This window comes from Lampris incognitus, chromosome 3, assembly GCF_029633865.1.
Source record: "Lampris incognitus isolate fLamInc1 chromosome 3, fLamInc1.hap2, whole genome shotgun sequence".
NCBI classification, from domain to species: Eukaryota; Metazoa; Chordata; class Actinopteri; order Lampriformes; family Lampridae; genus Lampris; species Lampris incognitus.
Window position 1 is genome coordinate 84,873,125 of NC_079213.1, and position 124,637 is coordinate 84,997,761.

General features: G+C 47.2%; 1 protein-coding gene and 1 pseudogene across 1 annotated transcript; both read left to right on the top strand.

Moving 5' to 3' along the window:
- The first annotated feature begins 11,656 nt into the window (after positions 1–11,656).
- LOC130109870 (potassium voltage-gated channel subfamily V member 2-like) lies at positions 11,657–68,397 on the top strand (annotated as a pseudogene).
- Positions 68,398–77,783: 9,386 nt separating this feature from the next.
- LOC130109106 (N-acetyllactosaminide beta-1,3-N-acetylglucosaminyltransferase 3-like) lies at positions 77,784–83,913 on the top strand. Its single transcript, XM_056275849.1, has 2 exons — positions 77,784–77,870; positions 81,984–83,913. The coding sequence occupies exon 2, from the start codon at positions 81,994–81,996 to the stop codon at positions 83,134–83,136; it is 1,143 nt and encodes a 380-aa protein (XP_056131824.1). The 5' UTR covers positions 77,784–77,870; positions 81,984–81,993; the 3' UTR covers positions 83,137–83,913.
- The last annotated feature ends 40,724 nt before the right edge of the window (positions 83,914–124,637 follow it).

The following is a 124,637-nucleotide window of genomic DNA, read 5'->3' on the forward strand; positions in this document are numbered from 1 at the left end:
CACAGTAACTCGCAAGCATTTACAGTTTTCAATTTAAAGTGGCCCTAAATTTTGATTTAAAGTGGATTTAAATGTCATAGTAAAACTGACAGATCAGGGTCCTGTAACTGCCAAGGTGAGATTTCATATCCGTTTGGGGATTCATTCTGAATGAAATGTAAAGGTGCTTTAGGCCCAGCCATCCCCTGCATGGTATGTCAAGGCACAGATGCATTTTTTTTTCCAGTGCGTGCTTGATAACCTAGGTGCTGATATTTGACTCCATGAACAGGAAGAATTGTCAGAGAAAAATGGCCTCTTCCTTTTCAGTCATTAGAAATTATAATACATTATTTGGTAGTTAGTTGGCTGAAAGTGCTGAGGTGCTTACCACATCTGACATTAACATGCCTTCAATGAATTGGCAGATTGCAGCACATGTTACTTCCCCTTGTAATCTTAGCATTAACTTGACATATCTAGCTGGTTCCCCATCCACTGCCCTGAGAATTCATCTCTGATCAGTATAATAACGATTACCTTCCACCTTTTTGGATTTGAGCAGTCGAGTTTATTTTCCACATTCTCAAAGTGGCCATCTAACTATGGCCAGTTGATGCTTGGGTTTAGGGGTCAATTTGCACCTGGATTGTAAATGTTCTGCTCTGTCCCACCATCACCATCCAGGACCCAAGTTAATACCAGACAGATAGGATGTCAGAACAAAATATAACCCTTTAGTTCTGCAATATAATATGAAAGAAATTTCAGGAATCCTAATGCAGGAAGGAAGCAGGAGCCATACCCATGAGAGGTTTCCATAATGGCTGCTATCGGACATGTTAGCTCCACCAAAAAGAGGGGGTCGGTAACTAGTGATGAGAGGTACTGCTTCCTGATGGGGCTGAAAGAAGCACTCCAGCTAATGGAGGAACAAATAATTCATCAGATTATTTTTCCTTTACTAAAAGAATGGCGCTTAGTAGGCTTCGTATTGCTCTGTTTCATAGAACATGATTTTTATATGAATGTTTTTGGAATGATGGGCCTGCCTTACACTGTTTGCTATGCCTTATCTGATGATCAAAACTATGCTTTTCTTTGTGATTCCTGTTTCTAAATTACTGTATGAAAAGAGCAGCGTGATTGTGGTGACTTTTTTGTTGCTTTTTTTTTTTTTGGAATAAAATATTGTAAATCTTTTATTCTGGTATGTAGGCGTACCAATAGTTTTCAATATTAAAGAAAATGATTTTATAGAGATGCTCTAAAGCTGTCGAGTGGAATGTATTTTGAAAGAGTGGTTTTTATTTATATTTGGCTGAGGCCTTGTGTTATGACTGCTCTCACATAGCAGTGTATGGAGCATGTAAATGGTAAAATAAAGTTTTCAAAATTGTTGCTTTGTTTTTGTGGGTTAAATATAGCAATCTCATATGTATGGAGTAACTATTTATTTTATTTTAAAGGTGGTGGTACCAAAACTCATCTAGATTTGAGGAAACTACAGGATTTCTTTGTGTCCGATAAGTATGCAAGTTGCACAGCAAAAATATTCAGTTTCTTTCATGTCATGACGATGGCCTGTGTGGGCCTATTTCAGTACTTAAGGTGTGTGTGCGTGCGTGCGTGCGTGCGTGCGTGCGTGCGTGAGTGCGCGCACACAAAACATTGCATGAAGATGTTTCTGCAATTTATTTCGTATTTACTCGCTTCCAAAGACAGAATTTGCAGAGCATGAAAGGAAGTCTTAGTGCTGTGTCAGGATTAAGCCAAAGGTGGTGTAATTGGAAAGTATACGAAAAAAGATGCATTGAAGTAATCACTCAAGTTTTTGTTTTTTTTGCCCGCCCCCCCCCCCAATTAAAACTTAATATCCAAAAATTAAGCTATTCTTGTCATAGTCCACAGTGGCCCAACCACACCACTCTGCAACTGCAAAATGGCAGAACTGGTCAATCTAGCTGTACCATCTCACCATCACACAGAATAGTGATCATATTTTGCACTCTGTCTATTACTACTGCTACTACTTTCGGCTGCTCCCATTAAGGTTTGCCACAGTGGATCACCCTTTTCAATTTCTTCCTGTCCTCTGCATTTTCCTCTGTCACACCAGCCACCTGCATGTCCTCTCACCACATCCACAAACCTCCTCTTTGGCCTTCCTCTTTTCCTCTTCCCTGGCACCCTGTCATATGCCTTCTCTAAATCTACAAAGACACAATGTAACTCCTTCTGGCCTTCTCTATACTTCTCAATCAACATTCTCAAAGCAAACATTGCATCTGTAGTGCTCTTTCGTGGCATGAAACCATACTGCTGATCGCTAATCGTCACCTCTCCTCTTAACCTAGCTTCTATTACTCTTTCCCATATCTTCATGCTGTGGCTGATCAACTTTATACCTCTGTAGTTGCTACAGTTCTGCACTTCGCCCTTATCCTTGAAAATCAGTACCGGTACACTTCTTCACCATTCCTGGGGAATCCTCTCACTTTCCAAGATTGTGTTAAACAATCTAGTTAAAAACTCTACTGCTATCTCTCCTAAACATCTCCATACCTCCACAGCTTCGTCATCTGGACCAACTGCCTTTCCACTCTTCATCCTCTTCATAGGTGCCCTCACTTCCTCCTTGCTAATCCACCACACTTCCTGATTCACTAGCCCCACATCATCCAGTCTTCTCCCTCTCTCTCATTTTCTTCATTCATCAACCCCTTTAAGTATTCCTTCTACCTTCTCAACACACTCTCCTCACTTGTCAGCACATTTCCATCTCAATCCTTGATCACCCTAACCTGCTGCACATCCTCCCCAGTTTGGTCCCTCTGTCTAGCCAATCGGTACAAGTCCTTTTCTCCTTCCTTAGTTTCTAACCTCTCATATAACTCACCATACGCCTTTCCTTTGCCTTTACCACCTCTCTCTTTGCTTTACACTGCTTCTCATTGTACTCCTGTCTACTTTCTTCATCTCTGTGACTATCCCACTTCTTCTTTTCCAACCTCTTCCTCTGTATACTTTGCTGTACTTCCTCATTCCACCACCAAGTCTCCTTGTCTTCCTTCCTCTGTCCTGATGACACACCCAAGTACTTTCCTAGCTGTCTCCCTCACTATTTCTGCAGTGGTTGCCCAGCCATCCGGCAACTCTTCATTACCACCCAGTGCCTGTCTTAACTCCTCCCTGAACTCTACACAACAGTCTTCCTTCTTCAACTTCCACCATTTGATCATTGGCTCTGTCTTCATTCTCTTCCTCTTCTTGGTCTCCAAAGTCATCCTACAGACCACCATCCAATGCTGCTTAGCTACGTTCTCCCCTGTCACCACCTTGCAGTCTCCAATCCCTTTTAGATCGCGCCTTCTACATAAGATATAGTCCACCTGTGTGCACTTTCCTCCACTCTTGTACATCACCCCGTGTTCCTCCCTCTTCTTGAAATATGTACTCACCACAGCCATTTCCATCCTTTTTGCAAAATCCACACTGTCTGTCCTTCCACATTTCTTTCGTTGACACCATACCTACCCATCACCTCCTCATCACCTCTGTTCCCTTCACCAACATGTCCATTGAAGTCCGCTCCAATCACCACTCTCTCCTCCTTGGGTACCCTCTCCACCATGTCGTCCAACTCACTCCAGAATTATTCTTTTTCATCCATCTCACACCCAACTTGCGGGGCATATGCGGTGATAACATTCAGCAATAAACCTTCAATTTCCAGCTTCATACTCATCACTCTGTCTGACACTCTTCACCTCCAGCACGCTCTTGATATAGTCTTCCTTCAGAATTACCCTTACCCATTTCTTCGCACCATGGTAGAAGAGTTTGAACGACCTTTGATGGTCCTGGCCTTACTCTCCTTCCACCTGGTCTCCTGAACACACAGTATACCTACCTTTTTTCTTTCCATCATGTCAGCCAGCTCTCTCCCTTTACCACTCATAGTGCCAAAATTCAAAGTTCCGACTCTCACCTCCACACTCCTACCCTTCCTTCTCTCCTGCTGCCTCTGGACATGCCATCCCCCTCACCTTCTTCTTCGCCCATTATTAGCATAGTTTCCACCAGCACCCGGGCCTCGACTGATCTGGTATGTAAATCTGATTTATGATCCGCATATTTGATTTGGCAAAGATTTTATGCCGGATGCCATTCCTGACCCAATCTGCCCCATTTATCCGGGCTTGGGACCAGCACTAAGAATGCACTGGCTTGTGCATCCTCAGTAGCTGGGTTTTTATTTTTTATATTTTGCACTCTATGTGAAGCCAATAAGAAGTTAGCATTTCACGAGGAACAAGCTGAATCTGCAATAGGTGGTTTTCCACCAAGGGTCAGCGACCTTTTGAAGAGCTAGAATTCAGAACTATCCACAAAGTAAACTACATAGTTTTATGACTCTGTTTTTGCGTGGAGACCATAAGGTGTAACCCTTTTTGTTCTGACATTTCACACTTAGGCCAAAATGGAATGTTTCGCACAATTTTACAATTGCATGCAGTTTACATAATTTCACATCACTCATCACACTGTCATGGTTAAAGTATTATTCTGCACCTTTTTCTGGCTCATGTCTTGTCACCTGGTTACAATCTCATCCAAGATGCTGCAGCAACAGGACCAGACTTTGAAGTCAAAAGTTTCTACACACTCAGTTCAGTGCATTTTGTATTTAAACACGAGCTTTCAGTCTAGTACACATCCATCAGCATTTACATTTGCTACAGTAAAAGCCAGCATTATTAAAAATACATAATTCATTCAATTGATTTGCAATATGACTGTTGTTTTGCATAACTGACTGCTGTTTTGATATACCTGACTGCTCTTTTGCTATAACTGACTGCTGTTTTGATATAACTGACTGCTGTTTTGATATATCTGTGCATTGTAATTTCTGGAGTGATTCTGAATTGTTGGTTCATCTAGAATAGAGTAGTTATCATCTTTCTCACTTAACAAGTTGCGATTAGTCTTATCCCAGCTGCTTGAGTATTGGTGCTTTTCTCTATAGGTCTGCTGCTGGTTCCTAGTGGGAACTAGTGGAATCTTATTCTAGCTGTAGTTGTCTTATTCTAGTTTTAGCTGTTTTTCACCTATTGTGTTCCTTAAATATTTCTTGTTGCCTAGCTGTTTTGACTTAGTTATCCTTTTAGATTATAAATACATTCCTTGGTAGCTTGCTGTTTGCAGTTTCAATAGTTTTGTGTGAGGTTTGATGGAGTTTTACATAAGTGACCAGTTTCTGGGCAATAGGCCTAGTTTCAGTTTAGCTCTTTGGCCAATTGGGTGTTAAGTGGCCAGGGTGTGGCCTGCACTCCTGGCAGACAATTAGCAATCAGTGTTCTTTAAATCACTGCTTCCAAGCATAGCATCAGGCAAACAAGCCTAGGTTGAACGAAGGCTAGAGTGAACAAAGGCAAGCGCGACGTTTTCAAGCCAAGACTTCGTCAAGCAAGGAATGCTCTTTTTGGATCCGGTCAGTCGTCTGTATTTTGTGTACCTAGTACAGACTATGTGTTTCCTTCGCATTCCTGTCCTTTCCTCTTTGCGGGGCTGGCATAGATGTTGGGTCACTCCTAGGTGCTGTGACCCTGCCAATCTCATCTATCCCACTCTCTACTCATGGTGAGCAAGAGGTGACGGGAGACTGGAGTTGCTCGTCTGCGGTGCCAAAAGCTGAGTTTATCTCAGGCTACGCATCCTTGCTCTCCCTCAACTTTCTTGCTCTAACTGAGACCTGGATCATGCCAGAAAACACTACCACACCCACAGCTCTGTCAGATGTGTACTCTTTTTCTCACACTCATAGGGTGGTGGTACTGGCCTGCTGATCTCCCCGAAATGGAAATACTCTCTTGTTTCCATTCCACAATTTTCTCCGCCCTCTTTTGAATTTCATGCTGTTACTGTCTCTTATCCAGTCAAACTCACCATTGTGGTTGTGTATCGCCCACCAGGCCCCCTTGGTGAGTTTCTGGAGGAGCTTGACACACTTGTCTTACACTTCCCTGTTGATGACTCTGCACTTATCCTTCTTGGTGAATTCAACATCCACACTGACAAGCTAGATCCTCTTCTCACTTTCCTCTCCTCCTTTGGCCTTCACCTCTCACCCTCTTCTCCTACCCACAAGGCCGGCAACCAGCTGGACCTTATCTTTACCAGACACTGTCCTATTTCCAATCGCTCTGTTACTCCCCTCCAGCTCTCTGATCACTATTTCATGTCCTACTCTCTCTCCCTCTCTTATCCCCCTACCCACATGGTTTCCACCTGTAGACACCTCCGCTCTCTCTCCGCAACTGATCTTTCGTCCTCTGTTACCTCTATCCTCCCTACACCTGAATCTTTCTTTCTCCTACCCCCTGACACTGCTACAGATCTTCTTCTCTCTACCCTCTCCTCTTCTCTGGACAATCTCTGTCCCCTTACCTCCAGGCCTGCACACCCAACTCCACCTGCTCCTTGGCTGTCCTACTCTACGTACTGACAGACGGAGCCTAAGAGTGGCAGAGCACAAATGGAGAAAAGGCAAACTCCCAGAGGACCTTCTCAACTTCCAATCTCTTCTTTCCACTTTCTCCTCCTCACTTTCTGCTGCTAAAGCTGTCTTCTATTGCTCTAAAATCCTATCCTCTTGCTAATCCTAAGAAACTCTTTGAAACCCTTTCTACACTTCAACCCCCACTGATCTTTAACCCCACCTCCTCCTCCTCCTTCCTCTCTTCTCCCTGATAACTTCGCTAACTTCTTTGACAAGGTAAATGACATCAGCTCCTCCTTTTCTCACCACCCGGTTAGCGCTCCTTGCACTAGCCAACCCTCTGCACCCTCCCTCACCTCTCCACATCCCATCCTATTCCACCTACTTGCCTCTCCCCCGACAAGGTCCTCATCACATCCAGTCGCCCCACCACATGCTCCCTTGACCCGGTCCCCTCCGCTCTTCTTCAGTCTATAGCACCTGAACTCCTTCCTTTCTAACCCACCTCATCAACACCTCCCTCCAGGCAGGTTGCTTTACATCTGCCTTCAAGACTGCTAGAGTCACCCCCCTTCTCAAGAAACCATCACTTAACCCCTCTGACATCAAAAACTACAGACCGGTTTCCCTTCTACCCTTTCTATCCAAAACTCTCAAATGTGCTGTCTTTAACCAACTTTCTTTATACCTCCACCAGAACAGCCTCCTGGACCCCAACCAATCTGGGTTCAAGGCAGGTCACTCGACAGAGACGGCCCTCCTTGCAGTGACGGAATCGCTGCACACTGTGAGAGCAAACTCTCTCTCGTCTGTCCTGATACTCCTGGACCTGTCAGCTGCGTTCGACATAGTGAACCACCAGATCCTCCTCTCTACCCTTGAGGGGCTGGGTGTCACAGGCTCTGCACTCTCAATGTTAGCATTCTACTGATGGGTCACTCCTACCAGATGACATGGAGGGAATCTGTGTCGGAGCCTCACAGACTGACTACAGGCATTCCACAAGGTTCGGTTCTGGGTCCTCTCCTTTTCTCCCTGTACACGACTTCTGCTACCATTGTTATGCTGATGACACCCAGCTGATCTTGTCCTTTCCTCCCTCTGACACACAAGTAGAGACACGTATTGCTGTGTGCTTGACTGACATCTCGGAGTGGATGGCGACACACCACCTGAAGCTCAATCTGGACAAAACAGAACTGATGTTCCTCCTGGGGAAAGGTTGCCTGCACTGAGACCTGGCCATCACCATTTACAACACTGTGGTGACACCAACTCGGACTGTGAGGAATCTGGGTGTGATCCTAGATGACCAACTGTCATTTGCTGCAAATGTTGCATCGGTTGCTCGCTCCTGCAGATTTCTCCTCTATGACATAAGGAGGATTCGCCTATTCCTCACCGACGAGATGGCACAGGTGCTTATCCAGGCTCTGGTCATCTCCCGGCTGGACTATGGCAACTCCCTCCTTGCTGGCGCCGTGATGTTTGCCATCAAACTTCTGGAGCTTGTTCAGAAAGCTGCAGCTTGTCTGGTGTTCAACCGTCCTAAGTTCCTCATATCCAGTTGAAGACTCTGGTGCTAGCCTACAGGGCAGTGAAAGGAACAGCTCCTTCCTATCTCCAGGCCATGGTCAAACACTACACCCCGGCCCCGACCACTTCGCTCTGCTGCCTTGGGATGCCTGGTTGCCCCATCACTCAGAGGCTACTGCTGCTGATCGACCCAGGTGTGGCTCTTTTCTGTCCTGGCCCCACAGTGGTGGAATGAACTCCCCACTGATGTCAGGATAGTGGAGTCACTGATCATCTTTTGGCGCAGGTTGAAAACTCACCTCTTCAATAACTACTACCCTGTTACTTGCTCTTAACACTTATTGTATTCACTCATTAAAAAAAAAATCTTTCTTGCACTTTTACTTTAACACTGGTTTTGCTTTTAGATTCTTGTTTAGAGAGAAGATGCACTTATGACCTCTGATGACTTGTAGTTCTCCTGATTTTCTACATTAAATGCACTTATTGTAAGTTGCTTTGGTGAAAGCATTGGCTAAATGACTGTAATGTAATATGCAGAAAACCTGTGAGATTTAAGATTAATCCATCCATCCATTATCCAAACCACTTATCCTGCTCAGGGTCGCAGGGATGCTGGAGCCTATCCAAGCAGTCATTGGATGGCAGGCAGGGAGACACCCTGGACAGGCCAGCAGTCCATCACAGTGCTGACACACACACACACACACACTCACACTCACACCTAGGGATAACTTAGTATGACTGATTCACCTGACCGACATGTCTTTGGACTGTGGGAGGAAACCGGAGTCCCTGGAGGAAACCCGCACAGACACGGGGAAAACATGCAAACTCCACACAGGACGACCTGGGATGACCCCCAAAGTTGGAATACCCTGGGGCTCAAACCCAGGACCTTCTTGCTGTGAGGCAACCGTGCTAACCACTGTGCCGCTTACACTTGATGTAAGAAAACCTTTCATACTTAAGAATATGGGGGCCTATGTCTACACTTTCAGGTTATGATTGACTTTATTGCCACATGAAAAATTCAGTGGTAATGCTTCCGCTACATCATTGATTAACAGTGGCCGAGAGGGTCCCCTGCCCAGGTGGATCACTCTGTCCTCGGTGCTGGGTGGTGTCCTCCTTGCTGCATTCTGGCAGGGCTGTGGTGAACATTACCAGGTGCTTTCTGGGGCTCCTGAGTCGTGGCTCGTTGACCTGGTTATGAGCCAAGCAGCAGGGGGCGGCCCCGAGACCTGTTCCTGTTGAGTGGCTTTTCTGTGATGAGCACCATGAGGATGGGGGGACCATGTGTTTGACTGTATGCAAGCGCTGGTGGGGTGGGGTGGGGTTGGGGCCCAGGCCATCGGGTGGCCTGGGCTGGGCATATTTGGCTACAGGAGTGTATGCTCCGTGTGTGCAGCTGGGGGGGGGGGGTTACCTGGTGGCGGTGCGGTGGGCCTCACCCCTATGTCAGGCGTGGATTGGTGTGGAGCCTCCCCTCACTGCCTGCTGGTTGGGATCCCGTTGGCTGAGGTGGGATCCTGGCCCCTCGGGCGGCTGGGCACACCACCGGCCCGTTTCACCCACACCGTCGGGGAGGTGGCGCATGAGCGCGTGCGATAAGACCCAAAAGATGGTGAACTATGCCTTGGCAGGGCAAAGCCAGAGGAAACTGGTGGAGACCCGCAGTGGTCCTGATGTGCAAATCGGTCATCCGACTTGGGTATAGGGCCGCCACTGTTCTCTGCTATCTAACAATTAACATTTGCTAGCTAACATTTGGTTACATTTCTTTGCGAACAGGGCTGGAGTTTGGCTGACAATGTATGACCACAACATCTATATGTTCATTTTGATTTTGCCAGAATTGAGTTGTGCCAAAAATAAATGGGCCTGCAGCAGCTGCCCTGAATTCAGAGGACTGCCAACGGGGGCTTGAATCTTGCTCCTTGGGAATGTGTGGAATTGTTGTTCTGTGGGCTCCTGGCCCCCCCTGTAGGCTTGATGTTCCTCTAACTGGGGTTGCAGTAATTTGGGCTCATGCTGTTCTCTTGATCGTGGAGTGTCTGCACGACTGTGGGGCCCATGGGTGGCTGCAGAGCCTGTGTGCTGCCTGGAGGCACTACCATAAGTCGCAGCTCTAAGACACCAAAATTAATTGGGGACATGTCTCATTGTACACGTGTGACATGATGTGTTCAGTGTCTGTTTCTATATCTACGTATGTCTTATCAGATACATGTTGTAATTTTTCATTTCTGAGTTTCCTTGTTTCACTTGTGGTGATCGTCCCTCTCATGGAGAAGTAATGCTGATTGGTTGTTTAGCTGATCAAACATGCAGAAGTGGGGGACCGGTAGGGGCTATAAATGTAAAACAAAAACTTTGTGCTCTTGTCTTCCCTCAGATCATCCAAAGGACAGAGTTATTGTAAGCGGTTCTTGATAATTAATAAACATTGCCTTTGCAGGTGGAGAATCTCAGCTCCACTTGCAGATTAATTGTCTAGGATGCCAAGCCTGCTGACAGCACAGGTAAAAAAAAAAAAAGAAAAAGAAAAAGATAAACAGCTCTGACATCTTACATACTACATACATACATAGAGGCATTTACGTAATGGACAGAGACAACATACATATAGACATGCAATTGACATAAACAGCATAAGACATTAAATAAAATGTTAAATATTGTTAAAATACCCCAAAACAGCACAACTGTGGCAAGACACCACAAAGGGAGTTGTGGATTTGACTATACATAGAGAGAAAGAGTGTGAAGACGTCACAAATACACATGTAATCAAATCTAATATACACATTAATGATACAATATTTGCCATGATTAAAACCATGTTTTACAAAAGAATATAAAATGGGACTACAGGTGGATAATCAGGCTGAGGACATTTGTTTTTTTTTTTTACTTTAATTGAGCTCTTCAAAAAAACATGAATACTTCTGAAAGATTATATGGCCAAAAAAAAACAAAAAACAAGACTGATTGAAATGAATGGAAATTGAATTGGGCTTGGACATATAAGGATCATGAGGATGTACAATATTCAGCACTTTCCGCATGTAAAGTCACACTTGTAAGCTCTGCATTTGATTGAGGTCAAACTGTTACTACCAAACATTATGGTCAACAAGTTGACTGGTAAAGAAGATATAAACAGAAGTGAAGATGATTGAAAAATGGACAATGAATACAAATTTTGCAAGTTGAAAGAGACGGACGTGTGCTGTCGCACACAAACAACATAAACCAGCCGTCTCACCAAATGGCTCTAGTCAACCCTTCCTCTCCTCAGTTCAAAATCTCTGAGTCAACTTTGAGCCCTAATCCTACCCCTCTATATGTTAAAGTCACCTGGAAATACACCAATCAGATTAGGGAAACATAACACCCTACAACCTCCCTGCCTCCCTTTCAGTAATAGTCAGAGTCCGACAGGGGCAGCTAAAATACCGGCCACAACAGATCTGGCAGAACAGGAAGGCAGGCTTCTCACTGGGATGCCTCTGCTATAAGGACTTGGTCAGCAAGATGCAATGTCCGACTATAATCTTTTTCCTGGAGTGGTTCTTTTCTGAATTTTCTCTATTTAGCAGCTGTAACTTCCTGCCTTCAAGGATGTGTACTATGGCTTTAGACAAGGCTCATCTGCAGAGAAGGTTGCAAATGCGTTGCACAACCATTTACTGTCTAGCCTACAGCATCATGTTGAATGCCAAGGAGAAAAAGACATTCCCATTTCTGCATGAAAGCACCATCAAGGCATGCAACTCCTTGGACAACCTGGACAATCACAAGAACAAAGTAGATTATCCCAGAGCAAAGAAGACACCCAGATTGCAACAAACCATCAAAATCAATGTGGGGGGTAAAGTCTTTCACAACCTAAGGCAATCTGCCATAAAGTATCCTCACACAAGGATAGGCTCCTTAGCCTTGTGCACCAACCGTGTGAAACCGCTCACCATGTGTAACGACTACTCCATTCGCACCAATGAGGAGTTCTTCAACCACGACCCAGCCCTCTTCTACCACATCTCCCATTTCTACAGCAGTGGGGTGGTGTGGGTGGTGCGGGAGATGTGTCCTATCAACTTCGAGGAGGAGATGGAGTACTGGGGCCTAAGCCTCAAGGCACCAAAGAGAAAGTAGACAAGGTGAAGGACTACCTGAATGTGGAGAAGGAGCTGTTGGCTGAGATCGAGATGAAGCATGATGAGGAAGGTTACAAGAACATGTTATTAGGGAACATCCGTAAAATCCCCTGGACGGTTGTGGCGAACCCCTGCTCTTCCACCATTGCAAAAGCCTGTGCTGTGTTCTCCAACATCTTTGTGCTCGTCTCCATCATGGCGATGATGCTCAGCACTGTGAAGAAACTTGAAATCTACCCAGTCTACAGCAGAACATACATGAATTGGGTGGAAATATTCTCCGTTGTCGTCTTCACCTTTGAATACTTTCTTCACCTTGCAACCACTTCCAGCATGGTGCACTTTCTGAAGAGCATGCTCAACTTAGTGGACTTTGTGACTGTCATGCCTTATTTCATCAAGATAATATGTGAATTGTTTACTGCTGCTGAGGACCTGAGTGTCTAATGCCATTCAACCAGTACGAGGGAATTTAATCCATCCATCCATTTGGCCTTACTCTGTGGCAGTGCTATCAGCAAGTTTGTTGCCTTTTACTCTTTATTGCCATGGGAATCTTTATTTTCTCAGCACTCCTGCACTCAGTGGAGCGGGACACAGAGGCAACTCCCATCAGCAGTATACCAGATGTCTGGGGGAGGGCTGCAGTGAGTAGACTTAGAAACCTAACATTTAGCCCCCACCATGCCCTCCAAAATTAAAACTCCCATCTTATATATATATAAAGTGAGAGTGTATGTTTGTATGTTCGCTTAAAACTCCAGGAATATTCATTGTAGAACAAAAACAAGAGGTATCTTTAGAATCAGCACTTTCCAAGGATTGCACAGTTCGAAAAATATTTCAAAAACCATGTAAAAATCTTGATTTATTTGCGAAAGAGGCATTCCAACGATACTTTGTGGAGACTTCCGGCAAATCCTTCCAGTGGTCAAGGGAGGCACTACACCTAACATTGTCAATGCTAGCCTGGAGGCACGCAGCGTGGTTTACCCTGAGGCGCTTGAGCACTGAGCAATTAATACACACATTAGCAAAGAAGCTTGATGAATGGATTGAAAATTATGACATTTAATACTTTACGTTAATAAGATTCGTTTATCACATGTATCATATCATAAATTATCCTATATTTCATCATTGATTATATCGTAAAGATCAGATCGTGTTGGTTGTGTAACCGGTTATTTTTTTGCCTGGTGCGGGATTCGATACGGGGTGTACTGCATCACAAGGCGACATAACTAACCGCTCGGCTAAAGGGTCAGACCCATTAGCTAGGGACTAACGTGTCTTATTAGTAGTTTACAGTCATCACCCTCCCCGGAAGCGCGCCCTCGCGCTTTGTTATTGCCGCGCTCCGAAGAGACTTCTGAGGATCTGCACAGTAGTTTACAGTTGTTTTGGTGAGAACATTTTCCCTGGGCAACACTGGGTACCCTCTGCTAGTCCTCAATATTGTCGCTACTGTCATTGTTTAACATGAAAACCTATTTGACAGCTTAAGCTTTTACCCAGTGTAAAATATCAGAATTATGTGATATCTGAATGTACCAGCTGCTATACTGCCAACACATAGGCCGCGGAACCGGTATGGCCAGTAGGGCCGTGGCCATACCTACTTTGGCGTGCATCAAACATAAACATGTGTAAAAATTCAAATCGCAAATACGTTACATTCTTAATGTATCGCACTTTTGCGCGCTTCCCGGGCTAATTTCCACTAGCTGTAAGCCTACGTACAGTACTGTAACCAAGGGTTTGTAGATGTCGCCTATACTGTATGAAACTATAAAATAACAAATACGGAGGTTCCACTTTCACACGAGGACCACTTTATTTGGATTCTTCCCCCCAACAGAACTCCACAGCAACAACACTGCGTACAGCACTTCCGCTCTCTCTTCAGCCTTCAAAATAAGAGCTCAAGGCATATACTCTGGCAACAGCTTATAACAGGAACTTAAAATCACTAACAGGCAAGTCCAGAAAAATAGGTTACATACCTCCCCTCCTACAAAAAGAAACGCCCTCGTTTCAAAACGGTAACACTATAAGTGCAAAACAAAAAACACAGGCTTGTCCAAAACATTATCAACCTGTCCTAAATATACATATATAAAGCAGAAAACACACCCTGAAATCAAAAAAGTGCATATCAATCTGCGAACCCCAGAAGGAACCCAACACCATAAAACAAAATCTTAACAATACCATTATGCATGTTATCCCTCACGTCACTGCACAGTCTCAATAAAGTATGCCACACTATGCCCCATGTACACCGGAAAGTTCTGATACACCATAGCATCCAGACATACTATATACATATGAGAAGAAAAAAAATGTACCATCACAGTAAAAAAACATGTCAAGTGACCCCGACAAACATTCAACAGAAATTCCAACAGTCATATTGACTTGTCTGTGATGTTTTTTGTTTTTCAAACAGCTAACCAAACGTGACAAAGTCCTTGAAACGAAGTGGTTTTCTCACAATCTCACAATCCAAGAACGAGCAACAGTCTGTAGTGGCTCACTGGTGCCTGTAATCCGAACAGTCCCTGTGTCACCAGAGGCCAGCGGCTCCTCAGCCACAAAGTCCCTCTCTGGCAACCCCTCGTCCAGCAGCGAGGGAGCATGAAGAGGAGAAGCCGGCAGGCTATCTGAAAAACCAGCAGCCACCGGTAGTGTGTATGGTTTCAGTCTATCATAATGGACGACCTGCCCCTGTCCATCAAAGTCCAAAGGGCTGCCAATATGATAGGTGAGTCCAGGTTTACCCTCAGAGCCCAACACAGACAGGACCCTGTAGGGCCCCTTCCAGTGGGGAGCAAGTTTCATACGGTCCTCTGTCAGATTATGCAGCCATACCAGATCCCCTTCTGCATACGGCTGGTGACGGACCGTTCCATCATAGTACAACTTCTGCTTCTCGTGAGCGTCAGCGCCACCCTGCCTGGCACCAGCAAAAGCAGTCTCCAGCCTCTCTGCCAGAGAGGCCACAAAGTCAGCATGAGAAAGAGGTAAGTCCGAACGCACCAACTGAGATGGCACCAACACATCCACTGGAACACAAGCCTCCCATCCGTGAGTTAGATAATACGGAGTGTAGTTGGTGCAGGCATGAACAGATGTGTTATAGGCGAAAGCCACCTGTTTCAGATAATCGTCCCACTCACCACCACAGGCGAGCAATGATTTGGCCAGCTGGTCAATGAGGGTGCGATTAAAGCGTTCAACCATTCCCTCCGACTTGGGATTATAAGGTGTAGTGCGTGTTTTCTTAATTCCCAGGAGCTGACACAGTCTTTGAACAATCTCAGCTTCAAATTGCCAGCCCTGATCACTGTGGACCACTTCAGGAACGCCATGCACCAGCACATAGTCTTCAAACAAACACTGTGCTACTGACTGGGCCATTTGGTTAGGGAGAGCATACAGATTCACATACTTGGTAAAGTAGTCTTCCACTACTAACACATACCTGTTTCCCTTAGAAGTCACTGGCAGTTCAAGGATGTCAGTTGCCACTCTCTGGAATGGCCGAGTTGCTTGGACGCTCCCCATCGGTGCATGATGCTTAGGCACCGGGGCCTTGCGGGTTTGACATGGGATGCACTGCTCACACCACTGTTGAATATCTTTGAACATGGAAGGCCAGTAGCAAGTTTTCCTTGCACGTTCCCACACACGTTCCACTGAGAAATGTGCCGATGTAAAGCCCCCATGCAGATGCTGCAGCACATCAGGGACCACCGAGGAGGGCATGACAACCTGACACAGAGCATCTCCAGTGAGGGGAGAGTTCACCGCCCTGCAGAGTAGTCCATTAACAACAGAGAGGCGGGGATATTCAGTCCATAATTTTCTAAGCCACCGGGAGCTACCTCTCATCCACCCCCTAGGTGGCCGAGAACCACTCCTCTCCATCCAGTTCAATACCTGCCTAATATCTGGGTCAGCCCGTTGTAGCTCCCTCATTTCCGTTCCATCATGTGACAGTGCATGCATGAAAGACAAATCCTGCGTCTCACTGCTCCTCTCCACACGCTGTTCCCCTGCGTCGAAGTCAGAGGTCTGGGGGTTCCCAGCGGGTGCTTGAAGCAGCTGAGTGTCTGTTTGGGGAACACTTGGCCCTTCCTCCGAGCCTATGACATTCACTTGTTTTGGCTGCCGCGTGGTGACATTTACCACCCTGAGCTCGAGGTCCTTAGGACGCCGTGAGAGTGCATCAGCATTAGTATGCCGTTGCCCGTCCTTGTGCTGTATAATCCAGTTATAAGGGTCTAGTTCCAATACCCATCTCGCTCTGCGTCCCGTGGGATCCTTGTCAATAGAAATGCCGCGCAGGCCCAGCAGAGGCTTGTGATCAGTTACGATGGTAAAGGCAGCTGATCCAAAGTAATGTCTGAATTGGCGTATAGCCCACACTACAGCCCACAGTTCTCTGTCAAATGTAGACCAACGCCGTTCCGGGGAAGTAAGCGATTGGCTAGCGTATGCCACCACTCGCTCCAGTCCGTCCCTGTCCTGAGCCAATACAGCCCCAACTGCTTCCATGGAGGCATCCGTGTACACTTTAAAGGGGATGTTAAAGTCAGGCATGGTGACAACCGGAGCAGATGAAAGCACCCCTTTCAGGTACTCAAAGGCTGTGTTACACTCAGTTGTCCATCTGAAAGGTGTGTCTTTGCAGGTGAGGCGATGCAGAGGAGCTGCACGCTGGGCAAAGTCCTTAACAAAGCGTCTGTAGTAAGAGCAAAGGCCCACAAATGCTCTCACTTCGGTTGGATTCTGTGGTGTGGGCCAGGTTCTGACTTTATCTGTGTTTCGAGGGTCGGGCTGTAAGCCGTGGCGAGAAACAACATGTCCCAGGAACACTACATGATCTCGAACCAGGTGACACTTCTTAGAATTCAGCCTGAGGTCGGCTACCTGAATCCTAGAGAAAACATCGCGCAAACTGGAGAGATGGTCCTCAAAGGTGGGGCTGTATATTAGAATGTCATCGAGGTACACCATACACACCTGCCATGGGAGTCCTCTGAGCACCAGCTCCATCATGCGCTGGAATGTTGCAGGTGAGTTAGTAAGGCCCATTGGCATCGACCGCCACTGATAGAGGCCCCGGCCCGTTGTGAAGGCAGTTTTCTCCCTGTCTCCCTCAGCGACCTCGACCTGCCAGTATCCATTAGAGAAGTCCAACGTGCTGAACCACAGGGAGCCCGCCAGTGCATCCAGCTGGAATATAAAGGGAATTCACAATCCAGTAAAGCGTAGTAGGGTTTTTGTACATTTAAAATCTTTGAGAGCTGATGTCATGTTCTTACAGGAAACCCACCTTCGGTCAAGTGAACACACAAAACTAAAAAAAAGCTTGGATAGGACAATTTTTCTGTTCCAGGAATGGGAATAGAACACGGGGCACGGCCATCTTGATCAGGAAGGGTATCCGATTCGTTCCACTACTGACTATTTCTGACCCCAGGGGAAGGTATGTGATAGTGATGGGTAACCTGTATGGTACACTTGTGGCACTGGCAAATGTATATGGACCAAACTGGGATGACCCACTTTTTTTCTCTAGTTTCATAGCAGCCCTCCCAGACTTAAATAATTACCGATTAATATTGGGGGGAGATTTTAATTGTGTATTACATCCATATTTGGACAGATCCGGGTCGGCAGTCTTTACCCCAGCTGCTGTGCAAATTTCAGAAATAGTGTTAGCAGCTATGGACTGTCTAACCTGATGGGCTAATAGTTTTCCAGCTTTCTCTCCATGCTCATAAAATGTCTGTTTTGAGTTAAAGAATAATTGTTCTGTTTGTTTAATGGAGAGATTGTCGAATTCTGTTTTTAATAATAATTTTTTCTTATAAAGTTCAAGTGTTGGGGAATCAGCATATGAACAGTCCACTTCCGCTATACTATGGGACAGTTCTGTTAGACGTTGTTTATGTTTCTTTCTCTTATGTGCTGTGTATGAGATTATTTGGCCTCTAAGGTAGGCTTTGAGAGCCTCCCAAACAATAGTTAGTGGCATATCTGGAGTATGGTTGAATTCCATAAAGATATCTATCTGCTGGGAGAGAAAATTTTTAAAGAAGTCCCTGGACAGTAATAGAGGATCAAATCGCCAGGTGTGTTGGGGTTTAGGGCAGTCTATGAAACCTATATCTAGATGTACAGGACTATGATCCGAAATAACAATACTATTATATTGGCTCCCCCTAACCATAGGAAGGACCCTACTATCCAGGAGAAAAAAATCAATCCTTGAGTAAGAATGGTGCGCTGGGGAAAAAAAGGAGTATTGTTTAGTAGTTGGGTTGTTTCTTCTCCAGGGATCAAAAAGAGAGTAGGATTCCATAAATGAATGGATAACAGCACCTGCCTTCGAAACTTTACTATTAGGTCTTGGGTTTGATCTGTCCAAATATGGATGTAATACACAATTAAAATCTCCCCCCAATATTAATCGGTAATTATTTAAGTCTGGGAGGGCTGCTATGAAACTAGAGAAAAAAAGTGGGTCATCCCAGTTTGGTCCATATACATTTGCCAGTGCCACAAGTGTACCATACAGGTTACCCATCACTATCACATACCTTCCCCTGGGGTCAGAAATAGTCAGTAGTGGAACGAATCGGATACCCTTCCTGATCAAGATGGCCGTGCCCCGTGTTCTATTCCCATTCCTGGAACAGAAAAATTGTCCTATCCAAGCTTTTTTTAGTTTTGTGTGTTCACTTGACCGAAGGTGGGTTTCCTGTAAGAACATGACATCAGCTCTCAAAGATTTTAAATGTACAAAAACCCTACTACGCTTTACTGGATTGTGAATTCCCTTTATATTCCAGCTCAAAAAACGAAGATAACCTCTATTCTGAGTGTCAAACATTTTTTCGAAAAATGAAAAGAGAAAAGAAAAGAAAAAGTCCCTGCCTACTAGCTACAAAACAAAAACAGAGCCTTGAGAACCCATGCTGATCTACTAATTCCCTAGAGATCGCATCCCCCATTTCTAATATAACATGGCAAATAACCATATAAAAACCCTCTAACAAGCCCCAACCAGGGCGAACAGTGGTCTCGTTAAGATTATATTAAATCCAAAAAGTATTTATATACCTAAGAACTATATATCAACACCCATATTAAACATTTTTTAAAAAATTAAAATTAAAAAAAGAAAAGGAAGGAAAATATATCTACACCCATATAACATCAGTTATAATACAGTTCCTTTGTGGGTAAGTGACACTGACCTGGGTGTCGCCCTAGCAGTCGTCACCAAAGCACTGTTACCGGTCTCATAATAATTAGCATCCATACACACATATACATGCACACACACGATAATAATAAAACAGAAAATAGCTTTTTTAAATGAGCAGCAGGTATGAGACATTCTTATTAAATGAAAAATGTAACATTATCTGTGAGTCTCAAATTACAAAAGTTAAAGTAAATAGATAAAGTTAAACCATAACGTTACCCTGTTGTCTTGGTGTCTTAGCTAGTTACTTCCGCTAGCTGTTGGCACTTAGCAGCTAATATCAATTAGCCGCCAATACCAGTTAGCCACAAATATATTGGAGTTTATCAACATCTTACTGTACATTGTCCTGAGGCTTTAGATTCTCCCTGATATAACCCATCGCCTTAGATGGGTCTTCGAACCGCTTTTCTTGGTCGGACGATGAAGTGATACGAAGCACCGCCGGGAACTGGATCCCGAACTTGACGCCCTGGCAGCACCGGAGGAGCCGCTTAGCTTCGAAGAAGGCCGCTCTCTTCTTCGCCATTGCCGCGGTGTAATCCGGGAAGATGCTCACTCTCTTGCCGTGCAGGCTCAACGGAGCTGAACGGGCAGCTTTGCGGAAAACCTCCTCCCTCTCTGAGAAATAGTGAAACTTCACCGCGATGATCCTGGGGGGTTCTCCTTCGTTGGTCGAGTGCCGCAGGCCGCGGTGAGCCCAGTCTAGGGTCGGGGTAAAGCTGAGGCCTAGTAACTCCTGCAGTAGTTTAGCGATGGTAACAGTAGACTGCTGGCCTCCTCCGCTGGTCTCGAATCCCTCCTTTATCCCGACAATACGTGCATTACACCGGCGTTGTCGTCCCTCCATACCGTCTACCTTCTGGCGTAGCATAGCGACTTCAGATTTTAGCTGGCCGATGTCCTCCTCCATTTTCGTGGTCTTGTCAGAGTATGTGTTCAGGCCGTCCTCCACGTCTTTCAGACGGGTCTGTTGTTTCGCCATGCCGGCCTTTATAGCGTCTATTTTTGCATTCAGATCCTCTGTGAATGAATCTATCCATGCCAAGATCTTGCTCTCACTGCTCGCGATGGCAGCCATCACCCCAGATAGATCTGTAGACTCCCCGTCCGGGGCTTTCACAGAGCCCGAGGCTTTAGCGGCCTGGTCACTGCTGGATTTGTTTTTGCCCATCGCGTCTTCTAGATGATCGATATGCAAGTACAGGGTTGTGAGTCCGGTGTGCTAGCGGTTAAGTATCGTGTGTGTTAAACCTAATTTATCTGTGTTTGATCTGAAAAGTTTAAATATTAATGAAAAGTTCGCCCTGATCAGGAGCTCAATCTAAAGACGTCCTCACATGTTACTGCTCACCAGCGCCCCCCCTCCCCGCCAGTCCCTCCTTTTGATGTGCTGAATATCTCCTGATGCTCTGCCAGCAGTGCAGCCAGTTGTGCTTTCTGTTGTTGACTAGCGGGAGACTCCTCCAGTGACACAAAAGGCACATCATTGGATGAAAAGGCAGAGACAGTCTCCATCGGAACCTGTGGGAGTGACACGATTTCGGACTCATCCACAGAGAACAACTCCCCCAGGTGCACGCCTTCCCTCAGTATAATGTCCTGATTTGTAGGGTTCAACACACGGGCTATGGTGACCCCGTCTTTCACAGATGTCACTGTGTGAGGTATGACACACTCACTTTTGCCTTTGAGGTTGGGTGATAAGTAGCCCACAAAGTCAGGGAGCTGGTCAACGGGCCCAGGTGGGGACACACTCACAGGCACCAGCATCTCGGTGAGGGGGGGCAGTGTCATGACAGTGGCGATGGAAACATTACAACACTCAGGAATCAGGTCTTTGCCACTCAGAAGTGGAAGTAAAGTGTCTCATAGCTTCAGTTTGCCACAGGCATAATCCAGGAGGGCGTGATTTGTGACAAGAAAGTCCAGGCCCAGCAGCACTGTTTGTGTGGACTCCCTAATGACGTGGAAAACATGCTGCCAGGAGGTCTTCCCCAGACGCAGTGTGACTGTTATGGTACCCAGTGTGTCAAGCATCTGTCCATTCACTGCCCGCGCAGCAATAAAGTCCGCTGTTAGGGGCTGCTTGTGCAGGGCTGAAACAGACATGCAGAAATTGTCACTGATAAACGACTCGGTTGCCCCTGAATCGACCAATATGTTAATTTCAGTCCCTTCAATGCTTCCCCTCACGTATGAGGTTCGCTGCTCTGTCTTGTCTGATGTCATGGCATTACTCGGGGAGGGGATAAGCATTCCTCCCTCCAGAGGGCCCATAGGCTCTGTGGCTGGTGTTTGGGCCGCAACATCAGCTACATCTCTTTTCCCGACTGGTCTGCTGAGTCTTCCCTCTTGGGGGAGAGAAAATGCATGCCTCGCCATCTCTGCGTTTCCTCATTAGAGGGGCTCCTAGCAGGTCTGGGACCCCGCCAACTTGTGGAGTTGGCTCGGTTGTTGCAGGGGGTCCAGTAGTCCTGTTTCTCCCTGGGGCCTCCTTCTGCTCGCCGCTCGCGCCAGCCACGGTCAGGTGAACGCCCTCTCTGTTCACCCCATGTGCGAGACCGACAGCCCTGCTCCCCACAAGTACACTGACACTGACCTCCACATACTGGGTGAGGGGCTTTCCGTTCATCTCTCCAGCGGCTGGATCGCAGTCGGTTGTTTTCCTCTGCCATTTGTTTCATTTCCATCCTCATTTCCCTCATATCCACAGTAAGTCTATCCATAGCTCTGTACAAACCACTCCCATCAAATATGGAGTGCACCATAGCCGCTCCACTGCTTTCAGTGGGAGGCTGGCGTACGTGGGTGTTGACATAGTCCATCTTTAGGGCCTCTCGGGCCATCTCACACCGGCCAGCAATGGTCAGGGCCTCAGCCAAATCAGTAGCTCCCTGCTCGTGACATTTAGCTCTCAGCACCGGGTCAAGTCCAGCCAGAAATCTGCGAAATTTCTCCTCTTTCTGAGCTATATCACCATAGCCTGGGAATGCCTCTTGAACTAGCTTGCTTATTTCTGCTGCATATACTTCCAGACTCTTTCTGGGAGCACGGAGGCAGGCAGAGAGGTTTGCTCTGAAACAGTCAAGAAAATGTCTTTGTCTGAAAGCCTCCTGCAATTTCTCCTTTACCTTAGCGTAATCCGCCCGAACGGCAGCTGGCAAGCTATCCCATAGCAGAAAAGCAGCCTTTGTTAGACGTGTTGGTAAAATCCTCACCAGTTCATAGTCAAAGTCATCGCCAGTGCCTCCAGTGCCTTCACCGCCACTTCATATTGTCTAGCCCAGCAGGGGAAACTTTGTTTTTCCTCCCTGGAAAATGGCAGCGGGAGTTCAATCCTCACGTTGCTGGCGAACGGCTTTTCTCCACGTCGCTCTCTGTCATTATAGTCCAGCGGATCCTCGTATTTCCACATGTTGCTCCTCAGTTATCTCAGAAGACAGCAGCAAGATGAGTGAAGTCTTCGTGCACACACCGCGCCGGGTTTCCGACACGACGAAGCTCCGCCGTTGCTAGCTGAGGCTAACTGAGAAGCTAACTGACTCTCCGAACCTTTCTTTTCGGTAATTTAAACATCTTTCTTTTGCGGGACGTTGGCACAAGCATCCCACCGCTGCCACCAATGTAACCGAGGGTTTGTAGATGTCGCCTATACTGTATGAAACTATAAAATAACAAATACGAAGGTTCCACTTTCACACGAGGACCACTTTATTTGGATTCTTCCCCCCAACAGAACTCCACAGCAACAACACTGCGTACAGCACTTCTGCTCTCTCTTCAGCCTTCAAAATAAGAGCTCAAGGCATATACTCTGGCAACAGCTTATAACAGGAACTTAAAATCACTAACAGGCAAGTCCAGAAAAATAGGTTACAGTACGTAGCCTATCACAAGCAACAAACTCTGTTTCCTAACGATTGATTTGTTATTTGTGTCACATGAGCTTAGCGTCACACGGACGTGAATTTCACAGAACAAATTACCAGCGCTCTATGTAAGTAGACTAACTGCTAGTGTGTTTGTTATGTCTGCACACATCGACAGTGCTGCATTTGATTTGGTGCTGTTCTATTGTGCTGGGATCGATTGGTGATGCCTGCGGGCTCTGGGTTGTTTGATCGGGTCTGCCTGTGATGCTGTGTCAGTCTAAATAAAGAATGCAATGTAGCGGTTGTGTCGAGCGACAGCGCTGTGTCCTGACGTGATTTCTAAATACAATATTGGCGACGAGGATGGCTGATCTCTCTCCCACCACCTGCCCCCTTCCTGGCATTACCTGGCGAGCCTCCGGTACCATGGACTCGCTGGCTACATAGTTTTGAAAATTACATCATCGCCTCAGGGCTCGACGACGTGAGCCAGGCTAGGAAGACGGCTCTGTTGCTACACTGCTTGGGAGCAGAGGGTCATCGTGTGCTCGGGACTCTGGGGAACGTCACGAACTTTGACGAAGCTGTGGGACTTATGAGCACCCATTTCGCTGCTCCACAGAGTGCCCTCCTTCGGCGATTTATATTCCGTCAGCGACTGCCTGGTGAGTCTGTGCAGCAGTATGTAGCTAATTTGCGAGGGCTAGCTAGCTCATGCAAGCTTGGCGCGCTTCAGGTAGAGATGGTTCGTGACCAGCTAATCGAACACACCAACAACGCAAAGGTGCGTGAGACTCTCCTGCTGGAAAAAGACGATCTGCTGCTGTCCAGAGCAATTACCATCGCACTACAGGTTGAGGGAGCAGCTGAGTGTGCTGCTGTGCTAAATACACAGCAAGTGGCCACCTCCAGTCACGCTGCCAACGACTCCTCCCTCTACTCACGGCTGCCCCTCGGGACGCAACCCAGCCATAGCGAGGCGGGCGCCGACTCCCCTGGGGATGTCTTGCAACTGCAACGACGGCGTTCTCGGCCCCGCCCTCAACAGTCCTGTGGTAACTGTGGATCTCGGTCTCATGTTTCAAGGGCTCAGAACTGCCCTGCCCGTGGCCAGACATGCCGTAGCTGCGGTAAGCAAAATCACTTTGCCAACGTCTGTCGAGCTTCCCCGGCTGGGTTAGAGGGCCACACCCCCCAGTCTTCAACCGCCGTCATTCACAAGGTGAGCTCTGGGCCAGTGTCATTCAAATCATGCACAGTCAACATTAATGATGTGTGCATCCCCCTGCTGTTGGACACCGGTGCAGGTGTGTCTCTCCTGAATGTTGATACCTACAGTCAATTTTTCGGTTCACTGCCACTGTCCGCACCCTCAGCTGTCCTCTGTGGGTATGGTGACTCCAAAATCGATCTGGTTGGCTCTCTCCAAGTGACTGTCCGCTATGGAACCAAGCTGGTGCCCAATGCAGTTTTTCATGTGGCACGCCGTGGGGCCAACCTGATGGGCCTGGACCTGTTCTCCGCTCTGGGGTTCTCCCTCTTAGACACAAGGGGGGCAGCAATCCTGACTGTTGCCACACCTTGGCAGCAGAAGTGGCCATCGCTGTTTATGGGGCTGGGCTGCCTCTCCGCCTTCACCCATCAACCTCTCCTCAACCCTGCTGTGAAATCTGTCATCCAACCACTGCGCCGCATCCCGTTGGCTCTCCATGATGGGGTCTCCGCCGAGCTGCAACAACTGCTGGAAGCTGGCATCATTGAACCGGTGGACGTGTCACCTTGGGTCTCAAACCTCGTGGTGGCTAAGAAGAAGTCGGGGGGCCTGCGTGTCTGCGTCGATCTACGTGCAGTCAATAAGGCAGTGGTCCCTGATAAGTATCCACTGTCCACCTCAGAAGAACTCACTGCTCAGTTCTATGGCTCTGAGGTGTTCTCCAAGTTCGACCTCAGACAGGGGTACTTACAGGTGCCCCTCCACCCCAGCAGCCGAAACCTCACAGCCTTTGTGACACATGCAGGAGTGTTTCGCTACACCAGGATGCCTTTCGGTCTCAGCTCCGCCCCTAGCTGCTTCCAGAAAATCATGGTCTCCGTGCTGGCTGGCATACTGGGCGTGGCCATTTATCTGGACGATATAGTGGTACACGGGCCCACCAATGAAATCCACGACAAGTGCCTCAACATGGTCTTCGCAGCCCTGTCCAAGAACAAGCTAACTCTCAATGCTGAGAAATGTGTCCTCTCTGTGCCAGCCATCGAGTTCGTGGGGTTCCAGCTGTCAGCGAGCGGTGTAACTCCACTACAATCCAACGTGGACGCCATTCAGGCCATCCCTGAGCTCAGCTCGGCCGCCCAGGTCGCCTCCTTCCTGGGTATGACAAGTTACTACCTGAAGTTTCTTCCCCAGTACTCTGCGACCACAGCCCCCCTGCGCCAGCTGCTGCATAAGGACGAGCCATGGGTGTGGTCAAAGGCATGCAGTGACGCTGTGCGTGATCTCAAGACTCAACTGACTTCACCACCAGTGTTGGCTCACTTCGACATCTCCAGCTCCACCTTTGTGACCTGTGACGCATCAGCCACAGCGATAGGGGCTGTGCTGTCTCAAACCCAGAACGGTGTGGAGAAGCCCATCGCCTTCGCCTCCCGTGCCCTCAACCTGACCGAGCAGCGGTACTCCGTGGGTGAGCATGAGGCGTTAGCCTGTATCTGGGCTTGTGAAAGGTGGCACCTCTACCTCTATGGCCGCTCCTTCACCCTCAGGACAGATCACCAGGCCCTGACAGCGCTGCTGTCCACATCTGGGACAGGCCACAAACCCCTGAGGTTGCACCGCTGGTCTGACCGCCTCCGCCAGTACAACTTCAGCCTGCAGTTCACCCCAGGCAGAGACAATGTTGTCGCCGACCTGCTCTCTCGCTCTGTCTCCACCCCAGCTCCACAGACGGACACTGACTGTGTGGAAAAGGACATTGTCCAAATGCTACACACACCCCTTCAGGCCACTGTCTCTCTGCAGAAGCTGAGGGCAGCCTCCAAACAGGACCCTGTCGTCTCCCAGCTCCGCACCTACATCCAGAACGGCTGGCCTCACAAGGTCCCAGAGGAGCTGGCTGCGTTTGCCCAAGTCAGACAGGAGCTCTCCTGCTGGAACGACACCTGCGTGGCACGTGGGTTTTGCACAGTGGTCCCAGCTGCTCTCCGTGCACGTGTTTTGAATATGGCGCATGAAGGCCACCTGGGCATTGTGAAACTGAAACAGCGCTGCCGAGACCTGGTGTGGTGGCCGGGGATAGACAGAGATATTGAGGCTCTGGTGAAGGACTGTTCTGCCTGCCTTGTGAGTGGCAAGACTGGCCACCAGGCTCCCCCACCCCTGCAACCTCTCGCCTGGCCCTCTCAGCCCTGGGAACATCTGCAGTTGGACATTTGTGGTGAGATCCATGGAGTTCCCCACCACCAACGCTTCATGGTGGTCGCCTACGATCTACACTCAAAATGGCCTGAACTCACCACTTCCGGCACTGTGACCTCACAGATCATCATCGACTTCCTGGACTCTCTTTTCTCTCGCTGGGGCCTCCCAAAGACCATCACCACTGACAACGGCCCTCAGCTGGTCTCTGCTGGGTTCACTGCTTATCTCGAAAGCAAGGGCATCCGTCATATACGCACTGCGTACTACCACCCCCAGGCCAATGGCGGCGTTGAACGTTTTCACCAGTCACTGAAGAACGGCCTCAGAGCACACATGGCCCAAGGGTGCTCTTTCACACAGGCCATCCGTCACACTCTGCTGCACTATCGGGCCACACAGCACTCGACCACAGGCGTCTCCCCAGCCTCTCTCATGCTAGGCCGGGAACTGTGCATGCCCCTTGACAGGCTCCGCCCCTCCACACCCCAGGCACCTCCCTCTGGGGTCAGAGCCTCAGTCACTTGTCAGCAGACGCGGATGAAGCAACGGTTTGACCAGTCAGAACGAACCAGGGTGCCAGATATCAATGTGTCAGACTGGGTCAGGGTCCGCAGGCACCACAGGGACAATAAAATGACTTCATACTGGTCCTCTCCTCTCCAAGTCACCCGTCAGCTGGGCCCAGCCACTTACCTCCTCAGCGATGGCACTCGGTGGCACTCCAGTCGTCTACAGAAGGTGTCAGCTCCGCCACACACAGCTGGTGACACAACCTTAGCCATTCCCTCGGCATGGCGAGACGCCCCGGGGCTTCATGCAGCTCCTACACGGGCCCCAGACATTCCTGGGCCTCAGCTTCCCCTGCCTTCTCCCTCCCCACCTCGGCCTGCCCAGCCTCAGGCCGCCCCGCGACCTGTTCGCACACGTTTACGCCCTGGCCACCTAGAGGACTTTGTGTCAACCTTTCATGTTTGAAATCCTGCCGGGGGGGGGGGGATGTTATGTCTGCACACATCGACAGTGCTGCATTTGATTTGGTGCTGTTCTATTGTGCTGGGATCGATTGGTGATGCCTGTGGGCTCTGGGTCGTTTGATCGGGTCTGCCTGTGATGCTGTGTCAGTCTAAATAAAGAATGCAACGTAGCGGTTGTGTCGAGCGACAGCGCTGTGTCCTGACGTGATTTCTAAATACAATAGTGTTCGCTAAATGTAAGCAGTAGTAACGTCCAAATGAATGATGAAGCGTCGAAAAATAACTGATTTCTTCGGGTCAAAGTTAACCAAGGTAGCTGAGACAACCACCGTCACTCCAGCCCACAATGAGCCCTCTGAGGAACCAGAAGTAGAATGTCTAACTGTCGCTGCTCCAACTAGCCCCTCTGCCGCCGCTACCCTCAATGTTATGAGCCTCGCCCCAGCTGAAAATACGCCGATTTCACGCCGCGGCCATCTTGGATTTTAAAAAAACCTAGCGGTGGGAATTTAGCCACGCCCCCTTCTTCATTGAAAACACTGCCGGAAGCAACATGTCGTACTGCTGTGTACCATCCTGCAACTCCTATCAAAGAAGGGAAAGAGATAAATCCTTGACGTTTCACCGCTTCCCCAAACACCTGTACACCCGTAAGGCATGGGTGGTGAAAATTAAGAGGGCTACAGGGCCACATTTTCAGGTAACTACCAATACCTTCACCTTTACCTAGCTAGCTGGCTGGATAGCTAGCTAGCTAGCTCCCTAGCAACGTTGTTAGCTAGCTTTCTGGTCTAACTACAACCATAACAGTTAACATGTTGCTGACAGTAACGTCAGATATCATTTGTCATTATAGATCACAGACAACACCAGGGTGTGCTCAAAGCACGTCACCGAGGACTGTTTTCGCAAGACGTTTCTTGGGCTGACAAAACTGAAACCCGGAACTCTACCGACCATTTTCCCATGGTCAAATCAACCTACGCCGAGGAGGTAGCTAAGTTTACTAACTTTACTAGCAGACGGACATCACGGTAGGTCATGCAGAGCTATAATAACGTTTGCTGGATGTTGTCATGAAAATGATTTTAGGATGTTGATGTAATGAAACATAATACCTGCCATTAATAGCTTGTATTTTTAGGGTTCCTGTTCGTGGTGGTCAACCTGCTGGGGAGGTGACACCCGAGTCAGCAGATGAGTGAGTAACGTTTACAGTTGTGCACTCATGTTTACAACCAAATTCCACATTAAGATGCCATATGGCTAAATGTTTACTCCTCCTGCTATTATTGCAACAGACATTATATACATGTAGGCCTACTGTATGCATTGAGCTGCAGAGGTTGCATGTACATTTAACGTTACTGTATGCATTGAGCTGCAGAGGTTGCACCATGTACAGCCAGTTAAATGAGTTGTTACTGTCAGTACAATACAAATTTTCAAACATGTAGATTACTGCATTGTATAATATATATATATATATATATATATATATATATATATATATATATATATATATTCACTAATCTTTCAATAGTGGATAGCTCTGTTCTGACACATCATCTTGATAACAGGAAAATGTGTGGATTTATATTGCTTCCCACATGTATGACATATCCTCATGTGTCCAGTGAGGTTTGGGCGACTCTACCTGATCATGACTACGACGTGAAGCCCCTTTCTGTGGAAGACCAGCTTGACGCAGTAAACGCATCGCTTTCCTGGAGGACGAAAATAAAAAGCTGAAAAGTGAGCGTTTTGGTCTAGAACGCTTCCAGTGTGCTCCCAATCTGATCAGGTTTTACGCTGGTTTTAAGGATTACCACACCCTCAACGCACTCTTCCTAGCTTTATAGAGTCCATGGTGCGATGGACTCAAATGCAAAGGAACAGCCATAACCTAGAACACATTTCTGTGTCTGGCTTCCATGCAGAGCATTTATCGCTGATTGATCAGTTTTTCCTGTTCTTGTGCCATGTGAGGCAGAGCTTTTTTGCTCTGGATTTATCTGTACGATTCAATGTGTTGCCGGCCACGGTCAGCAGGAACTGTACGACATGGGCCAACTATTTGCTCTTTATTTTAGGGACCCTTCCAATATGGCCTAGTAGAGCAGCAGTAGACGAGCTAATGCCACCAGTATTCAGGGAATTCTACCCAAACACAAGAGTGATACTAGACTGCACAGAGATCCACATCGAGACAGCTAGTTCAAAGGTTTTGAACACCATGACATACTCCCATTATAAAAGTAACACTACACTGAAATCCCTAATTGGGATCACTCCCTCAGGGTCAGTTAGCCTGGTAAGTAATCTATACACAGGATGTATTTCTGATAAGGAGATAACTAAGAGGTCCGGTGTTCTGGACCTCTTAGAGTCAGGTGATGAGGTCATGGCCGATAAGGGCTTCCTTATCAAAGACCTGCTCGATGAAATAGATGTAAAACTTCTCATCCCTGCATTTTTAGGCCCAAGTGGACAGTTTAGCTGTAATGAGCTCACAGACACACAGAGTATTGCTGGCTTGAGAATACACGTCGAAAGGTCAATAAGACGCATAAAGGAGTACCACATTTTTGATGGAGTCATACCCCTTTCACTAAGTGGAACAGTCAAACAACTGTGGACTGTGTGTGCTCTCCTAACAAATTTTCAGTGACCACTGTTTTAAACCTTTGTTAAATTCAGCTGACAAGAAAATAGTGCACACAAACCTTAGATAGATAGAAACATATTTAACTTCATTTCAGTACAGTCCCATTTTTTAGCCCACACCTTGAGATGAGCAATCACTATCTTAGTTTAGTAAACAATTGATGATTTGAGTTGGTAGTGAGTTCCAGTTTATTGCTACAACAGAATGACAGTTGACCGAAACATATTTTAGTTTAAAATGAACCAACAGTTTTGTTAAAGGACAAAGAATGAAAATATTGTAGATGGGACAATCTAATGTATAAATTTAAATGTATCTTTTTTATTTTATTGTGATTAAACAGTTTCTTTGAATACAGCCCTGTGTGTGTGTCTCTCCTCACTGGCACAGGAGAGGCAGAAAGTACTCGAAAAAGAAAAGATCCAGCTTAGTTTTCATATTCTCCCATTCCTCCGCATCAAAGTAGATTCGCTCCAGGTGGTAGGTCAGCAGTACATCCCTTGGGATCCGACGCCCCTTCTCTGCCCATTTTTCGATGTCATTTGTGGTAAATGACGGTAGGTGCTCGAGGTTGGTAGTCCAAACCGTGTTTGCTGCTGGCCCCGGCTGCATTGATTTCCGATTGAGTAAGAAGGGGGGCGTGGCTAAATTCCCACCACTTGGTTCTTTTAAAATCCAAGATGGCCGCGGCGTGAAATGGCCGTATGAGCCCTCTGAGCTTAAGGAACCAGGAGTAGAATTGCTAATTAGCCCCAGAACTTGACTTTGACCGTTTACGCGCACAGTTGAATATGCTGCCAGATGCATCAGTAACATCGGCAATGAATGCTGCTCCGGTAGCGAAAACCCTATTGCCAGATGTACACAGGCTGTAGAAATAGTTTTATACAATTCCCGTGTCAACTGCCAGCGCCGAGAGGTCTTTCTCAACCCTTCGTCGTATGAAGACTTATCTAAGGTCAACAATGACTCAAAGGAGACTCAATGACTTGATGTGCAGCCACACACACAGGGATGCTTTGGCCAGTGTGGATGGTCTCGCCATTGCCAGTGACTTCATCCAGCACACCGAGAGACGGAGGAACTTCTCTGGGAACGTTTAAGACGGGGTGGTGAGCGTTGACATTTCTTAATCCTATGCAACTGGACTTGACGTGTCAAATGATTTATGCTTTCTAATCATACTGATTATACTATTTGATTGTGACTCAAGTGTAGGCTATAATCAGGACAAATAAAAACGGCAATAATAAATAAAGTTATGCGTTACGAGTGTGGCTTGGGGGGGGGGGGACGTCACGTCATTCGTGGCCCTACCCATTCGAAATGCGTTCCGCGGCCTATGTGCCAACACATGCCCCCCAAACAAAACTAGAGATAGATAGACAGAGATACAAACCCCAATTCCAATGAAGTCGGGACGTTGTGTAAAACGTAAATAAAAACAGAATACAATGATTTGCAAATACTTTTCGACCTATATTCAATTGAATACACTACAAAGACAAGATATTTAATGTTCAAACTGATAAACTTTGTTTTTTTGCAAATATTCACTCATTTTGAATTTGATGCCTGTAACACGTTCCAAAAAAGCTGGGACAGGGGCATGTTTACCACTGTGTTACATCACCTTTCCTTTTAACAACACTCAATAAGCGTTAGGGAACTGAGGACACTAATTGTTGAAGCTTTGTAGGTGGAATTCTTTACCATCTTTGCTTGATGTACGACTTCAGTTGCTCAAAAGTCCGGGGTCCCCGTTGTCGTATTTTGCGCTTCATAATGCACCACACATTTTCAATGGGAGACAGGTCTGGACTGCAGGCAGGCCAGTCTAGTACCCGCACTCTTACTACGAAGCCACGCTGTTGTAACACGTGCAAAATGTGGCTTGGCATTGTCTTGCTGAAATAAGCAGGGACGTCCCTGAAAAAGACGTCGCTTGGGTGGCAGCAAATGTTACTCCAAAACCTGTATGTATCTTTCAGCATTAATGATGCCTTCACAGATGTGCAAGTTACCCATGATGCCATGGGCACTAACACACCCCCATACCATCACAGATGCTGGCTTTTGAACTTTGCGCTGATAACAATCTGGATGGTCCTCTTCCTCTTTAGCCAGGAGGACACGACGTCCATAATTTCCAAAAATAATGTGAAATGTGGACTCGTCAGACCACAGCACACTTTTCCACTTTGCATCAGTCCATCTCAGATGAGCTCGGGCCCAGAGAAGCCGGCGGCGTTTCTGGGTGGTGTTGATATATGGCTTTCGCTTTGCATGGTAGAGTTTTAACTTGCATTTGTAGATGTAGCAACGAACTGTGTTAACTGACGATGGTTTTCCCCAAGTGTTGCTGAGCCCACGTGGTAATATCCTTTACCGAATGATGTCGGTTTATAATGCAGTGCCGCCTCAGGGGTCGAAGGTCACGGGCATTCAATGTTGGTTTTCGGCCTTGCTGCTTACGTGCAGAGATTTCTCTGGATTCTCTGAATCTTTTGATATTATGGACTGTAGATGATGAAATCCTTAAGTTCTTTGCAATTGTACGTTGAGAAACGTCGTTCTTAAACTGTTGGACTATTTGCTCACACAGTTGTTCACAAAGTGGTGAACCTCGCCCCATCCTTGCTTGTGAACGGTTGAGCCTTTCGGTGATGCTCCTTTTATACCCAATCTTGACACTCACCTGTTTCCAATTAACCTGTTCACCTGTGGAATGTTCCAAACAGGTGTTTTTTGAGCATTCCTCAACTTTCCCAGTCTTTTGTTGCCCCTGTCCCAGCTTCTTTGGAACGTGTTGCAGGCATCAAATTCAAAATGAGTGAATATTTGCAAAAAACAATAAAGTTTATGAGTTTGAACATTAAATATCTTGTCTTTGTAGTGTATTCAATTGAATATAGGTCGAAAAGGGTTTGCAAATCATTCTATTCTGTTTTTATTCACGTTTTACACAACGTCCCAACTTCATTGGAATTGGGGTTTGTAGATAGATAGAAGACAACAAAGATAGTTAAAAATGTGCGGCATCACGGTGACAAGACTGTTTCACCTTATAGCGGAGGATAATTCAATTCATCCAACTTATAAACCGCTGTAGAAATGGAGATATGTTTTCAGTTTTTCAAAAAATACCAATTATTTACTAAATCTTTGCCTCTTTCCTATTGTCTCATAAGCATGTGATTTTGCTACACTGCCCTCATTGATTGTCCATTTGGATGTTACTCCTCAACTTACCTACACCCTTGGGAACCATCCTGCTTCCTGTTATTTGTTTCATAATTAACTGCAGTGGTAGAACTCCTCTCCTGACAAATTGTCTCTGTAGGAGCACAATAGAAGGACAGAGAAACTGATTTGACGTAGAGAGTGTTTCTATGTTTTGAAATCACTGATACACACAAATGGCAAGCAATATGAATAATTTCAGATCCTTCAGAAAATGACAGTACAGTGTGTTTTGTTGTGCATGCGCGCGTATGTGTGTGTGTGTGTGTTGCAAGTCAAGTCAATTTCATTTATATAGCTCGATATCACAAATTACAAATTTGCCTCAGTGGGTTTTACAGCAACACAACATTCTCTCCTTAGACCCTCACACTGGATAAGGAGCAACTCCCTAAAAAACCTTTTAACAGGGAGAAAAAATAGGAAGAAACCTCAGGGAGGGCAACAGAGGAGGGATCTCTCTCCCAAGATGGACAACATGCAATGGATGTTGTGTTTACACAATTTACATGGAACAACATTGAAAGAGCATAACAGAATTATAATGGAATTAAAAGAGATATGAAGAATATGATGAGGATGCCAAGCAGTGTGTGTAAATGCATGCATAGATATCTTTACATACTTGTACTCGTGTGAGTTTGAGTTTATAGAAAGGTTAAGGGGGAGGAGGCGCAGGAAGGAGTGTGTCTTTGCTTGTATGTGTGTGTTTTGAAAGAGAGAAGGCATTTCCTCCCACTGAAGACAAACTTGAATCAGCCACCCCTTTGTTTGCTGCACTAGTCCCCTTTGACTGTTACAAATAAAGGATCACCGCATGTTTTGTATTATATTTGCTAATATGGGCTCCAGCCCAGAAGCAAACACTACACAATGTACAATGTATTGAGAAGACACAGTATGTGCCATAATAGCTATGCAAATAGAGTGATTGGTTCCTGGTTTGATCCTGGTTCCTTGTGTTAAAGTGTCCTTAAGCAAGACCTTAACTGCCCTTTAACTTGGATGGCAGCCTCTGCTGTGTGAATGTAATACATTAACTAAACTAGTGAAGTCCATTGAGTGCTCTGTGGAGTAGGAAAGCACTACATAAACGCAGTCCCACTGCAGTCCTCTATGACAAACATATAGCATATGCAAAAGAATAAGATGTCATGTGGGCCCACTTTTCTAGTTGGCCTACATGCAATGGTACCCTGTAGCTGTACTCTGTAAACTGCATATCCAGTAGTCCAAAGGGAAACTTGAATGTATATGTAGCACCTCTGCTCCCAATTGACTGGAGATACTACATTTCAAAGCCAGGTTCTGAAGTAGTAAGGTTAGAAAGGCTAATTAGAAGACTGCATGAGATTGAACACTTGGCAACTTTATTTCACAATTATTACAGTTTACCTTACATCAGTCCATTATCCAAATCGCTTATCCTGCTCTCAGAGTCACAGGGATGCTGGAGTCTATTCCAGCAGTGAATGGGCAGGAGGTGGGGAGACACCCTGGACGGGCCGCCAGGCCATCACAGGGCCACAACTATAGGGGAGACCGCAGCTTCTTGTCACATGGGTAAGTTGTCACATCGTTAATATTTTCACCATCAGAGGATGCCACATAAAAGTCGAATACTAGTTTTGTGCATCTACTTGGTCTGAAGTCATATTCTTTACTGTGTTACTTTCTATGGGGTGGTGGGGTTTGAGTTGTGTTTAGTCAGAGATTTTAGTTTAGTTTAAGTACAAACTTGTGAAAGTTATTTCGTTTACATGTAGTTAAATTGTAACATTGTTTGAATTGTTAGTTACATAAGTGAATCTGAGGATTGATAATAATAATGATATTTATTTCAGTTCCGATTGTATGTGATTTCTGTGTGCTTGATAAGGACTTTTATTGCGAAATTCTATTGGTGAGAAATGCGTGCATCCGGGGTCTCAGTTAGGGAGCTGCTGTGATTGGCTGATTTTCGCTCTGGGGGTGACGTCAAGACAGTTAATACAGTTTCAGAGCAGGGATTCTTTAGTATGACTGGACGAGGGCGGACTGGTGAGTGATTGCGAGAGTGAGTGAGTTATATTGTGTGTTAGCTTTGAGTTGAGGGTTACTTGAATGATGTATGTTTGTATTTTGTGTGTTTTCTTTTTCAAGGTTCGTAACCTGTTGGTTAAAAATAAAGAAATTTTCGACCATTGAGTGACGTCCTGTTCATCCTCGCCTCAGCTGCGGGGCTTGTTTGAGAGTTAGCAGCACAGTTACGAACCACCACGACGGCAGAAGAGTTGCTGAACTGTCGCCTGGAAGAGCGAAGGACCGAAGTGGACCAGTGGGTTCCGGGAAATGGTTGTGGTATCCATGTTGTTGGTATAAACGTAATAAACTCGCACATAAGGCCGCTAGGGTCAGCGAGCAGGTGTTGAACTTTCCCTTTCAACAACGTACCTGTTTGTAGCTAGCATGCTAGCCCATGTCCGTGTAGCTAACTAAAGTAAGGGCTCAGCTAGCAGCAAGGAAAAGCTAACGTAATTAGCATAACAAAAGCTGACGTGAGCTAGCAAGGAAAGCTAGCCCAGCCAATAGAATAGGAGCTGACTAACTAAGCAGCTACCTGCTGATGCCAGTGATCACATTTAGCAGCCGTCTAAATTAATGACCTAAGCTTTAGCTTAGTTTTGAGCGTACCTGGGTAGCAAGCCGGCGGGAGAAGGTGAGACTTTCCCCACTTTATGTATTTGTGTTTTCTATTTTGGGCGGTATCCCCGGGGGGACCCCTGGTGAGCCCGGTAACGCCGCTGAAGACTAGGCAGGCTGAGCTAGTTAGGGCAGAAGATTCTGAGCTAGTGTAGGCAGCTAGACGGGATGGAAGACTTTGAGTTAGAAAAGGAGATACAGGTACGCGCAGGGCTTCGCATCCAAGGTCAATCAGTACAAAATGGAATCACTAAAGAAAGAGGCCCAAAGTGAAGACGGCGTTCACAAAAAGAGCCAACTACATTCTTAGAATGGCAACAACCATGGTTCGAGATGAGCTGAAAAGTGAGTGGAAATCATTTTCTGATGATGCAAAAAAGGTTCTTTCTGCAAATGATGACTATGAGGCTGGCTTGCTAGCTGAAGCGAACGATGACGCGGAGGCACTGGATGGGCAGCTCAAAGCAGACAGAGAGTAACCAGAGAGTGTGAGCTCAAAGTTGAAGAGGTGAGACGGCAGTCAAGTCCAGCCTTTGGTCGAGATATGCGGAGACCGAGCTAATATCTGCCATTGGACGGGCAGAAAGAAGCTATGAAAGCGCTGAAGGAGTCAGCCTGAAAGGAGTAACCTACAACAACGGTAAGGAGCAAAACACACTCTTGGAAGGTCTCATCGCCAAGGCAGAAAATCTGCTGGCTGTCTGGGAAGAGTGGATCCCTGAAGGTGTTACGCGTAACATGAGTAAGCAGCTTCGGGTACTGGAGGACAAGAGAAACGAGCTCTGGATCAGGTGGTTGGCAGAATTCGGCAGGGCCAGGAAAAAGGAGGCCGATGAGATCGCCGAGTCTGAGAAGAGAGCCGCCGAGGCCAGGCTAAAGGCTGCCGAAGTTAGAGCCGAGTCTGAGGAGAGGGCTGCGGAGGCCAGGAAAAAGGCTGCTGAAGCTCAGCAAAGGATGGCAGAAGCTGCCGAAGAAGAGCGTGCTGAGCTAGCTAAGGCTCAGCGGAAAGCATGGGAGGAAGCACATAGTGCCAGTATGGCAAGCCTGGGAGCGGGTGGCGTGCAAGCAGCAGCCAAACAGCCAAACCAAGAGTGCGCCTCCAACCAACAAGACTACCGACGTTCAGCGGTTGCATGAGAGACTTCCACCGATGGCGAAGAGACTGGGAAAGTGTGCAGAGGCAGGGAGATCCGTCAGAGTCACAGGAAGTGAAAAAATTCCCGCTCCTAGACAGCGTGGAAGAAAAAAATCGCCAAAGACCTCAGACTTTCGAGCTACGATACTGCAGGAGAAATGTTCAGGGTCCTGGAGAACCGGTTTGGGAACAAGACTACCATCGCAATTCAGATAATTAGGGAGTTGGAGAAGTTTCCAGCGGTGAAAGGAAACCAACCAAGAAAGACAATTGATCTGATTCAAGCTGTGGAGAAGGCCCTGACCGATCTGACGGATCTCGGAAATACCGATGCCATAAAGAATCCGCTGGCAATGGAAACTATAGAGAGCAAACTACCTGACAGTGTGAAGATGGACTGGCTCAAATTCGAAACCAAAACCGAGAACGGTGTCACCGCTGATGGTCGCTTTAATGCTCTCTTAAAGTTCCTTAAGGAGCAAGAAGCGGTCTTCGAAAGGCTGGAGCAGTTAAGAGTGTCAGAAGAGCCTGAGAAATCGAGCAAACAGGAAAGGAGGGCATTCACAAGGGCCACCGGAAGGAACTTGGCAAAAGAGGAGTGCAGCATGTGTGGAGATGAGAAACACAGAGGCAGGATCTTCTTCTGCAAGAAGTTCAAAGGGCTCAGCCTAGCCGAAAAGAAAGACGTCGTCGAAAGGAATGGAGCCTGCAGGAGATGCTTGGCATCCCATGGTGCGGATGGAGAATGTAGTAACAGGTTCCCCCGCAAGAAGAAGTGCTACCAGAAAAGAGACGGCTCAGACCACCACTACCTCTTGTGATCCGTGGAAGGAGGGCACAACAGTGATTAGAAAAAGAGGGGGGAAGGAGAGACACAAAGGCAGGAAGGCTCTCAAAAGAACAAGAGAAGGCCCTAGCTGATGTCTCCCCTGAAGTAGCGGAAAGGGTAATAAGGGCATTTACCAACAAGACGACGGTGTCAATGAAAGCGAGCACAAAGGGTGATGGTCTCCTTGAAGAAAGGGGTTTGACAGAGCATCCAGTGCTTATGATGATCATGGAGGTCACATCCAATGGAGGACAAACTATTGGGACCCTGATGGACCTTGCGTCTGATACCAATTACATAGCCCACCAAGTCGCCAACAGACTCCGACTCAAAGGAGAGAAGGTAATGCTGGTCGTACATGGAGTTGGTGGAATGAAAGTAAGAGTCCAGACAAAAAGTTACTTGCTCAATGTCAGAATGTGGACTTAAGAGAAGGAGTGGAGTCCCCACCAGATTGTCTGTTATGGACTGGACGAGATCGCACAAGCCGACCGTGTCTTTAGCCCGGCGCAGCTCAAGAAGTTCTTGCCGGAGGTCAAGACAGAAGAACGGTCCGGCCAGAGAATATCGAACTCTTAATCAGCCACCGAGAGGGTAGGCTTGCTCCGCAGCGGATGAAGAGAGTGGGAGACCTGGTGTTGTGGGACGGCCCACTGGGCAAGACTGTGGGGGGAGCGCACTCTGATCTGTTCGAAGAAGTGAAGGTGTTGCGGACACTAGGGGCTATGCCTCTCACCCAGCAGGACTGTGAGCTGGGGGCGTGGTTTACGTTCCCGGACTCGCCGGTGCAGGTTGTTTCTGCGGCAGTTGGTTTTTGGAGTTGAGGAATAAACATCAAACTCGCCTTGGTCTCCTGTGTTTTTCCTCATTCCTGCCACATTGGTGACCCCGAATTGAACATGTTTGGAGCAGAAGAGGAGTGTGAATCCACTTCGGCCACGCCGCCCCAACTCTCACAGCCGGCCGTTCTCGCCGCGGCTGTGAAACTCCCAGAGTTCTGGCAGAGCGACCCGGCCTCGTGGTTCCAGCATGTCGAGGCGCTGTTCCACCTGCGTGGAATCTCCGCGGACGACCTCAGATACTATTTGGTCGTCGCTGCGCTGGACCAGCAGTCCACACGCCGGGCCATGCAGCTGTTGCGCGCCCCTCCGCAACACGATAAATACGTCGCCCTCAAACATTTTCTGCTCCGGAGGTACAGCCTATCTACCGCAGAGAGGGCAGATAGAATCCTTTCCCTATCCGGTTTGGGCGACGGGACGGCTGTGGATCTCATGGACAATATGCTGTCGCTGCTAGGCTCGTACGAAGGTGGGTTCCTTTTCCCGCACGTTTTCCAGCGCCAGCTCCCGTCTCCTGTGCGCGCGGCTTTGGCTAACTCCCCGTGTCTGGCCGCTGGTGACTGCCGAGGTTTGGCTGAGGAGGCCGATCGGGTCCTGCTGGCTACCAGACGGTTCTCTGTGCAGAGTGTGGCATCGGAGCCTCTGCAGCCGACGTCGGAGGACGCGGACCCGGCAGTGGTGGCTGAAGTGACTGCCCGGAGATGCCTCTGTTTCTTCCACCAGCGGTTCGGCGGCAAAGCGAGGCGCTGCGTCCCTCCGTGCACGTTTGAGGCGGCGGGAAACTCCAGGGCCAGCGCTCAGTAGCAGCTGTGGGCGCTGGTGGACGTAGTGAGCTGCTCTTCATTAAGGACACGATGTCAGGAAGACGGTTTCTGGTGGACTCAGGCTCGCAAAAGAGCCTACTCCCTCCTGCTAAGACAGACAGGTCGGCCGAAGGCGGCGGCCCACAGTTAAGTGCAGCTAACGGTTCGTCCATTGCGACGTTTGGCACAAGGTTGGTGACTGTTTGCTTCCACGGGCGCCATTTTGAGTGGGACTTTGTAGTGGCCGCCATTACGGTTCCTATTAACGGCGCGGATTTTCTGTGTGCTAATGGTCTGCTGGTTGATGTTGCAAACCGCCGTTTAATTGATGCTGTGTCTTTCGCCACTGTTCCGTGCGAGACAGGGAGAGCCGGGCCGTTAACACACGCTAACTTTTTAGCATTAGGGGATGTTTTTCATCGTTTGCTGGCGGGTTTTCCATCGGTGACTACGCCTGCCTTTTCCACCACGGTTACTAAACACGGGGTAGAACATTTCATTCCCACTCTGGGATCGCCAGTTTTTGCGCGCGCGCGGCGCCTCGACGCGGTAAAATTGGCTATTGCTAAGGAGGAGTTCGCCATCATGGAGCGTCTGGGTATAGTGAGGCGTTCCAACAGCCCGTGGGCCTCGCCGCTTCACATGGTGCCCAAGGCGGATGGGTCGTGGCGGCCTTGCGGCGATTTTCGCCGCCTGAACAACGTCACCGCCAATGACCGCTATCCCATCCCACACATACAGGACTTCTCCATACGCCTGGCAGGTACCACTATCTTCTCAAAGGTGGACCTGGTGCGCGGCTATCATCAGGTTCCCGTGCGCGCAGAGGACGTGCCCAAGACCGCAGTGATCACCCCGTTTGGGCTTTTTGAGTTCTTGCGCATGCCTTTTGGCTTGAAGGGGGCAGCGCAAACCTTTCAGAGGCTGATGGACTCGGTGTTGCGTGACCTTGCTTTCGTGTTCGTTTATCTCGATGACATATTAGTGGCCAGTCCGTCAGCTGAAGAGCACCTGGCGCACCTGAAACAGGTTTTCCGTCGTCTGGACGAACACGGCCTGATAGTCAACCCGGCCAAGTGTCAGTTTGGACTGCCGGTGATTGACTTCTTGGGTTACCGCATTTCGCCGCAAGGCGCGGTCCCGTTGCCTTCTAAGGTGCAAGCGGTGGCGGAATTTCCCCGCCCAGTGTCTGTTAAGGCATTGCAGGAATTCTTGGGAATGGTGAATTTCTATAACCGTTTCCTCCCTCGCGCTGCCCACCTCCTTCAGCCACTTTACGAAGCCCTTCGGCTTAAGAAGGCTAACGACCCTGTCGACTGGACTCCCGAACAGGTCCAGGCCTTTGACGGAGCTAAGTGCCTCCTGGCTAACGCTGCCCTCCTCGCCCATCCCACACCCACGGCGTCCATAGCTTTAACAACCGATGCGTTTGACATAGCCGTGGGGGCTGTGGTTGAACAGCGTGTGGCGAATGCGTGGCAGCCACTCGCATTTTTTAGCCGCAAACTGCGGGATAGCGAGCGCAAGTACAGCGTTTTTGACCGGGAGTTGCTGGCACTGCACCTTGCAACCCGGCATTTCCGCTTCCTGCTGGAGGGTCGCCCATTCACGGTTTATGTGGATCATAAGCCGCTGACTTTTGCCATGTCCAAGGTGACTGAGCCGTGGTCTGCTCGTCACCAGCGCCACCTAGCGGCGATCTCCGAGTTCACAACGGACATTCAGCATGTGGCCGGGAAGTCCAACCCTGTTGCTGATTGTCTGTCGCGTGTGCTTGTGTGTCCTGTGCACTCGGTGTGGATTTCTCCGTTATGGCTGCCGACCAGCCCAGCGACCCGGACGTCCTTGCCCTTAGGTCAACGCGTACCGGTCTCAAGCTAGAGGACGCTGTGATGCAGGAAGGCAGTCCTGCCCTCCTCTGCGATGTCTCCACCGGCCGTCCCGGCCCCGTTGTTCCAGTGGCCTGGCGCCGTCGAGTTTTCGATTCGATTCACTCCCTCTCGCACCCTGGAGCGCGCTAAGGTCCACCAGCACACTAAATCGCCCCTCGAACCGTTTCCGATTCCGGCCAGACGTTTTGACCACATGCATGTGGACCTGGTGGGCCCTCTACCTTCTTCACAGGGTTTTACGCACCTGCTCACGATGGTAGATTGGACCACCAGGTGGCCAGAGGCTGTCCCTCTATCCTCCACAACATCCTCGGATGTTGCACGCACTTTGCTTTCCTCCTGGGTCGCCCGTTTCGGCACTCCGTCAGATATCACCTCAGACAGGGGCCCCCAGTTCGTGTCAGAGCTCTGGTCGGCACTTGCGCGATCCTTGGGTGTGCAGGTGCACCGCACTACCGCGTATCACCCTCAGGCTAACGGGTTGTGTGAACGTTTTCACCGGTCGCTCAAGGCGGCGCTGCGCTCTCAGATGGTAACTGGGTGGATTGTTTACCTTGGGTTATGCTCGGGTTGCGTTCGGCTCCTAAGGAGGACCTCGACGCGTCACCCGCTGAGCTGGTGCTCGGTCAGCCGCTCCGCGTCCCTGGGGAATTTTTGCCTGGGAGTTCCGCTCCTTGACCCCGTCCGGCCGTTTATCCTTTTTTGTCCGACAGCACTCGGGTTCCAGGCCCCGTTCACCACTGTTTTCCGCGGTCATTCGTGCCTGCGGAGCTCATGTCGGCTCGTTTTGTTTTTGTACGGCATGATGCTCACCGCTCACCCCTCCAAGCCCCATACGATGGCCCATTTCGGGTTCTTGAGACGGGTCCTAAGGGTTTTGTGCTAGATATGGGTGGGCGTAGGGAGCGTGTCATGCTTGATAGGCTTAAACCAGCGCACAGGGTGGCAGGCGAAGTTGTGTTTCCGGCCCAGGTTCCCCGTCGGGGTCGTCCTCCTTCCAGGACCCCGGCAGTGTCTTCACGGGTTCAGCATTCTGCTTCTCAGCCGGCTTTGGACTGTGTTTCACCTGCTGTTTCGGCTGAGGGACGGCGCAGCCGTTATGGCAGGTTGCTTAAGCCTCCAGTGAGACACTAATTTTCTTTCCAGGAGTCCCTTCTGGGTGTTCGGGGGGGGGGGGGGGCTGTGCAGGGTTGTTCCTGCGGCAGTTAGTTTTTGGAGTTGAGGAATAAACATCAAACTCGCCTTGGTCACCTGTGTTTTTCCTCATTCCTGCCATAAAGGTATCCATTCACAACTCAAAGACACATTTTGCACGCTCAATGAGAGCAAAAGTGATCAAGGTCGAAGAGATTTCCAGAGAGCCAAATAGCTCCAGAGAGGAATCGCTGGGCGTGGAGCAAGAGAGTGGTGAGGAGATCAGGAACACGGCCACAACCAGCAAGGAAGTTCTTGAGTGGTGGAAATGGGACAGTATCGGAGCTGCCTGTGAGCCGAAGTGTGGAGGATGTCGGTGCGGGAAATGCCAGCTAGGGGGGAAGGAAATGACTCTAGCTGAAGAGGAGGAACTAGAAAAGATCAAGGAAGGCCTGACCTATGTGGCTACTAACGACCACAGTGACTCGCCGCACTGGAACGCGGGATACCCCTGGACTGAAGACCTGGCTTCACTTCCAAATAACAGGAAAGTGGTGGAGGCGACATTCTTGAGAACCGAAAAGCGCCTCATGAAGGACCCATTGTGGAGAGCTGCTTACGCAGCCCAAGTACACGAGATGGTGGAAAGAGGAGTAGCCATCGAGTTAAAGAAGCACACGATCAACAGTTGGAGAGGGCCAGTTTGGTACGTAAGTCACCTAATCGCACCGAACCCTCACTCTGTCACCACGCCAGTGCGGCTCCTCTGGAACAGTAGCCAAGAGTTCAAAGGGATGAGCATGAACAACATCCTGCTGAAGGGTCCGGATATGGTAAACCCAATCCGGGCGGTTCTGCTCAGGTTCAGAACAGGAGAGCATGCGGCCATAGGAGACATCAAGAAGATCTGAACGTCACCGACCTTATCACCCGAGGAGGTCCTCCAGAAGACCTGGGTGAGGGCTCCATTTGGCAAAAGGGTCCTGAGTTCCTAGTGAGGCCGGTAGAAGAATGGCTCATGAAGTCCGCGGCGGAGGTGGCGGCCAGCGCCAGAGAGGCTGTGAGTAAGCTCCAGCGGAGGGCATTCACAGCGGCTTTCACTCGAGCCCAGTGGAAGAAGATGGCAAGTCCTGTCCAGGGGCCTCTGGATGGGGCTGACGAGGTTCCTGTGCACACGGTGAAGGAGGAAGAGTGGACCTCCGCTGAGATTGAAGGCAAGGAGAGGCTCTGGGGCGCGGCCATCGTTGATCTGGTTGAGCCTGAAAAGTTCAGTAGCTTGGCCAAGCTCTGTGGGGTGATCGGTTGGGTTCGCCGAGCTGTTAAGAGACAAATGATTCGCGGGAGAGCCATGGAGAGAGCAGAGTGGGAGGCTAAGCACTCGAGAGAGAAGGTGGGCAAGCCAGTTCTCGACGTGGGGGAGGTCAGAGCTGCCTTTTGGGACCTATGCTTGGCAGCCCAAGAGGGGGTAGCTTTCCCTGAGTCTACATTGAACAGGCTTGTAGTCGTCAGAGAAGAGACGTCAGGACTACTGTTGTGCTATGGAAGGGTCCAGGCCACGGGAGAGACAGGAGTGCCGCTGGTTCCATATGGAGCATGGATAAGCACCCTGCTGGCAGCGAGTGACCCTGTGATGCTGGCAGTGCCTCTTCGGGGGGACCTGGCTCCTGGGTCGTTAAAGACTTAAAGAAGAAATGGAAGAGTTGACCGAAGAAACACCACCAAAGAGAAAGCGGTGATTATTAGTGTGGTCTCCTTAGGTCTAGAGTCCAGGAGACCAAGTGGGAGGTGTGTTACTATCTATGGAGTGGTGGGGTTTGAGTTGTGTTTAGTCACAGATGTTAGTTTAGTTTAAGTACAAACTTGTGAAAGTTATTTCGTTTACATGTAGTTAAATTGTAACATTGTTTGAATTGTTAGTTACATAAGTGAATCTGAGGATTGATAATAATAATGATATTTATTTCAGTTCCGATTGTATGTGATTTCTGTGTGCTTGATAAGGACTTTTATTGCGAAATTCTATTGGTGAGAAATGCGTGCATCAGGGGTCTCAGTTAGGGAGCTGCTGTGATTGGCTGATTTTCGCTCTGGGGGTGACGTCAAGACAGTTAATACAGTTTCAGAGCAGGGATTCTTTAGTATGACTGGACGAGGGCGGACTGGTGAGTGATTGCGAGAGTGAGTGAGTTATATTGTGTGTTAGCTTTGAGTTGAGGGTTACTTGAATGATGTATGTTTGTATTTTGTGTGTTTTCTTTTTCAAGGTTCGTAACCTGTTGGTTAAAAATAAAGAAATTTTCGACCATTGAGTGATGTCCTGTTCATCCTCGCCTCAGCTGCGGGGCTTATTTGATAGTTAGCAGCACATTTACTGTATAGTTACTGCATTAATGGTAAAAAAAATGATAAAATTTCCTCACAAACACAAAGCTCACCTAATAAAGAAAGGGCAAAGTATCAAACAAAAGTGTAAAGTGTCCTTCTGTTTAAAGTAGCAAAATAACCAAATTCACATATATCCTTTTGTCCCTTGGTTTTATACTTAAATGGCCCTGCTTCCTCATGCATAGATATCTTTACATACTTGTACTCGTGTGAGTTTGAGTTTATAGAAAGGTTAAGGGGGAGGAGGCGCAGGAAGGAGTGTGTCTTTGCTTGTATGTGTGTGTTTTGAAAGAGAGAAGGCATTTCCTCCCACTGAAGACAAACTTGAATCAGCCACCCCTTTGTTTGCTGCACTAGTCCCCTTTGACTGTTACAAATAAAGGATCACCGCATGTTTTGTATTATATTTGCTAATATGGGCTCCAGCCCAGAAGCAAACACTACACAATGTACAATGTATTGAGAAGACACAGTATGTGCCATAATAGCTACGCAAATAGAGTGATTGGTTCCTGGTTTGATCCTGGTTCCTTGTGTTAAAGTGTCCTGAAGCAAGACCTTAACTGCCCTTTAACTTGGATGGCAGCCTCTGCTGTGTGAATGTAATACATTAACTAAACTAGTGAAGTCCATTGAGTGCTCTGTGGAGTAGGAAAGCACTACATAAACGCAGTCCCACTGCAGTCCTCTATGACAAACATATAGCATATGCAAAAGAATAAGATGTCATGTGGGCCCACTTTTCTAGTTGGCCTACATGCAATGGTACCCTGTAGCTGTACTCTGTAAACTGCATATCCAGTAGTCCAAAGGGAAACTTGAATGTATATGTAGCACCTCTGCTCCCAATTGACTGGAGATACTACATTTCAAAGCCAGGTTCTGAAGTAGTAAGGTTAGAAAGGCTAATTAGAAGACTGCATGAGATTGAACACTTGGCAACTTTATTTCACAATTATTACAGTTTACCTTACATCAGTCCATTATCCAAATCGCTTATCCTGCTCTCAGAGTCACAGGGATGCTGGAGTCTATTCCAGCAGTGAATGGGCAGGAGGTGGGGAGACACCCTGGACGGGCCGCCAGGCCATCACAGGGCCACAACTATAGGGGAGACTGCAGCTTCTTGTCACATGGGTAAGTTGTCACATCGTTAATATTTTCACCATCAGAGGATGCCACATAAAAGTCGAATACTAGTTTTGTGCATCTACTTGGTCTGAAGTCATATTCTTTACTGTGTTACTTTCTATGGGGTGGTGGGGTTTGAGTTGTGTTTAGTCAGAGATTTTAGTTTAGTTTAAGTACAAACTTGTGAAAGTTATTTCGTTTACATGTAGTTAAATTGTAACATTGTTTGAATTGTTAGTTACATAAGTGAATCTGAGGATTGATAATAATAATGATATTTATTTCAGTTCCGATTGTATGTGATTTCTGTGTGCTTGATAAGGACTTTTATTGCGAAATTCTATTGGTGAGAAATGCGTGCATCAGGGGTCTCAGTTAGGGAGCTGCTGTGATTGGCTGATTTTCGCTCTGGGGGTGACGTCAAGACAGTTAATACAGTTTCAGAGCAGGGATTCTTTAGTATGACTGGACGAGGGCGGACTGGTGAGTGATTGCGAGAGTGAGTGAGTTATATTGTGTGTTAGCTTTGAGTTGAGGGTTACTTGAATGATGTATGTTTGTATTTTGTGTGTTTTCTTTTTCAAGGTTCGTAACCTGTTGGTTAAAAATAAAGAAATTTTCGACCATTGAGTGATGTCCTGTTCATCCTCGCCTCAGCTGCGGGGCTTATTTGATAGTTAGCAGCACATTTACTGTATAGTTACTGCATTAATGGTAAAAAAAAATGATAAAATTTCCTCACAAACACAAAGCTCACCTAATAAAGAAAGGGCAAAGTATCAAACAAAAGTGTAAAGTGTCCTTCTGTTTAAAGTAGCAAAATAACCAAATTCACATATATCCTTTTGTCCCTTGGTTTTATATTTAAATGGCCCTGCTTCCTCAATGTTTAAAGAGTATTCTTTTGTTGGAAAAAAATAGTTTCAATTTTCCTTTTACTGATACTTATCTGATCTGATACTGGTCATTTATCTATCCAGGTAGAAAACAGAAGTATGCATGTGTTATCTGAAATCCTGAGGATGATCAAATCAGTTGCTCCCAAGAAAGGAATCCAAACCAATTGGCCAAACTGGTTCCAACCATTCCCTGCTTGAAGTTTCTCAATGGGCAGGCTCAACATCAAGCTCATGCATGGCTTGAAACCAAACTAATTCCAGGTTCAAACGAAAAACCAATCAGCACATATAATACAGAAAATATTAGTTAAATGTTTGCTTTCTTATATCTTAACATGAGACCTAATTAATTCCTATTTCTTATTTAACACAGTAGGAAGGCAAAGGCAAAGGTGTATGGTGAGTTGTAAGACAGGTTACAAGATGGTTGTGAGACCAGCTATGTTATATGGTTTGGAGACAGTGGCACTGACGAAAAGACAGGAGGCGGAGCTGGAGGTGGCAGAATTGAAGATGCTAAGATTTTCACTGAGAGTAACGAAGAAGGACAGGATTAGGAATGATTATATTAGAGGGACTGCTCAAGTTGGACGGTTTGGACACAAAGCAAGAGAGACAAGATTGAGATGGCTTGGACATGTGTGGAGGAGAGATGCTGGGTATATTGGGAGAAGGATACTGAATATGGAGCTGCCAGGAAAGAGGAAAAGAGGAAGGCCAAAGAGGAGGTTTATGGATGTGGTGAGGGAAGACATGCAGGTGGCTGGTGTGACAGAGGAAGATGCAGAAGACAGGAAGAAATGGAAATGGATGATCCGCTATGGCGACCCCTAATGGGAGCAGCCGAAAGTAGTAGTAGTAGATTCTCCACTGTGCATCACCCATAATGCGCTCTGATTTCTTTTGTTGATTTTAACCCTTTGATAACCCAACATCTCACATGGGTTACACCCCCCCCCCCTTGAATCCACATGAGTCCCTTCATGTGCTACAATGTCTAGACTCAAACACACTTGACTGGGTGGCTTTCTTAGTCACTGATAGAATCCTGTGATGGCCTGGCGGCCTGTCCAGGGTGTCTCCCTGCCTGCCGCCAAATGACTGCTGGGATAGGCTCCAGCATCTCCGTGACCCTGAGAGCAGGATAAGCAGTTTGGATAATGGATGGATGGATGGGTGATAGAAACGCGGGCCTGACTGAAACTCTCCAAGAGACTCTGTGCAAAGGACATTAAGGGCTTCCCCAACTCAGGATAATAATGAAAACGTCCGCATACTCACCGCATTCTATCTGATCCTGCCACTCCTCAGGTACTGTCCCCGACCTCCACATGACACTGAAGAGGCATGTCAGCCAAGACACCCAACAATGTGGACAGCCTTCAGTATCTCAGGGCGAATCTCATCCACACCCAGTGTCTTGTCACAGAGGAGCTTTTTAACTACCCCAGAGACCTCCACCAGGGATACGGGTGGGGCTTCCCCCAAGTCTCCAAACTCTACCTCCTCCACTGAGGACGTGTTAGCCGGGTTCAGGAGCTCCTTAAAATGTTCTTTCCACCGTCCGACAATATCCCCAGTCCAGGTCAGCAGTTCCCCTCCACGGCGGAACACAGCCTGAGTCAAGCCCTGCTTCCCTTTCCTGAGTCACCGGATGGTTTGCCAGAACTTCCTTGAGGCCAACCGAAAGTCCTCCTCCATAGCCTCACCGAACTCCTCCCACACCCGAGTTTTTGCTTCTGCAACCACCGAAGCCACAGCCCTTCTGGCCTCTCGGTACCTGTCTGCTGCTTCAGGAGACTCCTAGGCCAACCAAGTCCGAAAGGCCTCCTTCTTCAGCCTGACGGCTTCCCTCACCGCCGGTGTCCAGCAGTGGCTTCTTAGGCTGCCACCTCAACATGTACCGATGACCTTATGACCACAGCTTCTACCTGCCGCATCTGCAATAGAGGCTTTGAACATGGCTCGCCCAGACTCCATGTCCCCAGCCTCCCTCGGGATACATGAGAACTTCTGGAGGTGGGAGTTGACGACCTCATGGACAGGGGCCTCTGCCAGACGTTCCCAGTTCACCCTCACTACACATTTGGGTTTGACAGGTCTGTCCGGCAGCCTTCCCTGCCATCTGATCAAACTCACCACCAGGTGGTGATCAGTTGACAGCTCTGCTCCTCTCTTCATCCGAGTGGCCAAAACATACGGCCGCAGATCTGATGATACGACCTGTCACCTTGGCCAACTCCGGAAAAGTAAAGAGCCCCAGTCCTTCTCCAGCAATGTGGCACCAGAGCCCATGCTATGTGTAGAGATGAGCCCAACTATAACTAGTTGGTACGGCTCCACCTCCCACACCAGCTCAGGCTCCTTCCCTGCCAGAGAGGTGACATTTCACATCCTGAGGACTAGTTTGCGATGCCAGAAGTCGGCACGCCCCAGTCCCCACCTTTGCCTGCTGCCCGGCTTGCATTGCACCCTACCTCAATGCTCATCCCCGCGGGTGGTGGCTCCATGGGGGGGGGGGGGGTGGCTCCATGTTGTTTTTTCAGGCTGGACCCAATGGGCCAAGGCCTGGCTGAGGTCTGGCTCCAAGAGGAGGCCCCGGTTTCCCTTTTCCAGGAGAGGTGCCATGGCTCTGCTGTTGTAAATTCATCGGGTTCTTGGGAATCACTCTTAGTTTGGCCGCTCCCTTGGGACCAATTTGCCTTCGGAGACCCTACTAGGACCTATTGCTCCTGACTGCACAGCTCCCAGGATCACTGGGACACCCAAACCCTTCCACCACATTAAGGGGACAATTCTCGGAGGGGTCACATAACTCATTCATATAAAAACTATGTTCAAGAATTAGACAATGAACTGATATTTGTGAAACCAAATTTAAGCATCTTGTTGAAGTGACCAGTAGTAGGCAGAACTTTGGAGCTACCAATAGATGAAATATTAATTGGAATTAAACACCTTATTAGTTGAAAATTTTGAAGACCTACCCTTTGAACAATAGGTGTTCACACTTTTGATAACATTAGATGTTTGGTTCTGTAGATTATTAGGTATGAGGGGCCGTATAGGCCATATTCCATACTTTACCTCTGACATACATATGTGAATGAATGCTCTCACATACTTTGTGAAATACTCTCACATACTACTGAAAATCCTCTCACACACTACTGAAAATCCTCTCACATGTTGTAATACAGTAATTTGACAATGGGTGTCGCTAATGCGCTGTACTGTCCTCTAGTGTCTGCTTGTAGTTCCGGTTTGTGTCTGCTTGTAGTTCTGGTTTGACTTTCTGAATAGACACGTGAAAAAGCAATAGATTATGGGCCCAGAGCGTCGCTAAAAGGCTGTTTTACACAGAGTTTTGTGTGAGATAAACGGTGTTGGGGAATTCACAATGGAAGATAAACTGTTTATTGACAAGCTGAGCGGACCAGAGAACTGGACAACGTGGAAATTTCAGATGGAACACTTGCTGAAAGCGAAAGGACTATGGGCATGCTAATGCGGACAGATATCCTAGCCGCAGATGCTAATGCACACGCACAAGCTGAATTCACGAAATGGAGAGAGAAGGCATTCTCTGTGTTAGTGCTGAATGTAAGTACACCCCAGTTGTACCTGATAACAAGCTGCCAGACTCCAAAAGAGGCGTGGAACACGCTGAAAGGACACTTTGAGAGAGATACTTTGGCAAATAAACTGTCCCTGAAGAAAAAATATTTCAGATGTGAAATGAAGGAAGTTTAAATGAACATTTAAAACGAATGAAGGAACTGACTGATCAACTAGGAGCAATAGGTTCTGTGATTGAAGAGGAAGACCAAATTATAACGCTCTTGGGTAGTTTGCCACCAAGCTATGCTACAATTGTCACTGCGCTAGAAACAAAGATTGACAATTTGACGCTGAAGTTTGTTCAGCAAGCATTAATAAATGAAGAGCAAAAGCGAGTGAATGCTAACGATAACTCTAGCGGTGCTACGTCAGTCGGTGCATCAGCCATGTCATCACGATTTCGTGGAGATATGCAGGCTAACTCTAAGGCAGTGGGAGCTGAAAGACCAAGCACGTGGAGATGTTACAAATGTGGGAAAGAAGGACATATAAAGTGCGACTGTCCAAGTTGGAAAAATAAAAATAAAACCCACAAGGCCAAAAGCATGATGTGTGAAGATGCAGAAGATTCGTCTGAAAGTGCCTTTGTCGCTAAAGAGGCAAACCCGACTGAGAGGCCACAACAGGTCAAATGGTTGATTGATTCGGGAGCATCAAAAGCACATGACATGTGATGAAGAAATTCTTTAAGACTACCAGCAATTCTCAAAAGCACAGTCTGTGAAACTCGGTGACAGCAGGGTGGTTGATGCCATAGGACTTGGCAATGTCAAAATGAGAATGACTTTCAAAGTAAGTGATGTAAAAAATGTCAAGGTATGACGTGCTGTATGTTCCAAAGCTATCTGGGAATTTATTCTCAGTGGAAGCTGTTGTCAGAAAAGGAAATACGGTGCAGTTCAAGAAGTCTCACTGCTGCATACGTGGGAAAGATGGAACTCTTCAAGGAATGGGAACACAAAGATCTGACGGGCTGTATCAGCTGGACGTCAAAGGAAGTTCGTCTGTCTGTCATGGTGCATCAAGTGCATCAGTAGCAGCCAGCCTGTGGCATCAGCATCTGGGTCACACCACCAAGCTGAAGGAACTAAAAGATCTGGTGAACAGAGTGGACTTCTCTGCAGAGAAAGAGGTTCATTTCTGTGAAGTATGTGTGGAAGGCAAGCTGTCTAGAAAGCCATACAAGCCAGTTGGAGAAATCCATTCCAAACGCAAGTTGCAGTTGATCCATAGTGACGTCTGTGGTCCCATGCAGACTGAATCTATAGGTGGAGCAAAATATTTTGTGACTTTTATCGATGATTACTCTAGATGCTGCAAGGTATACTTTCTGAAACCGAAGAGTGAAGTCCTTAGCAAATTCAAGGAATTTGAGAAAACATTCTCCAATGAGTGTGGGCAGAACATCATGAGACCGAGAACAGACAATGGTGGTGAGGACACATCAAAGGAGTTTCAAGAATATTTGAAGGCTCACGGTATCCACCATGGGATGAGTGTTATACCTCACTCACCACAGCAAAATGGTGTTACAGAAAGAAAAAATAGGACATTAATTGAAGCAGCTAGAAGTATGCTGTCTCATGCTAAGTTGCCAAAGATGTACTGGGCAGAGGCTGTAGCAACCACAGCTTACATACAGAACAGGCTGCCCGCATCTGTCCTGAAGCAAGAGACACCCTACGAGAGATGGTGTGGCAAAAAGCCGGACATGAGTCACATGAGAGTGTTTGGCTGTGTTGCTTATGCACATATCCCAGAAATAGAGAGAAGAAAACTGGACAAGAAGGCTCTGAAGTTTCGTTCATGGGATATGCAAACAATGCCAAAGGCTATCGCCTGTATGATGAAGAGAAAAGGAGGATTCTAATTCATCTTTAATGAATCAGACTTCGACTGGAAACAGGAAGTGGAAGTGACCTGCTCAGAGAACGAGGTAACCATGAACACAGATGAGGGTGGAACACCAGATGACGAGGTCACTGTTGATGAAGCTGCCAGAGAAGACGGCAGAATCAGAAGGGCTCCAAGGAGATATGGATATGATGAGTTTGCTGATATAGTGACTGTTGATCATTATGCCAATGTGTGTCGTGTCATAGAGCCAAGCACACTGAAAGAAGCAATGATGAGTACTAATGCAAAGGAATGGTAGGAGGCGGCTGACTTGGAATATGAATTGCTGCTGGAAAATGAGACGTGAGACTTAGTGGATTTACCAAGGGATAGAAAGGCCATAGGATCAAGATGGGTGTTCAAAGTCAAGCATAATAGTGATGGACGAGTGGAGAGATACAAGTGCAGACTCGTCGTCAAGGGCTACTCACAGTTGTATGGTGCTGACTATGATGAAACTTTTTCACCCGTGGTAAGATTCAGCTCAAGTCGTACATTACTGTCCTTTGCCATCCAGAACAATCTACATATGCACCAGATGGACGTAGTAACTGCATTCCTTAATGGACACCTGGAAGAAGAAATCTACATGGAGCAACCAGAGGGATACATCAAACCAGGGCAGGAACACCTGGTGTGTAAACTGAAGAAATCAATCTATGGACTGAAGCAGTCTCCTCGCTACTGGAGCAAGGCTTTCACAGAGGTTCATGATGGAAATTGGATTTAAAAAGAGCACATTAGACCCCTGTGTGTTTGTGAGATCAAGACAAGAGCTTGAGATACTTGCTGTTTATGTGGATGATCTGATTCTGATTACGGAGTCAATTGCAAGAATGAACGAGATGAAACTGGCTCTCAAGAAGCACTACAAGATGAAGGACATGGGTGAGCTGTCCTATATCCTGGGCATCTCTGTTGTCCAAGACAAAGAAAAAAACTGTGTCTTACTTCATCAGAAGCATTACATTGAAGCCATTCTTCAGAAATATGGGATGGATAATGCAAATCCTGTTGCAACTCCTGCTGATGCCAACGTCAAATTGAAAAAAAGTGATGGTGTCAGTAAGCCTGTGAATCAAAGTACCTATCAGTCCATGGTAGGAAGTCTGCTGTATGCTGTGATGGCCACATGACCAGACATAGCTGAAGCAGTGAGTGCTGTGTCAAAGTTCAATGTAAATCCAGATGCTGCACATCTGACTGCTGTGAAGAGAATATTTCGATACTTGAAAGGTACAGTGAACCTTGCTCTCAAGTACGAGCGGTCAGAGTCTGGAACTTTGATTGGCTTCTCAGATGCTGAGTGGGCCGGTGATCATGATGACTGCCGCTCAACAACCGGCAACATATTCTTACTGAGTGGAGGAGCAGTGAGCTGGCTCAGCAAGAAACAGGCAACAGTTGCACTTTCAACAGCAGAAGCCGAGTACGTCGCACTCGGTCAAGCTGCTCAAGAGGGTACCTGGCTGAGACGATTACTGAATGATCTCGGAATGGATGCTACGCCCACAGTGATTCTGGAGGACAACCAAGGAGCCATTGCAATCGCGAAGAATCCAGTGGATCACTCAAGGACTAAACACATGGACATTCGCTACCACTACATCCGTGAATGTGTGCAGAATGGGCAAATAGAACTGCAATATTGCCCAACAAATGACATGAAGGCAGATATCTTGACCATGCCACTGACTAAACAGAAGTTTGAATATCTTAAGAGAGAGATTGGGCTTTTCCCTATGTAATTCTGTTTACTGTAATCGGCACTGTTTTTCTGTTGAAAATGGTAAGAAAGCTGTAAACAAGGTAAAAGGAATAAGAAAATTAATCTTGCAAGTTTTTTTTCCAGTTTAAAGATTTATTATCTTGACATTATTTGTGAAGGAGCACGGCTCTTAGTAATATAATTTAGTGTGAAGTGACTTAATGCCATTGTAAAATTTAGTGGGAGTGTTGTAATACTGTAATTTGACAATGGGTGTCGCTAATGCGCTGTACTGTCCTCTAGTGTCTGCTTGTAGTTCTGGTTTGTGTCTGCTTGTAGTTCTGGTTTGACTTTCTGAATAAACACGTGAAAAAGCAATATCACATACTACCGAAATGCAATAGTTGTATGTAAGAGGAATTTCAGTAGTATGTGAGAGGATTTCATATGTGTATGTGAAAGTATTTCATATGTGTATGTGAGAGGATTTCACATGTGGCTGTAGGGTTGCCAACTGTCCCGTATTAGCCGGAACGCCCCGTATTTAGATCAAAAGCGGTTCATCCGGTATGGGACGACATTTGTCCCATATCTGAATGATTTAAAAAATATTTTATACACGTATACCGCCTTTAAAATTGACCTATGTTTGCTGTGTGGGAATACTGATGGTTGGCGCTCAGTTGGAAAGAGGTATCATTTTAAACTAACTGGCCCGTATGTGTAACTTACTTACTTGTGTAACCTACTTGTCTCGATCCTGTTGGGAAAAATGAGCGCAAGTGTAGATGGCGATTCGGGCCCTCCAAAAAAGAAAAGATTGTGAACATAATGTAACGATCATGGATAAATAGGCTCGCTAGCCCTTTGCTAACGGTTCGGACCCTTTAGTCGACTGGTTAACATTGTCGCCCGTGGTGCGGAATACACGAGTTTGCGCTCTGGCTGTGACGGTCCAGCCGGGCTGCCCCCCGAATTTGCTACATTGGTGTCAGAAGTGGGAACCCGTATTTCCCGCACCGTGGGCGACAACGTTAACCAGTCGACTAAAGGGTCCGACCCCTTAGCCAAGGGCTAAGCGAGTCTATTCATCCGTGCACGCTACACTACCCCCCCTTCGGGAAGCACATCCCCGCTCTTCAGCATACCAGCTCCCTCACGCCTCTGGGCGCACGCGCTTCTGATGGCATCACGGTCTCACCATTCCACTTCTGACACCAATGCAGCGAATTCCGGGGGGCAGTCCGGGAACCGCCGCAGGCTCGCTAGCCCTTTGCTAACGGTTCGGACCCTTTAGTCGACTGGTTAACGTTGTCGCCCGTGGTGCAGAATACACGAGTTTGCGCCCCGGCTGTGACGGTCCGGCCGGGCTGCCCCCCGAATTTGCCACATTGGTGTCAGAAGTGGGAACCCGTATTTCCCGCACCACGGGCGACTACGTTAACCAGTCGACTAAAGGGTCCAGCCCGTTAGCCAAGGGCCAACATGTCTACTTATTCGTGCACACTATACTACCTCCCCTTCGTCACGACTACTGAAAATCACGAAGTTGTTGCGTGCGAGATTTCATCTGTATATCATACAGTTAAACACGACTGAGCTGCAACAGCATGGAATTTAACAATAAGCTTAACAGCAAAAAGTGCTCGATAGATAGTTATTATTATTATTAAGTATGTATAAGGGATTGAGAAATTGCCTTCATTAAAAATTTAGAATAACCCCCCCCTATTTTTTAGATTAAATACAATGTGGGTTTATGTTGTAAGAAAAGTGTTAACGTTACTATTTTACGAGGAGCTATTCTGTGATAAATTGTTCAGATAATTGGTCAGTTGTCGCTATTTCATGCCTGTTGCTGGTACTGCGTCTTAGGAAGTGTGCACGCAATGTCCATGCAGTGTGCAAATGCTGTCGGCCACCGCTGGGTGGGTGAGTTGGCCGATTTCCATTTTACGATCAAATACAGGCCAGGCAAGGCAAATTATGATGCTGATACCCTCTCTCGGTATCCATTGAAACACCAAGACCACATGAGAGAATACACAGAGACCATGCCCCCCGATGTCATCTCCGCCATCTGGCAAGGGGACAAGGCCAAAAGAGACGAGGATGTGCCATGGGTGGCAGCATTACAGCTGGGTTCCATTGATGATGACTCACCTCCCACGAGCATGCCCATGTACACCCCAGAGGACATCAGAGCTGCGAGAAAGATGATGTGTCTATCTGGGAACTGATAACCTTAAAACAAAGAGGATGTAATCCTAACAATAAAGACAAGAGACAGATGGGACTGGAAACACGAAGACTGATACATGAGTGGAACAAACTCAGACTTGACAAGGGAATTCTGTACAGGCAGACAGAACAACATAAACAACTCGTTCTTCCCAAGACGCTAAAGTCCACTGTACTAAAACACCTGCATGATGACATGGGACACATCGGGGCTGACAAAGTCATCAACCTGGCGAGGCAGAGGTTTTATTGGCCATTCATGCAGCGAGAAATCGAAGATTATGTCATTCGCCAGTGCCAATGTATCAAACAGAAGTGACCCACCATCCCAGAGAAAGCACCAATGGGCTTGATTACAACCAACAGTCCCTTTGAGCTCATTTCTGTTGATTACCTCCATCTTGAACCAAGCCGAGGAGGTTACGAGTACATCTTAGTCCTGGTAGATCACTTCACACGATTTGCACAAGCCTACCCGACTAAGAAAAAGTCAGGCGAAACCACAGCGGAGAAGATTTTCTGACTTTATTCCACTCTTCGGGTACCCTCAAAAGCTACATCACGATCAAGGCCAGGAGTTTGAAAACAGACTATTCCAACGACTTCAGCAGCTGGCGGGAATTGCCCATTCTAGAACCACCCCCTATCACCCGCAGGGGAACCCTGTTGAATGCCTAAGTAGGACACTTCTTCAGATGCTCCGTACCCTGCAGGAGACAAAAAAAGCTGAGTGGAAAGATCACCTGCCAAACATGGTCCATGCTTACAATTGCACACATCATGAAGCGACAGGCTACTCACCCTTCTTCCTCCTGTTTGGAAGAGCTCCGCGGTTGCCCATCGATTTGCTCTTTGATCACGAACCTGAGCAGCAGGTAGAGAACCGACAGGAATATACACAGAAATGGGCTTCTCGGATGCAGGAGACCTATAAGAGTGCCTCGGAAAACAGAAAGGGTGCTCAGCGAAAGGAAAAAACTACTATGATCGAGGTGTTAAGGGAATCATGCTTCAACCCAGTGATCATGTACTTGTCAGAAATATGTCTGAGAGAGGCGGTCCAGGCAAACTTCGTGCATATTGGGAGGAAAAGGTCCACCGCGTGGTTGAAAGGCTGGGAGATGGTCCTGTGTATAGAGTTCAAGCAGAGACCGGGGACAAGACCCCCTGTGTGCTTCACCATAACCTCCTCCTGCCAGTCGAACAGGAACAGGACTGTCATGGACAAAAGAAACCACAAAGACGGAGACAACAACAAACAAACGACAGAGAGACAGCAGAGAAGGACTCCAATGAGTCTGCGGAGGAGGAAGAATTCTCCTACAACTTCCGACATCTACCTGTATACAAAAGGAAAACAGTCAGAGTTCCATCACCTCAGGTGAAGCAGCACCTTCAGCTTAGAGCTGCAGCACCAGAATATCAGCCAACGTGTCAGGAGACTGAGTTCGGCGATGTGCAACAGCAAAATGAACCTGCTGTAAGGCCAGAGTCAGTACGAGTACCAACACCTGCTAATATGCCATCAGCTGTGGGACCCCAGGAGCAACCCGAGGGGGATGATACTATGGACCATGGAACTCAAGGGGAACCTGGAATGGTGGTTGAACCTGTCTCAGAGTCAGGGGATGAGGAAGAACCGCCCTTGAGAAGGTCTGCCCAGGAAGTAAGACCCAGAGGGATGTTTACATACGAACAGTTAGGGGAGCCCACCCTCCACCCATGGAGACTAGGAGCAAATGTAATGTTGACCTGTATGCCTTACTCCATTCCTACCTACGCAATACATCCCAAGGCCTGTTACTACCCTACACAAGCAGTGTGGACATACTAGACGCAAAGTGGAAGACTTGAATGAATGAAGGACATGAGAGACTCTGACACTGACAAACACTGACCGTGACGTTACAGCTAGACAGTTGACTTGTTTAGTTCTAGATGTCCGGAGACATCTCTGAAAGCAGGGGAGAGTGTAAGGGATTGAGAAATTGCCTTCATTAAAAATTTACAATAACCCCACCCCCCCTATTTTTTAGATTAAATACAATGTGGGTTTATTTTGTAAGAAAAGTGTTAATGTTACTATTTTACGAGGAGCTATTCTGTGGTAACTTGTTCAGATAATTGTTCATATGTCATGCCTGTTGCTGGTACTGCGTCTTAGGAAGTGTGCGCATGCGTGAGACCACACATAGTGTATTAAAGTCTGTGTATGAGATAAAAGAATTGTGTGGATATAGATAAATGGTGCAGATGCTGTAATAGGATAATTATTTCTGTTGTTGTGAAACTGCTATTTTGACAGTAGCCTATACTGATGTTTGAGTGATAAGAAAAAACAAATTGATTTTACAAATTGTTACACTTTTTATTTTGTATTTATTTTACTTTTGATGAATATGGTACAATGTGGAGAACTTATTTAACTGTTGAGACCAGAAATAAACTGGCGCGAGCTTGAGTGACAACGTATTTTCATCGTGACTCTCTTTTTGATTCACAGATCCACAGTGCTATTTAGCCTGTGTATCATTTGCTGCAACTCCGGATATCCCCTAGGTCTGGAGCCGGTAACATATGGATATATTTTTAACAGACATGTTTAACTCTATATCTTTAGCCTACTATAGTATTGTAACGTGCATGGATAAGTAGACACGTTGGTCCTTGACTAACGGGTCGGACCCTTTAGTCGACTGGTTAACGTTATCGCTTGTGGAGTGGGAGACATGGCTTCGTGTCCCGGCTGTGGCGGTACCCGGGCTGCCCCCCTAATTCGTTACATTGGTGTCAGAAGTGGGATGGTGAGACCGTGAGGTCATTGGAAGCGCGTGTGCCCAGAGGCGTGAGGGAGCTGATATGCTGAACTACGGGGATGTGCTTCCCGAAGGAGGGGGGTAGTGTAACGTGCATGGATAAGTAGACACGTTGGTCCTTGACTAATGGGTCGGACCCTTTAGTCGACTGGTTAACGTTGGGAGACAGGGTATCGCGTCCCGGCTGTGGCGGTACCCGGGCTGCCCCCCTAATTCACTACAGTATCTTCTGTGTTGAAATGTAAAATCCCTTTGGGCTACATTGTTTGTATGAAAAGTGCTATACAAATGAAGATTATTATTTACAAATTTCCTTTAACTTCATGCCATGATACAACATAATAACCGGGCCCAATCCTTCGGCCTAGGGTTAGAATGAGGTAGAAGTCTATTTGATGGATAGTGTCTTTCTTAGGATACGAGATGTTTCAAGTAGTGCGATGTTCTGTAGTTCTTGTATTCTGATGTTACCCGGGATCCGTTGGGTGTATTTCTCCATCCCTTTTTTTACAAGTCCCAGGGCTTATTATTATTATATAAGGCTCTGGGCTACCTATACAAAGTGTCATGTAGGCTGTTACTCTGGCAATTTTTTCTTGATTACCCCCGCCCTCCCGTCCCTCCTGTCCCGTTTTCCTGGGATAGAATGTTGGTAACCCTACGTGTATGTGAGAGCATTTTCAGTAGTGTATCAGAGTAATTTCAGTGTAAACGGAAGGCAATTTCAGCGTAAACGGAAGGCAGTCTAGTTCTCAAATCTCATTGGTCAATCTAAGTTAGCAGGAAGTCCATGGTCTAGTCTACCTTAGTAGCTAATTACTACCACTAAACCAGTGCAAAAATATGCATAATGGAAGAGGAGAGACAAACTCCACAACTTTGTGAAGCTCTTGGCTTGATAAACACTATTTTAACAACACCCGGTGCCATAAATGCCATAGCATATACAACAGACACGGTTAGTGGTAGTGTGGAACACGAGGGTGTGGAAGATGAACGGAGACATGCGTTCCGGCCAGGCGCTAGTGGTAACCACCGATCGCGGGCATCAGTGGTCTCATTACGAGGGAGCAGCAACAAACAGGGCAGCTACAGACTCTCCGTTATAACACACAGCAACACTTTGGAAGATGGAATTCAAGACCTAGGAAAAGGTACGTCTTTGGAAATGTTAGGCAAGTCGGTTGAAGTAGTGCTATGCTAGCTAGCTAACGTTAGTCTAGCTAACTTTGAGCTAGCTAGTTAACCACTGCAACAAGAAGCTAAAATGTTAGGCAAGTCGGTTGAAGTAGTGCTATGCTAGCTAACCACTGCAACAGAAGCTAGTTAGCTATATCAGTAAATAATACGTGGCTTTACTAGCTACCTATGCTTTTAACAATGTAATAAAATTAAAACGGTTGTTATTGATTTTACAAGCCTAAAAGCGTGGGGGATCGTTTGCAAGCAACGTTCCAAAACAGAGTTCCATGAAAAGGGATTCATCTTGAGTGCATTTGAGTTTGAGAAGAGTTGGGACTACGACTGTCATCAGAGATGCCTTCAAAGATAAAATCCCACAGGATGTGAGGCAAGTTTATACGGTGTAATTGTAATGCTGTTGCCAGCACACTATTTTTTCCCCACATTCCTCAACAAAGGCGACCATGTCCTTTGCAGCAAGACAGTTATCTAAGCTATATTTTCATAGGATCTAAACAGAGAGTAGGGTAGTACTGTACATCCCACAAATAACTACTTTTCAACTTTATTGTTTGACACACAAAAACAGCTACACAGCCTTCGTCAGAGCATATCAGTACAATGACAGCAAGGTTACTTTAGATACAGATTACATGGCATTGTGCACAGCTGACATTAATAGGCCTAATAATCACTCCTTGCGATTATTAGGCCTATTAATGTAGGATGACCAGATTTTCAAAATCCCAAACCGGGACCTTAAAAAGTGTACCACACGTTCGTGCACGCACACATGCATATGCACGCGCTCACAAGCTTGTCTGTCTCGCCAGACGTAATACATTGAAGGATTTTTATGCCCTCCCACCAAAAAAAGACATGCTAGAGTAGCCAGGACTCGGGACACCCAGCTTGAAACCAGGACAATCCCGGACAAACCGGGATGTCTGGTCACCCTAATTAATGTCAGTTGTGCAATCACTCCTAAAGTGTGATTATTAGGCCTATTAATGTCAGCTGTGTAACCCAGTTACTTCCCTACATGCTCTTCACTCATCTAATTCATCCTATGACAGAAGAAGCACAAAGGAATCAAAGGGAAACAGCCAATGTCTTCAGCATCCAAACAGCTGTTAATGGTGACAAATCAAATCAAGCGATGGAAAGTCAAGACCTCTATGCATGTGGTGCAAAAATGTCAAACATCAACTACCCAAGTGCGCAGACTTCACAGAAAAGTCCCTAAATGATCAACGAAAGTATGTGAAAGAAAATAAGGTTTGTTATGGGTGTCTGAAACCAGGTCACAGTACCAAGGAATGTTGTCACCGCCACACTTGTGATGTATGCAAGGGAAGACACCCCACCTGTCTCCATGATGAGAACTACAGAGGGCGTGAAGGTAGAGAAGGTCCTGTATCCACTGTGAACTCAGCTTCAAGCACTCCAGATGAAACCACGTCACCAGAGGGGGCCAGTCATGCAGCACTTCTATGATCGTTCCTGTGTGGGTGTCCATGGCCACTGACTCATCAAAAGAAAAGCTTGTTTATGCATTATTGGACACTCAAAGTGACAGCACATTCATCGACAGTGAGGTGAGCAATGAATTACAAGCAAATACCCAACCTGTGAAGCTGAAACTTACCACTATGCTTGGAGAGAGCATGATCATGAAGTGTAAAAGGGTATCTGGACTCGGGGTGAGAGGTTACAATTTATGCATCCACATTGATCTTCCTTCTGCATATACAAAATACTGTATTCCTGGGAACCGTGATCATATACCCACGCATGAAACTGCAAGAAGATGGCCTCATTTAACAGCAATCACTGATAAAGTGCCACCCCTCCTCACCTGTGATGTTGGGCTCTTAATTGGGTTCAACTGTCCCAGAGCATTAACACCCAGACAGGTATTAGCCGGAAAAGACAACGAGCCCTATGCCATCCTTACAGATTTAGGATGGAGCATTGTGGGCTGCTCAACACAAAGCTTAGATGGAACAGACACCAGCCTGTATCACCAAGTCTCAGTAAAGGAACTGCCTCCAGTAACACCAATGGATGTGATCAGTGCCCTGGAGTCAGACTTTAAAGACATCAAAGGAGATGACAAAACAGTCTCGCAAGAGGATCTAATTTTCCTGAGCAAACTAAAAGAAGGCATAAAACTAAATGATGGCGGACATAATGAGATGCCTTTACCCTTTAAGCAACGGCCACACTTACCTAATAACAGAAAACTTACTGAAATCAGACTCAGCCATTTACGGCGGAGGTTTTACAGAGATGAGAAATATAAGAAGGAATACATGACATACATGAAGGAAATCATAGAGAGAGGTGATGTTGAAGAAGTTCGAGAAGATGGGATAACAGGTGAATGATAGTACATCCCTCATCATGGCATATACCACCCTAAAAAGCCTGACAAGCTGCATGTTGTATTCAACTGGTCTGCGAAGTGTGGCAGCACAAGCCTCAGTGAACGTCTTCTTCCAGGGCCAGACATGATTAACAACCTCACCGGTGTCCTTCTACGGTTCAGACGGCATCCTATAGCTCTTATGTGTGATATAGAAAACATCGCCAAGATCGCAATTACTTACGTTTCCTGTGGTGGAAAGATGGAGATACAAGCACACAACCCCAGGATTGCCGAATGAAAGTCCATCTTTTCGGTGCAGTGTTGTCCCCTGGCTGCGCAAATTATGGGCTGAAGCACCTAGCCAATGAAAACAGACTCTCATACCCAGTAGGATCGCAGTTTATGGCAAGAGACGTTTACATGGACGATGGAGTCAAGTACGGATACCATGGAAAAGGCCATTCAGTTGGCGCGGGAGGCAAGAGAAATATACGCCAGGGGTGGTCTCCATCTCCACAAATTTGTCTCAAACAACCATGCTGTCCTACAGAGTATACCCTCAACAGAGTGGGCGACAGGTGCCAAGACAAAGGATTTGACTTTCTCTGACACACCAGTAGAGCGAGCTCTAGGGATTTACTGGAGCATAGACAGGGATAGTTTCAGATTCAACAACACTTGGACAAACCAACCAGGGACACTTAGAGGCATATTGACTAGTGTCACATCAATATTTGACCCTCTTGGCTTCCTTGTGCCATATGTCCTTACTGGGAGGAAGATTCTGCAAGAAATGTGCCGTCAAGATGTTGGCTGGGATGAACCCCTATCAGAAATGTTGAAGCCACGGTGGGAGAGCTGGCGACATGACTTTGCCAACCTAGAGAAGATATATATAGCTCGATGTTACATACCTGTCGATTTTGGAGAAGTCATTGAAACAGTTGCACCACTTTTCTGACCCAAGCACAAGCGGATACAGGCAGTGTGACTTTGTCATGAACGCACCGCACTCTAGCCATGCAGGTGGCATGTGGGAGCACCAGATCAAGATGGTCAGGAGTGCCCAGAACTCCACACTATCACTTTCTCACAACAGACTCAATGACTGCACTACGGACACTGTTCGATGAAGATATGGCTATAGTCAACAGCAGACCTCTCACGGTGGATAACTTGATCAGTCCAGACAGCCTGGAACCCCTCACCCCCAATCACCTAATCCAAATGAAGTCCAGCCCAGCACTGCCTCCACCTGGCACATTCCTCAGAGAAGACTCATATGGAGCAAAGAGGTGGCGACGTGTGCCGTATCTGGCGGAACAGTTCTGGAGCCGCTGGAAACGAGAATATCTTCACAACATAATGACAAGACAGAGATGGCACTCGCCGAGGAGAAATTTGCAAGTGGGTGATGTTGTAATGGACATTGATGAACTGTCACCTAGAGGTGAGTGGAGACTTGCAAGGGTCATAGAGACTGTCAAGGGTAAGGATGGACTCATTAAGAAGAGCAAAAATCTCAATAGGAGATAAGAGACTGAGCAAGAAGGGTGAGCGTCTGGGTAAGCTTTCCATATTGGAGCGCCCAGTGCAGAAGCTAGTCCTGTTGTTAGAGATTTCTTAAGCTCATGACTTTAATGAAACATTTTCATTCTTTCTGTGAAAATTATTCTTAGTTCATGTTGTTTAATGAAACACTCATAATTTTGGTGGGAGTATAGCTAACCCAATTCTAAGTTTAATTCTAAAGAGATTTCCCTGTTGAACAACCACTTATTCATATTATTGCAGGTCTAATGTTTTAAATATGTATTACAGTATTTCCTGTTTTGTTTGCTTTGAGTGACTTGTATTCTGAAATTACGAATCGATTCTTAGTATTTCCTATCGTGAACGAAAGGAGGAACACTAATGGTGAAATTAAATCTCATTAAGTCGAATTACATTGTATTAGCACCCTCCGAAGAGGCACAAGGTCAGTGTTCTTTGTATTGTATTGTATTGTTGTGTGTTTTTGTGCTTTGACGTAATTTTGAAGCCTTAAGGAACTTCATAGCTCTTCTAAGTTGAGTATCGGTTAACAGATGTGAGCTAATGTTAAACTAGTGTAACGCCTGAAGCTACATGGCTATGTAGTTAATGTATTTCTGTTTGTGCTTTATATCTAGCTCTTACGGTGGTTTGGAGTTTTAAATAAATGAAAAATCATCAGTTGAACTGTTGACCATCATTCGGTGGGGATGCTACAAATGTTTTCCATGCCATGATCGCTTCGGACTCTCGAAGGCAATCCAAACTGTTGTACACCTCTGATAAACAAAGACAGGACAGTGGAAGCCCTGTTGTTGTCCTCACAACTTAGGTAAATTATGGTCCGACTGAACCCATCCACACAGCCATGGAATACCACCCTCCACCTCAAGTTTATGATTTCCATCTATGTGCCTGAAAAAAAACGTGGTTGTAAAAATGGCAAATATTAGAAACAGGATTGATTACTTATTAGGGACACAAATACCTTACGGTAAGTTTAATTTGACAATTTGAGGTCTACATTTCCAACATTAATTGAATTTGAAGTGGAATTATGTCAGAATAGATCCAAACCACAATGTATGGACAGATCAGCCAGCTCAAACATGAACAAATTCATTAAGTTTATAGTTCCATTGTTGGTGGGTTTGAAGACATTGGAGTGCCACCTAGTCAAACGGCCATTACCACCTCCTCTAGGCATGGTGGTCGACATTTTTGGTCTGCATAAAATAGCACTTAACTGACTGGTCACCAACATGATCAGTACAAACAGAAACCAGCATAAACCAAGTCTCGCACTCCAAACAAGGAGAAAAATAAGCATATTACAACAGAAGGTGTAATCATGTTAATATTCCACTTTCCATAACTGCTTAGGAGTTTGAACATTATAAAGCCGATGGCATATGGTGTGCCGACGCCTAAATGACTGCCCAACAGGATCAACTTCATGCTAACTTTGTCTCACACGCCAACGTTGAATTCTTATTTGCTATGATCGAAGGCTCCCAAGTACATAGGTTTCACCAGCATTTGGAGTGTTCTGGAGAATCTCCTTTATAATGTTGTTCAGAGCATAACTTGATATCACAGTGTATTCTAACGGCTGGACTCCTAAGTATTGCCTGTGTCTGTACATTGTCCGTTGACTGATGCCTAAGCATGCAGAAATTCTCTGCCAATTCATGCCAAGCAACATACAGTGGGATATTTGCTCCAGTGAAATTCTGTACCTAGGATGGCCTGGAAGGCCAGTTGAAGTGGTTGGCGGGACCAGGGCCACTTCGATAGATCTCTGTCTAGTTTCATATCCACTTAAAAGTGAGCAAAAACACCTGTACAAGGACTCTAATGTGATCCTATATTGACTATTAGCTGGATCATCAATAAATCTGGAAAAAAACAAAAATGTAGATCGGGTCCTTGTGTGGTAATCTAGTTCCCTGAGTAGTCTCTCTTGTTCAACACAATCAGCCCTTTTTTGATGTCTTCAGCATACTGCAATGCACTGTTAAAGAAATATATAACATCCTCTTCTGTTGTAGCTTTTGTCTTCCAAAACAACTGAACTTGAAAAATAAGATAAACGATACGTAAAATCCTCATGGTTAAAGGAGAAAGAGCACCAGCAGTTGCTAAAATGATACCTCACTGAAGACTTCCTGTTTTTGCACAATATAACCAGTGGGATTAAAGCACTACTAGCTTGCCTTCCTTTTCCAGCAAAGTCTTTTCCTTTGAAAATCCTCTCTCACACACTACTGAGAATGGCCTCACACACACTACCGAAAATGCTCTCGCATACTACTGAAAATGCTGTTATATACACATGTAAAATCCTCTCACATGCACATGAAATCCTCTCACATACTACTGAAATTCCTCTTACGTACAACTATTGCATTTCAGTAGTATGTGAGAGGATTTTCAGCAGTGTATGTGAGAGGTAAAGTATGGAATATGGCCTATACGGCCTCTCCTAATTAGGTACTTGGCTGCACATTTCACCACTACCAGTGGTAGGAGTAATTACAGCAGTGTTTCCCAACCCAGTCCTCAAGGAAACCCTATCCTGCAGATTTTCTTTGCAACCCTGAATAGGTACCTGTTTGTAGTTATTCAACCAATCAGCAACGAATTATGTCAGATGTTGCACACCTTGCATAATTAAGTGCAGTGAGATGATTGGTTGAGTAAGTACAATTAGGGCTACCTGTGCAGGGTTACAATGAAAATGTGCAGGATAGGGGTTCCTTGAGGACTGGGTTGGGAAACGCTGGATTAGAGTATTGTGATTCACACATTTAGGGGAGAAGAGCTTGGGAGCAATACAGCAGGGTAGGGAGACAGTCTCAATGTTATAGACCAAGCTGTCAGCCCGATAATCTATGCTATGAGAATTCCCTGACTAAAAATATTAACTAAACTAGTTGACTCCACATCTGCACTAGATTTAAACCTAGCAGGCTCTCTAATTGTCTGCAACCTGCTGAACAACAAGTCCCTAGTGTCAAACTAAACGTAAACAGCTATCTATATTGCTAGACAAAAGAGCGATGCTGTCCCCGGTAGGGTGAATGCCGGCCGTCCGCTTTCAGCAGGTAACGGCGACCCCAGAAAGAAGGCAAGTTATCAACAAAGCCAAATCCCTGCTCATTACAGTAACGAGCCAGCCAGCAGTTCATTGAAGCAAGCCTACTGTACATCTCATCATTACTCCTCACAAGTAATGTTTGAGATGTAATGTGTTGAGATGGTGTTGATTGCACACACAGCGGTGTTCTTTTGATTATTAAAGGCTGGGACTGTTAAGATGACCTCTCTCTATGGGAGCATGCATTTTATATATTTCTTTAGGTCAGGATCTCCATTGTGGGCTACGGAGACATGGTCCCTGTATCAGTGCCGGAATGGATTTTGGCATTTCATCGCATCTCATTCAGCATCATCCTCAACGACATGCCAATCTCCCTCCTCTTCAGCAAGTTCTCAGACTATTACACCAAGCTCGAGGCCCAGGAGTACAACACCCATTTCCAGCACTGCTTCCAACTCAGGAAGCGCCTCCAATGCAAGTTGGACATCTGTTTCCCGCCTCCTGTGGGAGAAGACGGCGGGCACGCGCCTTACATGGGCCCACACTGAGCTCTCTCTCTCCTCTCTCTGTCGCACTGCTTTAGTCCTGCACGGATGGCTTGAAACCATGCCCCTGCTTATGGTCATGTGAGCAAAAGCTAGTGCAGATAACAAAAAAGGATGCGGTTGATAGAAATGGCAGGAAAAGGACTGCAAGTGAAGCTGTTGCCTGTATAGCTCAGACAAAAAGCTCCCATGCTGGGTATCCAAGAAAGTCAGTAAGATTTTGTATTTTTCATTGTATTGATTTCCATGACAATAGCAGACTGTTGATTGGCATATAGCCTAAAATATTTTTTATTAAGATGTTACTTTCACAGTACTGAGTATTGTTAGTATTTCCAGTAGGACCTCCACGTAGAAGATAATCCATGCACTTCTATATAAACAGTCTTTTCTGAGAAAAATATACTGATGATGCAAGTCCATTGTTGTGTGGGGGTGATGGTTGTGCTCACTGTTCAGTCACCAAGATAAAATCTAAACACATGAATCTAACAGACGAGATAACATATAGGACTCTAAGTTGAGACTTTTGTTCCGAAATAATAAAAATTAGACAATTTTCTTAAAATTATAAATCATATTGTAGACTTAATAAAAATAAGCTTCTTTTACAAATAGCACAAAATTAAAAACATTTGTGGCAGTGAGATCTCAGTTGATAACGTGTCTGCTGTTTAAGAAACTGGAACCAAACATTGCGCCAGTTGAATCAACTTGTGAAATCTCTTTCAGAGAGCTAAACTTTCCAGGTGCAATGTAAAGCCTATACCTGCAGTATGACAGATGGTAATACCCTGTGGCTTCCACATTTGCCTGTTTCAGAGGGAACGTCCCGTAGGCCAACCTGAAATACCACATATCCAATATCTAGTTGTCATTCTATCTAATCTGACCGCAGCCTATCGAAATGACCCACACCTCCATCTCAACAACAGTGGCCGCGGCTGAACAAAGTTTTTGATGAAGTGGCCTCCCTCCCCCCATAAAGTCAAAACATGTGCATAAGCTTTTGTTCAAAAGATGCATGATTTTGCCTAGACAATGTCTCTCTTTTGCTGAACAACAGAAATACACACACACACACACACACACACACACACACACACACACACACACACACACACACACACACACACTTTCAATCACGAAGGGAGGAAGGAAGGAAGGAAGGATGAGGGTCCAACTATTCTCCTGGGAGTGTTTTTAGACCAAGGAAACAGGAATGTGCTGAATAGCATAATACACATCACCAACAACACTAATCACAAAATCCATTATTTTTTTATTATCTAAATCCGTCTGTGTGTCTATCTCTCTGATGCACAGTGACACCTCTACTAACCAACGAAGGACAATTGATTGAAGAACAAGTGACATTATGACGTTGGAATCTGGGAATCTCACATTCTGAATGGGCAGGACTGGAAGGAATTCTTGTCTACCACTGTTCTCCTTCCCAGAGGAAACTCGAAGATGACTGGTAGTGCGGGAGGGGAAGAGAGGAGGAATCGAAGAGAAGTGGAGACTATCGAAACTACCAACTCACCGGTCCACCATTTAAACTAAATGTTCACTGTTCATCAAGTGGCCCAGTCATCACTTTGACGGATCCCAAGTCCACAATACTCAGCACAATGTGATCATACAGGTGGGCTGTAGATTTATGCTTTTTCATGAGAGATGTGAATTTTAAATTCACTCTTAATCCGTCAAAAGATAAACCTTAAAGCAAATGACAGTTGAAACCACTGAATGTTTTGATTGCCTGAAATCCTGACAACCAGATGATTTAGGTCACAGCCTATTAAGTTAAGCTAAATAAGGTTATGATACATTTTTAATCACATCCTTCCTTCTGAAACAATGTTGTTGCTTGATGTTTTATGAATTTCTGGTGCTTTATATCTGTCATGTTTTTGATCTGGCGGCATGGTGGCACAGTGCTTAGTGCAGTCACCTCACATTAAGAAGGTCCTGGGTTCGAGCCTCGGGGTTGTCCAACCTTGAGGGTTGTGCCGGGTCGTCCTCTGTGTGGAGTTGCATGTTCTCCCCATGTCTGCGTGGGTTTCCTCCGGGTGCTCCAGTTTCCTAACACAGTCCAAATACATGTAGGTCAGGTGAATCGGCCATACTAAATTGTCCCTAGGTGTGAATATGTGTGTGTGTCTGCCCTGTGATGGACTGGCGGCCTGTCCAGAGTGTCTCCCCGCCCAATGAATGCTGGGATAGGCTCCAGCATCCCTGCGAGCAAGATAAGTGGTTTGAAAAAAGTGGATGTTTTTGATCTGTATGCTGTTAGATTCTGGAAGTGATCACAACCAAACAGTTTCTAGGTGGGATGGATGTCTCCTCCATGGAAGGCCACTTCAGGAGCCGTTTTAAACAACATCTCTCACAGGCAATATGGAGGCACAGACATCTAGGTACATGTCATGGAGGAGAGAAGATAGTTGGAGGTAATAGGATTCACCCTAGGGGTGTTTCACTGAAGTCCCTCTGTTAGGGGCCCAACCGATTCTGAGCAGCCAAATGGGCCAGGTACCCAAGAAGCAGAGACAAGGGAACACATATAAGGGTTTTATTAATAAAATAAGTCCCTAACTAAACCTATGCTAGTGTGTGGGTGCCTGGACAGAACGAAAATGGGGTGCATGCTATGCTACGTGGGTGCGTGGAGAGCTAATGTCTAACGTGCGTAAAGCTAAGTATGGTGCGCAATGTAAATGGAGTTAGCGTTGTAAATGTGCGTGCGTGCGAACCTAGCCACAGAAGTCCGAATCTGTAGAGCGAGGGGAAGTCAAGTCTGAAGGGAGGGGTCCAGGGAGAGAGACGCGGAGGGAGATCGCTGGATGGGGATCCGGGGAAAACGTGATGGTCGCTAGGGAAGAGGGCCGAGGGAGACGCGGGGAGCCGTGGAAGTCGCAGAGGGAGCCTGAAGAGAACCGAGGAGACAGGGTAGATTGGCACTGACAGGAAATGAAGCAAACTAAAAGAAACTGGTTAAGTTCTTGGAAAACGCGAAGAGGCTGTTCAGCAGACTAGACTGATCGTACAGTTGTCAACGTTCAAGGGTCAGCCGCCTGTCTTCAGCAGCCTTAAGAAGAGCGATGCCCAGATGGTAATTGGGTACAGCTGGCCTGATGGAAATTGCCAACACCTGCTGCCGAAGGAGACGCCGGTCCCAACCTCAATGGTGACGTGCTGAGTGGGACTGGGAACGTGACTGACTGGCATGGGCGCACAACAGTACCCACCCCCCCTCCCCGAAGGGAGGCACCGGACGATCGCCCAGGAGCGCCCGGGTTATCCCGGTAGAAGTCGTCCAGGAGGGAGGGATCGGCGAGATAGGACGGGGGCCTCCAGCTCCGGTCTTCAGGGCTGAAGCCCTCCCAGTCCACCAGATACTGGAACCCCCCAGCAAGAAGCTGGTGGCCACGGGTTTGAGCTGGGACACATGGTGAACCTTGAGAGCAGAAGGGAGAATCAGACATACTGCAGTGGGGCTGATGATGTGGTCAATGGTGTAGGGACCAACATAACGGGGATCCAACTTCCGAGTGGAGGTCTGGGAGGTCTGGAGAGGCAGGTCCCGGGCCAACAGCCAAACCCTCTGGCCAGGCTGGTAGTCAGGGGCAGGCACCCTCCGCCGGTTGATGCCACACCAGGCCCGCGCGGTGGTATGGAGCAGCGCGGCCCAGGCGATCTTCAGATGTGTCGACACTGGCGGAGGTGGGCCCTGGTGGACAGGACCGCCACCTCCAGCTCCTGTTGGGGAAACAGAGGAGGTTGGTAACCGAGTGAACATTGGAACGGTGACATACCGGTGGCGGAGCTCTCCATGGTGTTGAGGGAGTATTCCACCCAAAGAAGGTACTTGGCCCAGGAGGAGGGGTTGCTGGTGGTAACACAACCTTGACTGCCTGGTTGGCACGCTCCGCCTGCCCGTTGGTATGAGGGTGATACCCAGAGGAGAGGCTGGCCGTGGCCCCAATTCCCTTACAGAAGGCCTGCCACACCTTGGAGATGAATAGGGGACCACGGTTGGACACGATGTCTGAAGGAATGCCATGTAGGCGGACTACGTGGAAGGTTAGGAGGTCCGCTGTATCCATAGCAGACAGGAGCTTGGGGAGATGAATGAAATGGACGGCCTTAGAGAACCGGTCGACCACGGTCATAATGGCGTCATAACCCTGGGACATGGGGAGCCCAGTAACGAAGTCCAGGGCTATGTGGGACCATGGTCGACTGGGTACAGGAAGGGGTTGCAGGAGGCCCGCTGGCAGGCAATGGGAGGCCTTGCTCTGGGCACAGATGGTGAAGGCGGCCACAAACTCTCTGACGTCCTCCTTAAGGGTAGGCCACCAAAACCTCTGGCTGATGAACTCTGCCATCTGGTGCTCACTGGGATGACAGGTGAAGCGACTGGAGTGACCCCACTCCAAACACCTGTGGATGGATGGCGGTGGAAACAAACAGCCGGTTGCATGGACTGCTGCCTGGGTCAGGCTATGCCCGCTGGGCCTGTCTAACCACCGAGTCGATGGCCCAGGTGACGACACCCACCACCCGGCCGGGGGGGGGGGTAATGTCGGGGTCCTCCTGGACGTCTGGGCTTTCCCCATGGAACTGACGGGAGAAGGCATCAGCCCTGACATTCTTTGAGCCTGGGCGGTAGGTTAGGGTGTAGTCAAACCGGCTGAAGAAAAGGGCCCAACGGGCCTGCCTGGAGTTAAGCCTCTTTGCCATCCTCATGTGGGCCAGGTTCTTGTGGTCTGACCATACCACGAACGGCAGCTTTGCTCCCTCCAACCAGTGTCTCCACTCCTTCAGTGCGTCATGAACCGCCAGCAGGTCTTTGCTGCCCAGGTCATAGTTCCCCTCGGCGAGGTTGTAGCGCCGAGAGAAGTATGCACACGGATGAACCCTCTGGTTCTCCTCAGACCGCCGAGAAAGGACAACCCCAATGCCAGAGTCAGAAGCATCTACCTCAACAATGAACTGCCTCGACGGGTCGGGGTGGATGAGCACCGGAGCCGTAGTGAACAGACCCTTGAGCCTTGAGAAGGCTGCCCCAACCTCAGGTGTCCAGGAGAAGGGGCATGAGGGGGAAGTTAGGATGTTGAGAGGGGCTGCTACCTGGCTGAACCCCTTGATGAACCGCCAGATGAAGCCGGCAAACCCCAGGAAGCGTCTCAGCTGGGTCCGGTCGGTGGGTCGCGGCCACTCCACCACCGCCGCCGCCGCCGCCTTGACCTTAGCGGGGTCAGCGCGCATCTGTCCGTCCTCCACCACATTGCCCAGGTACATCACAGAGTTGATGAGGATGTAAAAAGATGTAAAACCTCATCTCCAGCAGCCGCTGAAGAACCAGGCGGACGTGTTGGTGGTTCCCCCACCACCACCACCACCACAAAGATGTTGAGAATGTCCCGGAGCACATCGTTGACGAGGGCCTGGAACATGCCGGGAGCGTTGGAGAGGCCAAATGGCATGACAAGGTATTCAAAATGACCGAGGTGGTTGTTAAAGGCCATCTTCCACTCATCGCCCTGCCTGACCTGACTAGGTAGTAGGTGTTGTGGAGGTCAAGCTTAGTGAACACCCAGGCATACGTGAGTGGCTCAAAAGTGGAACTAAGAAGTGGGAGGGGATACCTATTTTTCACCGTGATGTCGTTAAGAGCGCGAAAGTCAATACAGGGCCTCAGGCTGCCTTCCCTCTTAGCCACAAAGAAGAAACCCGCCGCGAGGGGCGATGACGATGGTCTTATAATTCCTGAGTCAAGGGACTCAGCAATACAATTGCGCATCGCCTCCTTGTCCGGGAGAGAGAGGTTGTAAAGCCGCCCCTTATGTAGGGCGGCACCAGGAAGGAGGTCGATGGGACAATCATATGGCCGGTGACGGGGAAGTGAAAGGGCTCTGTCCTTACCAAACACCAGGGCAAGGTTATGATAAACGTGGGGAACACAAGTGAGAGCCGGGGGAGAGGTCACAGGCCTGGGACCACTGGACAGAGCAAAGACAGGTCGCATGACATGATACGCTCCAACCCATGACCCGCCCAGAGGCCCAGGAGATGTGAGGGTTGTGCCTCTCGAGCCACGGTCTACCCAACACCCAGGGCGCTGTAGGGGTGTGCAGAACAAAGAAAAAAATGGATTCAGTGTGGTTACCCGAAAAAGTGAGCGTGAGAAGTTCAGTGGAGTGAGAGATAGTACCCAAAGAATGCCCGTCTATGGGCCGGAGAGAGGGAGTGGTCTAAGGGGACTAAAGGGATACCCACCTGGCGAGCAAGGGAGGCATCCATAAGGCACTCATCGACACCAGAGTTTATGAGGGCGCTAACACAATGTCTCTTTACCCCAGGCCAGGTTAGCAGGGTATAGGCGATTAAGTTTACACTAGGGCTGGGGAAGAGAAGCTTTGCTCACCCGTATACCCCTTACGGGTGAGCGGGGTCTTTTGGGCAAGTTGGGCAGACCTGGATGACGAGGGGCAGGACGAGGGACAATACATTGGGCTCAGTCCAAACAGCATTCTCGTAGCCGAGAGTCCATTCTAAGAGCCAGAGTAATGAGGTCGTTAAGGGTTTCTGGACTGTCTCGGATGATGAGGTCTTTGATAGCATCGCTCAAGCCCTTGCAGTATATACTAAGGAGGGCTCTGTCGTCCCAACAACTCTGTGGCTAAGATCCTGAACTCGACTGTGTAATCGGCCACAGAACGAGAACCCTGATGGATAACAAGCAACCAGCTAGCTGCATCCTGCCCACCTAAGGGATGGTCAAAAACAGGGGGTAATCAGTGGAATAAGCAGCGTTGCTTCCAACAGCAGCTATGGCCCAACTAAGGGCCTTGTCGGCTAGGATTGACATTATGAATGCTTCTTGGCCCCGTCTGAGGAGTACTTGGAAGGCTGATGCGTAAACAGCAATTCACACAGATACGAAACCCCTACACTGGTTGAAGTCGCCATCGAACATTCTGGGGCTAACTAAGCTGGGTTCGGAGCGAAGAACTGGCTGGGCAGGGGGAACGGGGTCAGCTGGGATGTTGGGAGGACTGGGTTCTGGACTGGAACTAGGGGTAGAAGTCGCACCGGCAGCTAAAGCATCGAGAGAGAGCTGGATAGATGCCAGGGCTCCTGAAATGGCGTCCACCTTGGCTGTGAGACTAGCGACTGTACTGCTGCTGGTTTGGGAAGTGTTTTTGAGAACATCAATCTGGGACTAGACCGAGGGGAAAGCCTTCTGTAGTTCGGCCTGCAATTTGGTGAGTTGAGCGGCTTGATTAAAAACTACCTTACGTAATTCTGGGGAGGGTTCGTTCCCTGCCCCTGGGGTCCCGGCTCGGCTCATAATGGCTTGAACGTTCAGTTAGGGGCCCCACCGATTCTGACTAGCCAAATGTGCCGGGTACCCCAGAGGCAGAGACTCGGAGACAAGGGAACAAATATAAAAGGGTTTTATTAATAAAATAAGTCCCTATCTAAACCGATGCTAGTGTGTAGTGTGTAGGTGCCTGGACAGAATAAAAATGGGGTGTGTGGAGAGCTAGTGTCTAACGTGCGTAAAGCCAAGTGTGGTGCGCAATGTAAATGGAGTGAGCATTGTAAATGTGCGTGCGAACCTAGCCACAAAAGTCCGAATCCGTAGAGCGAGGGGTTGTCCGAGTAAGTCTGGGACCGAGATCCAGGAATTCAAGTCCGAATGGAGCGGTCCAGGGAGAGAGACACGGAGGGGGATCGCTGGAGGGGGTCCGGGGGGAAAACGTGATGGTCGCTTGGGACGAGGGAGACACGGGGAGCCTGAAAGAGAACCGAGGAGACAGCAGGGTAGATTGGCACTGACAGGAAGCGAGGCAAACTAAGAGAAACTGGTTAAGTTCTTAGAAAACGCAAAGAGGCTGTTCAGCAGACTAGAGTGGCCGTACAGTTGTCGACGTTATAGCGTCGGATATCTGTCTTCAGCAGCCTTAAGAAGGGCAATGCCCAGATGGTAATTGGGTACAGCTGGCCTGATGGAAATTGCCAACACCAGCTGCCGAAGGGGACGCCCGGCCCAACCCCAGTGGTGACGTGCTGAGTGGGACTGGGAACGTGACTTTGACTGGCATGGGCGTGGGGGCACAACACCCTCTAAATTAATTTGAGGTCGGTGGGGTGGGGTTGGGGGTTTGGGCAAATCAAATTCTGTTCAGGGCCCCGCAAAAAAAGACTCAGTCTACCCTTGATTGATATGACGTGGTATTGTGTTACTATAGTCCTTCGTTTGGTCATTTCAGTGTTGTAGAATAACAGTCAACTGTCTCCATGAAAAACTGGTCCATCATCATTCATACCGGCTGCTTGCCCTTGTTTAGTTGTCTTTATACCACTAAATTAATCCATTGGATATACCGGAGCTATGATTTCTGCTTTTGCAGCAACAGCTTTCCTTAGCACTAAAGCAGTTTTTGGCCTTTGTGTCTGTTGGGCATGTGTGTGTGGACACACACTTACTGCCAACATTAAAGCAGAATCCATTAATAAATTGTTCTTTTATCTATCTGGACCATGGAGTCAGTTTACATATTAAATGGCATCTTTACAGTGGTTGAATATACTCTCCACATTTCACTGTTGATGCTTTTGACCATGTAGGACAAGCACTGGTGCATCGCTAAACATGTTCCTCCTCAAATGGATAAAAGGCCTGAAAACTGAAGACAGTGACATTTCTGTTGGACAGATAATCTACCAGTTCTACAGTCAATATTACCATACAAGGGTGTTCCCATATAGTTTGACGTAGTTTGTGGTACATTACCTGTGTTAGCTTTGGTCCGAGGATGATGTTTTTTGGGAATGGGGACTATAAGGGTGGGGACTGTTTAAGTTTGAACTGAGAACACACATGCCATGATAATTGCCACACCTTGTTTGTAGTTCTCACTGCCAAAGGGAAGGACAGATCAGGAAAATCACAGATTCCAGCTTTAAAGTATACACAATTGATATGTGTGTATACTTTTAAAAATTTTATGAAATTATGAAGAAAAAAAATGCCATGCAAAAGTCTCAATAATTTTTTTACACTACAATTTTTCTCATTGTGGTGGCGGTGGTGGTGTGTGTGTGTGTGGGGGGGGGGGTGTCTGTTAAATCAGCCTTTGGGAAGATAAGGTTAGCCCACGGCCCTAGACCATGAGGGAGTTGTGGAGGCTACTGAACCCGACTGACCTGACAACCCTCCTGGGATCAGGGTCAGGGGTCCTCCAGTGGCCTCGTGCGTTTGAGGGGAACAGGAGGCTCTCTGAGAGAAGCACGCAGAAGTAGGTGGGCTGTTTTAAGCGTAACGCTGCAAAGCAACGCCCACCGAGCAGGCAGCACATGACACAGGATATCTATCGTCCGCTAGACTCGATTTGTTATTCCCACAACCTCTTAACACCGGTGAGGAAATACCACCAAGCCAACAACCGCTTTCAACGGTAAGCATACCACTTTCAAACTTCTTTGTGTTGAATCGTTCGGCGTTAACACTGTCCTCAGGCTGTAGCCTACATACAGACTATACGTATATAATGTGTATGACGTTTCCCGGTATTTCATAGGTTGGCTCGTTGCTCCATATCATACAGTAGTAGACTTTTATGATTTTGATTTTTATCTACTGCGTATTTCAGCATCTCTAATGTACACTGAGAGTGGCAGTAGATAGTGGCGACAAAGTCCTACTTTCCGATATGAATACTTAAAATAAAACTTGATAAAGAAGAAACAATTTTTTTACATATCCGGGGTAAACGAGAGGAGTACAAGATATAGCAGATACGATTTCAATCGTCAACAACGTCGCTGCTTTTTACGTAAGGATTTGTCCCGGTGAGAAGTGCGGTTATTTCCCATGCGGAGGTCAGTTTCTTACAACCCGAGGCTCCGATAATGTGGCTGTAAATAAATAACGGGTCGTCATCTGCCGCTTCTGAGAATAACGTGTTTGTTCTCGCAGGCATCGCCAAGAACAGACCGATATTCATAATTAAACGTTTATATATATATGTGTGTATATGTATATATGTATTTATGTTTCTATATATATATATATGTGTGTGTGTGTGTGTGTATATGTATGTGTATATATATGTGTGTGTGTTTGTGTGTATATATGTATGTGTATATATATATATGTGTGTGTGTGTGTGTGTGTGTGTGTGTATATATGTGTGTGTGTGTGTGTGTGTGTGTGTATATATATATAGTCTGTTAATTTGAGTTTCTGTTGACTTAAAAACATGTGTCATTGAACGGAGCTGAGCCGTGACTGTGTGACGGACACTGCTTCCTGCCCACTTCTCTATGGGTAATAAGTCACTTATCGCCTCACACTTTGTACCTTCCGACTGTCTGTTAATTAAAACAGCAAATCCTCCTCCTCTTGGTTCACCCCCCCCCCTCCCCCCTGAACACACACGAGTGTTAATAGGTGCGTCTTTACTTTTTGGTTGGATCTATACACAAACTAACTCTTATTCATGTATAGTAGGAGGAAGAATGAGCCTACATTTACACGTTCCTTTTAGCAAAGAAGGTTGAATCAGTAACGCGTATTGATAGATACGTTTCATCTATCTGTATCCAGCTCATATGTATCAGTTCAGATGAACTGATTCAACCTTCTTTGATTTTCTTACCTGGATTATTGAGCATGCATCAAGACACGTTCCTTTTATATTATATTGCTCTCAACATGATTTCTCCTGACTTTCGCTGAGGTGAAGTCCTCGGTGACGTCACTGTAGGATTGAACTAAAACACAAAGATTATTTAAAGGCCTGTGTCTTCTCACTTGTCTCTGGTCTAACCGCCTTTTTAATCGTTGCAAATATGTAAAATAGGTGCAATGAGACAAACTGAGGAATCAATTTGAAAGACCATCGGCAAAAACAATCAGGGGACATCGACATCATAGGCTATAGGTCTGACACGCGTACCTCTACTTTCGCAAAACACGTGCATAACTGTCTTTATTAATGCTCGATAACCCAGGAAAGGAAATCACAGAAAGTTCAGTCAGTTGCGTCCAGATAAACTGATTCAACCTTCTGTGACGTGCAAAACTAATCGTCTTTTGTGATGAAAACACACACACACACACACACACACACACACACACACACACACGCACACGCACACGCACACGCACACACACACACACGCACACACACACACAAAACATTTTAATGCACGTTGATTGGCCTTTACTGGGTCAAATTCAAAGTCAGTTTTTTTATAATCCTTTTATTGCATTTTTACACAGGTTAATAAGATCAACAGAACAAAATGTAAATGTGCCTGTGAGTTTTACCCCTAACCAAAAGCCCACCCTCAACCCACCCAACTATACCCTAAATTGGAAAAGCAAAACAAGCAGATGAAAAAAAAATGTGCGTATGTGTGTGTGTGTGTGTGTGTGTGTGTGTGTGTGTGTGTGTGTATATATATATATATATATCAACACAGATACAGGAAGAAAAAAAGATTTTAATACATTGCAATACAGGCCTGTTTCGTGCGTCGTGCACTCATCAGCTGCTAATTTGGTTAGCAGTATCTGTGTTGATATTCCGCTCCTCATTAGTTGAGTGCTTAAACACCATTGACGGTTTCGGGAAAAAAACTCGATATATATATATATATATATATATATATATATATATATATATATATATATATAGCGGGTTTACACATACATATACATACGTACAAATATACATACATGTAAAATAAACAAATAAATTAAATAGAAAATAGAATAAAAAGACAAAGAAAGAAGGGGGTGGCGGAAGGGGAGAGGAAAGCAGGGAGGGAGCTCAGTGTGTTATCACCAACAGCACTTTCCCCATTAAAAGCCAGCAGGAAATTTGAGATAAAGCAACAAGCATGCAGAAATGCACACAGGACAATTAAATACATAAAGTATATGGCCTACTATATCCATAAAAGATACAGGAAATAGATTAAAAGGTTTACTGAATACATAAAGCCTATATACTGTATTCAAATGGGTGAGGCGAGGTCTTCTGTTGAAGGAGCCACTCCTGTGACTGGAGACGCTATGATGCTCGTTAACTACAACGTCACAGCATTGCCCAATAGTCAGCCTACCTACATATGCCATTTACCTTAGCTGAGGTTATTATCCCACCCTTGTGTCTGTGAATAAGGATACTATTCTTATTCGTACCAGTGACTACTGTAGTTAAATAGTGCATGCCATTTGAATATTGTGCCATGTAAGAAGAAACTTGGTCTGTGTGCTGCCATACCAAAGGAGAAACCTGCACCAACAGTGTATGGAAGTGATAGGGTAAGAAATGAGATGCACAGCTGTTTGGGGCCCAGCTTCAATCGTAACAGAGAGAAAAATTACAGCGACAGATTCTGTTGTAATAGAGAAAAATATGTATTTACTTTGCTGCAGTTACTCATAACACTGTCCTTGACAAGGGGTTGGGACAGGGAATAAAAAGCTGGGTGTGTTTTATGTTGGTTTGACACATGGATGTTTGGCCGGTCAAGTTGGGTTGGGTTTGCTTAGATGTTTGACATAGCCACATGTGTAATGTGTCTAAATGTTCATCCAAACATTACTCCGGACATGACAGCATTTGACTGGTTGCCACCCTACTTGCTGTGTTTTTCCGTTACCACAGCTTCATGCGCGTATGTCATTTAAACATTCTGTAGGCAAAGCCTGCCCATATCTTCTCATCAGAGGCTGAGGTAATGTGTCTGTGTAGTTCACTGTCAACAGAATGGGACTGACAGCTCGGGGGGTTGGCGGGGTGAGGGGAGGGGGAGCTGGGGGGAATAGCGTGATCCTCCCATGCGCTACTTCCCCCTGGTGAAACTCCTCGCTCTCAGGTGAAAAGAAGCGGCTGGTGAGTCCACATGTATCGGAGGAGGCATGTAGTGGTCTGCAGCCCTCTCCGGCTCGGCAGAGGGGGTGGTGTCACGCCAAAGCGTGTAATACACCCGCTGGTCCTACATGTCAGTGTCACAGTTTGCCTCGCTCAGGCGTGAAAAGTACACGCGTGTATGAAGGCGCAGTGCCAGCAGGGGCCGATGAATAAGAGGTGAAGGCAGGTTAGGGTTAGGGTTAGGGTTAGGGTTAGGGGTTAGGGGAGCGATTTTGGAAAATGCTGTATACTTCTTTTCCTCCTTGTGGAATTACTGGCATTGAGTTAATCATCGCCCCCTGCTGGCACTGCAGCTTCATACACGCGTGTGCTTTTCACGCCTGAGCGAGGCAAACCATGACGCTGACACGTTGTGTATATTACACGCTTTGGCGTGATACTGGGCTGGGTGGAGCAGCGACCGGGACGGCTCGGAAGAGTGGGGTAATTGGCCAGATACAACTGGGGAGAAAAAGGCGGACGAAAATAAATAATGCAAAACAACTATCAATTAACATCAACAAAAGTGTTGAAGTAATTAGAGTTAAAGTAATTGAGCAGTTTATAATTTCGATCTAACAATTCGAACTGTTCCCATATTGATATTTGCCAATCGGACAACATTTTGTTTTGCCATTGCAGGGCATCAAGAATGAGAAGGAGTACTTGTTGCAGGATCGAGGCAACGGCTCTCATGTTGTTTGGAGCTGCCTGCTTGGTCGTCCTTCTCAGGAAAGAGGAGATCGCTCACCGTCAAATCAAACACGTTCAGGTAGATACTAAAGAGTCTGGCAGACTAAGGAGTCTGCCCACCCCTAGCAGTCCCTTCGTGTTCGCCCGGTCGACATGTCATCGCAATGCGTCTGCGGCAAATGTCACGGGCTTCTCCTCTCTCCCAGCTCACATACAGGACTTTCTCTACTATCGCCACTGTCGGCATTTCCCCATGCTGCTGGATGTCCCTGACAAGTGCAGAGGAGCCAACAGGTCTGGGGATGTGTTCCTTCTGCTAGTCATCAAGAGTTCCCCCTGGAACTATGAAAGGCGGGAGGTCCTGCGGAAAACCTGGGCCAAGGAGAGGTTGCAAAACGGCATGTGGATCCGGCGGATTTTCATCTCAGGGACGACCGGCACCCAGTTTGAACGCCGGAGGCTGAACAGGCTCCTGCAGATGGAGCAACGCGAACACAACGATATTCTTCAGTGGGACTTCAGCGACTCTTTCTTCAACCTCACCCTGAAGCAGATCCTCTTCATGGAGTGGATGGACAGGAACTGCCCGGGCGCCCGCTTCCTCCTTAACGGCGACGACGATATCTTCGCCAACACAGACAATATGGTGGAGTATCTCCAGAGCCTCAAGGACAATGAGGGCAGGAAGCATCTTTTCGCTGGCCATCTGATCCAGCATGTGGGGCCGATCCGAGCGCCTGCGAGCAAGTACTTTGTTCCCGTGCAAGTGCAGCAGTCGAACTCGTACCCCCCTTACTGTGGAGGCGGCGGCTTCCTCATGTCGGGCTTCACCACCTCAGTCATTTACAAAAACTCCAAGTCCATCGATATTCATCCCATTGACGATGTTTATATGGGGATGTGCCTGGCGCAAGCAGGACTAAAGCCTGCCTCCCATATGGGGGTAAAGACAGCAGGACTACATGTTCCCTCCGAAAAACTAGATGCCTACGACCCTTGTTTTTACAGGGACGTCCTGCTGGTACACAGATTCCTGCCAGCTCAGCTCTATGTCATGTGGCACGGCGTACACGACCCAGAGCTGAAATGTGGGACTTCCTAAACATTGCTTGAGCCTCATTAATAAGTAATTTATATTCACTGGCACAACTGATTGTCACTTTGTATCCTTTACCTGTCCTTAGTGGGAAAGCTTGGCCCTCTCCATACAACTATAACTGCTGCAGGGAATGGTTTTAATGCAAATTATTTCAACTTAATATTAAATGCTGAAAAGGACAGAGGAAACTGATGATGGTGTGTGTGTGTGCGTGTATGTGTGTGTGCGCATTTGCATACGTGCGCGCGTGTGTGCGTGTGTGTGCGAATTTGCATACCTGCGTGCGTAGGCGCGTGTGTGGTTTTGGCAGTGAGCTTGCGCCAGACGTTTACAATGACATGAAACTGAAAATGAATTCTCAGGGGCTCCTGTGAGAATCAAACATAAAGGCGTGTTGTACTGTAAAGTACTGTACCCAGGTTTACATATTTTATTTTGTTTGTTTGTTTTTCCTGAGATTTTAACTGAAGACTTTGCTTCTTTCCTGTTTGCTGTGGTGAAACTACAATTTTATATTTCTAAATAAGTGCCTTTGCACCTGATGTCATTGGTTTTCCACCAACCAATAGGCCAAAGGTTTTTGTGTGTTTGAGCTACTGAACAGATGAAAAAAAATATTTTTGTAATACACAGATTTATTATTTTATCTCTCACGTTTCTTTCAAGTTACCCTCAAGCTACTTTCCTTTCTTGTGAAATGATAACTGTTTGTAATTTTTAGGGTTCTTCAAATTAATTGGGTAAGTAAACAACCTGAAAAGAGAATAAAACCTGTCAATGATCTGCTATTTTGTGTCAAACCTCACTTTTGTCCCAGTTTGGCCTACATCTGAAGGTCACCTCCCGAATAACACACACTGGGGAAGGACACAAGAACATCGTCTTGACTTTTTCTTAGATTTGTCTAGATGCGGGTATGTGTCCTAGTCGCTGCACTAGCGCCTCCTCTGGTCGGTCTGGGCGCCTGTTGGGGGGGGGGACTAGGGGGGAAAGCGTGATCCTCCCACGCGCTACGTCTCCCTGGTGAAACTCCTCACTGTCAGGTGAAAAGAAGCGGCTGGCGACTCCACATGTGGTAGTCTGCAGCCCTCCCCAGATCGGCAGAGGGGGTGGAGCAGCGACCGGAAAAGCGGGGTAATTGGCCAAGTACAATTCGGAGAAAAGGGGTGGAAAAAAAGATTTGTCTAACATTTAATGAATGAATGAATGATGATTTATTTCGAACATGTAAATAAGCAGGATATAACAGACAGATAATCCATTGACATAATCTGAAGTGATCGACAAATCCACACATCAGACTCAGCGAACAGATCTCCATACATAATATTATTTGTTACATGTTCGAAAAGGAGTACGAGGAAGTATACACTTATTTTTTCCTACCACTTCTCACCTACTCAAGTTAATTCGGCTACTATACATTACAAAAAGGAAAAGAGAAAAAATATATATATAATTGCGTCCTAAACAAAATATAATAGATTGAATGATCCACATGAACATACATACATATACATATCTATATGTTGTAGCGAATTCAGGGGGCAGTCTGGGAGCGCGTCGCCACAGCCGGGACGCGAACCGGTGTTTCTCACGGGTTCCTTAACCAGTCGACCAACCAACGTTAACCAGTCGACTAAGGACCCCTTAGTCGACTGGTTAACGTTCTCTCTCTCTCTCTCTCTCTCTCTCTCTCTCTCTCTCTCTCTCTCTCTCTCTCTCTCTCTCTCTCTCTCTCTCTCTCTCTCTCTCTCTCTCTCTCTCTCTCTCTCTCTCTCTCTCTCTCTCTCTCATTGCGTCCTAAACAAATGATCCACATGAATATATATTAGGAGATAAGTAAAACAGTTAACACAACTCGTCATGGTCCCTATATCTCTTGAAAATTAGACCTTTGTACTTCTTCTTGAACTGCATGTTTGTACTTTGCTTGAGTTCCGTGCTCAAACTGTTCCACAATTTTACCCCACAGAATGAAATGCCCATGCTCTTCAAAGTTGTTCGAACACATAACCCGAACCTCAAGGCACTTGACTTTCTAAATAGCTTGTTGGTGTGGTCATAATATCCTACATTATCAACTGTCCGTATGACTCTTTTTATAATGGTTGTAGGTTGGTGTTGTAGGTGTTACCCCATACCTCCACACAGTAGACCAAATATGATAAAATAAATGAACAATATAGTGTGCGATGATTTATGATCCAGAATGTGACTTGCCTTTCTCATGACTGCAATGATCCTTTCCAGTTTTGCTCGCACCTATGTTATGTGAGGTTTCCAGCAGATTTTGTGATCTAGTATCACACCTAGAAAATTATTTTCATATACTCTTTCTAGTTGGACATTGTCTATCACTACTTTTACTTTGGTCTTTATTTGATTTCCAACAACATAACTTTGTTTTGTCCAGATTTAAGGATAATTTGTTTTTGTCAAACCACCATTTTAATTTTTCACTTTCTATTGTGGTCACTTCCAAAAGCTTCTGTAAATTCTCACCAGAAAAAAAATATTCGTTTCATCAGCAAATAGAACAAATTTCAATATTTTTGATATCTTGCATATATCATTTAAGTACAGAATGAACAGTTTTTGGCCTAAAACCGACCCCTGGGGTACACCACAAGTAATATCCATGCATGACGATTTATTTTCATCTGTCATTACAAACTGCTGCCTGTTACTTAAATAGCTTCTTAGCCAATTCTGTACCACACCTCTGATACCATACCTTTCCAATTTATCTATTAATCTGTTGTGGTCAATAGTGTCAATGTAACGACCCTCACTTGTGCAGGTGTTCGTGATAGAGATTCAGACCAGGGGTTCCTAACAGTGGCTTTTATTGCCTGCATTCACAAATAAAACAACAATCCATGAGATTTCTGCTGCAACGCGACTGCATACAAGTCTCCAGCGGAGATGGTCTAGCTCTCTCGTGCATGAGCTAGCAAACAATGTTTCGCCTGGCTAACCTCATGCATTGCATAGCATACTAAACTTACATGGAAATCAAAATGCACAACTCATTAATCTTCGTGTAAACAAAAGTACAAAACAAACCAAACAAAAGGACAGACAGCACTGGCATAGCGCACTGAGTGATCGTATAGTTTTAACATAGAAATTCTTGACTCTTGCAATATTCATAAACAAGTTCTTGCACATTTACATTATACATAAACCACGTACCTGCATTCACAAATAAAACAACAATCCATGAGATTTCTGCTGCAACGCGACTGCATGCAAGTCTAAAAGAGCATAAAAACCAAAAAAAGAACAATGCTCTCCATAACGCACAGCGCAGCGTGGTTGCCGCCAAAATTATACTTTAACTCGGTTAAAACACTTACAAATCAATTTCTATCGTCACTTTTCGAGAGCATTAGTTAGTACAACTGATATACATTTATATCCAATCCATAGTTTGCAAAGAAAAACATGTTCATTTATTAAAATATCAAATTATTCACGGAGCGCTCCCAAAGCCTGCTTACCTCCAGCGGAGATGGTCTAGCTCTAAGGTACGGATAGCGCAAATGCCCAAAATGTGTCAAAGCGAAAGTAAATAGACAAACAGTCGCGCAGCCTTATATTTAACCTTAGTGAATGCGTTACAACATCTGGGGTTTACACAAACCATAAAAAAGCATTGGATTACAATAACATGTTAAAATACAAATTTTGGGAGAATTCACTTTATCTGAGTGAGGTCATTTTCAACTCTGTTACATCAAGTATTCCTACAGCAAACTTTTTCTGATCTATGCAGTCAGTTTGTCACAGTCTCTCGCCCTTGACATCAAAGCGTTCGCCCCTGACACCTGCTGACACCCCCCCCCCCCCGTCACAGCCTCTCTCCCTTGACTTGCCCTTGACATCAAAACGTTCGCCCCTGACACCTGCTGACCCCCCCGTCACAGCCTCTCTCCCTTGACTTCAAAGCAATCAGCCTCTCGCCCTTGACATCAAAGCGTTCGCCCCTGACACCAGCTGGCCATCAAAGCAGTCAGCCACTCTCCCTTGACATCAACGCGATCATCACCCTTAAAAAGACTCCACTGTGGTCCAGTCTTCGCTGGAACGTCGCCTTTCATGGACTTCTGCCTGCCTGCCTGCCTACCTGCCACTGAGCCGACTCCTGCTCTACCCCTGAGATCGGTTACTTCAATAAAGACTTGATTCTTCCCTTACCTAGTTGTCCCGTCTGCTTTTGGGTTCTTTGCTGATACGTGACAGTACGTTCCAGCCACTATGGACCCAGCAGACCATTCCACAACAGACCTGGCCACGGTCTGCCAGGCTGTAGCCAACCAGGAATCGGTCCTCGGCCAGCACAGCCAGGTGCTACAGGAGATGGCTGACGCCCTCCGTGACCTCGGCTCAAAGATCTCCGGAATCCAGACCCAACTTGGTGCCACTTCTAGCCCAGGATCCGCTCCGCCACCCCCAGCGCCATCAACTTCGGCTAAGGAACCATGGGTTGCCCCGCCCGATAAGTATGATGGAGATTTTGGACTTTGTAGCCCTTCTTTGATGCAGTGTGAGATTGTGTTTAACCAGCAGCCCCAGTCATATTCCACGGATGGAGCCAAAGTCGCTTACATCATGGGTCTTCTCCGGGGAAGCGCCCTGGATTGGGCTACAGCGGTGTGGGAGATGCGGGCCTCCACTTCCTCATCCTACGCTGAGTTCACCACTGCCTTTCGCCAGGTTTTTGATCATCCCGTGCGGGGAAAGGATGCGTCAAAAAGACTGATCTCTCTCCGCCAATGTTCCCGCAGCGTCGCTGACAACTCAGTTGAGTTCTGTACGCTATCAGCAGAGAGCGGATGGAACAACGAGTCCCTCCAGGCCGGCTTTTCCAACGGTCTCAGCGAATCCATGATTTGCAGCTTCATGGGAGTTCAAGCTCACACACTCCAGCCCAGGTTTTCCCTCTTCAAATGGCATGGCTGAGAGAGCCATAAAGACAGTGAAACATGCGCTGAAGAAGGCAATGCAGACCGGCACTGACCCACATCTGGTGCTGCTGTCACTGAGGAACACACCGGTGACAGGACTGGACGTATCACCTGCACAAATGTTGATGGGGAGAGCTCCGTGCTCCAGTGCTGTGCTGACACAATCAGTCCCACAGCACATTCACAGCAAGATCCGGAACCTGCAGTTCCGCCAAAAACAATGTTACGACCAGTGTGCAAAGCCCCTGCCAGTGTTGACCCCAGGAGACACCGTACACATGCAAACGCGGCGCGGCTGGGAGCCTGCCGTTGTCATCCGACAGCGAGATGAACCACGGTCCTACACTGTGCAGACACCGGCTGGGAGGATGCAAAGAAGGAACAGGCGACATCTGAGGAAGATACATCCGAGCCTATTCAGAGACACGGACAGCGAGGAACATTTTGACCCAGAGGTACAACCCTCACCCTCACAAGCGCCTGTGCCTGTCGACTCACCACCACATGACCTGCCACCATACGACCCTCCTCCGGTGACTACAGGCAGTCCACCCACATGCTACACAAAGTGCGGCAGAGCAGTTAGGCGCCCTGCCAGATACAATGACTAACCGCAGGGTTCTTTTGTGTGATCATTCAAGTGTTTAAGAAAAAAAAAGTGAAACAAAGAGTACAAGGTGTGTTTAACCTGAAATGTTGCAAGATTGCTGAATGTTCAAAATGTTTACATGCTAACCACCAGAATGTGAAAAGGAAATGGTTTATGTTGTTTAATGAGCGTCATCTGTCATTTAAAAAACATGCTTTATTAATCATTGAAGTATGCAAGTAGAAAAGACTTGTTCAGTGTTGATGCCATAGTGTTAATGGTTCGGTAAAGGGTCTACTGTTGAAGCAACTGATGAGTAGGCCACATCTCAGTTGGAAAAGAGGGATGTGGTGTATTGGATCGAGCACTCGGTGCTCGATTGTGTTGGACTGTCACCACTACTGAGTTCTGTAATACACTGGTCGAGCCTAGTAGTGTGTGATGTCTCCGTCAGTAAAGATCAGACTTGTGCCGCATCCTCGTCTCCGTGTACTTATATATAATAGTGATTAAGTTAGTAACCCACGAATAGTAACACTACAATAGTGTACATAAGAGAAGTCACAACAGTGGTCAACTGATGTTTGCTTGCTAACTTAGCTAAGTTACAGTAGCATCAACCAGTGTTTGTGGCTGTTTGAATTTGAGAGAAACTAACAATGCAATCGTGGTTCCCCGATATACATTTAACATATTACAACGTGTGTCCCCCTCAGGAATTGCGCTTGAGAAAATTTCATGTAATTGTCCCCTCCAAGTTGATATCGTATTTTCGCCCCTCGGTGGAGGGGCTTGCTACAGTTTGTTACATTTGTTTATAGGCTGGTTAGTTAGTGGGTTGTTAAGAGGCACTTCTGCAAGCCATACGCCCGGTGGTCCTCGTTAACTGAGATGGGGAATGTGACGCTTCATTTGGGGAAGTGTCGGTGGGGAGGGGATTGGGATTTGTCAGTGTTTAATGTTGTTAAGAGTTGCCAGATTTATTGTTTTATCTTTACTGTTAGTTTCCACGTTGATATGCCTTTTAGGCTGTTTTTGCTTTCACAGCTGTATATATGTCAGTGATTAACGGTATAAATCAGGTAGATATGGGTAATGTAGTGTATTTGAATAAGAAGTGCATTACTCAGTGTGACTGCTAGGCGGCACTGTAACTTTACTGTTGTGTTACTGTGTTTGTATTGAGACCACAGAATAAAAAACGTCGTTGACTGACTAGACATGGCTTCCACCACATCATATATTACATGGTGTCAGAATAAAACTTGAAGAAACCAAAGAAAGGAAGAAAATGGAGCAGATGAAACTTCCGACCTCATTAACTCTAGAAGGAAATCTAGCGGAAAATTGGAGAGTTTGGATCCAGAGATTCGAACTGTTCCTTGTCGCCAGCGGAATTGACGAAAAGTCAGATGCAGTGAAAAGAGCCACGTTCCTACATGTGGCCGGAGACGAAGCAATTAAGGTATATAACACGCTTGACTTCGATGAAGACGTAGATGACTATGATATATTGAAAGAGCTATTCCGCCAACATTGTGAGCCAAAGAAAAATGTGACATATTTGAGGCACCTGTTCTTCACTCGAGTGCAAGGAAAATCAGAATGTGTTGATGCATATGTGACTGATTTAAAGAATAAAGCGAAAGACTGCGAGTTTGAGTACCTTACCGACTCACTGATACGAGATAGAATCGTGTGTGGAATCACGGATGACCAATTGAGAGGACGACTATTGAGAGAACCGGACCTCACGCTAAACAAAGCAATAGACATTTGCAGAGCCAGTGAGTTGAGTCGGGGTCAGCTAAAAAGTCTACATGAGGAGGTTGAAATTCCCGTTAATAAAGTCACCAAGAAAAAACAACGTGACAAACAGAAAGACAGTGGTGCCACAGCACAGAGGGTAAGGATGAGAAATCAAGGAAACTGCACAAGATGCGGCTACAGGCATGAGCCAAATAAGTGTCCTGCCTATGGACAAGTGTGCAAAGCCTGCCACGGGAAAAATCATTATGCAAAAATGTGCAACTCACGCAAGCACACAAACAACCATAAGGTGCAGCATATAAACAAGGCAGAGGCAGATGATCAACAATTCTTTATTGGCTCAATCCAAGCAGAAAAACAAGACCACTCAGTCTCACAAATCAATGCCGTGGATGCAAAGAAAGAAAAATGGCATGAAGATCTGATTGTCACCAAGAAAGTTTTGAAAGTCAGGCTGGATACTGGAGCTGATTGCAACGTCATTTCCATGAAAGACCTCAGAAAACTGAGATTGGATAAAAAGGTGAGCGAATCTCACTCCAAGCTTGTTGCTTATGCAGGCCACCACATTCCAGCTAAAGGCAAAATCATGTTGACATGTCGGTACAAAAATAAAAAGTATGATGTGGAGTTTGAGGTCATAAAGAACAATGTACCTACAATTCCAGGAGGAGAGGCATGTGAAGAAATGGGGCTTGTCAAAAGACTGCATGCGCTTAAAACAGAGAGTGAAATTCTAAGTGAATATGAGGATTTATTCACTGGATTAGGTTGCATACTGGCAGTATACCACATTGAGACAAATCCAGATGTCACTCCAGTAGTTCATGCTCCCAGGAAAGTGCCTGTTGCCCTAAAAGACAAAATTGAAACAGAGCTGAAAAGAATGGAAAACTTGGGTGTGATAACCAAACAGACAGAGCCTACAGATTGGGTGAATAGTATGGTGACTGTAACAAAACCTAACAAAGTTCGGATCTGCATAGACCCAAAGGACCTGAACACAGCCATCAAAAGAGAGCATTATCCGCTGCGCACAATAGAAGAAGTGGTAGCTGAAATGCCAAATGCCAGATTCTTTTCAGTTGTAAATGCTAACCACGGATTTTGGCAAATCCAACTGGACAAAGAAAGCTCTCACCTGTGTACATTCAACACACCATGTGGGAGATACAGGTTTAAAAGACTTCCATTTGGTATATCGTCAGCACCTGAAGTGTTCCAGAGGTGCATAGCCAGACATCTAGAAGGGCTAGAGAGTGTAGTCAATGTAATAGATGACATCCTGGTCTGGGGAGAGAGCATAGAGCAGCATGATCATCGTTTGAGACAACTGCTGGACCGCCTGAGAAGCATCAATCTGAAACTGAACAAAAGTAAATGTAAGATAAGAATGACAGAAATCAGTTACATTGGTCATGTGCTCAGTGAGAAAGGACTCAAGCCTGATCCTGAAAAGGTCAGAGACATACAAAACATGCCTGCACCAGAGGACAAAGCCGCCCTCCAGAGGTTCACAGGGTTACTGCAATACCTCTCTAAATTCATCCCCAACCTCTCAGACTTGAGTGCTCCTCTGAGGAAGTTGGAAGGAAATGTGGAATGGCATTGGGGGTCAGAGCAACAACAGAGTTTTGAAAAAACTAAAACCTCTCGTCAGCCAAGCACCAGTACTCAAGTACTATGATGTCAGCCAGCCAGTTACCTTATCTGTTGATGCAAGCTCTGAGGGTCTGGGAGCAGTGCTACTTCAAGATGGGCAGCCAGTAGCATATGGCTCCATGGCATTAACTGACTGTCAAAAACGATATGCACAAATCGAAAAAGAATTGCTTGCAATCGTGTTCGGCTGTGAAAAATTCCATCAGTATCTAGTATATGGAAGACATGTCCATGTAGAAAGTGATCACAAGCCACTGGAAGCGATATTCAAAAAATCACTCCTCAGCACGCCAGCCAGACTACAAAGAATGCTCATGAGACTACAAAAGTACAGTCTTGAGGTCAAGTACAAGCCAGGCAAGGAGATGCATTTTGCTGATGCTCTAAGCAGAGTATTTCTAAAAGAGCACCATGAGAAACTCCTTGATGAAGAGCTGGAAGTCAACTTTGTAAATCACCAACTCCCAGTATCAGAGGAAAAGCTGCAGGAGTTCAAAGAAGCATTAAAAGAGGATGCTGAGTTGATACTGGTTGCAAATGCAATTCAGAGAGGATGGCCAGATAAACAGAGACAGCTTCCAGACAAAATCAAACAGTATTGGACATTTAGGGAAGAGCTGTCATATGTAGACGGACTCATATTGAAGAACTCAAGGTTAGTAGTACCACACACATTGAGAAGTGAAATGCTCAGGAAAATCCACGAGTCACACATGGGCATGGTTAAGTGCAAGGAGCGAGCCCGTGATGTACTGTACTGGCCGGGCATGGCCAAACAGATAGAAGAAGTCGTGGATCGGTGTGCTGTATGTAACACACACAAGAACAATAATCCCAGAGAGCCACTTATGTCACATCCAGTGCCTGAGAGAGCACGGGCAAAGATAGGTGTGGATTTGTTTCACTTCAATGATGCAGAGTACGTACTGTGTGTGGATTACTTTTCAAAGTTTCCTGAGATCATCAAACTGAATGGAACCACAAGCAAACACGTCATCATTGGGTTGAAGTCTATATTTGCAAGGCATGGTGTGCCAGATGAGTTATTCTCCGACAATGGCAGAAAGCTAGTGAGCCAAGAGATGGTGGACTTAAGTGCTGAGTGGGGTTTCAAACACACCACCTCAAGTTCCAACTTCCCGCAGTCAAATGGGCAAGTTGAGAGGGCAGTTCAGACAATAAAAAACCTGCTGAGAAAAGCAGAGGACAGCGCTGGTGACCCGTACCTAGCACTACTTGAATACAGGAACACGCCACTGAGTGGGGTTGGCCTCTCACCTGCTCAGATGCTCATGGGAAGAAGGCTCAAATCAAAGTTACCTGTGACAAAGACATTGTTGCCGCCAGCTGTCTATAAAAATGCCAGGAGCAACCCCGCGTATAGACAACAAAGACAGAAACAATACTTTGACCACAGAACCAGGACACAGTCTGACCTCCAAGATGGTGAAAATGTGAGGATTAGACAAGGCAACAAGTGGGAACCAGCCACTGTGGTATAGAAACACATACAGCCGAGATCATACATTGTTAAAACCACAAGTGGAGAAATGTACAGGAGAAATCGCAAACACCTGCTCAAAACAAGAGAGACTTCATTCCCAGGGACACCTGATGACATCACACCAGAGGACTCATATCATGTGGAGCAAGACACTCTGCCAAATGCTGATCCACCCAGCCCTACTCCAGACTGTTCTACTGTACTGCATTGTCCAAGAGTAGTGACTGACAATACTGTATCCACAAACAGTCCTGTGAGAACAACGCGCTGTGGAAGGCCTGTTAGAGTGCCAAAGCGTTATTTGGACTGAGTAGAGAAGAAAAAAAAACTTGAGAAAAGGAGATGTAGTGTATTTAAATAAGAAGTGCATTACTCAGTGTGACTGCTAGGCGGCACTGTAACTTTGCTGTTGTGTTACTGTGTTTGTATTGAGACCACAGAATAAAAAACGTCGTTGACTGACTAGACATGGCTTCCACCACATCATACACTCACCGGCCACTTTATTAGGCACACCTGTCCAACTGCTCGTTAACGCAAATTTCTAATCAGCCAATCACATGGCAGCAACTCAATGCATGTAGGCATGTAGACATGGTCAAGACGATCTGCTGCAGTTCAAACCGAGCATCGGAATGGGGAAGAAAGGTGATTTAAGTGACTTTGAACGTGGCATGGTTGTTGGTGCCAGACGGGCTGGTCTGAGTATTTCAGAAACTGCTGATCTACTGTGATTTTCACGCACAACCATCTCTAGGGTTTACAGAGAATGGTCCGAAAAAGAGAAAATATCCAGTGAGCAGCAGTTCTGTGGGTGAAAATGCCTTGTTGATGCCAGAGGTCAGAGGAGAATGGCCAGACTGGTTCGAGCTGATAGAAAGGCAACAGTAACTCAAATAACCACTCATTACAACTGAGGTATGCAGAAGAGCATCTCTGAACGCACAACACGTCGAACCTTGAGGCAGATGGGCTACAGCAGCAGAAGACCACACCGGGTGTCACTCCTGTCAGCTAAGAACAGGAAACTGAGGCTACAATTCGCACAGGCTCACCAAAATTGGACAATAGAAGATTGGAAAAACGTTGCCTGGTCTGATGAGTCTCGATTTCTGCTGCGACATTCGGATGGTAGGGTCAGAATTTGGCGTCAACAACATGAAAGCATGGATCCATCCTGCCTTGTATCAACGGTTCAGGGTGGTGGTGTAATGCTGTGGGGGATATTTTCTTGGCACACTTTGGGCCCCTTAGTACCAATTGAGCATCGTGTCAACGCCACAGCCTACCTGAGTATTGTGCCTGACCATGTCCATCCCTTTATGACCAGTGTTCCCATCTTCTGATGGCTACTTCCAGCAGGATAACGTGCCATGTCACAAAGCTCGAATCATCTCAGACTTGTTTCTTGAACATGACAATGAGTTCATTGTACTCAAATGGCCTCCACAGTCACCAGATCTCAATTCAATAGAGCACCTTTGGGATGTGGTGGACCGGGAGATTCGCATCATGGATGTGCAGCCGACAAATCTGCAGCAACTGCGTGATGCTATCATGTCAATATGGACCAAACCCTCTGAGGAATGTTTCCAGTGCCTTGTTGAATCTATGCCACGAAGGATTAAGGCAGTTCTGAAGGCAAAAGGGGGTCCAACCCGGTACTAGCAAGGTGTACCTAATAAAGTGGCCAGTGAGGGTATATTACAGGTAACATAACGTTGATTTCATGGAATGTACGGGGGCTTGGTCACGCTGTCAAGTGGGGTAAAGTGTTTGCACATTTAAAATCCTTAAAAGCTGACAATGTTTCTACGAGAAACTCATATTAAAGCTACAGAGCAGAGGCGACTGAGAGCTAACTGGATTTCTCAAGTTTATCAATCGCCCTTTACATCCAAAGCTAGGGGTTTTGCCATTCTTTTTCGCAAAAATATTCAATTTCAGCTTGTTTCTATGGTCACAAAGCCAGATGGCAGGTATATTATGATTACTGGAACTATACATTCGCTCCCTGTCATATATGATCCAAATATTAATGATCTAAATTTTTTTCGTAAAGTATTTGATTTAATTCCAGATCTCAGCACCACCAATCTGTTAATGGGGGGGGGGCGATTTTAACTGTTACCTTAACCCATTTCTTGATAGGCTCTCCTGCCGCATCCCACCTGCCATAACATCTTCCCAAACATGAAATAACCTAATTAAATCAAGAAATGTGGCTGACATCTGGAGACTACTTCTTATGGCTTTAATAATTTGACCCTTAATTGGATGAGGAGCTACTTATCAAACAGAACACAGACCGCTTACTTTAAGGGTAGTTTTTCTACTGTAAGGACAGTACAGTGTGGTGTTCCTCAGGGAAGTTGTTTGGGCTCATTGCTATACTCTATTTTTACCAACGATATACCACTTGTTTTGAGTAATGCTAGCTTAGCTATGTTTGCGGATGATTCCACAATGTATATGTCATCAAACAGCGTGGATGAGTTAAATGTTCTATTGGAAAATTATATGAAATTAATTTTGGGCTGGGTAACCAAAAACAATCTAGTTTTGAATGTATCAAAGACGAAATGTATTGTTTTTGGCTCAAACAATGCATTAAGAAGTCAGAACCAATTAAGCATATCTATCAAGGGCAGCTGCATAGATCAAGTTACTGAGGCTAAACTTCTAGGTGTCAGTCTTTATGAACAACTATCATGGCAGAATCACATAGACAAAATAATTGGAAAAATGGGGAGAGGAATATCTATGATAAGAAGATACTCCTCTTTCCTTACGCCAACTACCATCTTACAGGTTATACAAACCTTGGTTTTGTCACACCTTGACTACTGCCCAGCAATCTGGTCAAGTGCAGCAAAACAGGAGCTAAACAAGCTTCAGATAGTGCAGAATAGAGCAGCACGTCTTGCACTCAGGTGTTCAATGAGAGAAAGTATAGACCAAATGCATCGTGATCTTGCCTGGTTGAAAGTAGAAGACAGATTAACACGCAGTCTTCTAACGTTATTCAGAAATATAGTTGTGTCAAAACAACCTTACTGCCTGTACTCAAGAATAACTTTTTCCCAGGACAGACATGAACATGGAACAAGACAAGTTAGCAGGGGTCATGTTACAGTTCCTCAACCCAGAACAAATAGAATGAAAAGAACTGCTATGTATAGGGCCATTTCACAGTGGAATAGGTTGCCATATGTTATTACTCAGGCAACAAGTAAAGTTTTAAAAAGCAACTTAAGAGGTTATTTTTGGGTACAGACATACACAATGTCTAAACTGTCTAATATATAACTTTTTATATTTTTATTCTGAAATATGTAGCTCAAAGCAGTTGGTAGGAGCAGTCTGTGATCAATGCTACTGTAAGTGTGTGTGTGTGTGTGTGGGGGGGGGGGTTATGCGTTTGGCTTCTCTAATAATGCTGGTTTAATTGAGGTGGGTGGGTGGGATGGGGTGGGGGATGAATTGAATTTAATGATGCAATTGTGCTTTTTTATGTATGCATGCATGTGAAAGCATGTGTATACATGGATGTTGTTGTAGGAAGTTTTTAATGTGGACCACATGAAGAGTAGCTGTTGCCTTGCATAACAGCTAATGGGGATCTAATAAACATAAACATAAACTACAACACCCAATGGACAGAGACTATTCGTTTTTCTCTCACGTCCATAAGTCATATATAAGAATTGATTATTTTCTAGTGGACGCAAAATTAGTATCTAACATTGATCAGACTAAGTATTACAACATATTAATATCAGACTATAGTCCAGTATCACTAAAACTGAAGATTGATTTGCCCAAACAAAGTTATTATTGGTGCTTTAATCCATTGTTGCTCACAGACCAAAGGTTTATTAAGGAGTTCCTTGAGACTAATGATACTTGGGAAGTGTCAGATTCCATACTCTGGGAGACCCTCAAAGTAGTACTGAGCAGGGTCCGCGTGGTGTAGCGGTCTAGCATCGGCTTTGTGTCGATGCAGTTGCCCACTGGGGACCGGGGTTCGCGCCCCGGTCTCGTCAGATCCGACTATGGCCCGACTCGACGAAGAAGCAATAGTTGGCAATGCTGTCTTCGGAAAGGGGGTGGAGTCGGCTTGTGTTCGTCACATGAATGCGTCTCTGTGTGTGTCGGAAAAAGCAGTGGTTCGGTCTGGATTTGCCTTGTGACGAAAGTGGTGAGGCAGTCTCCTTCTAGACTGCCGGTCGGAAAGACGCAGTATGCGAACGCATGCAGTACGAGGGTGGGTGTTTAAACTGAAAAAAAAGAAAAAGGGATCGATTGGCCATTAAATTGGGAGAAAAAAGGGGAAAAATCAGAAATAAATTTAAGGAAAAAAAGTAATAATGAGGAGTTAATATAATTTCATTTGAAGCCTCCAAAAAAAGGGAACATCATCATCGGTTGGTGGAGATTGAAAATATACTCCCAACTCTTGAACAGTCCTACAGGAACTCTTTTCTACAAAAAGATTATAATAAGATCTTGAGGTTACATTTCACGTACTCCAAAATGGCCGAGAGGGTTATTGCATTGTGACATCATCCACAATAGCTCGCTGGAAAAAAGAAAAACGATGGAGGTGCATTCCCCGTGCCAATCCCGGACAATATGACCCCCTGTGGTCATATGTCCTCCCACCGACCCCGTATTGGCACGCCCACCGGAAGCGCTATTCCTCTTTCCATCTCCAACTAAATGAGATCGGTCGATGGCTGTTTCTCTCTCGCTGGGACTAAGAGGAAAACTGCAAATACGCAAGTAATCTAGTGATATACTGGTATATTAGATACTAACTTATAGTTAGCTTACCTTTTATCGCCAAGATGTTCGTTAATCCGGTCGATGTGGCCGGATTCTACGCTTGGTGCGGGTGTGTTAAACCGGCGACGCTCCGATGGGACCCCCATCCGGACTGTGTCTCCCATATCCCGCATGTTCACTACACGGGCTACTTGAGGGATGTAGACCGTAATGAGATCGACTGCAATTTCTGTAAAACCATCAGAGGATCGGGGCGCCAAAGGTGGGCTGCCCTGTACCGTCAAAGATGGGGACTTGCAGATCCCTTCGCACCTGCTAACGAGGCGGCTAGCATGGTGCTACCTAGCTATAGCCATGGGGCGGAGGCTAGCAACACCCCTCCGATGCTTCCTAGCTACAGTCACGGGACGGCGGCTAGCATTAGCATCCCTCCGGAGCCAGAGGCTATCCCACCATCCGGGATAGTTAGAGAGGACTGGATCAATGAGATCCTATCTCTCCCTGGTGAATCCGTGGCATGTTATTCGGCGGGTGCGGAACCCGAGGATTCACTGCCTGAGGAAGTAGACGATCAGGGCGTGGAAGACGACCAGCCAAGTTCGTCTCAACCAAACAAAGATGGCGACGCCATGCAACGTGGGTCCGAAACATTCCTCGCTAGTTTCCGCGATCTGTTCGCGCGAGCGGTCAAGTCTGTTGACATCGTTACCGAGCCGGGCAATCCTCAAGATCCGGTGGTAGCCGATTTTCCACGAATGGCAGAGAGGGTCAGGGACTCCACTCTACCACCTTATCCTCACATCGAACGAGCGTTTAAGCGGGCGGAGGCGGATCCGCTACTTAAATCGTCCTCAAAGTTCAGTCAGAAGGGGGTTGACGTCTTAGCAGTCGAGGTTAGGAACCTCAACTACAAAGACTGGAAAATTCCGCAACCAGAGAGGGACGTTTTATCGTTCAACCCTAACACCAAGGTGGGGTCTCGTGATACTCCCAAACACCCTTCGCAGTGGGGCCAACAGGTGGATCGTTACGCGTGTGATGCATGGCACGCCAGTACACGCGCAGCTGGACTCGTCTCAACGGCTGGGATGATAACGGCGTACATGCGCAAGCTCTGCAGCCTATCAAACGTCGAGCAAAGCAAAGCCGCCATCGCTACAGCAGGTATCGACGGGGCCGAGTTCGGTGACGTAGTGGCCAGCGAAGCAGGTTGTGAGTACATCTTCGAAATGGAACGCATAGCTGACTCCCTGGGATCGCTGCTGTATTCCATCGCTCTAGAGTGCGGTTCTAGCGCAGCTGCCTCCACCCTTTCGCGCAGACGTCTCTGGCTAGAGACAGCCGGGGTAAAAGAGGAATTCTGCAAGGAGTGGATGGCCCACTCCTGCGCAGGGAACCAGGGCCTGTTTGGAACGACCCCGGACATTATCAGCAAATACAAGGCCGCCCAGGCCGAGCGCGAAACCTTGCACAAGGAGCTTCTCCCGATGACGAAGAACCCGCCTACCCCTAAGCCCGCGGTGGGCACAGGGCAGGGGGACAAGCCTGCGCGCAAGCAGAAATGGAGAGAGACTTATCCAAAAAGAGGTGGTAAAGTGGGGCACGGGCGTGGACAGGGCTCACGTCCAAACTCCCAGTCTTCCACAGATCCAGCGGCCAAGGCGGCCAAGCCGGACAGCACAGACACTTCCAAGAAGGGAGCTGCCAAGTGACGTGTTTCGGCAGGATGTTACGACCCACACCAACAGACTGATTCCAGAGCCGTCTCCGGCGATATAGACGCTTGTTCAGGGGACACAGCGTGCGCAGGGCTAAACACTGCGCCTTTTATTTTGGTTTCTGATGCACAGTCTACTTGTTCTATTCCAAAGGTTGTGAATGTGAATACAAGTTTTTATGTTGGTGATGATGGTGATTGCGTTTTAAAAGGTTTGAAACGCAAGTCTGATTGTCTGTCTGAATCTTTAGGTAAAGATGATGATAACAATGTAATAACATCCCTGCTGGAAATATTGGATAATAATGACATGAGCGCAAATGAGCCCCTGGGAGGGGACTATGATGCGACAATGTTTAGTCTCTCTGATGGGTCAAATGGTAATTTGGAAAGGTTCAAAACGCCAATTCCCCCATCTGGGTCTCCTTTACAAGGACGAAGCCCCCCCATGGATGCAGGGCATGGCGGGCGGGGCTTCCCCAGACCCTTTACGCGCAACTTACGCGCGCTACCTGAACAGCAAGGTACAGGAGGCAACGAGACCTCAGTCACTCATGTTACACAGATGGAAGGAATTGGTCCCGTCGGCTTCTGTTTTGGATCAGATAGCCCACGGACACCAAATCCTTTTCGAGAACGGTATTGTACCCCCGTACTTGGGAATAGTGCATACGGAACCGGGGTCGGTGGCCGAAGCACAAATCCTAGACAACGAACTCACAGAGTTACTCTCGAAAGGGGCAATCACGGTGGTTCCTCCCCTAGAAAGAGAAGACGGGTTTTACAGCCATTACTTTCTGGTCCCGAAGAAGGATGGGGGCATGCGCCCAATCCTAGATGTGAAACCCTTCAACAAGTATGTAGAGAAGGTCAGTTTCAAAATGTTACGCACACCGGTTCTGCTGTCAATGGTGACACAGTCCGATTGGCTAACTTCGGTCGACCTAAAAGATGCTTTCTATCATTGTCCGATTGCGGAAAGACACAGAAAGTATCTTCGGTTCTGTTACCGGGGTCAGTGTTACCAGTACACATGCCTCCCGTTCGGATATCGCCTCTCTCCTCTGACATTCACAAGGTGTGTGAAAGCAGCGCTCGGAGTGTTGATGCGCAAAGGTATGCGCTTGGCATGGTTCCTAGACGACCTGTTGGTGTTGGCCCGGTCGCCGGAACAAGCAATACTCCATACTCAGGAGTTGATGGAATTCATGGAGTACATGGGTTTCACTATCAACATAAAGAAGAGCGCGCCATGGCCTTCGTGCCAGGCAACGTATCTGGGTCTGAGTTTGGATACGGTATCCATGCGCGCAACCCTTACGCAAGAGAGATGGCATTCCACCAGGACCACGTTAGCACATTTCGTCCCGGGGACATATGTCACTTATCGGATGATCAGGAGGCTGCTGGGCCTTCTGGCATCGGCTCACCAAGTTGTTCCTTTAGGTCTGTTGTTCATGAGGAGACTGCAATTGTGGTTCGCAGTTCACTTCTTGAAATACGGCAACGAACGCCGGTACAACAACCATCTTATCCTGGTCCCGCGCGTGGTAGGGCAGGACCTAGACCACTGGAACAGAGCCTGCGTGGACATGTCTGGGGTCCCTATGGGCCCCAGGGGACCTGAGGTAACGATTTATACGGATGCGTCCCTCTCGGGTTGGGGGGCCATCCTTGGCTACAAAACAACGCGAGGAGTGTGGCCGTCTGGGGAGAAGGTCCACATCAACGCGCGCGAGACAGAGACGATTTGGCTGGCTATCCAGCATTTCGCTCAGGATCTCGTAGGCCGTCACATACTGATAATGACAGACAGCATGACGGCCAAGGCCTACATCAACCGCCAAGGCGGTATGAAGTCCAAGCGTTGCAGAGAGTTGGCCATGCAAATTTGGATTAGGGTCAACAGCAACGCGCTATCAGTCAGGGCGCTTCATGTTCCTGGGAAGGACAACGAAGCAGCGGACATCCTCTCGAGAGGCGGCCCGCATGCGGACAATTGGAGCCTCAACCCAGCCATAGTGGCTATGATCTGGGAGAGGTTCGGGGTAGCTCAAGTGGATCTGTTCGCATCGAAACTCAATTACAAGTGCCCTCGTTGGTACTCGATGCTCCCGTCCGACCTAGCGCCGTTGGGGGTCAACGCGCTTGGACTAGATCCATGGCCCGAGGAGATGCTTTACGCATTCCCCCCGCGCAGGTGCCTCCTAGACCTGGTGGTCAAGTTCGAGCGCACAGGGGGTCGGTTAGTTCTCGTGGCCCCGTACGAACCGAGCACCCCGTGGTTTCCGCGAATAGTGCCCTGGATAGTAGGCGAGCGGTTCGACGTCCCGGAGTGGGCGGACGCGCTCACGCAAGCAGGAGGGCTGCTACGGGAGGGCCCCTGGATAGGAGGCTACCGACTAGCGGCGTGGATGCTTACAAAGCCAGGCTCTTAGCTATGGGACTTAGTGCGCAAGTGATTCGTGTCATCTTAGCGGGGCGTAAAGACTCCACGTATTCCAGGTACCAGGGGTACTGGAATCGATTTGACCAATTTTGCGCTGAACGCGACATGGACCCTTTGTCAGTAGGGACTGGCCCTATACTGACTTTTGTGGAGGTCTGTAGGAGTGATAGACTATGGTCTTTCTCCTCGGTCAAAGTCTGTGTATCGGCTCTCACGTTCTTCCGGGGGAAGATCGAGGGTAGCACGGTTTTCACGCACCCGCTCATGACGCAGTACCTGTTGGGTGCTAAGAAGCTCTCAGCTAAGGAGCTTACGAGAGCTGAAACTTGGGATGCTTCCCTTGTTCTGCGCGCACTAGAGAAAGATCCCTTTGAACCCATGTCTACGGCAGACATGCGTTATGTCTCGGCTAAGCTGGCTGTGCTCTTGGCACTTACCACCGCAGCGAGGGGTTGTGAGCTCACTGCACTCACCATCAAGGGGATGGTGTTTTCTGGTGATCTGATGGTCACGCTCTTTACAGACCCCAGCTTCGTGCCCAAAACTGTGTCTGTCCTGACGAGTAGGGCCCCGGTGGTGATACACGCGTTTCATCCGTCACCGGTGACTAGGGATGAGAAACGCTTGCACCTCTCATGTCCTGTACGGGCTTTACGCATTTACATGCGGCGCACAGCAGATATTCGTAGGTCTGACCGGCTGCTGTTGACCTACAGAGTGAGCAAACCAGGTTATGCCCTTTCCACCCAGAGGCTAGCACACTGGCTGGTGGATGGTATTACGGAGGCGTATACCAAAGCGGGTAAAACAGCTCCTAAGCTGAAGGCGCATTCTACCCGAGGGACTGCTACGTCGATAGCTGTGTTGTCAGGTATCGACTGGGAGGTCATCCGCCAGGCGGCGGTTTGGAGTGGTGAGACCACTTTCTTGCGGCATTATTACCGGCACGTTAAGGTGCGGTCGGTTGCCGACGCTGTTCTGGAGCAGGCCTCTTAGGATGCTCTCATCAGAACGCGTACCCCTTCCCACCAGGGGTTTGAAGGGTTCATTGGACGGCTAGGGAATGGAGGCACGAATCCTGTCGTTGTTCAATGCAATAACCCTCTCAGCCATTTTGGAGTATGTGAAATGTAACTTTGGGTTCGCGAAGCGAACCCTAGTTATATGAACAACGACAAAATGGCTGAGAATAGAGCCGTTCTCCTCCTACCCGGGCCACAGGTGTGGTGCTCATTTAGTTGGAGATGGTTCGACTTACAAAGAGGAATAGCGCTTCCGGTGGGCGTGCCAATACGGGGTCGGTGGGAGGACATATGACCACAGGGGGTCATATTGTCCGGGATTGGCACGGGGAATGCACCTCCATCGTTTTTCTTTTTTCCAGCGAGCTATTGTGGATGATGTCACAATGCAATAACCCTCTCAGCCATTTTGTCGTTGTTCATATAACTAGGGTTCGCTTCGCGAACCCAAAGTTAAACGTGAGTGGAACTGTATTCTCAGTGGAAGCATTAGCAAACTCTTACTCAAGCCCAGACAGAGACATTTTGAGTTGGGCGACAAACCGGAGAGGCTGTCGGCCAGACAATTAAAGGGGGCGCAGGCGAGCCATGCAATTCACAAAATTAAATCCAAAACAGGTGATTTATTAATTAACCATAGAGAAATAAACAACCGATTTAAAGAATTTTATTCAGAATTATACACCGCTAAGTCTCAAGCCACTAGAGCAGACTTTGCTGGCTTCTTCAACTCTCTTAATTTGCCAAAACTGGATGAGTCAGCTAGGTTAGAATTAGATTCAACTTTTACAGAGAGCGAATTAATAGAGGCAATTAAAACTTTTCCCTCTGGTAAAGCGCCAGGCCCAGATGGGTTTGGTTGTGAATTTTACAGGGCATTTCATAAGACACTTGCCCCACTTTTACTCCGGATGATTAACCACTCCATTAAAAATAACAGATTGCCTAAGTCCCTATGCGAGGCATATACGTGTATTTTGTTAAAAAAAATATTTTTTTTAAATAAGGCCCATTGCGCTCCTCAACTTTGATCAAAAGTTGGTTACAAAAATGCTAGCTAACAGATTGGGGAGGCGTATTTTGTTAATTATACACCCTGACCAAACGGGGTTTATCCTTGGTAGATTCTCATTTTGCAATGTACGTAGGCTTCTGAATAATTTATAGACCAACCAGGTCGGGGACTCTGGAGCGGCCATCTTGTCCCTCGATGCCGAAAAGGCATTTGATCAGATAGAGTGGCCCTACATGTTTGAAACACGTCAAAGATTTGGGTTTGGGGATTCCTACATTACATGGGTCAAAATGCTGTATCTCTGCCCATCATCCTCTATCCTCACCAATAGTGACAGATCTGGGCTTTTTGACTTACAATGTGGGGTTAGACAGGGGGATCCTCTATCTCCCTTACTTTTCGACATAGTCGTTGAGCTCCTTGCAATAGGAATTAGGAATCATTCCAGTATCAGAGGTACTCAGATAGGAAACCGGGAAAGCCGTGTGAGCCTTTCTGCTGATGATACACTGATATATCTCACCAACCCAGAAGCCTCTGTTCCTCCCTTGTTAGAATTTGTTAAATCATTTGGCAAACTCTCTGGTTACATGATTAATTGGGGTAAGAGTGAGTTCATGCCACTATCGGACAGTATAGATTCAGATTTCCTTAATACTCTACCATTTAAACTAAATTATGATCATGTGACATATCTAGGGGTTATAATACCACGAAATTCCAAACTCTTATTTAAACTCAATTATGCCGATATGCTGACAAAGCTTAGATTGAACATAGAGAAGTGGAGGATTCTGCCATTGTCTATGGTGGGGCGTATAAACGCAATTAAGATTGTGTCTCTCCCCAGGTTTTTGTACTTATTTCAGAATCTGCCAATCTTTCTGACATCATCATTTTTAAAGAAACTGGACTCTAGCTAAAGCACATCTGCAAAAGCCAATAAAGGAGGGAGGCTTAGGCCTTCCTGTATTTAGGAACTATTATTGGGCAGCCAATGCAAGGGCTTTGATTTACTGGCAATGGGGATTCCCAGATAAGACATCCCAGAAAGGAGACAACTCCCCCTTTTGGCTAAGCATTGAAACTACAGCAGTAAAAAAGTTCCCTTTGTACTTGACTTTTTTTCAAGACAGAATCCCCTGATAAATTGATTGGTAATATTTTTTTCTAAGAAACTCTCTTAAGATTCTGGATCAGAAGTGTTAGCAAACTCCATAATGTCTCAATATACACTCGTATATGTAATAACCATTCCTTTTTGCCATCTCAGATGGATGAGGTGTTTGCTGTCTGGAAGGACGGGGGTATTGCGACCCTTGGAGATTTATATATAGATAAAAAGTTTGCATCATTTAATCAGTTGAAAACAAAATTTAACATCCCTAACTCCCATTTCTTTCGTTATCTCCAAATTAGGCATTATGTCAAAGACAAAATTCCAAATTTTGAAACAGGCCAGAGAGTTGCCCATTCTATAACCTCCTGCAGCTTCCTCTGACATCTGATATCTCGCTTTGTGTGTCTGTTTACCACCTCTGTATCTACTAACATCTGAAGGAAGCCTGGTGCACTGAACTGAATCTTTAAGTGTCTGACGACACTTGGAATGAAGGTCTGACTAGAATCCAAACTTGCTCGATCAATGTCAGCTATAAACTGATCCAATTCAAAGTCATCCATAAACTCCACTATTCAAAGACCAAAGTACACAAAATTTGCCCATCCGTTTCTCCACTGTGTGATAGATGCAAAATTGAAGAAGGTTCTCTCACGCATCTTTTCTGGTTCTGTCCTCACATATACAAATTTTTGGTGTGAAATATTCCAGTGGTTCTCCGGAGCCTATGAAAGGGACATTCCTCCTGATCCAGAGCTGGCACTCTTTGGATGCTGAGAGTTTGCTTTAAGCTATACACCTGAGGAACAATCGGCATTGATGGTTGGCATGGTAGCTGCAAAGAAAATTATCCTAACAGATTGGAAATCACCTACGCCCCCCTACTTTCAGAAATGTCTCAATGAAATTATAATAATCATACAGATGGAGAGAATACGCTTCCATAAATCTAAAGCACCCAATAGATTCCTGAGCATATGGGGTCCATTCATTGACTGTCTAAAAGAAAAATAATGTTTAATTACAGTCTGTAGTGATGCAACCCGGTACTCTTTACCTTTTATCTGTACTCTTGTAATACCTGTGTAATTTCTTGAAAACTGCTGTGAACCAAGCTATATTATATACCTATATATGTCTGGCAGCTCTTTTTTCCCCTCCTTTTTTGTTGTTTTTGTTTTTTGTCTGTTATTTTTTGTTTTGTTTTGTTTTGTTTTATCTTGTGTGTGTGTTGACTATAAAACCGAAAAACTGAAAATAAAATATAAAAAGAAAGAGGGTTGTGTATTTTTGAAACATGCAAAGTGAGAATCAATGTAAAATACAGATGTGTTTCAGTTTTTGGAGTCAAGCTATGGAATGGTCTTAATAATGAGTTGAAATTGTGTAGCTCGCTTTTCGAGTTTCAGAAAATCTTTAAAATGTAAAATAATTAAGGATTACAACTTAGTATAAATTTTCTTCTTCTTCCTCTTCTTCCTTTTGTAACTGATATTCTAGGTAAACTTAAGGCTGTATAGGATAGGCAGCAATAAACCTTGGGCTTCAGCCTATTCCTTTTTCGGTCAATGATTGATTGAGTTTTGTTGTCTATAATGGACTGATGTAAAGTTATACGATGATGTTTTTTCTTTTCTTTCTGTCTGTCACATATGAACACAAATGTATGACTGAAATAAATGATTCATTCATTCCTCCATTCATATCAACTGGACTGATAATTCTGTTTTGGAGTGGAGCTTTCTGTCACGCTCACTGTCTGCTTGCTGCCCATTGTCCTTTGCCTCCAGTTGCTGTTTTGCAGGAGGAGTTTCCCGATCTGTCCTCTGTGCCTCGTGAATACAAGTTGAAGTTCAAATTCAACTTTATCGTTAAGTATATTAGAATACAATGAAATTCCTGTGCTCTGGCTCTCTCCACCTTACCACAAGGGACACAAGGACAAAGCACACAAGGACAAACCTACCTAGCCCCCTCAAAAACAGACAACACTACAGACCTGTATAGACTATGTACACAATGAATTCATACATTATACATACAATATAGAAAAGTACATGATAACACAACCGTGTAAGGTGTATATATATGAGTGTGTCAGCTGTTGAGCAACCTAACTGCCTGTGGAAAGAAACATACTGAGATGGGGGATGTGTGATTTGATGCTCCGGTAACGTTTTTTTTTTTTAGATTGAAGGAGTGCGAAGGAGTGAGAACAGAACATGAGCGGGGTGGCTGGAGTCCTTAATGATGTTTTGGGCTTTCCTTTTACAGCGAGTTGTGTAAATATTATGAAGTTGCGGCAGTTCCATGCCAACGATTTTTGTTAGTCTTTACAGTCCTTTGCAGTAGTCTGTAGTCCTGAGCAGTGAGGTTGCCAAACCACGCTGTGAAACAGCCTGTCAAGACATTCTCCATGGTACTGCCATAAAAGTTCGAGACGCCTCAGAAAATACAAAATACAGTCTCTGCTCTGCCTTCTTGAGGATGCAATTGATGTTGAGAGACCACATGAGGGTGTCTGTGATGTGTAAACCGAGAAATGTAAAACTTTCCAAAATTTCAACAGATGACCCATTGATGGAAATAGGAATGTGATTTCCCCTGATCTTTCTAAAGTCAACAATGATTTCTTTTACCTTATTGACATTTAAAGACAGGTTGTTATTAGGCGATGTTGCAGACTAGAACTCTCGCGAAGAAAATTTACCAGTCTCGTCACAGTATCCATCGCGCCACTGATTTCCCCACACAGTTCGGTGCACAACACTGATATGTGAATAATGCAATGAAATGCTAAGAGCGCTGGGGGTTAACAACGGCAAGTCTGCTTACCAAGTCTTTGTGTTGTCCCACCATTGACGGAGCCCCATCGGTGACAGGGGACACATTTTTGTTCACATCCAAGCCATTCTTCTCAAAGAAATGTGTTAATTCATTAAAGATAATTTCCCCAGTTGTGCACCCGGACAGAGGAAGCAAACAAAGTAGCTCTTCCCGAAAGGTCTTCCCAGCAATAAATAAATACATTAATTAATTAAATAAAATTGTGAATACAGATCTGTTGCATATCGGTTCGGTCACAGGACGAGTCTATGGCTGGTGATATGTCTTCTGCTTTCTTCAAATCGATGAGTAGATTGGAAAAACACTCCTCCGCTAACAGTGTAATGAAGGTTTGCTAACTCGGACTGTAACTAGCTGGTTGGGAGTATGTGACCACTGTGGTGCATCGGCAAAAATGCAAAGATGTTATCTTCAAAGATGTTTTTGACAAGTAGGTGTGTGTGTGTGTGTGTGTGTGTGTGTGTGTGTGTGTGTGTGTGTGTGTGTGTGTGTGTGTGTGTGTGTGTGTGTGTGTGTGTGTGTGTGTGTGTGTGTGGTTCTGCAAATGAAACAATACAAAGTAATCATTGGCAACATTATACATAAATAACACCTGTTAAGTCCTGTCGGAAGCATGAGCACAAACGTGAAAGCTGTTAGCTGCTAACCGTTAGCTCGGTTCCTTTCTACTACTCATTCACACTGTAATTACAGAAAGCTAACAAAGCAGCTAAGTTATATCCAGTGAGCACAACTTACATTTCTCTGGACGCACACGAACACAGCAGGTTTTTCGGGGGACGGGAGGGAAATATAATCAAACTCTCCCTTAACTCCTATGGTAATCTCACTCCACAACCTCACGCTGGTTTCCAGTCTGTCAGTCAAACAGTCAAACTTCTCGCAGAAGTTAAAGGAAATTTCCTCCCCACAACGGAAGGCGGTACGAATGGTGATCCACACACACACACACACACACACACACACACACACACACACACACACACACACACACACACACACACACCTTTGGAACCTTTCTAACAGCCGCCCCCAAATGTAGAGATTACATTTGCTCCATAGAAAGATGAAAACAGTCTACTGAGGGGGAACTGAGGTGCTAGAGTTTCCCTCATCTTCGCCTTCTGGAGTGGCTTGCAGGGTGACCAGGCGTGCAGCTTTTCTGACAGCAAGACCTGGGCCCAATCTCTTCCTCCTCATCGGCCTTATGACTGTGCTATCGACCTCCACTCTGGGGCACCCCTTCCCAGCAGTCGTCTGTACAGTCTGACCATCCCCGAGAAGGCTGCGATGGACGAGTACATCTCCGAGTCCTTGGCAGCGGGGCTCATTCGGCCCTCGTCCTCCCAGGTGGCAGCTGGATTCTTTTTCGTAAAGAAGAAGGAGGGGGGCCTCCGACCCTGCATTGACTATCGCCAACTCATTGAGATAACCGTCAAGAACAAGTACCCCCTTCCTCTCATGAGTTCCACCCTTGAACCCCTCACCCAGGCTACAGTCTTCACAAAGCTGGACCTTCGGTGTGCCTATCTTCTGGTCTGGATCCGGAAGGGGGACGAGTGGAAGACAGCCTTTAAGACGCCCTGGGGTCATTATGAGTACCCGGTCATGCCGTTCGGCCTCACCAACGCCCCGGCGGTATTCCAGGCTCTCGTGAATGACATTCTTCGCGACATGCTCGACGAGTTTGTGGTGGTCTACCTCGATGACGTCCTCATCTTCTCCAGGACCCTCGAGGTACATGTCCAGCATGTCCGCTGGGTACTCGAACGTCTCCTCCGGAACCGGCTCTTCGTCAAGGCAGAGAAGTGCCGGTTCCATTCCCCTTCCGTTGACTACCTGGGCTTCGTCGTTGAGAGGGGACAGACCCGGGCCGACCCCCGCAAGATCCAGGCTGTGGTGGACTGGCCCGATCCCACATCACGGAAGGAATTACAGAGCTTCCTCGGGTTTGCGAACTTCTATCGGAGGTTCATCAGGAACTACAGCCGCGTGGCAGAACCTCCCACCAGGCTGACCTCCCCCTCCCAGCCGTTCATCTGGTCCCCGGCTGCCCGCTCTGCGTTCCAGTCCCTCAAGGAGAGGTTCACCGGCACCCCGGTCCTGCTCCACCCCGACCCCAAGAGGCAGTTCATTGTGGAGGTGGACGCTTCAGACACCGGGTTGGGGGCTGTCCTCTCCCAGCGGTCAGCGTCTGACCAGAAGATCCATCCATGCGCCTTCTTCTCTCGCCGGTTCCTCCCTGCCGAGGAGAACTACGATGTCGGGAACCGGGAGCTGCTGGCAGTGGTGGCTGCTCTGGAGGAGTGGCACCATTGGCTGGAGGGGGCGGAACAGCCGTTCACCATCTGGACTTATCATAAGAACTTGACGTTCATCCGAGCAACCGAGCGCATCAATGGTCGGCAGGCACGGTGGGCCAGCTTCCTCAGTCAGTTTGACTTCACGCTGACTTATCGCCCCGGGTCCCGCAACACGAAGGCAGACTCCCTGTCCCGACAACACCCGAGGAGGGAGCCAGCTACAGAGGAGCCGACTCCCATTCTTCCTGAGGCCAGGGTGGTTGGCGTGGTTACCTGGGGCATATAGACCATGGTCAGGCAGGCGTTGCGCTCCCATCCCGCCCCGAGCCACGTGCCTCCACGCCGCCTGTTCGTCCCGGACTCAGTCCGGTCCCGGGTTCTTCAGTGGGGCCATGCCAGTCAGTTTGCTTGCCACCCGGGTGTCCACCGCACCTTCACCTTCCTGGCTCGGCGTTTCTGGTGGCCCACCATGAGGAACGATTCTGGGACTTCGTAAAGGCCTACTCCGTCTGTGCTCGCAGCAAGGCCTCTCACCAGGCACCCGCGGGTCTGCTGCAGCCCCTCCCAACTCCAAGCCGGCCCTGGTCCCATTTGGCGTTGGATTTTGTCTCCGGACTGCCTCCCTCCCAGGGTAACACTGTGATCCTGACAGTAAGGGAGTGCACCTGGTGGCCCTCCCCAAACTCCCATCGGCTTCTGAGACAGCGGACCTCCTGACGGGCCACGTGTTCCGTCTCCACGGCCGTCCCCTGGACGTCGTCTTGGACCGAGGGCCCCAGTTCGCCTCCCAGGTATGGCGGGCCTTTTGTAAGGGGTTGGGTGCCTCTGTTAGTCTCTCCTCCTGGATATCACCCACAGACTAACGGGCAGACGGAGAGGCTGAACCAGAGCGTGTAGTCTGCCCTCCGGTGCGTGGCCGCCAAGAAGCCCAGCTCCTGGAGCCGGTTCCTCCCCTGGGTCGAGTATGCCATCAACTTCCTGGTCAGCTCTGCCACCGGCCTCTCACCTTTTGAGGTGTCCCTGGGCTACCAGCCCCCTCTCTTTGCTGCGCAGGAGTCGGAAGTGGCAGTTCCCTCCGTGCAGGCCCATCTGAACCGGTGTCGTCGCGTCTGGGAGGTGACCAGAGCTGCTCTGCTCTGGGCAGCTGAGCGCGCCGGTCGGGGAGCCAACCGACGCCGGTCCCCAGCGCCTACGTACCAACCAGGCCAAAGGGTGTGGCTGTCCTCGAAGGACCTCCCGCTTCAGTCCACCGCGAAGAAGCTGAACCCCCGGTTTGTCGGGCCCTTTGAGATCAGGAAGGTTCTCAGCCCCGCGGCGGTGAGTCTGACGCTTCCGGCTTCCTTGAAAAACCATCCCGTTTTTCATGTGTCTCGGGTTAAGCCTGTCTCCCACAGTCCTCTGATGCCTCCGGCCCCAGCTCCGCCTCCCCCTGAGATCGTGGATGGGCACCCACAGTGGAAAGTCCGCCGGCTGCTGGACGTCCGGCGCCGAGGACGGGGGTTCCAGTATTTGGTGGACTGGGAAGTCTACAGTCTGGAGGAACGTAGCTGGGTCTCCCGCCAGCTCATCCTGGACCCTGGGCTGCTCCCTTAGTTCCATCATTCCCATCCCGACAAGCCGGGCAAGTCGCCTGGTGGTGCCCGTGGAGGGGGGGGGGGGTACTGTTATGCTACGTTCAGACCAAAGGCGACGAGAGAGTTCGCGCCGCTTTGTTGGCCCGTGTTTGGCCGACAGCTCCGCCAGGTGTGTTCGAACAGAACGCGAATTCGCTGTGTTGACGTCACAACAAGCAGTCTAGTTACACCAACGCGGTTGGCAAGTTTGCTAGACCGCACACAACAAATACCACACACGAGCAGTTTGTGTTTACTTGTGATCATCATGGATGAGCGAAAGAGATCAGTTGCGGTGGCTCTGCTTTTATCAAATTGCGCCGCCGAAACCGGCGTCACCGTTCGGTTTGGGTTCATAGCATAAACCGGAGACGTGCCCAGCTTGGCGAATTTCACCGGCTCATTCAGGAGTTGCGTTTGGACGGCGACCGAAAAGAATTCTGGGTAGGGGGCGTGTATTCTTTCCCAACATGAAGGCGGGTTCTAACCCTACTTGAAGTGATTGGTTATCGCCTGGCGAAATATTCGCCCGAGTTGGACATTTTTGAACTCCCGCGAAGGCGCGTTCGTCGCTCGATTCGCCCAATTCGCGCCGCCCGTAATTTCGCCGCGAATTATTCCGCCCATTCGCCTCCTCTCATTGACTTTGCATGCATTCGCGCCGCCCAAAAAATTCGCACCGCCTTTGGTCTGAACGTAGCATCACGGCTCGCCCACCCCGCGCCGTGGCCCGCCCACCCCGCGCCGGCAGCCAATCAGCTCGTCAGGGCCGGCCTTAGCCGTCAGGGCTGGGCTTAAATTTGGTGGTCTCCCAGCGCCTGTTTTCAGGTCGTGCCGTAATCTCATCGCAGTAGTGGCTACTCTTCCCTTACGGTGCTTTTCTCTCCGAGTTCACCCCAGCCCTTGGTTTATGGTTTCCCTTGCAAAGTTTCCCCGTGGAAGTATCCTGCCGTGTTCCCGGTTGGATTACCCGCGAGTTTTTTTCCCTTGGACTTCCCGTTTTCTTGTCGCTTATTGCCTTCCTGTGTTTGACTGTTGTACGCGCAAGGAATAAAGTACGCCAGTTTCGGCTAACCCCATCTCTGTCTAGTGTCGTGCGCTTGGGGTCTTCCACAAACCCTAACACTTCTCTTTTCTCCGCAACAACAATACAGACAATACAATAATACGTAAATTCTTATTATTAAGAACGGGATGGTTATACATGTATACATATTTTATAGCCTAACATTACTCGTGATATTTATAAATTGAAAACAAGCTGAATTTTATTAATGCGCGCCTGCTTGAGACGACGAGCGTCTGGTGGGGGTGATTTCGGTCTACTCTACTACACAGTCAGTGACGGGCAAACCGGAATGAAATATGTAGCTGTACATATACTCAAATCAGTACATAGAAAATAAACTGAATTTCACTGGAAACTTACCTCACAGGTGATCCGACTCGAAGGCGGTCTTCAAAAAAGCTCCGCTGTCTATGTGCCGGCTGCCTTCTTCAACAAGCTTCGCTGTCACTGAGCTCACGCGACGCTGTCACTCTGAGCTCGCTCTTCACAATCGCGGGAAATCTCCGACATGACACGAAATGGACCCATAGATATGAAGCCAAAATGTTTAAGATACTGATAACCTTCTATTAACTCGATGACTATTGATCCAAACCACGGAAATTGCAAGAAAGATGGGCTGAATGGGCTGAACTTGAAACAAAGCTATTAAACACTTTCGGAGAGGATTTGAATTGTTATTTTTATTCTAAATTCTTATCGTTTTGGCGCTGGTGATTTTCCTTTGGCGCTGGCTAAAACCTCTTTGGGGGGCGCAAAAAATTCCTGTATGCAGGAAAAACCTTGGAGGTCTTGTTGGTGTTTTTAACCCTGCCGCTTATTGTTACAGGTCAAACAATGATCGTAACGATAATAACACTGATAGTTACAAAACGGCGCAGGTTTAAGTAAAAAAAAAAGGAGAAGCGTGTTTTTAAGGAATACATTATACAGAAGACGAGGAGAGCTTTGGAAAGACGTCCTCGCTTCGCTATGACCCGGAAGTCCTGCAGACTTGTCATAACATTCTAAACATGGCTTGAACCGTATCACTGCCACTCGAAGATTGGAGCGACAGAGTATAAATCTATTCTTCACTTTTGGGATTGGGGCACGTGGGTGATTGCTTTTGCTAGGCACTGTATACATGTCATTCTCACAAGGGGCTGATCCCCCCGTAAAGGTCTGATCTCAGAATCGTCCCTGTTGTATTCTTATAATGAAATTTGTTCTCTGCATTGAACCCATCCTGTTGTACAGGAGCAGCTGCAGCGCCTGAGGATCAACTCCAGTTCTTCTTTCCATTGCCGGTGTAAGGAACTTAGACCAGAAATAACTGTTTAAGCCTGACTCATGGCATTACGTGGAAATATCGAATGCCTATAAACATTAACAGGCATACTTAAGGAAACAAAGACTGAACTGGATTCAATAGCAAACAAAACATTGTGGTGTGGTGCTGTAAATTGTAAATGGCAGCTGTCATCTATAAAAGCACAATGAGGCAATTAATATTGTAGTTTGTCGTAACAGTTGTAGCGGTGGTGTTAGCTGTAAAAGTTGTAATAGCAGTAGTAATTCAAATTGCTAAGTATTAACAAAACTTATTCATAACTGTATTAATTAGTTAACTTCATATAAGCCAATATAAGTTTCCAAAATTGTCAGAAATTATTTAAAAGTTATATTTTAAAGGAACAATTAGATTCCCAAATCTATCAACAGTAAAATTCATTCATTTCGAGGCAAAGGGCAGAAGTGCAATTGTACTGCTACATCCAATTTGACTCTTGTCCTGTATTAGGTTTTACAGCCAGCTAAACTCTCCCTTGCATCATATCCTCCAAGGAACAGACCAGTGTTGTATATGGACGGGATTTAATAACAAGGAAGTGTGAAACTGAAAATAAACATACAGAAAAGCATACATCAGTATACAATACAAAATAGCTTACTCACTCTAGAGTTACAGTTAGGATAACATCCTCTATTTTTCAGGAAACAAAGGTAAGTATAAAACTAACATTTTCTTTGCAGGAATAAAATGTAAGTTGTAACTCATCAGGTATAGCATTGAACACTGTATTTACGCTAGTGTAGTGGTTATAGGGATACATAATTCCCCTTATTGAGCTAGTAGGAACCTTTGTTTACAGTTGCTGTTTTCTCGGTTCGGGTTTACAGTGGTACAGTTCCGCTGCGCGGGTTTTTTGTGTGGTTGTTGTAATGGTGAAGGAATAAATGGTGCACGTTGTGTAGCCGAAAGAGAAAGTTGTCACGACTCCTGATTGAGCTCCTCTACACTGGTGACCCCGACGTTTGTCTCTTGGTAGTTATCAGAGACAATCTTTCAAACGAACATGGTTGACGAAATCAACGCGGTTTCTCTCAAATTGCCAGAGTTCTGGGAGTCATCGGCAACGACATGGTTCGCCCAGGCGGAAGCGCAGTTTGCTATCCGCAAAATAACATGATGCTGTAGAGCCGAAGGAACGGAGAAGACCGTAGGTTCACACTTTAGCCGTGTAGGCAACTTTCTTTAATCAACGGTAAATCAGAGAGACAACAAAACCACAGGCTCGACTGAGCGGAGGCGGCAAGAATAACCAGAAAACTGGCTGAACAACCATAACTTAACCCTGCGTTAACCTGCCAGGGCAACCCTGACTTAACCCTTAGTTCCTGGGGTGAATTCTATCCCCAATACGTGTCCACCACATGAGCCCCCCAAGAATTCGCCCTAGTAATCGAAGTCAGGCAGGCGCGGGGGGACGACAGGCCGTCCGCGGCGGCTCCGGGTAACAGGGGCCGGAGTGTCTCTGGGAGGCATTGACGCGGGCCTGTGGAGGTCGGCCTGAGGAGCAGAAGAGGCAGCGCGGGCCTCCACAGGGGGAGGAGGCGGAGCCGGGGGACGACCGCGACGAGGAGGTTGGGCTAACTCCAACGGCTGCGTCAAGTCCAGGTGTGCGGGTTTAACTCGGTCCATTGAAACATGCTCGGCCGTGCCCCCAAAATCTACCACCAGGTGCTTAGTTCCCCGTTCCAGGACGCGGAAGGGGCCGTCATAAGGGGGTTGCAGAGGGGGGCGGTGTGCGTCGTGACGGATGAACACGTAGTCCGCTGACTGCAGACCTGGGGGCACCTGGGACACCGGAGCGCCGTGTTGGGCGGTAGGGACGGGTGTGAAAGCTCTGACCCCGTCCAGCAAGGAGGCTCGTTGGTCCACAGCTGACCAGGGACGCGTTGCGTTGGGCATGAAATCGCCTGGGACTCGCAGCGGCGTGCCGTACACCAGCTCCGCAGAGGAGGCTTGTAGGTCTTCCTTCGGGGCGGTCTGCAGGCCCAGCATGACCCATGGGAGCTTGTCGACCCAATTGCAGTCCTTGAGAGTAGCCCGAAGCGCAGCCTTCATGGACCGGTGGAAGCGCTCACATAGGCCGTTCGCCTGAGGGTGGTGGGCGGTAGTGCGGTGAGGCTTGACGCCCAGAGCCTCACTCACAGCATTCTATAGCTCTGAGGTAAACTGTGGCCCGCGGTCAGATGAAAGGTCGGAAGGCGTACCGAAACGTGAGACCCACGACACAATAAAAGCCCGGGCCACATCAGCAGACGTCGTGGATGCCAGGGGAACAGCTTCAGGCCAGCGCGTAGTCCTGTCCACCACAGTGAAGAGGTAGGTGAACCCATGGGAGGGGGGTAGGGGACCAACCAGGTCGACGTGGACATGGTCAAATCGTCTCTCCGGCACTGCGAGGCGTTCCAGGGGCGCCTTAATGTGGCGGTGTATCTTAGCCCGCTGACAGGCAACACACGAGTCGGCCCACGCTTTCACGTCTCTTAAGTCCCTCCCACACAAACTTAGCAGAGGTCAGGCGCACGGATGGCTTACCGCCTGGATGAGAGAGGCCGTGCACAGCTTCAAACACGGGGCGTCTCCAGCTGTCCGGGACGATGGGCCTGGGCTGTCCTGTGGAGACGTCACACGGGAGGGTGACACCTGTGTCGCTGAAAGGAACGTCCTGCAGGCGGAGCCCCGTGTCGGAGGTCCGGAGACGGAGGATGCTCGGGTCCGTGGCCTGGTCAGCGGCCATCTGTGCATAGTCCAGGCCTAGGTGGACCGCTCCAATCACTGCCCTAGAGAGGCAGTCAGCTACCTGGTTAGACTTACCAGCGACGTGCTGGATGTCGGTAGTGAATTCCGAAATGTAGGAGAGTTGTCGCTGCTGGCGAGCGGACCATGGCTCGGCCGTCTTGGACATGGCAAACGTGAGGGGCTTGTGGTCCACGTACGCAGTAAACTCGCGGCCCTCTAGCAGGAACCGGAAATGCCGGACGGCGAGCCAGAGACCGAGGAGTTCCCTGTCAAAAGTACTATACTTGCGCTCTCGGGGTGTAAGCTGGCGACTGAAAAAGGCCAAAGGCTGCCAAGCCCCCCCCCACCCACCCACTGCTCGTGAACCGCACCAACAGCATAGTCCGATGCATCCGTGGTTATGGAAATAGGCGCTGCAGGTGAAGGATGCGCTAGCAGGGTAGCCTGTGTAACCAGGTTAAAATTAATGTTTTTATTTTATTTTGTTTGAGTATGAAATATCACCAAATCCTGTCTGTGTGCTGTTATTTGTGTTTACTACATTTTATTTTATGTCATTATTTACTTTTATGTATGTTTTCCAACGACCGTCATATACATGTACTGTCGCTTTAAGAGAGAGGTCTTGTGGGTACACGGAAGAGGGAACGCGGGAGAGGCCATTTTTATTTTGTGGGAGGAGTCTCAAGCAGCAATCGAGCCGAGCCACACGTATTTATTACCGTAGGACAGTTTTGCTGGTTGAGGAGAACGTAACCTTGAGTATCCCTGTAAGAAGATACTGCAAGCCGTGGGATAAAATACTTGTTTATCCTTTCTTACATCGGAGTCCCGTGGACGGTTTCTCCTTCTAACGCACACGAGTGAAGTCCGGGCAGTGGTTGAACTTCGACCCCCACGTCCGTAAGAAACACCGCTCCCGCTGGAGGACTGGACGTTTGTCGAAGGGTTTGAAACCAAAATAAATGGCAAGGTGGGCCAAATAGAGTCCCGTGTGTCCCCCCTCCTTCCTTGATCATGATGATGATGATGATGATGATGAGAGACTGAGGGCCCCCACAACACCTGGGGCCCCACCCAACTAGAACACAACGCAGAGCTAATGATGAGAGTGACGGGCATGCAGCAGGCTGACCAGCAGAGAACAGCATAGGACTGCCCCCGTTACATTCGTGCCGTGACCCTCCTGGATTCTGAGAGTGACATCAGTTGCTCGCCGCGGGAGGCTGCTGTCGTCATCAAGCCCCAGACGTCCTCAGGTATTTCTACAGACTGTACACTCATTGTAATGTCCGTAGACGCCTTGTCTTACTGACATAAGAATAATTCAAGAACGAGCCGACTTCGTAGGTTCTTAACTGTGTAGCTTTTACTAGCGTTCATCCGACATACAACCTTCATAACATGCGCTTCTAACTTCCTCTATACGTCACACGCACTGCACGTACATCCGTGAGTAGGTCAAGTTAAACACGTGACCTTTCATTCATTACATCTCCCCCTCTAAGATTATTTTCTAAACATTTCTCTGAACATTTACTGCCAACAATTTTAACCTGTATATCACCCCCCTTTTCACAAAAAATTAAAAATCTCCCACAGTACACAAGTCCATACGCCTCACAAATCCAGCCGGATTGCTGGCTTGCTCACCCTGCCAGAGCGAGTAACATATGGTGTGGAAGTTGGCATTTCTGCTGCTCGGGACTCATCCGTGTTTCCACTCTCCCCTGGAGTGACATGGTCAGGATCCCTGCTGACAGAGGTGAGTGTTTTGGGTGTAGCCAACAGGTGGCGCCTGTTCCTTCTGTAATGTTCACCTTGAGCTGTCTCCACTATGTAGGATCTGGGAGTGGAGCTCTGACTGTGAACAACTGCTGGCATTGTCCATGTTTTCTGTCCATCAGGTTTGGTGAGTACTGCGTCACCCGAGTTCAGTGGGCGCAGTGTCCGCACGCCGTTCCTGCGGTTGTAGTAGAAAGCCTGCCTCGATTTGGCTGCGGCGTCAGCGGTTTTGATCAGTTCCTCTTTAGGCCAGGCCGGTTTCAGGTTATGCTGCAATGTGGGTAAGGTGGTTCTGAGTCTCCTACCCATGAGCAATTCCGCTGGACTGGCTCCAGTGGAAGAAGAGGGTGTAGCTCTGTATGTCAACAGGGCGAGGAGAGGGTCTTCCTGCCTTAATATGCTTTTGGCTATCTGAACAGCCCTCTCTGCCTGTCCATTACTCTGGGGGTAGTGTGGGCTTGAAGTCACATGGATGAAATCATAATCCTCACTGAACCTCCTCATCTCTTCTGAAACTAGCTGTGGCCCATTATCGCTAACTACAATTTCAGGGATACCAAAACGTGCAAATGTAGCCTTCAGCCTAGCTACAACCTGACTGCTAGTAGTTGTTGGTAGATTTAGGATCTCCAAAAACCTGGAATAATAGTCAGACACTATCAAGTAGTTTTGCTTTTTGTACTCACACAGGTCTATGCCAACTTTCTGCCATGGTCTGGATGGGAGCTCACTTGACATTAAAGGCTCTTTTCTCTGTGTGTTCTTGTGTTCTCTGCAGAATTGACATTGCTGTATCTTTGTTGTAATGTGCTCTGTCATTTTGGGCCACCACACTGACTGGCTAGCTCTCTCTCTGCACTTAACTATCCCCTGGTGCCCGTCGTGTATTCTGTCTAAGATCACCTCCCTCATCTCTGTGGGAATGACGATACGACTGCCTCTGATGACTAAACCATCTACCTCAGATAACTCCCCTCTCACCTGATAAAAGTCTCTGACTGTCTCCGGCACTTTATCGACATACTCAGGCCAGCCGTGTCTGATGAAGCCCAACACTGTCTGGAGCTGCAGATCCCCATCCGTGCTCTGTTTTATCTCCTGCATCCTTTGAGGTGTGGCAGGCACCTGGCACACGATGGCATCAATGTGCGCTGCAACATCATCATGAGAAGCACCATCTCCGTAGCACTGCTCTGGGCCTCTGGAGAGTGCATCAGCCACAGCTAAAGTTTTGCCTGGTGCGTATTCAGCCACTGCATTGAAACGCATCAGCCTCATTAACAGTCTCTGGCACCTAATGGGCACATTATCCAAGTCTTTGCTGTTCATGAGAGGCACTAGTGGTTTATGATCGGTGACAAGTCTGAAATTGTCAAGCCCAAACAAGTACTTCTCGAACCTTTCACATGCCCAGACGCTGGCTAAGCACTCTTTCTCGATCTGTGCGTACCTTGTCTCTGCGTCACTCACCCGTCGGGAGCAGTAGGCCACGGGCTTCCAGTGTTCCCCATGCTGCTGGAGCAGAACGCCTCCCAGCCCGTAGCTGCTGGCATCTGCTGACACCACCGTAGCCTTAGTGACGTCATAAAAGGTGAGTACCGGGGCGGTGGCGAGTGCTGCTTTAAGGTCTTGGAATGCTGTGTTCTGTGCAGGTCCCCACAGCCACTCTGTCGTTGCTTTAAGCAATCCATAAAGCGGCTGACCTACAGTGGACAGCTCTGGGACGTATTTTGCCAAATAGTTCACCATCCCGAGGAACCTCTTGAGTTCCGTCACGTTCTGGGGCTGAGGAAAGTTCTCTATTCCGGCCACTTTGTCCGGGTCAGGTCTGATGCCTGCCTCGTTGATGATATGACCAAGGAAGCGGACTTGTTTCTGTTTGAACTTGCATTTCGCTTGGTTCAGTTTGAGACCTGCTGTTTCAATGACCCCCAGCGCTTCTGCTAGGCGCCGGTCATGGATTTCCTCAGTCTCTCCATGTATAAGGATGTCATCCATGTACACCTCTGTGCCCTCTAGCCCGGTCAGAGTTTCCGCCATCTTTCTCTGGAAAATCTCTGGAGCACTCGTTATACCAAATGGAAGGCGGCAGAAAGCATACCTCCCAAATGGGGTGATGAAAGTGGTGAGCCCCCTGCTGTCTTCATGCAAGGGGATCTGGTAAAACCCACTTGCTGCATCCAACGTTGTGAAGAACTTTGACCCTGCGAGCCTTGGCATTATTTCCTCCATAGTGGGCAGCACGTATTTCTCACGTTTCACCGCTCGATTCAGCCTCCTGAGGTCAGCGCAGCAGCGAACCTCTTTCTTGTTCGGTTTCAGCACCAGCACCATAGCGGCGCACCATTCTATGGGCTGAGTCACTTTTTCAATAATGCCCTCATTTTCCATGCGCTGCAGTTCTTTCTTAACCAGTGGTACAAGTGGCAGCGGTATCCGTCTGACTGTATGCACCGCGTATGGCTGGGCACCCTCCACCAGAGCTATTTTCACTGGGTCTGTTTTCAGCAGTCCACTTGAACCGAAAACTCCACTGACCTCATTCATCCGCTTCACTAGACCCATCTCCACTGCCTCTGGACGACTCAGCAGACAGCTGCCTCTCCCCTTGATCACATACACTGGAAAGGAGTATTGTTTCTCCTTGTAGTTGGTTGTGGCTTGAAACTGTCCTATGCAGCTGATGTTTCCACCTTGGCTTATGAAGCATGTGTCAGGAGGTCCCAGTTTTATGTTTGGCTTCAGCTTTTTAAATGTCCCTTGGTTGATAACAGTAGCGTCAGCCCCCGTGTCAATTTTAAAGGTTATTGGTACATCGCTTATTGTTAAACTAACAGTCCAATCTTCCTGACTGCTCTCTTTGCCAACTTCTCCCAGAAAGTACAGCTGTTTAACCTCTTCAGTGACTTCTCTCACCGCTTTAGAGTGACATACACGCTCCCAATGTCCCTTTTTATGACACTTGTTGCACTTACTGTTCGTTGCAGGACACTTCCGCTCATCGGTGTGCTGCGTCTTGCCGCACCTCCCGCATTCATCTACTTTGTTGGTTGCAGGACTGCTGCCACCATGACGCTGTCCGCCCTTTTTGTTTTGGCGTCCGTCCCGCCGTCGGACAACATTGACGTTAGCCAGCTGGGCCTCTGGTTGGTTAGCTTGGAGGCTGAGCTGCTTTGTTATTGCCTCCGCCTGGCGCACTTGTTCAATGACTTTCACCAGAGTAAGGTCCGCTGTGAGCTGGAACTGACGGGAGAGCACTTTGTCTTGTATGCCCACTACCAGACGATCTCTGATATGTTCATCCCTCTTGTCCCCAAACTCACAGTGTTCAGACAGCTCATACAATGTCCGGATGTACATCTCCGCTGTCTCTCCTGGCTGCTGGCTACGTTGATAGAAGCACGCCCTCGCATGTATGATGTTACGGCGGGGAATAAAGTAGTCGTCGAACTTTTTCAGTACGATATCATAGTCCACTTTATCACCCTCCGCCGCGAAGTCAAACGAGCTGAATATCTTTTCAGCCTCGCTGCCCATTGCATAAATCAGCGAACTCACTTGAATCTCCCCGTCGTCTTTATCCAGCTTTGTCGCGAGCCTGAAGCGCGAAAACCGTTGTCTCCACTCCGGCCATTCAACGGGGCAGTCAAACTTGAATTCACTCGGCGGATTAAACTTCGGCATGACCGCTCGTGTTCAGATACACAGACTATTCTGACACCATGTAATGTCCGTAGACGCCTTGTCTTACTGACATAAGAATAATTCAAGAACGAGCCGACTTCGTAGGTTCTTAACTGTGTAGCTTTTACTAGCGTTCATCCGACATACAACCTTCATAACATGCGCTTCTAACTTCCTCTATACGTCACACGCACTGCACGTACATCCGTGAGTAGGTCAAGTTAAACACGTGACCTTTCATTCATTACACTCATGTTACAGTGGACTGGAGTTGAGCTGTGTGGACACTGGACAGTCATAGCTGTGGTTACCATGGACTGGGCTTGTGAACAGGACATTTGTATTTACTGAAGGAAGAAAAACACACGAAAAAAAAAGGAAAAAAAGGTTAATGTTGATGTGATTGAAGGACTCGTGTGAATAATCTATTGATCTAAACTACTGGATATATGCATATGTGATTAATCTATTGGTGAATTTGTTGATTGTGAGTGATTGTTTCAATCTCTTAGTGATTTCTAGATTCAATTATTTAAATGAATTGAGCTTTTCACTTTTTTATTTTATTTTTTATTTTATCTGAGTGTTAGAGGTAGGAACATGGCAGAGGGTGGTTCGTACGTAGGTGGGGGTAACATTGCTGATCAGGATCTTTTGGATCGCCAGTGTGCTATGGAGAGGGGGTACCAGTTAGATGTGGGTGGGGGTTTACGGCTAGGTGTAGGTAGGAGTTTCGGGCAGCTCTTAGAGGGCGGGGAACCAGACACCAGAGCACCAGGACCTAGAGACCCGACCACATTTGGCACTCCTCAGTTCACCTCCACACGCTACGTAGAACGGGCCAGGCCAGGTATCAGCGAAGGGGCTGTGCTAGGTAACAGCGAGCAGCCAGTGGGTGAGTTAGCCATGCTCATTACTCGGTTAGCAGAGAAGATAGGAGAGTCAATCACTGCTAAGCTGCAGGAAACACAAGTGCTTAGAAACACACACACAGACAGTGCTAGGTCTGCTGAACAGCGTTTGGAGACAGCTCCTAGTGTTAGAGTAGTAATGCAGACAGACGCTAGGGAGCCTCCTATTTTCAGGGGCGACAGCTCTGATAAGTTTACAGTTCATGAGTGGGAGAGCCTTATGACTTTGTATTTGAGGAAGCGAGCCATTCCAGTTAGTGAGCAGTCTCATCACTTGGAGACTCGCCTAGATCTGAGTGGGCAGAAGCGGAAGAGTTCATTCCGTCTAGTCTGGTAGTCAGTCCTGTGGGGGCCACTGCTCAGTCTCCACCCAACACACACGCACCACACAACACACATGCACCACACATAGAGGCATCACACTCACTCGATGTAGGTGTTATATCTCACACTGATTCGCACACAGGGGCACCACCCTCACTCGATACAGATGTTGCAGCTCGCACTGTCTCACGCACACAAGTAGAGAGTGATGGTCGGGTTAGGACACGCACAGGGAGGGTGGTGAGGTCAGTGAACAGGTTAATAGAATCTATGGCTCAGATGCCATT

Coding starts and splice junctions, on each gene's coding strand:
- LOC130109106 (XM_056275849.1), top strand. CDS start 81,994: ATGAGAAGGAGTACTTGTTGCAGGATCGAGGCAACGGCTCTCATGTTG.